This window comes from Barbus barbus (genome assembly GCF_936440315.1).
Source record: "Barbus barbus genome assembly, chromosome: 7".
Taxonomy (NCBI): Eukaryota; Metazoa; Chordata; class Actinopteri; order Cypriniformes; family Cyprinidae; genus Barbus; species Barbus barbus.
Genome location: NC_136735.1, coordinates 27,307,716 through 27,451,894, shown reverse-complemented (window position 1 = coordinate 27,451,894; position 144,179 = coordinate 27,307,716). Strand labels below are relative to the sequence as shown.

Here is a 144,179-nt window from a genome sequence, read left to right as displayed (position 1 = left end):
ACTTCAAGATTTTGAAGCGTTTCAAAGAGTTCACTGAAATCCTTCTTAAGGAGTTCTGACTGCTCCTTCCGAATATCATTCTTCCCCACATGGATGATGACTCGATTTGCAGTCTTGTGCTTCATCAGAATGTTCCGAAGTTCTTTGTTCACATCAGAGACATTTGCTTGAGGAAGGCAGTATGTAGTTGTAGTCCTGCTGCTGATGTTTCTGATAATAGCATCACCCACTATCAGAGTCCTGGGCTCGGCTGCGCTCTGAGCTGAAAGCCGCTGTCTGCTCGACCTTGAGCGCCTGTTAGTAGCGATGTTAGCTGCTGGCTGATTCGATCCGTGTTTAGTCACATTTGCAGATTTCTCACCCACATTCATTAATGCTTCAAATCTGTTCTCAAGATGTATAGGGGGTGGTAGAATGCCAGTGTTTACAAGTCTTGTCATAGCCGTATCTGGGGTAGAGGATGCTACAGCAGCAATACGAGATACTCGTGATAATCTGATGTCTCGATTGCCTTTGGGTCTCGCTCCCTGTTTGTGCCATCGATTTGTCTGTCGATCTGTTTCGGCTTTTTCCTCTACACTTTGTATAAACTTTTGAGATTCAGAGGACTCACCAGCTGTATGCTGAGGGGGTCCGTGATGACCGTCTGCTGTGTGTTCCGCCTGTTTTGGAAGTCCAGTAAGTAACTTTGTTTCAAGAACCGCAATCCTTTGTAGAAGTTTGTGGCAGTTCATGCAGCAAGTAGATTCCACGAGAGGCATTTTCTCTAGTCTGTTTGAATGTAGACAGCTGTGTTTTTCCGTCTCTGGAATGTAAACTGCTGGGAGAAAGTCTTAAGTTTCCCCCCAAAAAATGTGTTGTCTGAGCACTGTGCTGATCTGCTGAAGTTAACGTTAAAATCTTGGAGAGATATGAGAAAAATGCAAAAATAGGGAGCAAAGCGGAGAGCAATAAGCAAGAGCGTCCGAACAGTAGCAAAGCCGGAAGTAGTCACCAGAGGTCACCCGCTCACCACATGGACTTTCACACTACACAGCACATTGAACTCCATTTCCCATCATACATTGCACTTACGACACACAGCTGGCACCAATCTCTCATTACCCTGATTGCACTCACTAATCACTCACAGCTGTGAACTATCACCCATCACACACACACTTTATAAGCCTTGGACTTTCTCTGTTTCACCGCCGAGTATTGTTTAGCCTAGCTACTTTATCAAGCGTTCTCTGTTCATAGTTTTCCTCGTTGTTTTCCTGTGTTTTGATTCCTGCCCGTGTTCCTGGATTATTCTCTCTGCCTTGCCCTGTTTGGATATTGTACGCCGATCGTCGACCACGCCTGTTTACTGACCACGCTTCTGTCTTGTCCCCAACATACCTGTTTGCTGGTTATTCGACCCTGCCTGTCTTGACCATGTTTCATAATAAAGCTTTGCAAATGGGTCCGCACGTCTCACGTCTCGTCAACCCTGTAACAGAATTATTCATTTTAATAGTCTACTCCCATAAATTTTGCGTCTGAAAGGGAAACTCCTACAAATGCACATTCAATTAAGTCAAGCGCAAAAATAACTGTTCACGACTTTTCAGTGCTAATTCTTCACTGAGCGTCTTTATTAAATCCTGACAGTACTGTTTTAATGCCAAAAGACGGTTTGCACTGGCACAAGTGATTCTTTATTTTCTAAAGGTACAGAGTTTGATTTGAATCTTTCAGCTTGTATACGGTACATCAGCAAGGGTTAGGCAATCATTGCAATTTAAATCATGTATTATGTTGCAGCTGCTAATAAAATTACCAGTAAACAGAGTAACCTCTTTTTGTTGCCAAAAACTAAATTTAGCCTACTGATATTTGGCACTTGGTTAATTTTAGACCCTGTATTTTTACAACATAGTGAATTACATTCAGATTTAATTTGATATCGCTCATCACATACATAAGCACTGACCTATAAATTTCATCTCCTGTGAAGGTGATATTGTTCTATGAGCATGCCTTAGCATCATAAACACATAATCATCCTTTTAAAAGCTGATGTGCGATCAGATAAAATCACTAAAATGGGGCTCTCTCATCACATCTGCTCATTGATTTGTTCCTAATGGAATTCTCTGTGTTTCTGGTCATGAAACCGTGACCACAAAAGTTGATATTAAAAGATCACATTGAGTAGTAACAGTTGGCGAAATGGATTTTGAAAGGTATTCCCTTCACATCTCGTGCTTTTTGTCTGGGGGACTGATAGGATCTGACCCATTCTGAACCAGTTGGCCATCATGCGCACATCAGCAGGGTGTTCCATGGATCTGCGACTGGGGCACGAGTCCTCGGTCAACAGAATCACTTTAATCATCATGGGAGCAAGGTGAGGTGAAAAGTGAAGTAGTTTTGAAAAGAACATTCACATTACCAGGAGAATTCAGATACAAGGCTGTTTAGGTTGAGACCACCAGCTGTTAGCAGAGTCAGTTCAATCGTTAAGGGTGCAGAATGTGGCAAGAGGTGGAAAAATACTGAAAAATGACTGCATGCAGACTCAAATTCATATACTGTATGCCTGCTTGCAGTTAGCTTCTCCCACTCTGGAGGCTCAAAGCATCTGGATCAGTTGCCCTAAGATGAGGATGAGTAATTGTACTTCCAACACATGAGAATCAAAGGCGTAGCAATCCCTGGCTTTCCCACAGCTACAGATAAAATGAAACACCTTTGATGAGGGGGGCTTCTGGCTATTTCTCTTACATTTAAAGTGCCCTGGACACAACAGAGAGGTAGACAAACAGAACAGAAGCTGAAGGTAGAGGAGAAGGGGCAAAAGGAATGAAAGGAATCACAATGAACAAAAAGCCGAAATCAAAAGAGTATGGAAAAAGTAGAGGTAACTCACCCGGTGAGAGTGGGATGAGTAAAGTGAGTTGAAGTGGCAAATTTGGTATGGGGGAAAGTGAGGTTATAGAGAGGGAGACAAAGGAGGACGCTTGTTTACATGGCCACATGCAGCGGCTCTCAGTTCTCATCTGTTCTTTTACTTACTGTCCTAGAATGCCCTGCTGTGATGCCATCTCTGTGATTTCAGGACTACAAATCATTCTATGTCTCATTCCACACTGCACAAATGAATGGGACACATTGGTGTGTAGTCACTTTTTTTAAACATTAAAGGTACAAATCATATTTTTGTTGTAAAAAAATTAAAAATAAAAATAAATTATAGAACAGCTGTAGATAAGCTGATAACTGCATCCAAAAATTTAAATCATACAGTCAAAATGTCAAAATTTTATTTTAGGGACCAATTCTTACTATTAATTTGTAGCTTATTAGAATGCATATTACCAGCAAACTGGCTATTAGTACTTATAAAGCATATATTAACGCCTTGTTCTGCATGATCATATTTTAGATCCCATAATCCTACCTCAACTTAACAATTACCTTACTAACTATTAATAAGAAGCAAATTAGTTTGAGACAAAAGTCATAGTTAGTATAGTGTATATAATGTGACCAAATTTTGCCATGATCTGCTGAATTCATATTGAAATGAGTGCATCACATTGAAATTATTTTATTTAATTGAAACTATATATATATATATATATATATATATATATATATATATATATATATATATATATTATATATATATATTATATATATATATTTATATTATTATTATTATTGCTAGAAACATTCTGGATTTTAAAGAGTTTTTGCTAACAGGGTTGCAACAAATGTGAATCCCAGAAACACAACACAGCGCATATTATATTTAGTTTTACCTTTTACACTTTCTGAAGGTTAAAGCACCTCTCACTGGCCATTTCTTCAAAAAAAAAAAATTGTGTACTTATTGTGTACTGTGGAATTATTTGTGGAAAGTGGCCAGTGTTTCTGTAATTGTGATTTTGCAGTAGATGTTGCTTTTTGCATCCACTACACACACACATACAATACCAAATATTTCCTATATTCAATATTTCCAGGTTTATTTGCTCAGTTGTTTTTTGCTCACTTGTCTCTCGTGTACATTCCCACTGGTGGGCATCTTTTTAAAAGGGTTAGCCAAAATAACCAAAATGTACCCCACAAACACTGAAAATAGGATTTATTTTGGAACAATTTTAACAATTTTAATTTTAATAATAAGGCCAGATGAGACATTACCTTACAATTAAAGTTCCACCAGTGGAGACTTAAACTGTTGAGATTTCAGACTGGCCTGGTATGACCCAATATGGTTAAGGATGATTAGAGGACTCATACAAACCCGAGGCTATTTTAGACACAATGCTGTAAGTGGATCAGCTCGGGACTGCATGACATGCAAGACGATGGAGTCTTATTGTCAAGTGGATTTCCCTTTCAAGAGAGTTTGGGGTTTCTTAACGATTGTATTGGATTGTAATCGTGGTCTGCATTTTCACCAAGCTGACAACAACCTGGATATAATTGTTTTCAAAAAGGAAAGGGTGCCAGTAGCTACATCCAAGCAGTAGTTTACTCGATGGCACATTTATATAGGTTGAGGTGAATCAAGCTTACAACTTCCAAACATACTTTCCAGGAGTGGAATATTCAAGCGTAAAATCCTTGCCCTGGGAAGGTACTGATATTAACACCCTGCCACAGTCCACTAGGTCTCAGACATCCCTGTTCAAAGGTTCAATTCTCTGAGCTTCTTGCCCAGGCTATGGCCTGTCATCATGCCCTGTCCCTCGTTTATCTAATTATTCATACCTCAACGTTTCTAGCCCGCTATCCGCTCAGTCTGACAGCTTGGCACTTCTTGTGCATGTTAATCACTTGGCGTCTTGCTAATGGAGTAGTGCCGCATGCTCACACCAATAATAGTAGGCACATCAGCACGACATGAAACTAGTCAACATGAGTGGAGCCTTTTATCTAAGAGTCATTCACAAATAAACAGTTATCCAATAATGCTAAAAATAAACTAATAAACACCAGTTGCAGACTGATTAAATTTACTGAGAAAAACATTCAGATCATTTTCAAAAGGAAATGAGCATCACTTACAGATCACTCAAGGTCTGTTGCAAGGGCAATAACCACAAGAATTAATGAGAAGCTGCTAACAGTCGAACGCAAATGATGGAGCTTTTGTTATTACTTTCAGCACTAGACTAGTGACTTGGTTTTCTACTTTAAGTCCTTTCTTTGTTAATGAACATATCAGGCTGAGAAGCAGAAAAGGACGAGTGTGTCACTCAAGGATGAAGCAGCAGTGAATAAAATATGACATTGGCAAAATGGCCATTACCTTTCCAGCTCACTGACTAGCAAATGCACAGGTGATAGGGCCAGATTCCTGGAAGGCATCATAAGGGTTAATTTAAAAGGAGAGGAGTTTATCATAGACATTTTCCTCAATTACAACGAGTTAAGCCCTGACCTCCAGTGACCTTTTTGGAATTTGCTGTATATTAACATTTTAATGAACGTATATGGTAAAATCAAAGACTCAGTAGCTAAATTAATTCTTTCCTTGCCATTGAAGGAATGTTCCGTGCTTTCATTGGTGTAGGTAGGAGGAGCTATTATGCTTATTCTGGAAGAGTATTGAACGCCTGCATCAAAACACGACGAAGAAGAAGCAGAAACAAGCGATTGCGCATGTAAACAGATGCTATATAAATCAAAACTATAGGACAGTGCAAGCTTTGGATGTGTTGATGAAAGCAACCTATTCCATCTATGTTTTGATCATTGTTCTGAATCTGATCTAGATGTAGTCATTTACAAAAACATTTTCTAGCCTGCTCTTTTTGCTCTCATCTTTGCTCTCTTTCATTGTGAGTCATGTTTTTCACAGAATTCGTACCCAAGGATTCCGCATCCTAAATCCAATTCCGTGCCGGCTGAGCTTGTCACATCCCGAAAGCGAAACACGTGGAGATGTAATCATAACTGTGTATGAAAACAATTACAAGTTCTCGCTGTTTCACCACCTCTAGCGTTCATTTCTGTTGGAAACTGTAGTGATATGTACTTACTGGTACGTATTTTGCAAAAAAGTTCCCACAGATTCATTTTCATCATGAGGATGGGTTGGGATTTTCTCAGATTTTGTTCATTTTTTTTTATTTTGCTTTTTTATGAAATTTACACAGATTGAAGTGTTGTTAAAACAAAAAAGATTGCATGAAGCTGGAATAGTGAAGCTAGTTTTGGCATATTGCTTAATCAGATATTCATAAAACATATATATTCTGGGGGCCATTAGACCTTTGTGGAAATTATAAAAAAAAAAAAAAAAAAAATACTGGTGGTACTGGCAAAAATGCTGACAACATAAAAAAAAAAAAAAAAAACACACACTGGTGGAGAAAGAGTTAAAATCCTGACACCCTGCTGCATACAGTATTTTTATTTTTTATTTTTTTCCTGTTTATGTTCTAGGAAGAAATCATGCGTGAAGAATAAAAACAAAATTAATTGGTAAAATGATTAAACCTCGAGTTGCGTTGGTTAAATCAAGTAGGAAAGTAGTAATTAATTGGATATCAAATTAAGCATTCACAAAACAACTCAGCTTAACAACTTAATGGACCTCTTTCAAAAATATGCCAGGAGCTACAAGAAAGGTAAATGCAGAATTTACTATTTAGAAATTTGCACACCTCCCTTGAACTGACCCCTAATTACTATTAGAACCATTGTTTGTCTTAACTTTAACCACTTGGATAAACCTGAAAGATCTTGAAAAAACATTTTCAAGATGATTCAAATTCAAAATGCAATCATTGTAAATGGCAAAAACTCAACACTTGGTAGACAACCAAAATAATCGTATGCCTACAGACCACCAGGGGGATTGTGAATTGGGAATATCTATGGCTGATTTTTTTTTTCTGTTTTAGACCTGAACAGGGTTCTCAGAAATACCAGTCAATGCCTGAACAGAACATCATACCATTAGTCAAGGAGCTAAAGCTGGGTTAAAATGGGTCTTCTAACAAGACAATGACCAAAAGGATTTAAGCAAATCTACCAAAAGATGGCTCAGGAGAAAGAAGATCAGTGGATTTGTCAGTGGAAGTCAAAGTCCTATCCAAAATCCAATTGAGATGTTGTGGCAGGATGGTTCATGCCAGTCAGCCCTTGAACCTTACTCAGCTAAATTCTACAAGGAGTCAACAAATAATACCTCAAAATATTTGTCAGAGACTAATTGATGACTTTTTGAGAGCTGTAGTTTAAATCGCTGCTAAAAGAGATTGAAAAGGCTACTATTATTCAAAAGGCAATAAAATTATTAATGTTGTTTGGGGGGAGGGGGGTTGACAAAGCAAAACAACTGGGCATTTTCAGACCTTTTTCCTGAAACAGGGATTTATTACTATGTTGTGTTTTCGTCTTGATTCAGTTTGCTTTCACAAGGCAACATTTCTAAATGTACAAAGTGTAGCAAAATGTGCTTATGCAAGTCACCCACACATTGGTCAGAGTACACCTGTTTATGTTACTCATAGCATCAACCATCAAATTGGATTAGCTCCACAGACATTTTGTGGCCTTATCTGTATCTGTCATTACACACATAAGTATGTAGCCACCATTTTCTGTTTTAACTGACAAATTATATATATAAATGTATCAGTTAGAGTGAGAATCCAGTTTTTGTCTGGACAGCATTCTTGGAATGCATCTGTTTTCGGAAAGAGCAATTAGACAACATTTTGAGATGAAGAGGCACTCTTTACTTTCAAATTGCAATAACTAATGTGCTCACTCACAGAATTAGACACTGCTGTTTTTACGGGACATATTCTCCATTCTCAATTATGGTGCAGCTTGGTTCGTTGGATAGATTGCTTTCTCACCACAAGCAAACCAAAAAATATATTTTTTTTAATCGGGACGAGACTGGAGGCAATCTCAGAATGATTATTTTGGGGCAGATCAGAGTGTGATTTCCATGTTAATTAATTAATTAATAGAGTTAATAAATGCACCAGAATCTGAAACAGACGTTCCAAATGAGTCAGGTGTGAAAATATCATTAATAAATCAGTAACACATTATTTTAAGGAAAAATTATTTCTAGTTGCTTATCAGCATGCATACTACTAGCATATTGTCTATTAATGGTTATTGGCACACATTAATGTCATATGTATGACCATATTCTAGGTCTCTTAACCCTACCTTCTTTATATGAACAGTACAATGATGTTGTCACGAATCCGGTTCATGGTCTTCCGTACACTCATCATCAGAGGTCACCCTTCCATCATATTGACTCTTGCGCCACACTACTGTTGCTCTTCACCCATGGACTACAATTCCCATCATCCATTGCACTGATGACGCACTGATGACACACAGCTGTCACCAATCTCACATTGCTCTGCTCACACAGCTGATTGCACTGATTAAACATTCTTTATAAGCCTTGAACTTCCTCTCTGTCTTTGCTGAGTATTGTTCTGCGTATAACACTTTCCGAGTGTTAGCTGCCCTGCCGAGTCTTCTGTGTGTATGTCTAGCTCTGAGTCTGGCTCTGCGTATAATACTCTCTTAGTGTTAGCTGCCTTACCGAGCCATTCTGTGTTTTCTAAGTCTAAGTTTAGTTTGTTTTGTTTATAGTCTCGTTTCCTGTTTCCCGCCCTTGTATCGTGGATTTACCCTTGTCTCACCGTTTTGGACTCTGTGTATACCTCGTTTGGATTATTGCTCAGGTTATCAGACTACCCCACTTCTCAAGCCCTCTGGATATTGTTCGCCGATCAAGGATTGCTCTTGTGTCTTGTCCGTGCCATACTTGTTTGCTGGTGGTTTGACCCTGCCTGTTATTTGACTGTTTATTAATAAAAGCTTGCAAATGGATCCGCTCGTCTCTCGTCTCGTCGGCTCCGTTACAGCTGTCTGAAAGTTTCTGAACCCAGCATAAATCGTCCCTTTTTGTGTGTGTGTGTGTGTGTGTGTGTGTATTTATATATATATATATATATACACATATACTAGGGCTGTCAACGTTAACGCATGTGATTAATCTAAAAATTTTAATGCCTTAATATTTTTTTTACGCAAATTAATTGTTTGATCAGGTTTGACCCCAACTTTTTGCCGTCATTGCAGCGCGGAAGGTAATCATTGCCTGCGTCCCAATGTGCACACTATCCATCCTAAATTCTATGTGATATTAGTAATTTTCAATACTATTTAGGGCAGATAGGATGGATAGTATGCACATTGGGATGCAGGGATTGTGTGATTATGACGCCGGCCTAGACAAAAATGAAGCGAACGTGGAGAGAGAGAGCGAGAGTGCTCGAGAGAGAGAGAGCGATGGTGCGCGAGATATATGTATACTCATATGTGATAAGGGTACAGCGAACCAGTGTTGCCAGGGTCGTTTTCCCGTACAATTGGGCTATTTTGAAAATACAGTTGCGGGAAAAATTACAGAGCCGTGGGTTGCGTTTTTTTGGGCTACTTTTATAATGTACCGCGGCCGCCCAAAGTGTAGCCTATATACACGTGATCGCAAAAGCAAGTTATCACAAACACTCGATGGTGGTTTAAAGTGAGTTCTGAGTAAAAGTGTACTATTAATCTCATAAATTGTCTTATGTAGCATGATGGTAATGTTAGCTCTAGAACAGGTCCAATTCTTCTTCATAATGCATTTTGTCAAAATACTTCATGTAAGGTCGCAAGAATTTTTTTTGTTTTATTTATTTAGAAATACTTTTGATAATAGTTGGGTAAATGTGTACTGGGATTGAAGCGATGTGGCTTGGTAAGGCTGATAATGGCTGAATTAAAACAAAAGAATAATAAGGAATATGTCTCATACCTGGCGGAGATGTGAAAGGTTCTGTTTCCTTAAACTAGTTTATCATGCATTCCTTTATTTCAACACATTTACAGGTAAATCCTAGTATTTAAAATTTGCGATTAATCGTGATTAATCACAGTGCAGGACTGTGATTAACGCGATTATTATTTTTTAATCGATCGACAGCACTAATATATACACAGTATACAGTATATATATATATATATATATATATATACACAGTACACACAAAAAAGTGACAATTATGTTCAGAAACTTTCAGACAGCAAACCAAACTCTCCTACTCCACCCATCCAAACCAGAAAACTTAATTGTTGATGACAGCCATCAACCTGTTTTTTTACTTAGGTGGCATTCAATTATTGATCTAAGTAAGACCTGACGCTATTTCTGCAGACATTCCAGTACACAGGGAGATGGTCAGTCTTTTCTAAAGATAGGAAAGTCTCACAGAGGAAGTTTCAGCTTCCATAAATGACAAAGCACATGGACCATCTTGCCGCTTTGGTTTAGTTGTCCACCTCTTTGTTATAATTGTCAGTGTGAAGGAGGCAGCAACATGGAACTTCCTGCAAAATCCAGGATTTTCCCAAAACTATTTAAAGCTGGATTTGTTGCGATGACCGTTTCTCAACCAGGCAGATTCTGTAGTCTATAAATACTCACAGGAGACAGGAGATTATGTGTAGCTATTATGTAAGGGTGACAGGGACATGATGATGGGGAAAGGAGAGACAGCCAGAGGTCTGATGGGATCTGGAAGCAAACACACAACTTTTTGTCCCTTGTTCAGTTACACTAACTCACTGTCTCTTATGCTCTAGAAGTGATTGACAGATTAAAAGAGTCAAAATGACAGTAGTTATGTCTTAGGGAGATGACATATCAAACTTGAGAACAACTGGAGTAATATGACTGCAAAAGGAGACTCTGCCCCTTATTAATGTAATGAGATTTGCAGTATGACAGCTTAGCTTTTAGAAAAAATCTTCTCAATTTTAAACAAAACTGATTCGCTTTCACTCAACCATTTCTCTTAAACTAGTTAGAATAAACATACCATACAATCGTGTCCATTCATTTACATATTCCTTGCAGGATCTATATCTAGCATAAATGACAGCTTGCAGCATTTTGTTAATGTTGTATAGTCACATGTCTTCAATTGTCTTAAGTGAGCTGCAAAACTGGACTTCAACATCACATACAGTAATTATTGTTGGGAAGACTAAATGTGTATAGCCTGATTGGAACAGATGTTGATTTTTGCAACATCTCTCTCTGTCCCCCCAGAAATGTGCATGGTGCTTATAATCTCCTCCAGTTGAAAAACTTAAGTTATTTTTAAACTCTCTGGCAAACTTTCAGTCTTTCAGTCAGAGCATTTGAAATGTACTCTGAAAATGCTTTAGACTGCTTTTCATATGAATATTCTAATAGCTTTCTGAATATTCAGAGGGACAGATTGTGTGTTGATGCTTTGAAAGAGTTCATGAACACTCCCTGAACCTGAATCTGGGACACTTTAGATGCGTACAGCTTTCCATATCGCATTTTAAACAGCCCTAACCTAGTACTTCTAAAAAGTGGAATTTATTCTGGATCGGTGCCTTTTAACACATCGTGATCAATCTACTAGCTAACACAGATCAAATTCAAGGTCAGTAGACCTAAAGAAAAATTCAGTGAAACAGGAGACTTAGATAAAAGTGCTTTTTATCGAATATCAGGGGAAACAGGAGAATATATTTGGTAATATTTCACAATAAGGCCCCATTATTTAATGTTGCTTAATGCCTTACCTAATATTAAAAGAAGTTCTCCCAAAAATGAAGAATTGCTGTTTGCTTCATAAAACCTCAATATATTGACTGTCAAGTGACGTTGCAGATTGACTTTCATATTATGAATTACCAAGAACCGCGAGTCCTGAAAATAATGTTCTTTACTCTCCTACTGAAGAAAGAAAGTTGGCTACATCTTGGATGGCCTCAGGGTGAGTAAATTAACATAAGCTGAGGTGTTATCTATGTGATATTCCTGTATATAGATATAGCTTGGAATTCCCCATGGGAATTTTCTTATGCATTTTATCATAAACCAGGCAAAGATTATAAGTTTGATTGCTTTGACAAATAATAGTACAACCTCCTTTATGAAAGAAAAAAAAAAAGATTTGGGATAGCATTAATGTTCATAGCATGGAAGGATTTAAAGAAAATTAAAAGGAAAATATCTGATCTAATATTCCAAAAAATAAAATAAAAATTAATATCCTTTTTTATCAACACCGAACATACCAATACCAGTTCTGTTTCCCACACGGAAAATTAAACTGATTCAGATTTATTCCAACAATAAGAGCCATGTATCATCTGAAGAAAATGAGATGAGATTGGAGACCGTCTCCAGGGAGAGGAAACAATATGAGAAGATGACAGAATAGATGCACTCTAATTCCATTTAGAGTTGCAACAGAACAGAACCTCTGTGCTCACATTGGAGAAGAAGCTCAAGGCAACGTCAAGATCAGTAACAGGTTTGGTGGAAATGGCCACGGCATCCATTGATGCATGAACTGATTCTGTCAGTTCTAATGAAGTTAATGCCCCAGAGATAATCATTGTTTTGGCTCAGCTCTCACAGAATGTTCCCGACCACTTCAAAATGGGGACAGGTGAAGGTCAAAGAGGTCACTTTTTTGTCCAAAAGCTCAGCATGAACACATGCATAGCCCCAAATGTGCATTCACAAACAGTTGCAGACACTGCTGGATTCAAACATGCGACTGCAGAGCTTCATGTGTCCTTTCAGCAGTCACATGTGTGCACGTTCAAGATTACATGTTATCATACTATGAAAATGAAGACATTAGGTAATCTGTAAATTTCTCTTATCTTCTAGTAAGAATATTTAGTTTTGTAAGACTGGTTTTAACTATGCTTCAACAAATTAATTTTATTTCTTATATTCAAACAGCCTCGTCTGGTTAAAAGGAATTTTAGTGAGGAGTATCAGTAGCAGTGCAGTCAGGTGTTCAGGCAAAAGGCCACATAAAAAGACAGAGAGAAACGAGAGAGAGAGAGAGAGAGACAAAAAAATCAGTATTCAAATTGTGTCTATTCTCACCAAGTCACTCCACCCTCTTTATCAGTTGTATGTAGTTAAAAAGCAAAGAAGGGTTTATTTATTCATGGCCTTCATGCATTCAGAATATCCCATATCTCCGCTTTTGTGTCTTGGAGATTACAATTTATGACCATTCTGGTTCTTAAACATCCATTTAATTTGTTTTTCTCTGTTGGCTATTTAAAATGTTTCAGAATGCAATACGAAGCACTGGCTGGACTTTCTTGATGACTAAAGCAAAATCAGGTACATTTGCCGGGGTGCATCTTCCCTTCCCATACCACCTGATCATTGGGTTTGGAGCTCTGCTGCGAAATCAATATTCAAAGAGTTGAGTTCCCACAGGCACGTTCTAAACACAGAGATGGACTGTAAGAATTAGATCTAAATTGAAATCCCTGCTGTTTTGAAAGTTTAATGTGGAAAAACTAGGGTAAAAGGCAGGCTTAGACTGGCCATCCAAACTCACACACTCCCACATTCATTTACCACTTACTTATTAATGAAGTACAGGCCAGTTTGTTAATAATGAGGACTGTAAAAATGCTCCGTGATGATGATGACAACTATAAAAAGTCATTGCAATGTTGGCGACACTTTCAGAGCAATCACTATGTAACTGGAAACCTCTGAGAACTTAAAATAACTTTAATTCATTTAGATTATTAAGATTATTTTATAATAACCACAAATGCTTAATGGTATATTGTGTATCAACTTCTTATATCAATAAAAATGAATTCAAAATCTCAGTGAATTAGTAAGTTCAAGTAATCAGAAACTGATTGGAAAGAATATTAGGAAAATATTTGGTGGTGATGTTTCTGACCTCCTCCATCTTCCTGTTTTATTTATTTTTTTTGTACTAAACAGATTTGTGTTTCTTTTTCTGACATTATGACAACACATGAATTTCTCTTGTCTGTTTCATTCGAACAGTAGAGCAGAATTTTTTTTTGTTTATGTGTAGAGAAATCTACTGAAATATTAAAACTTATTGCATTGCATTGAGTATTATTTGCACATTCATTTGTTTCATGACACAATTAAACATTAAATTAATACTGGATCGTATTAGAATTTTAGAATAATAGTTCCCACTTTTAACCCATTAACAATGTCTAATGTATTTATTAGATGCTCTGACATTAATCTTTTTTAGGGGCACTGTACTAACTGCAAAACACATTATGGTTGGTTCACTTTTCTCTAAAGAAAATACAGAAAAAAAAGAAAAAGCATAATAGAAGGTCTGTCCTGTTTCTGTATGCCCTCTCATTGCAGAACCTGACCTATCCGGACAATACAAAAATCCAAATCACTTTAATTTCTTTGTAATGGTTTCTCACTCTTGGCAAGTAAAGTTCATGCTCTCACAAAGAAAGTTTGACTGTTATGAGTGAAAAGTTGATCTGTCATCTTTGTTCTAGACAGTTACCCTCAGAGAACACACAGACTACAGCAAAGTTGAGGAGAAAGTAGGAACAGCTACAAAAAAGAAATAATCATATCAGTGCTGCAGGAAGGGGAAAAGGAGTAATACTCTCTACATTAGATTTATAACAAATCTCGCAAAGGGCAGAGGGGTTAATGATGCTCCTTGCTCCCTCAGTCTCACATTCTCAGTTTTACTGTGTGCAATCAGTAGCGGTGTTCTTCATACATTACTTTTATTATTCTGTTCGGCAAAGTGAAGACCTTTCTCCCCATAGAACATCTAAAAACTAACAATGGTCCTTGAGGGAGAAGGCAAAAAATACATACATTTTTCAACTACTCACATCCTTTAAGGCGCAGTGATTACTGTGGGAAAACCTTTTCTTTCCTCATCGCCCATTAAAAGTAGGAAAAGTTGAATTTCTCTGCCATTCAAAATAGACTGAATGGAAGATACTGTGCATATGCAAAATATAGGCTACTAAGGTGTGAGATATTACATATTTTAGGCTAATCTAAAAAATGAGAGCTAACAGCAAATAAGTGATAATCGGCTTCCCTTCTCATGTGATTATTTGATATATTTGAACAAATGGCATTCTGTGCCTAAAAGTGCCTATCTTTATGAGATAAGACCAAACAACATGCCTAAAAGCGCTTGTAAATATGAGGACATGTCAATACTGCAAGTCAGCGCTCTCTAACGCAGCCTCCCGTGCCTAAACATAACGTCTATCAGCGGTAGTTTAGTTAAAATCGACGGACAAAGAGTCTTTAGTCAAAAAATGGTACATAAAAAAACAGCTAAACTTTTACTCATTCCTGCAAGATGACAGAATGTTGCTATGCTTACAAATGCGGCAGTGAGCACTGTTCTGTACACACATGGAACGATAATTCATGGGACTCACTCCCGCATTTAAATGTGGTTGTCACTCCTGAAACTTGTAGTGTGTACGTGGTCTATGAGAAGCCATCTTAAATGGACCTACAGTAGCCTGCATAAATTACCCACCATAGCTTTTAGTTCGATGGTTTGTTATTCATTCATGCCAATGAAACTAGATGTTCAAAAGAAATGTGTTCTATGGAAGTCAGTTTCTGACATTGAATAATAATAAAGGTGATTCAAACTTTTTATTTCACAATTCTGACTTTTTCTTATAATTCTGTAGTTTGTAAATATTTTTACTTGCAATTCTGAGGTAAAAATAGTCAGAATTGTGAGTTGTAAGCAGGATATAAGCTCAGAATTGCAAGAGAAGGTCAGAATTCTGAGTTTATAATTCGGAAAAAAGGGACACCACATAGGACAGTGTGTTTGTCACCACATAGTAAAACTGCTGCATCTATTTGAGTTAGTTCAAAATAAACTGCTAGCGGGTGCAGCTAGAATCAAGAAATAATTCAGGAAACTCATTCATGATTGTTCCCAATAAAGTCTTACTCCCTCTAAACAATGAGTTCAGTAAAGCTGGATGAGAAGGGATTCTGCAGATTTTATAAAGGTAATTTTTCACAATTTATACAATGTTAAGTGATATGTCTTCTACGGTTTGTAAACTATGAGAATGCTGTGGTGTGTGTCCAAAGAAATCAATAAAAATGGAAATATAAGCTGGGACTCTTCCAATGCAGCCCACATATACACCCTTGCATTGATTTGAGAATAAAGAGGTGAGAACTTTTGCCAAATAGAGAAGGTAAACTGTTACACTCGAGGGGAATGGTGGTGAATGTGAATAGACAGCCTTTAGGGTGAGCTGCAGGCCTCTTTGATTGGGAAGAGATTGTAAATTCAGTCTAAGTTTGTGAATACAATAGGGTCCATCTCTTTTCATTCACTCCACCTCTTGCTTTGTCTCTTGTTCTTGCCTTTTCTGAGAAAACCATGCACACGTATGATGTAGGTGAAAATAGATTAACGTACTTTTATTGCAAAATGACCTTCTCATCCTGAGCTACAATGTGTTTAGTAAAGCAAGGAGAACAGCAATTATGGATCTGTAAATGGGTGAGAATTATGCATGCAGTCGTGTGAGAATGGATGTATTAGAGTCTCATCTGTGTGAGATGGACCAGTACTAGGACAAGGGCGTTGACTACAGGGTAAGAAACCCACAGGGCAAAGGGTTAACAGGACATTGGAAGACTTTATTATTATTATTATTTTTATACTTAACATTACATCAATGCTGGTGAAAAATAAACAATCAGATTTTCTATTGGAGTATATTTAAGGTGAATGTAATTTAGTAAGAGACGCTGATAAATTAGATATTGAGTGCTACAAGATTCGTATTGTGAGCTGTTGAATAATGATTGCTTGCCGAATGGTCAACAGTACGCAAGTGCATGTTTTCTGAAATTAGTAAATATTATACAAATGAAAATTCATAACTGAGCCACTAAAATAAATGGATTGCATCATAAAACTTAAATAACAATCAGACTGAAGTTTTGCGTACAGAACTACGATTTAGATTTATTCAGTGTTATTTAATTGTTTCATGTAATTTTGTGGCGGTGACATTATATTGATTACATTGGTTGAGATAACAGCTTTCAGCACCACAGCTGGATCCTTTTATTGATGTTAGTACCTCATTATGAGTGTCATCCAGAAGTGACACCAATACATGCAGAAATAATAGCTTGAATCTGATTTATCATTTAACAGTTCTCACATTTTAATGAAATGCAAGACCTGTTAAATAGATTTGTGTGATATCAAAACAAAAATCATCAAATTACATCATCAAAAAATCAAATAAAATAGTTTAAAAATAAACTATATGACCAGAATTAAGTGGACACCTGAAAAGCCCAGGCATATGTGCTTCCTGATTATTTAATTTCAAAACTGATTTTCATTGTTTCATTGATTGTAATTGTAAGTCTGTTCTGGGAAGGCTTAGGACTTGGCCCACCTAAGTGTTAAATTGAACTTCAATGTGAAATCCGTGAGCAGTTCTGCTGAAAAAATAGACTTGTTTCTAAGCATAAGTTTCTCTTGAAGAATTTGCCAGTATTTTGGTCCATCCATTATTTCAGTTTTAATGAGATGCCCAGTTCCTGCTGATGAAAAGCAGCCCCACAGCATGATGGCCATACTTCACTCTAGGTTTTTTTTTTTTTTGGATAAGTGGAGAAATAGATTTGTGTGTACACATCTCAAAAATATATTTCAAAAATGTTTTCTGCTGTATGTCACAACAGGGTCACCATTAAGCTTTTTCTCCATAGTTCTATCTGACATCTTGTTTTGTGTCTTCTTCCATAAAGGCCAGTGAAAAGCAGAACACTTGATATTGACTAGTGCACCTTTACTCTGCATGCTGCTACAGAGCTCTGAATCTCTTTGAAAGTGCTTTCTCTCAGAAATATCCTTTTTGTTTGTGTAGAGTGTTTTAAAGGGCAACCTTTTCTAAACACTACAGGTTTGATCTTGCTTCCATTTCCTGACACCAATGGTGCTCACTGGGACATTCAGTGATATGGAAACTGTGTTGTATTCAGGGTTATTATTGTTAAGAAGAAATAATAATAATAATAATAATACATTTCATTACTTAAAATAAAATAAAATATGTATATTCAAATATTTAACAACATTTCTCATTGTAATAATTAGTCCACTGAAGGCAAGCGTAGTGAAGAACCCAAGTGCAGTTTATTTACAAAGGTGAAATCCAAAATCCAAACATTATCCGAAACTTGACTTGACTAGACTAGACTTGAACAGACTTGACTTGACATGAACAGGCTTGACATGAAACAGACTTAGCGTGAAACAGTCTTGGCATGGCATGAACAGACCAGTCTCACCGACAGTGGGTTACAACATAAATACACGACAAGAAACAAAGGCAATGACATGGCTACTTATAGCAAACAAGACTGGACACATGACAAGAATCAACCAATGAGAACATGACACAATGAACAAGAGAACCAATCAGAACGTGACACAATGAACAAGAGAACCAATCAGAACATGACACAAAGAACAAAGGAACCAATAGCAAAAGGACATGAGGGCAAAGGAAGCATGAAACAAACAGGAACTGTGACTAAACTTCAAAATAACAGTCATGAAACAGAAGCTAAAACAGACCTTACACTCATTTGTTTAAAGCACTAAAATAACTAAAGCAAAATAATAAATAGATAAATAATAAAGTAAATCTTTAATGAAAAAAAAACTAATAGCATATGTGTACGGGGCAAACAAGATGAGAGGTGTGCGGATCCATATGCAAGCTTTTATTAAACAGAGACGTGGTCATAACAGGCTAATATTGACACTGGCAAACAAGGTTGAACAGGGCTAGAGTATTCCAAAGACAGGCGTGAGTCAGTCGACGGCAAACTAAATCCTGAGGGCGAGACAAACGGGAAATAGTCCAGGCGAGGTGCAAACACAGTCCGAAACAGCAAGGCAAAGGGTAAATCCAAGACAGGCTATGAGCTTCTGGGCAGGCAGAGATCAGACAGGACGAGGTAAACCAGGTTAGAATCATTATACAGGTTAAACAGGTAAAAAACAAGACAGACTAGACTTGGAAACACGGAATGTCTCCGTAAAGTTGCTATCGCTAGGAGAGTGATAAACGCAGACAATACTCAGCGATCCAAAAGAAGTCGTCCAAGGCTTATAAAGTGTTTGTTACAGCTGTGTGTGTAATCAGTGCAATGGATAATGGTAACTGTAGTCTGGCGTGACATGCAACAGTTTGTGTAGTGTGAGAGTCAATTTAACTGGGAGGCAACATCAGGTGGCGAGCAGACGGAAAATCATGAACCGGATTCGTGAATAACACTAAAATAAATTTTTTTTTTTTTTTTGGTGGTTGGTAAGTGGTTCTTAATCGGTTAACCTGGAACTAAAAATGCCTCTCAAGTCTACTTTGATAAACTCAAAGCAATCATATACACACAGTAAATAATAAAATAAACAAAACAAAAAAACACTTTTTTCTTCCATTTGAACCACTTTGTGGTCAGCGCAAACTCTGTTCATATTTCAAGCAAACATGTATTTTTATTTATTTTCTTTTTTTTAATTAACAAAAACTAAATAGGTGTATATAAAACAACTACTAATAAAACCCACAACAAAATTACTACACTTTAAAATGAAAATGAAACAGAAAATAAAAACTTGATAATATTAACAAAATATTAAACTCAAAATATTAATAAAAAATATATAGTATCTTAATGATACTAAAATGACACCAGTGCAACCAACTGTAGAGGAAAAAATGTAAAGTTGAATTTGACTGTGTTTAATATCAACAACATAAGACATGGGAAGACATTTATTTTGCAGTCTTAATTATGCATGTTAAACGGTTAGTTTCCTTTAACATTTTTGTGTTTATCATTGATTTTTCCCTTTTGTCTGTAACCCTATCAGAAAAGACACATTTCAGGATTGTGACCCACCAGTTGAGAACCACTGCTTTAATATATATATATTGAACATGTGTATATAATTTAAATGTAGGTAATAAATGTATAATAAGAATAATTAATAGTAAACAACACAGCGACAGATCACAAGGGTGAAAAATTGCAAATATTGTATAATCACACCCTTCAGACATTATACATTGAAAGGCTGATCGCTTACTACGGTGGTTTGATCAATCAAATCTCAGTTTAATCAATTTTGCTATTCTCACAGGGCCAATATGTGTGTGTGTGCTCATGCAGACATGCACTTTCTTTGAAGGTTCACTTACTGGACTTAGACTGCACATAACAGACATGAAAGATGACAAGGAAGCAAAACATCACACACACACACACACAACATGAAAATAGACTTCTGTGGAACTCAAAGGAGCAAAACATCTGTTTAAAAGGTTTGGTGCCAAAATGTTGCCTTTTAAACCATCAAACAAGCAAAAATGTTTTTTTTTTTTTTTTTCATTAATTAACACCCTCATGTTATTCCAAACTGAATTTTTAAAACAATGTCATGTACATTACCATGCGAATCCTTAAATGGGCGGTTTTCTCCGAATGGTGTCTAAACCGCGGTGAGGACCCCCCTACATCTGAGTTGGCGGTGATTCTGTCCTTCCTGCAGGAACTGCTGGATAAAGGACGCTCTCCCTCCACACTCAGGGTGTTCGTATCGGCTATAGCGGCCTTCCACGCCCCTATCGCGGGCCAATCAGTGGGCAGGGACAATGTTATCGTCCGCTTTCTAAGGGGTGCCAAGAGGCTGAATCCGCCTCGGCCCCTTACTGTCCCTACGTGGGACTTACCCACTGTGCTAAGTGCCCTGAGGGGCCCTCCTTTTGAGCCGCTCCAGTCCACGAACCTTCGGTCGCTGTCGCTGAAGACTGCTCTGCTACTAGTACTAGCGTCAGTCAAGCGAGTAGGAGACCTGCAGGCGCTCTCTGTGAGCCCTGCCTGCCTGGAATTTGGGCCAAACGACTCCAAGGTCGTCCTAAAACCAAGGCATGGATACGTACCTAAGGTACTTTCCACTCCGTTCAGAGCTCAGGTCATCACACTCTCCGCGCTTCCTCCCTCCGAGGAGGACCGGGAGTTAATTTTGTTATGCCCTGTTAGAGCCCTACGGATCTACTTTGAGCGTTCCGCCTCCTTCAGGCGCACGGAACAGCTCTTTGTTAGCTTCGGTAACCGCGCCAAAGGGCTTCCGGTCACGAAGCAGAGACTCTCTAAGTGGATAGTGGATGCCGTTACGCTGGCTTACTCTTCCTTGGGCCTTCAATGCCCCATTGGAGTACAAGCCCATTCGACTAGAGGCATTGCCTCGTCGTGGGCCTGGTCTAGTGGTGTGTCCATTACAGACATTTGTGCGGCGGCCGGCTGGGCCTCGCCGTCCACATTTGCAAAGTTTTATAAGTTGGATGTACCGACCTTACAGGCCAGGGTCCTATCTGCTTAGATGAGTATGACTTATGTTGTGGGAACAACCCTAACGGAGAACTCTTGACTGCACGGGCACTCAAGCTCTCCGATGGGTTCCTGAAAGTGCTGAGTATGCGAGGAATACATGGAATGACCTGGGCCGAGCGTGACCTCTATGAGCTCAGCTCGCTTTAGCCTGAGTATACTATTATATTTCCCTCTGAGCATGGAATGCTTATGGAGGTATTTTACACAGTCGTTCCTCTACCATAGCACAGCGTGATTGAATTGTGTTCCCATAGCGTCTTTAGCAAGACGCAGTACGAGTGGAGTATCGATAGGGAACGTACTCGGTTACTATCGTAACCTCGGTTCCCTGAGATACGGAATGAGTACTGCGTACTTTGCCGTGCCAGGTAGCTGCACGACTCAGTCGTCGCTTCAGTCGAAGTAAACCTGAGGATCCTATGGCGAGACGGCTGATTATATAGCCAGATAACCCCGCCCATTCTGGCGGGATCTGGCTGGATCTGGCGGGCTCCGTCGCCATAGGCTCGTGCAGCTCCGCTGCCGACACATTGGTTCGTTTTAACACACTGCACAAACCAATGATCGTGCAGTTTCACTGCGTGATTGAATAAGGCTTCAGTAAAGGAGAAAAAAGGCTTTTTCCCATAGCGTCTTTAGCAAGACGCAGTACGAGTGGAGTATCGATAGGGAACCTAAATTACTTCCATCCTTCCTTTTCTTTCTCCCCATGCTTCCCACTTTCATATAGACGTGTGTTTGGAAGGGCAGATAATCACATTTTGAGGGGGAGAGCTGCAGAGAATGCATGAGAGAGAAAAGAGAGAAAGGCAGAAGACATACACAGACAGAGATAAAAAATCGACAGAAGAAGGAACAGCATCATCTGCTTTCATATTTTTCTTTCTGCATTGAGGGCCGTATGTTCGTTTGCACTCTTCGAACTGAGGTAGCTGTTTTTACACTAAGAGATGGAGGAAGGGGAAGACAGAGAGAAAGACAGAAAGTAAAAGGTCATTTTAAAATCTCATTACAGCCCCGTTGGCCTGCAGTTTGTCTCAACGGAGAGAGCACGTTGTGAAAACCACCTTCACTAATCCTGACAGTTTGAAATTCAAAACTCAAATGCTGTTGGTGAAAGGATGAAAAAATGAGGGATGAAAAAAGCTTAAGTGGGAGACAAGGCTTTATGTGGGTGAAAGAGTGCTGAAGACGGGTGTATGTATTAGAAGAGAAAACAGTGCCAGAGAATAAAAAAGACAGACAGAAAGAGCGCCAGAGAGATTTGAATAGGTGAGAGAAGAATGGGGAGAAAGGGAGAGACTGAGAGATGTTCTTTTCATTAGATGGGTCTATGCTAGTCGAGAAGAAGATTAGCTGGGTTTGCTTTTGTGTGTCTCTGTCATTGGATCCTCCATTAGTCACTCTGCAGTCACACACTGAAAGTCACAGTCACACAGAAGTGTTTCACTGCAGCACAAGGTGTCATGAAAACCAAACCTTTCCTGAGCAATACTTGAAGTAACAACTAAACCATTTAAATCCATTAAACAACTAATTAAATGCAAACTACTAAGGTGTTCATCATTATAAATGTCACGGGACGCTGCGAGGGTGCCGTGGAAAAGACGGAGTCTGGGTCCAAATGCAGGTAAGGCTCTCTTTTAATCAGAAACAAAAAGGCCAACACGGCACAAAAAAACAAAGCAGAAAAGGAATGGGATACGAACGGCAACGCAGTGCATGTATCCCAGACCAGAGCAAACACTAGAAACAAAATACCTTTACCAAGCATATACACAAAATAACAATTAATTCACCCAGGCAGAGTGGTGAGAGAGAGGAGCCTATATAGTCTGTGGCAATGGGGAACAGCTGAGGGTGTAATAATGAGTCTCAGGTGAATGATATGTGGCAGGTGTGTGCAGTCAGGGGAGTGGAGTCCGGGAGGACGGGAGATGATGACATCTAGTGGAGAGGGGAAGAACTGCAGCCCGGACTCGTGACAATAAAAGCTTTGCATAATTTAAGAAAATTTAGGCACTTACGGAATGTTCAATGTCATCTCTCTTGCTAGTATAAATTAGCTAAAATTATTTGTGAAGGCCACAGTTGTAGAGATCACAAAACATTGATCAGGTATGGTTGCAATGGCTAATTGAAAAAGCGTGCCTTTACCATTATTTTGGAAGAAAACTCCAAAATTGCCCCTATAGCCTATACATAACTGCAGTTTCCAGCTCAAATTAAGACAGGCAGTAAAACACTAACAATCTTTATTCCTTTTCACACAGATTATTGATTAATGAAGACTTATTTTCACCTGGTATTTTCACGTTATGACCTCAAAACACTTTACCACAGTGCATGACTTGCAAATGAAAAAAATTTATAATAATAATAAAAATTCCTTACATTTATATAGTGCTTTTCTGGGCACTCAAAGCGCTTTACATAGAAGGGGGAATCTCCTCAACCACCACCAGTGTGCAGCATCCACATGGATGATGTGACGGCAGCCATATTGCGCCAGAACACCCACCACACACTAGCTTATTGGTGGAGAGGAGACAAGGTGATGAAGCCAATCAGAATATGGGAATGATTAGGAGGCCATGATGATGGACAGTGGCCAATGGGGTTGCCGGGGTTACAACCCTACTCTTTTTCAAAGGACATCCTGGGATTTAGTGAGACCCTGCTGGTATCTATCTCCTCTTCCAGCAGCACCTGGTTTTCCCCAGAGGTCTACCATCCAAGTACTAACCAGGCTCAACCCTGCTTAGCTTCAGTGGGCAACCAGTCTTGGGCTGCAGGGTGATATGGCTGCTGGCTCACATAATCAAATTATGCAATTATACCAAATTATATCCAGTTATACAAATTCATAGGTATGGATCCATGGGTATGGAATTTCTAGTGCGGTAAACTTGCTCAGCAGCTCACCCGGTGTATCATTGCAAATAAAAAAGCAAATAAAATATCATGGTTACTTGTGTAATGTATAATTTATGCTTAATTCACACATGCTTTTGCATTTATTAATTTCCAATACATAATAATATGTTGCAAGATTCATGTTCTATTTTGGATACTTTTAGTGTGCACTCACTGGCCAATGTCATAAAACGCGCAAGCAATTGTAACATGATTTTTTTTTTTTTTTTTTTTTACTATTGAGTCCGGGTTGTATTTTTGAAATTAGGACACTAATGTAAAGATTTATTTATAATCCCATCCTGCTGTGTGCCAATTTGTGTCTTGATAGGGTGAGCCTCATAACTCATCAATAACAGTCCAATCACAAATCTGATAGCAACTGGTTTAAAAGTATGTGTGTGAATGCCTGCACTGAAATGAATGTTTTTCAATTTTGGTAGCCAGATTGAAGGAGATTTGACACCTGCCAATTCACATCTTTTGCATGCCAGCACAGGCTGTCTCCCTCTCTGACGTATCTCATATTAAATTTATCTCTCTATCCTTGACTATAATGTAGTCTGCATTTGGAATGCTTTGATGATAGTCATTTGATTGACACGCAGGCTGCGTCAAAGTGACGACATGGCTGTGCAACAGCAGCGAGTCTTCTCATTTCAAATCGCATCAAGTCACTACGCTACATGGAAAATGCTAAAGGTGAATGGAGCTATTTGTTTTTTAATAGCATTTGAAATCATCTTGGTATTAAAGCTGCATCATTCGGCATCTGTTAGAAGCAATGCTGATATTATGATACCATTCACGGCATTAGAGATACTAGCTGATCCAATGAAAGAACAAACCTTCAAAGTTAGAGATCAGAGATCAGACACATTTAAAATGCATTAAAAAAAGAGAGATGCTGGCTGAAAACGATACCCTTACAAGAGGGCTCTTCAAAAACTTGAAAATGCCCATATGAACCTGCATTGGGACAAAAGCTTTTCCTGATGCGATTGATATGATTTTAGGACTTTCATTGTAATTAACACACACACGCACACACAAACCAAATCTATTAAAGTAATAAAAGGTAAAAATATCTAATTAACTAATTATTTTTGATAAAATTACCTTACCATATGTTTACTTTACATAAGAAATAAATGAACAATAATAGAAAATTTGTAACAAATATTTCATAGTATAAATACATTTTAAAATACATTTAAAGCACTCTTGATTTCTATATATCCATGCATGGCAATCCTTGTCCTTTGAATTTTTATGTGGTTTTCTGCTATATCTGCATAAATATACAGACATACTGTAATTAAATATGTGCGCCAAAATGTTGCTGGTTCATTTTTGAGAAACTTGTATATCAGAAAACAATCAGAGATGCACAAAAAATTGACTTGCTGGATTTAACCACAATCCATCAAACAGCCCTGCTTTCACCTTTGTTTATAACAAAGCCATATTTTTTCAGCAGACTGAGGATAAAAATATATTCTCCCAAATATTTTGGTTTTTGACTACTTACAGATCCTTAGAGCCTAACAATTCATCCCAGGTGAGATGAGAAAGTGTGGAGCTTTTGTAATTGCTGTGTCTTAGCACAGAGGTATTTTTAAAAAACATTCATACAATCATAGGAAACATGGCCCTGTCACTGGTGACATTCCCTATTTTCCACCTTGTTATCTATGGCTTTGGGGGGTTGGGGGGTGGCTCACGTGCCGCACAATCTAGCAACAGACAGCTAAAAATAGATCAACCTCACTCTGCTCCAAAACCAGAGCCGATGAATGAGCATGTTTTTAATATCCACTTCAATAAAAAAAAATCATGAAATTAAAAGGTCGCACACATTGCCGTTTTTATTGTTATGTGAGAAACATTGTTTTGTGTAAATAAAAATCCTGGCTTCCACACTAAATGATTTCTGTCTCTACAGGATTTAATACTGCTTTTTTATTCCATCATCAAAGAGTAAAAGCTGCAGATAGTGAAAACGTCTCAGGGTACGTATGTAACCCTGGTTCCCTGAAGGGAACGAGACGCTGTGTCGAAAACGCTAGGGGAAAGCCTTCAGCGTGACCGCGTTCTGAATACATGTGTAATCTGTCCAATGGAAGGGCGAGATGTCACGGGCGTATGGAGTTTAAAATAGTATAAAACGCTAGGGGAACGAGATGCCCACGCCACCAGACTTCCAAGTACCTGCCCTGTGTGTATCCCTCAGGAGCACAGCGAGGACGAGAGAAAAAGGGCCACGAGTGGCTAAAGTGGTCGGGCCTGCGTCCCAAACGCCAACTTCTGAGAAGTGAGTCTTGATCCCCAAGAAGGAGGAGCGCAGAGGACTCGAGGCTATGGAATAGCATCCTGATCCACCACATAGCATAAGCTCTCTGGCCGGAGGACTCAGCCTCTGCAGGAAACATGTACTAGAGGGTGCCTACCCATTGAGGGGCTACCGAGAAGGGCGTGGTAGGCCGATAAAGCCGCCACGTAAACCTTCAGGGTGGAGTGGGTTAGCTCTGCGGAGAAATGGGCCTTCAGGAACTCCAGCACTGTACCAATCGGGCAGTTAACTGGGTCGAGGTGGCGGTCTCTGCACCATGAAGGGAAAAGTTTCCACTTCAGGGCGTACAGTTTCCTCGTAGAGGGAGCTCTGGATTGGAGGATGGTCTCAGCAACCTCGGTTGAGAGACAGGAAGCTATGAGCTGTGCCTCCTCAGAGGCCACACCCACAGCTTCCATAACTCCGAGCAGGGGTGAAAGACCCCTGCATGTGAGATGAGATCTCTCCTGACGGGAATCTCCCACGGAGAGCCGTCGAGGAGAGAAATCAGGTCCGAGAACCAAACGCGGCCCGGCCAGAAAGGTGCTACCAAAAGTATGCTGACCTCGTCCTGGCGCACTCTCGCCAGAACTCCCGGGAGCAGAGCGATCGGGGAAAGGCGTACAGACGAAGCCTCGGCCAAGTCTGTACCATAGCATCCAGCCCCAGTGGAGCTGGATGAGTCAGAGAGAACCAGAGGGGACATTGCAATGTGTGTTGCAAAGAGGTCCACCTGTGCCTGGCCAAACACTCTCCATATCTGCTTCACCTCCTCGGGTGAAGCATCCATTCCCCGGGCCTCGGCCCCTGCCTTGACAGGATGTCTGCCCCCATATTGAGATACCCAGGGATATAGATGGCTCTCAGCGAGAGAAGTCTGCCCTGGGACCACAAAATGATCTGGTGCACCAGCTTGTACAAGGGGCGCGAACGCAGACCTCCCTGGTGGTTGATGTAAGAGACCACCGCTGTGTTGTCGGTGCGCACCAACACATGGTGATCTCTTAGGTCTGGGAGAAAGTGTTTGAGTGCTCGAAGCACGGCCAGCATCTCCAGGCAGTTGATGTGCCATGTGAGATGGCGACCACTCCACAAACCGCGGGCAGGGTGGCCACTCATGACCGCTCCCCAACCGGTGAGGGATGCATCCGTCGCTAGCATTATGCGGCGACCAGGAGCTCTCAGCACCGGTCCCTGAGACGAGAACCAAGAACATCTCCACATGTCCACATGATGTAGGCATCACCGCATGACCTAGAATGCGAAGTGGGTTTCCCCTCGGGGAGAACCCCTTGGTTCTGAGTCACCACTGTAGGGGTCTCATGTACAGCAGGCCAATAGATATCACGTTGGATGCATCTGCAATCAGACCCAGCAGTTTTTGAAAATGCTTGACAGTGAGTGACTGGCCTTCTCTCACTCTCTTGACTGACGTGAGGATCGACTCAAACCGAGCAGGGGACATGCGTGCCTGCATCGTGGTTCTCATTGGTATGCTTTGCCCCAAAAAGCAAACCTCAGGACCTTCCTGTAAGAGCGAAGGATGGAGACGTGGAAGTACGAGTCTTTTAGATCTATCGAGACAAACCAGTCCTCGGACTTGATCTGAGACACGACCTGTTTGACAGTGAGCATCCTGAACTTCAGTCGCATGACTGAGCGGTTCAACTGACGCAGATCTAAAATGGGACGCAACCCTCCATCCTTCTTTGGAACAATGATGTACCAGCTGTAGAACCCGGACTCTCTTTCGTGAGAAGGGACCACCTCGATGGCCTCCTTTCTCAAGAGAGTGTCTATTTCCTGTTCCATGACCAGAGCCTGCTCTGGGCCCACCAATGTGGGAATCACCCCGTTGAAAGGCAGCGGCGGAGCCCCGAACTGAATACGATAGCCTTTCTCTACAGTACGCAGGACCCGCTGAGACACATTGGCAGTAGTTTCCACACTGCCAGATGGTCTACTAAGGGAATCAGTCTCTCGAGACTGGCCTCTGATGTACTCAAAGCTGCTAGCTCGGTGCCCTGAAGCTCTAGAGACCCCCGCAGGGGTGGCGAGCTTCTCAGCTCCGCTACGTTTCCGGGCAGCAGTGACTGAGAGAAGCGCTCGCTGGAGCCAGCTGCGCCCTGGAACTCTGGCAGGGTTGGCAGACTGATCTCCTGAGGGCACTGAGGAGAGACGGACACCGTGTAATGCGGTGTAATCCGCTCTTCCCCAGAGGCGCCTGCCCTCATAAGTCCTGGGCCATAGCATCAGGACTGCCTCAGCTGAAGCCTCCTATTGAACAGATGGTCCTCAGACCCACATCATTTCTAAGAAGACCAGGCTGATAGAACCAGAGCCTGCTCAGGCAAAACCCAATGAGACACGCTTGGCATGGGCTCCCACATCGCCAAGTATCTACTGAGGGAACCAGTCTCTCGAGACTGACCTCTGGTGTACCTAGAGCTGCTAGCTCGGTGCCCTGAAGCGGAGAACCGGCAAGAGATGGCTGAACCAGGAGCTCTAGAGACCCCCGCAGGGGTGGCGAGCTTCTCAGCTCCGCTACGTTTTCGGGCGTAAGTACTGAGAGAAGCGCTCGCTGGAGACCGCTGTGCCTTGGAACACTGGCAGGGTTGGCAGACCGATCTCCTGAGGGCACTGAGGAGAGACGGGCACCGTGTAATGTGATGTACGCCGCTCTTCCCCAGAGGGGCCAGCCCTCAGAAGTCCTGGGTCATAGGCAGCAGGATGTTTTAGCCAAAGACTATCCAGCGAGAATGACGGTCCGCAGATCCGCCTTCTGCTAGAAGCCTTTGGCCCGGGAGCGCCACTCTGACTCCAATATTATGGGGAGTACGAGAAGTGATGCTCCCTAAATGAGGAGCTGGAACACGGTTGGGGCTGCTCCACCCAGCAGCCCCTGCTGATCACCTCAACCTCCTCAGAGGAAGAGAGGTAAAGCATCGTGCTCTCACTCAAGAAATGCCCCAAGAGGCTCCTATACACACATATATGTATATGTATACATATATACACATCTAACTTCTCCTAGTTAGATGAAATACATAATTTAATTCCTCAAAATTAAATGCAGAAAGACAACCAGACGATTAAACACGGTCTGATATGAAAAGGATTCATAATAAGCATGAGAATGACCTAATGCACGCGTTGCCTCGGCAATGTGCGCTGCAACAGCGAGCTCTCACTCAAAGGGGGAAGAACCGCACCGAGCAAGAGTGCTAGATCTGGGGAATGCAGGTGGAGATAGGGCGAACCCGTCTCCAACCCGTCCGCCAGATCCATGTTGCGATCCCCGCGATCTCACTCGCAGTGGCGGACCGGAACCGCGAGATCGTACGGCGGGGAGAAGCACAATCAGCCCTTTATCTTTAGAGCTGACAGCACGAATATAATGATGTCGTCATTCATAATATGCTTGTGCAAATACTGCAGCTTTACAAAGCTCATTGACGTCCTACACCTCCACCTCCTCAGAGGAAGACAGTCGGAGCGTCAAGCCCTCTCTCTGGGGGGAAGAAACCGCGCGGCGGGCTTCCGAACACAGAGAGCGAGCGCTGTATCTGATGGGAAAGGAAGAAGATAGGGGCTCGCCCATCTTCATTCCCTCCACCTGATCCATCTGCGATTCCAACTAGCGCAGCCGCCGCTCCGCCTTTTTTTCTTTTTCTTCGGCAGAAGCGGGACCGGCACCACGAGGAACGCTAGTGAAAGCTCACTCCTCAAAGAGAGCCTTCCGAGAGCAAGCACCCAAGTGCTTGCGCACATTGTGGAGCTTATTTCAATGGTTGTAAGGGACAAACAACACTAAATAAGACTCACAACACAGATTGACAGACACACACAGAGTAGCGGTTGCTGAATGACAAAAAGCTGATGCTCCACCGCACGTGCTTTTATGCTTCCTGGTCGATTACTCTACCCGATCGCGACGTCTCGCCCTTCCATTGGACAGATTACATATGTATTCAGAGTGCGGTCACACTGAAGACGTTCCCCTAGCATTTTCGACGCAGCTCGAGTTCCTGGAAGGGAACAGAAGCTGTGTGTTATTTGCATCCAAGGTAGTGTAATTAAATGGCTCTGTGATTTCAGCTGATTAGTTGAGTTGTTCTAATTAAACCGTATATATTGTTATTGCCCTTTAAAACACTTTCCAAGACCAATAGAAGATCGTATTATTAATGTATTATTAACTCATAATATACAGCATCTACCGCAAAGGTTAAAGAAGCAACATTGTGTGTTAAAAATTATTATTTTTGAAAAAATTCTAATGAGAGGAGGCTGATCTCTTCTGGCTATGGTACTGTAAGACATGCTATAAGCTATTCTAGCAGCTTTAAGAAATGCTTGCTGTTATCCGATCAATGAGGGGCAGTCAACGCTAGGGCTTCCAGATATAGGGCTTTCAATTTGACAGAATGAACATTTGTAAGACTTTAGTGACCGTGTGACCTGATTTAATTTTTAATCTGGCAAATTTATACATCTTTTTTTTTTCAAATTTAAAAGTCAACATAATTAAATTACACAATTTAAATTAAAAATAGTTGAGCTAGTTAAAACTGTTCATTTGGTAAAATTGATATACTGTTAAGTTTTTGTTAATATTTTGGAATAGACTTTATTTTTATTTTTGTTTTCATTTAAATTTTATTTAAAGTTTTAATAATTTTGTTGTGTTTTTATAATTGTATTGTTTTTTAATCTATATAGTTTTTAGGCATTTTCATTTACTAATTTTAGTTTATTTCGTTTTATTCTGTAAAGTCAAAAATTATCTCCCCATGAAACCAAAGTTCAGGAACTCAAACAGATGCCATGCAACAAAACAATAAACTTGAACATGAAAATAATTTGTTCAACTGTCCCTTCACCCATTCTTAAGCCTCATTCTTATATTAAGAGAAAGAAAACTTTTGAAGAAAAGTTCCCCTCAGGGACTCTGGTGAAAATGTTTTACCTTCTCCAGTCAGGTGTGACCTTTGAGTTATGGATTGTGACCACTCAAAAGGTCTTTTTACCACCAATTTGTAGATTTAATTTTCTGCTCCGCTTTCTTTTTCTTTCTCTTGTTCTGCTCTGGATATATAAGCATAGTGGCAATACAATCAGATGGGATTCTGTAACCAGAAAACCCCCACACAGTGTGTGTGTGAGTCTCTGGAGCTTTGCACTAGGACTCTCAAGTTGCTGTGTCTCTCTCTACTCTCAGGTATGCATCTCTCACTCTTAGATGCATCTTTGAGCAATTGATGTTATTGAGACTGAATTTAATCTGAATGGATTTTAATTGTTTATGTAAATGGTGTAGGAATCCACCCGCTAGTCCAAATAGCGGAATCCAGCGGCCTGGTCTAAGGTTTAATGCATGTTCAGTCTTTACTTGCGGTTCTGAATGTATCAGGATTTAGTTTCAATTTTAGTTTAGCTCCGTGGTGTCAGGGTTCTGTCGTGTGTGTCATGTGTTCCTGCGCCTTGTGTCCATATTTGGTTTGTTTCCTGTCCTTGTTAAATGTAATCATCAGTTAATTCTTGTCCAGCCATGTTCGTCTCATTATCTATGATTTCCCTGTGTATATTAGTCCTGTCTGTTCAGTTAGATTTCGTCTGGTCTACTCATTACTCCCCGGTGTTTGATGTCTGTGTCTTGCCTTGTCTTGCCCTGCCTTGATGTCCTCAGCAAAGTATGTTATTTGAGTTTAATCCTCGTCTGCGTGTTCCTGGTTCCTCCCTCGTGTGTGCACCGTGACACGTGGTTGATCTGACTCCAATTTCAAATGACCGTTAAATTTAGGCAATATTTTTTATTAAAAACTGATCACAGATATCGATTGTACATTAATTTAGATATTTGATTATTCCGGAAATCCCATACTTTGAATTATCCGTTCATTAGGGACCAGGTATTGCTTAGCAATTCACTCGGACAACAGTGAACGCATGGACACAAACTCGTCAGTTCTGAATTTACTCAGAGGGTGCAGAGCGGATATAATACCTTTAAGTGAGCTGCGCCTGCATACTCATAACAAAAAGTGTATTTTTCCCTATAACCACAAGAGCTACACCGTGTTAAGCCAGTGACAGTCAGAAATCCAAAGTCTCCCTCATGGTGCTCCCCATGGTTCATCCATTGGTGCTTTGGTGTGATCTGTCCTGAACGCAGATTTGCATAAATACCACTACACATTAATCTACTTGAAAATTTATTTCAGAAGAGATCAGAATAAATCAAATATAACAATTTATTATTAGTCAGGTCAAAAAGTGTCATGCCAATTATATAATTAAACAATAAGAAACCAATTCAAAAATAAGAAAACACATATCATTAGTTGTTTAAAGATGAATCTAAGAGTAAAAATATATAGCTGACTTCAGAAAGATACAGCATGGAGCATATGAAATACACTCCACGCTACGGGCTGATCTGGCTACAGAATCGCACTGTGACTGATTTACAACTTTCCTTTAAATACTACCAGAACAAAAACAAAGAAATCTTTAAATCAGTTGTAAAAACATAAAATACCTATTGGTGTTTTGGTTCCCGTGCTCCAGAGTCGTGCCTGGCTGGAGATAGATAATCATTCTTGCAGACCCCTAAAGGGAGACACACCCCTCAGCAGCAGAACACAATTCTACAAAAGTTTTTCAAAATTCTACAAAAGTCTTTCTCATAATTCATAAATTCTTGCACTATATATATATATACACTCTATACACATATATCTGCACAGTTTTGTTTTATTTAACTGGTTTGCACTCTATCTGCCATGTGCCTTATGCCTCTTTATCCATCTCTCTCTTTATTTTTCTACAATGTCCTCATTTGTATATCTGTATAGTTGTATGTACATATGTTTAAACTGTATTTATCTATATTAGAACCTCTACTGTCAGTATTTAATGTTTACTGTATGCACCAAGGGTCTGAGAGTAACGCAATTTCTCTGTATGTATGTGCTGTACATGTGGAAGAATTGACAAAGCACACTTGACTTGACTTGACTTGATAATACAAGTGACTACTGTGAAATTGAGACCAATTTACCAATCGCACAGAGACCTTTAAAATGATATGAAAAGTTTACACTCATGAATTCTGAAGATATAGTAAATATTGTATGTAAGAGTAGTAACTTGAGTTCTTGGCATTTCTTTGTCAATTTTCAGTGACGAGGACTATAAGCCCAGGGGGGGGAGGATGGGTGAATGGGCCGATGATCAAATGGTCTTTCTCTCAGATCTGATGAAATCACAGCCTGATTGAAGAGTTTATTGTTGTGTGGCATGACATTTGCATTGTAAGAGTTCCTGGGTGACTGGCTTGATCAAAGCCCCCCTACATTCTCTTTGGAGATCTCTTCTCCAGATTGGCTTTATGGTTTTACTGCATGACATCTGTGATGAGGAGTTAATTTCATAAAAAATATACTATATATATATACAGTATATATATAGTATATATTTGAACTCTTCTGAAATCACTATTAGATGTTGAGTCTGGTATTACCACAAATCTGCATCCAGGATAGGATAAACTAAAGGCACAATGAATGGAGCATGTGGCATATCATGTGGGACATTTTGATTTCTGTCTATCCCTGATTTAGCAAGTTGTAGCTGTGTGACTAAGGAAACTACACTTTTTGTATGAGCGAGCATGCGGCAGCTGACTTAAAGGATTTATTTATTTCTGCATCCTCTGATTAAACTCAGAACTGGCAAGTTTGTGTTCGTGAGATCAAGGTGTGATTGGGTTAGTCAACACTAATAAAAGACGCCAAGTCAGCATCAGTTTAAGTGCATAGATGGTGAGGCACATGCTTTTTGACGCGATCGACTCGAGTTGGAGGCCGCCTTTTGCAAACTTTTTATCTCCCTTTTCAAATCTCATATCGCATCTGAAAGGCATTTATTTTCAATAAAAATGAAGGAGATAATCAGAAAGTTGAAAATAAAAGTATCGGGTAGGGTTAGAGTAGGTGTAGGGAGGGCATTGTTGTCCCAATAAGGTGGCATCCGTTTAATAATTGGAATTAAAACTATAATTCACACTCAATACTTTATTATTGCATACTGTTTTATAATGTACTACAATACTGAGGTGCAGATAATTGCCACTAATTGCAATAAGTAGTATAAATAGCAGAAAATATTGTTATTTTAACATAGTGTAAATAGAATCCATTGCTATTTGCACTTAGCGTAAATAGCATCCATCGCTATTTGCACAGTGTAAATAGCATCTATCGCTAAAAAAATATACTATTTACACTTAGTGCAAATAGCCGCTGACTTAAAAATGCCATTTTTGTGCAATAATGTAATAAATCAACTGGGGAAGTATAATAATATCTATTAGCTACATTCTTAAACTCAATAAATCCATTAAGACAACTACAGATTTCTTGACATTTCTTGAAAAATATACATAGATGTATACATACATACATACAGTACACAAGCACACACTGATCATGCACAACAGTAAAACCACTTATACATATAGATATAAAGAGAAAAATATTGATTAATTGATGGTCATGGATTCATTTGAATTCTTGAATTAATTTCTCAAACTTCATGTGTTGGAAGCAGGAAAACTGGGCAAGTGAAAAGATCTGATTGACTTTGACAAGTATTAAATAGTGATGGCTAGACGACTGGGTCAGAACATTTGTTTCAGAACAACAACTGTTTAGCACAGTTTTAAACAAGAATCTGTTTTAGCGCCAGTCTGTTTTTTCACTTTATATGCTCCCATTAGTCAAGTTCAAGTCAAGTTTAAGCTTTATTGTCATTCCACTACATGTGGGGACATAAAGTGGAACGAAATGTCGTGCCTCGCAGGACCACGGTGCTACATAAATAGACATACAACAATGAGAAAAAAAACACTATAAACCTATACACAACTAACCTACTGACAGAATATACTATATATATATAAGTATATAAGTATTTACCCTATACAAACTAAAAGAATAAAGGATAAAAATACAAACTATACGAACTTACATTTCACTGCTGGTTATACTCTGTATAATTGTGTATGTGACGAATAAAAAAAATCTTGAATCTTGCTTCACATAAATATTTACCCTATACAAACTAAAAAATAGAAGATAAAAAATACAAACTATACTAATGCTTCACAAATACTGTACATGTGCAAAGAGAGACATTTTGAGTCAAGCAGCTGGTTGGGGAACAGTGCAGGATGATTTGTAGTGCATGAGCATGAACATGTTTCAGGAGGTAGGGGTTTGCATGGGGTTTCAGAGGGGGTGGGGTGATTTGAGTTCAGGGGATAGATCTTGTTAGGTCAGATCTTGAGTAAATATGGGGTATCATTTCATTGTCATGCAGATGCCACCCAGCTGTATCCAACTCTGAAGTCAACTGTCAATTGTCTTGGTGAGATAAAGGTGTGGATGTCTGCTAATTTGTTATGTTTAAATGAATCAAAAACTGAATTGATTTTATTTGGTCCTTCTGAGTTTGTTGATACATCCAAAATTGAGTTGGGTATACTATCCCCCTTTCGGACATCCCCCTTTGGTTGAAACAACATTTGGGGGAGTCCTATTGGTTCCAGGACTGTTTACCTGAACGCTGCTCAGGCATTCAAGATGTTTCTCTAGCGGATGGGGAGGATTACATTAGGATTGCTACGGTTCTAGGTCATATCTTCATAACATTGTTTGCTGGTGAACTTCTAGGACAGTTCTGACTTCAACAAGCTTTTCCAATCAATAGTGGCTTCAGCTAAGCCTTGAGATAGAGAGCTCAGGCTGTACTGTATGTATTTTTAGCAACAGTCCCTTCGCAATGTTTCATTGCCAGTTATTTGGCTTGTTGCTTGGTGCTCACAAAAAAATTACAATGCATCAAATATTTAGAGGACTCCACATGAACATATCTATTTTTAGCCAACAAAGCCACCTCCCAGAGCAGACAGCTTAACAGAGTTAGGGCACTTTCTAAAAACAGCATGCACGTTTTCAGGCAATGAGGACTCTGTGAGCAAGAAGGTTTTAAACAGAGAAGGGCTTCAAAGCCTCTGCACTCCACCATCTCTCTCCCAATGCTGTCGCTTGCACGGACACTTCATATTAGCGTCAGCACCCACGAGATTCCACGCAAGAAACCCTGACTGACTTCTTTACTACGGGTGACAAGCCGCTGAGACCCAAAGGAACTGAGCTGTCCTGGCTTTCCCTTCCTCATACCACTCTTCTTTTTATTCCTTCCCTTAAAGTTGAACTTCTAGGCAGCAAATATTATTGTATATGCTGCTGACAATTGTAGCCACAGAATAGGCAATCAATGAGACCTTGAGAAAGCATGGGATATCTTCACAAAGTTCTGAGCTGACTGGGATTTCAGTTCTACTCAAAGTGTGAAATGTGCCTTATTACTCAAAATGTATCATATGCACACCAGGACATCTTGATTTAGCATGTATGGCTCAGCAATTATGGATTTTCTTTTAAAAATTTATCAATTATGGAGATGTGATTAAAGGCTTCCCTTGTGAAAAAGAAGTGTGCTTAATTGCAGGAAAAGTGTACTTTTTGTGTACTTCAATTATTAAAAGTATACTTTTTAAAAAGTGCACTTGCACATAACAATATAATCCAAATTAAAGGCCAAAGAGAGTACACTTTAATGACAATAGGTCTTAACATACTTAAGTGCACTTCTTAAAAATTCCCTTTATAATAATGTCTGATTAAGTATTACTTAAACATATATTTTACATAATTATTGATGATTTTATTGTGTTTTAAATAAGTAGACTTATTTTGATATATTGATCAATATATTAAAGCACGTAAAATAATCTTTGTGTTCTTCAAAACTACATTTGTTAATGTATTTTAAATTTAGTCTATAATATATACTATGTGCATTAATGCACTTTAAATGTATTTTTCTTCTAAACTTAAATACACTTTCTTATACAGTATACTCCAATAAAACGTATTGTCATCACCAGCTCTTGCGCTATGAACTCTATGACGTTTAATCTTTGACATAACATTCGATACAGTGTCATTTACGAGAGTACTGTATTTGTATGTAATAGTACTGTACTTTACATCTGTGTACAGAATACTTTCAATATCATTATGTTGTTCTCATTTAAACACATTTAATTGCATTAATTGCAAGCAAAAGTTTAACCGATCTAAACTAAATTAATTTGCATTTAAATAAATTAGATTTTAATTAGACTAGGCTACACTGCACTGTAAAAAATTACTGAATTTTTGTTAGGTAAATGAGTCATGAATGAGTCTATCAATAGTCTTTGGTCTAACTACACAATGAATTAGGACAACTTGAACTTGAACAGAAATGAAAAGCCTGAAATAACATGTAACCATGCACAAAGTATCTCTTTTGTTTTATGAGCATGGGCCAAAAATACTACATCATGATGGCGCACTACTTCAGCAGAGTTTGAAAAATGCACTGCGTGCCATGTTTTTGTAATCACGATGCCTGAAGGAGCTTCACTGATCAAATGACATTACGACAACAGAGGAGCGGCGCGTTGGATGATTACAGATGAGACTTTATTACTATTATTAGATAATGAATCCAGTAAGTATATCTTGATATAAACTTTCTTTATTCTTAATTTAGTCTTGTCATTCCGGCCATTCACACCCGGCAGTTCTTGTTATATGGTCTCGGGAGAGGAATTAATCGTGTCCTATAATTTATCTATGAATGCATTCTGATTTCGAAATGTTATCGCGTGCATGGACCAAGAAATTTGACTGCTGAAAATACAATATTGTATTTTTAACTAAATGTTTTTAAAATTCAATGTAAGGCTACAAAACAAAATTCAAAGATCTGATCTTGTAATATTTAATGTATATAATCGATATTAACCACCAGTAATATTCAATATATCAGCTACCTCTAGAATGACACAGAACAGCCTGATTCACACCCTAGCCAATCCCAGTGCACCAGAATACTGATCACCCACACCTGTTACTCATTCACCCTGACACTACTTAAACACTCACAGCACCTCACTCCAGTGTCTGGTCTCGAAGAAACCTTGTGGACTCCTACCTGATACAAGTGAATATTCCAAACGATATCCTGATTGAGTTATCCCCTGTACTTACCTCCTGTGTTTCCTCCAGAGTGTTCTCCTCGTCTTCGTCCTCCTTTGTCTCCTTGATCTCTGCCTCCCGGAACCAGGCACTGGAGTGCTCGCCTCACCTGTAAGACAGATCTTAACTTCACCAACCTCATCCAGCAACCGAAGTATCTTTGTCCTGATTACTCACCTACTCCATCCTGCTCATCTGCTGTGTGTGCTTAATAAATCTGATAACTAAAACTTCAGTTTCTTGGCATCCTTCCGTAACAGAAGACCGGACCGTTATGAAGAGGTTCGCCAGCAGTATGAGCGATTCCGTTCCAAGAGATCGTGGACAATCTTCGACGGATTTTTACTTCCACCACCACTACAACTGCTACAAATTCCGCCATCACCACAGCAACCACTACCACCAGTATCGTTCCTTCTTCATCACCCTAACCTGTGATTACCAGTCCCATAGCCAAACCGGCGCCCTACTCTGGTCTGGCAGAGGAACGCAATGGATTTTTGCTACAATGTTCGCTGGCGTTGGAAATGCAGACACAGTTATATCCCACTGAAAGAACCAAAATTGCATTCATCATTTCCCTCTTAACTGGGCGAGCTCTCCAATGGGCCGAAACCATCTGGGCTCAGGCTGGCAATGTCCCTCAACAACTTCGTCACCCATTTCCGGGAAGTATTCGGAATTCCCGCAGGAGACTCCTCCATAGGTGAGCAACTTCATCGCCTTCAACAAGGTTCTATGTCTATTAAAGAACAACATCTTAAAATTTAGAACACTAGCCGCCGCCAGTAGATGGAATGAACCATCACTCCTGATGACATTTCGACAAGGACTGGAGCCCAACCTGCAGCTGCATCTCGCCGCATATGATGACAGCATCGGGCTCGAGCAATTCATTCAACTTTCTATCCAAGTGGCCAGCGGTATGTACTCTTGTATGGAAGACCAACTAGGTCAAAAAGATTTCTATCCTCTCCTCCGTCGACCAGAGAATGTCAGTCCTCCAGAACCATTCTCCGAACTCATGCAAATAGAAACCACCAGGCTTTCACTAACTGAAAAACAGAGGCGTCTCAAGCAAGGATTGTGCCTCTACTGTGTGGCTTCTGGACATGTGATTTCTACCTGCCCAGTCCATCCTCCTCGACATTTGGTGAGTTCCCTAAGACCATCTCCCACCAACATTCACCCACTCACCACCAATGCCTTAATTACGGCATCTGATGTGTCTTTTCCAGTCGTTGCCCTACTCGACACCGGCTCGTCAGGGAACTTCATTTCTGGTACCCTCAGTCGTCAACCTCCCAACCACGACTATCAAAACCCTATACCAAGTAAATTCCATAACTGGAAGACCTCTCAGCCGTAAGAACGTATGTCTAAGTGTTGGACCGCTTCAACTCAGGGTTGGCCATTTGCATGAGGAGACTATCCATCTTTTGGTTCTGGAGGACTCGACTGCGGACATCATTTTAGGGCGCCCGTGGTTGGTTCAGCATAATCCCATCCTTTCCTGGACATCTGGAGAAATCCTGAAGTGGGGCGAGAGTTGTTTTCCAGACTGTTTCCCACACAGACCTCATCCTCTCAATCATGTCCCCAAACAACTCCAAGTATGTTCCACGTCCATCGAAAGTCTCATTGCAAAACAGTCTGTCGACATACCCTCCTGTTACGCCCCCTTCAGCAACGTATTCTGCCCTAAGAGAGCTTCCAAACTGCCTCCACACCGGCCATGAGACTGCGCTATTGATCTGCTTCCGGGTGAGTCAGTGCCCCGTGGGAAAATATATCCACTTTCCATCCCTGAACAGAAGGCCATGGAGGAGTATATCGAAGAGGCTCTCCAACAAGGCTACATCCGCCCTTCGATGTCCCCTGCTGCTTCGAGTTTTTTCTTCGTGGCCAAGAAGGACGGTGGTTTGCGGCCTTGTATTCATTACCGGGCATTAAATAAAATCACAGTCAAGTTTCGTTATCCACTTCCCCTCGTCCCAGCGGCATTAGAACATCTCCGCGGAGCCCGAGTGTTCACCAAGTTAGACCTCCGCAGCGCATATAACCTCATACGGATACGTGAGGGGGACGAGTGGAAGACCGCCTTCGTGACACCTACTGGCCACTATGAGTACTGTGTGATGCCGTATGGCCTCGCCAATGCCCCCCTGCGTATTCCAGGATTTTATGCACGAGGTACTCTGGGAGTTTCTCCACAAGTTCGTACTCCTCTATATCGATGACATCCTCATTTACTCCCGGAGCATGGCCAAACATCGCCACCACGTTGCGGAGGTCTTGCAATGCCTGAGGGAATTCAATCACTTTTCGGCCTCAAGGCCGAAAAGTGCTCATTCCATCTACCCTCGGTGCAGTTCCTTGGTTATAACATTGACCAAAATGGCATCCAGATGGACGAGGGGAAGGTCGCAGCCATCAAGAACTGGCCTCTACCTACCGCTATTAAGGAACTCCAACGCTTCCTCAGCTTTTCCAACTTTTACAGGAGATTTATTCGTGGTTATAGTATCATCACCAGCCCACTTACGAATCTCCTGAAAAACAAGCCCAAATCACTGACCTGGACACCATCCGCCACTGAGGCCTTCCACAAGCTCAATGATGCCTTTATCAGTGCTCCACTCCTCGTTCATCCTGACCCCAACAAACCCTTCATCGTCGAGGTCGATGCCTCTACTACCAGAGTAGGAGCGGTCTTATCTCAGCAGCAGGGGAATCCAGCCCGACTCCATCCATGCGCTGCCTTCTCCCGTAAACTCAGCCCAGCGGAGAAAAACTACGACATTGGCAATAGAGAACTCCTCACAATAAAACTCGCCCTGGAAGAATGGAGACACTGGTTGGAAGGTGCCCAACATCCCTTTACAGTTCTTACCGACCATAAAACCTTAGAATACCATCGAGAGGCCAAGAGACTCAATCCATGCCAAGCCAGGTGGGCTCTGTTTTTCACCCGCTTTAACTTCTCCATCTCATATCGACCAGGCTCCAAGAACGTCAAAGCGGATGCTCTTTCCCGTTTCCACGCTCCAGAAGAGACCAACGACCAACCAGAACCCATCTTACCTCCGAAGTTGATTGTGAGTCCCATCGAGTGGTCATCCAATTCTGTACCCTCCTCCAATGTCTAATAACGATCTGCCAGGCTGCCCTCCAGGACGTCAGTATGTCACCAGAACTCAACGCACTCCCCTCATTCACTCAGCTCACACTTCCTTGGTCACTGGCCACCCAGGGGCCAATTCAACCCTCTCGTTGCTAAAAGACCGCTTCTGGTGGACCAACATGGCCCGGGATGTACGAAGGTTCGTTCAAGGATGTTCGGACTGCGCCATCTCCAAGAGCCCTCGCCATGTACTATCTAGCAAGCTCCACCCGCTGCCCGTTCCGAATCGCCCCTGGTCACACCTAGGAGTGGATTTCATCACCGATCTTCCACCCTCCAACGGTAATACCTGTATATTGGTGACAGTAGACCGATTCCTACGAAGTCCTGTCGTCTCCTTCCTCTCAAAGGACTTCCCACGGCTATGGAGACAGCTGAGCTCCTATTTAACCACGTGTTCCGATATTATGGAATCCCAGAGGATATCATATCAGACAGTGGACCTCAATTAATCTCCCGGGTATGGAAAGCATTCTTCTCCCTCCTAGGTGTGTCAGTCAGTCTCTCCTCTGGATACCACCTGCAAACGAACGGGCAGATGGAGAGAAAGATCCAGGAGATTGGTCGCTTCTTACGAACCTTCTGTCAGGGCCACCAGAACTCTTGGAACCAGTTCCTGGGCTGGGCCGAGTACGCTCAGAACTCCCTTCATCAGTCATCTACTGGACTCACCCCTTTCCAGTGCATACTCTGTTACCAGCCCCCACTCTTCCCATGGTCTGGCAATCCATCTGATGTACCATCTGTTGATCACTGGTTCCGAGAGAGCAAGAGGGTCTGGGACGCAGCTCACCACCAGCTGCAGAGAGCTATACGCCACTACAGGATAACAGCCGACCTTAGACAATCCACTACTGCTCCCTCCTATCAACCAGGTCAAAAGGTCTGGTTATCGACAAAAGACATCCGGATGCGCACACCCTGCAGAAAGCTCAGTCCCGGATACATTGGTCCCTTTACCATCAAGAAGCAGATCAATCCTGTCACCTACCAACTAGATTTACCGCCTCACTACAGAATTCATCCCACGTTCCATGTGTCACTCCTCAAGCCTCACTATCCCTCTGTTCATGTCTCCACAGATCCCAATCAGGAGCAATCTGAGGAACCCCCCCTCCCATTGATCCTGGATGATGGAACTGCCTACAAGGTCAAGGAGATCTTGGACTCCCGACTCCGTGGTGGTAATCTAGAGTACCTGGTGGACTGGGAGGGGTATGGCCCAGAAGAACGCTCCTGGGTGCACAGCAATGACATCCTTGATCCCAACCTCCTAGACACTTTCCAGGCCACACATCCCGGACGCCCTGCACCCCGAGGACGAGGTTGACCACCACAACGTCGGGGTCCCCGGCCCTCAGGAGCGGGCCGTGGAGGGGGGGGGGGGGGTACTGACGCAGAACCACCCGATTCACACCCTAGACAATCCCAGCACACCTCATCACCAGAATACTGATCACCCACACCTGTTACTCATTCACCCTGCCACTACTTAAACACTCACAGCACCTCACTCCAGTGTCCGGTCTCAAAGAAACCTTGTGGACTCCTACCTGATACAAGTGAATATTCCAAACAATTTCCTGATTGAGTTATCCCCTGTACTTACCTCCTGTGTTTCCTCCAGAGTGTTCTCCTCGTCTTCGTACTCCTTCGTATCCTTGATCTCTGCCTCCCGGAACGAGGCACTGGAGTGCTCACCTCACCTGTAAGACAGATCTTAACTTCACCAACCTCATCCAACAACCAAAGTATCTTTGTCCTGATTACTCACCTACTCCATCCTGCTCATCTGCTGTGTGTGCATAATAAATCTGATAACTAACATCTCCGTGTCTGGGCATCCTTCCGTAACGAGAAGGAATGTTGTTTATTTTTGCATTTGAAGAGTGAGATGTTCCATTACTGGTTGTGTTTGTAATATGTAATATTTTTGTACTTATCTGGAGTTATTCATTTTGCAGGATCAATACAGATTTGTTACTGGAGATACAGTGTGGAATGTGATGTTAGATGTAAGTCAGCTCAACCTGATCACACATGACAAGCTAAAAGTGCTATATTAAGTCACTATCCCTATGGATTTGAAATGCTTTGAATCTTTTCCATTTGCAAGTGATATATTCCCACCTGTGCATTTACAGATCCCCTCTAATCATCTTATATTTTACAGGTAACAAACCAAAGGAAGAAGACAGCAGCTTTGCTGTGTCAGTCGTGGTAAATACAGGAACATTCTTCATGAAGATGTGTGAGAGAAGCTTGCAAGGCAAGATGAGGGAAAACAATTTAAGGTAACTTTCTTAATTTTCATAGATTTTGGGATATTTATCTATATTTGGGTAGTTGATAAAGTTATGTTTTATTCCCTGTAAAGTATGAAAAAAAATTTTATTATTATTTTTAAAGCCCAGCGTCAGTGAAGATGGTGTGGTCCGGAAATCTGAAGAAACATCTCCCAGCATTCTACTACGATGTTGCCCTGATGATTGAGGTAATTCACCTCTTAGGTGATGCAGATGTGGTCAAAAGTTTACATACACTTTGCAGAATAAACTGCTTCATCAGAGAATAAATTGCAAATTTTTAATGATTCTACCCCTCTACCCCTTACTGCTTAAATTATTAACATTTTGCAGATACTACAAGGTGTATATAAACTTTGGACCTCAACTGTGTCTATTGCTTTCACTCAACTGAACCATTTATAATGACTGGATATGTTTTATAACAATTGTTCTTCTTTCTTTCCTCAAGGAATTTTTTTTCTGACTTTCCTGCCTCTTTGGAACATTTCCGTTCACAGAGACTGTGGAGAGATGGTGTACAGCTTCATGACTTTTGAAGTTTACTGCCGATGAAGAGATTCTGGGACACTGACAAACAGCACTTCCCAGCAAATTCATTTGGAATTTTATTTATTTAGTCAAATTTGCATTCACTAATGCTGGAGTAAGATTTTAGAAGAAACCTTTTGGTCCTGTTTAATGTTGGTGCTAGTAATGGTTTGAGAATTTATGGCCTGGTTTCACAAACAGGGCTTAGACTAAGCCAAGATTAGGCTATAGATCAATTAGGACATTTAAGTAACTTTCATTAACATGCCTTAGAAAAAACATTACTAGTGTGCATCTTGAGACAAACCAAAGGCACTGATATTTTTAAAGATCAGTCAGTGCAAGTTTCTTTCAGTTGAAACAGCTCAGAATTACACTTTAGTCTGGGGCTGGTCTGTGAAACTGAGGGTACCATTAACACAGTTTGGTAATGTTTTACAATAAGGTCTCATTTGTTGTATGAATGATAATTTTCTTTATTTCTTTATTTATTTTTTGTACTAAGTGTGTGTGTGTTAGTAATCCTATACGTTATGGAGACCAAATAGTCAAAGCGTTCATGTTATGACATTTACGTTCATTTGACATTCATGTGACATTTCCAGATCCTGTTTCTCTTCTGCCTATCATTTCTTGTCACTATACTCTTTCTATAAATAAAAGGGATAAAAAGACCAAAAAATAATTGTATTTATAGTACAACAAAGCTGAAGTTTCCCTGAGTTAAAGTGAAACATAGCTACCATAATACTTTCCTAAACATCTGTCCATATGCACTTTGTGCTACAAAATTGCCAGGGTCATGAAGTCATCTCATGCAAAAGATTTATTAAGAGGTAAGTTAGTACAATACATTTTGTAAAGATTTATGAAGCTAATGAGACTCCCTGAAATTATCACCTATATTATTAGGACAAAAGATTAATGATTTAAAATTTTGTTCGAGATGTCAAGAAGTTATCAAGTCCCAGAAGTTATCAAATAAACACTATTTTATCATTCATAATAGATTCATTCTTGTTGAAAACAAATTTAGATCAATGTTACTCTGTTAGACGGACTCTGAAAATGAAATTCTTGAGCAGTTAACACATAACACAGTTAGCACATATTCTCAAAACAAAAATGGCCATGAGCTGACTGAGAATTTTAGCTTGTTGGCAAACTGGCACATTCCCACAGCATTAGCAAGTGCTAAACGCTTTGCAAAGTCTGAGTCTATGAGCTGACCATAGAGAACACGGCACTGAAACATCGTTGCAGATGGGCCGCTCCGTTGGTTTTGATGTGTGAGAGGAAATGTGTGCTGACATCATATGAATGTCCTCTCAGCCGGTACCGAATATGTCAGCCAGGCAATGAAGCCTACCCACAGTAGACAACATGTCAGGTCTTATTCTTAGATTGCGCCTCTGGTCTGTAGCTCACACAGAGTTTCTCTCAATCGCTCAGAGACACACAAACACACACACAGACACGGTCTGACGGTCTACTCATCCTTATACAGCTTTTTGCTTTTCTCCTTCACCTGTTCATTTCTTATTCATTTTCTCTACCTGCCACTCATTATTTCTCTTGACCTGTTTTCCATCTTTCCTTCTGTTCTTTCTCCTTTTCTCCGTCTCTCTCCAACTTAATCTTTCAACATGAGGTTTATATTTTTAATACACCTCAACCACAACCTTTCCCATTCACATGCTGTTGTTGACTGGATCACAGGACTCTAACGCTTGACCACATATAAGTGTTCATGTGATGCTTCTCAGGCTTTAGGAGTCATATTTATAGAGGGTATATATATTTTATGGGTTTGCACTATTTTCCTTTCAAACTCATTCTCTTATATTATTGTGTCAAATTGAAGATAACAACTTATTATTGCTAACCTACTTCTGTCTGTATGTGGTCCATTTATAAATGTTAGTAATGATAATATTAGCTTTTTAGTATTTTTCACAGTAATTCTGTTTTATAACTATTTTTGGTTCCCAAAGGACCTTTCATTTAACAGTTCTTAGTGTGAAGAACATTTTAGAAATATAAAGACAATTTTTCCACTCTAAAGAAACTTTTGTGGAATGGAAAGGTTCCACTGATGTTAAAATTTCTTTATGGAACCACAGATGCCAGTAAAGAACCTTTATTTCTGCAGGTGGGAAAGTTCATGCAAGTTCTCACTGGGGAGGCTTTTGATTTCTGAAAGTTATGGTATGTATCATAGTACATTGTCCTCTTTTATCTCAAATGATCAAGAAAATATTGATTATTCATAATATGAAAGAGTATACAAATATGAAAAATCTGTCATAATAACCTTTTATGTTTTGAAGATATTTTTGCATTTTGATATTGCTCTTTTTTTCACATAACTAAAATAGACCAGCTGCTGTCAAGCAGCAAAATTACACAAAACACAAGTTGAAAAAATGCATACTGTGCATATGAGCATAAAGCAAGATAAATAATAATAATAATAATAATAATTAAAATCCAGGGGAATTAACTGGATTGGTTTGAGTTTTTCATAGAAAAAAGATTTTCAAGAGGATTAGCAGAAGGTCCAGGATTCTACATCCATAACAATGAAAGATCTGCCACCCATGGAGGATATAATCTAAGCCAAGGACAGCTGGTAAACCACAGACAGAAGACCTGAGAGTCTGTGCAGGAGTCTATTGATGTACAGTAGTAACTCTGCCAGATGGAGAGAGACAAGACCATGAATAGCTTGAATACAGAGAACTCCGCAAAGACTGCTGCACTGAGAATAGAGCTTTTGTCTGAGAGAAGATCAGGCATAATGGTATTAAAGGCCAATAAGATCCTTGCGTAATTCCCAGGACTCTCGAGGTGTTGTTGGATGTATTGCAGTCCCATGTCGACTGTATCATCCACAGACCTGTTTGCTCTTTTGGAAAACTGAAGAGGAGCTAGCAAGGGTTCAGTGATGTTCTTCAGGTAGGCCAGGACCAGTCTCTCAAATAACTTCATAACCACAGATGTCTGTTGTCATTTATCCAGTGATTTTTTTTTTTTTGTGGACCGGAATAATAGTTGAGCTTTTGAAGCAGCAGGGAGCTTCACACTGCTCTAGAGATCTGTTGAAGATCTGTGTAAAGGTGGGGGCCAGTTGCTCAAAGCAGACTTTTAATCAGGCAGGTGAAACACTACCTGGGCCTGAAGATTTCCTAGTTTTCTGTTTTCTGAAGACCTGGTTCATGTCCTGTACACAGACCTCAACCACAGTTTGGACGGTAGGAGAGAGAGGGAGGGGGTTGCAGGGGGATAGGTAAATGTGTGAAGTGCAGATCAGAGAGGGTGGGGAACATGAGACTGGGCTTTTCAAATCGGCAATAAAACACATTCAGATCGTCAGCTAGTTAATTCTCTACAGATACTTTGTGATGTTTCTCAGACCTGTCCAGACTGATTCTGGGTCGTTGGCTGAAAACTGTTTTTTCTGCTTTTCAGAGTAGCTTTTTTAACCACTCTGATCACCTTTGTTAGTCTGTTTCTGGTTATACAATTCAACTAACCAAAAAGAAATACAAAACCTATGCTAACTGAAAGAAAACAAGTTGACAAAAAGATTGAAGCTAAGATTTTATGATAATAAGGGACGTCTCGATCAGGATTTTTGTGCCCCCGATCTGATCCAAGTCATTGAATATTGAGTATATGCCAATCCTGAGTCAATGTACAGTATATATGTCCTCATATCAATATGGGAACGTGCAATTACCTCAGACACCAAAACACAGCAATTCATGTTAACCCACATATGATCACACATAAAACTTCTGTTTGTAATATTTTATGTAAGAAAAATGCACACTCCTAATGACCTTCATACTGTCCTCCTCAGTGGGGTGTGGTGGTGCAGATGGGCTTGGAAAAAGTATAACTGCAGAAAGTGAAGCATATGCCACATACCTCAAGGTTCAGCTGGCCCATATGCCATTAATACACACACCTAAGCATTAAGCCTGACATCCCCTCCGGGCATTTTATCCTTCAAAAGGGCAACATATAGAGCACTTGGGCTACCTGGACCTTCTCCAAAACTGCATTAAACAGTCCTGCAAGCACAATGAAAAATGTGCATATTTAAATTTTCACTGGTATAGCATATATTGTTTTCCACACACATCAAGATTTAAAAGTATCTAGAGAACCAAGAGAAAAAGTATCAAGAGAGTATCAAGTATCAAGATCAAGAGAACCACAAAATTCCATGATTGAATGCTCATAAGTCACAACTGGTGGTTTACCTGAGGTGAGATATGCCAGTCAACCTTTTTAGCCTTCATGCATTTTTAATCTTGCCCATTTTAAATGATGGGCCTTGTAAAACATTACACTGTGGTATTAAAGGCTTTAAAGAAGGTCATGTCAGTAATCACTGCTAACTGGTACTTATGTTGATTATAATTTAATGTTTCATAATGTTTACTGACAACTATGGTAGGAGGTTTGATTGATCGATCTGCTGTTGTCACCTAATTGTCATGGGGGGACACCTGATCATGCTTAACTCATGGATGGATTTGACATGGGACAGTGAATATATCTGTTGTTTGTAAGAGCACAAAACCAGATCAGTTTATTATCAGTTCATGTCTCAGTTGTTGAACATTTTTGTCAACACAAAAAGGTAAATGTAAAAAAAAATGCTGAAAATAAAAGCAGTTGTAAATGAGATGACGTTTCGTTTTATCTTCTTTTGTTTCTAGCAGCTGACATGTGTATTGATATGTGTAGTAGCATTCAAATAAATTAGCTTTGAAGTAGTTTTTACTCAGAACTTGCTAGTAAATTTCACAAGTTATTACAAATGTCAATAAATGGCATGCATTCTCTTGTAAAACATACTTCAATAATCTTTGTTTTATTGACAACTTCAAAAAATTATTTGTTACACTGCACTGTCTGATTGATTAAACTATGTATTGTCCATATGTTACAGTTGAGACACATTTCTTGACCCCTATAGACATTTTCAAAACTATAAACTTAAAAACAAAAAAACATACAACTCAAATCTCAAATAATAATCTAAATATGTGATTCCACTAAAGGTATGAATACTACTTTAAAAAAAAAAACTTTTAAATAATGTACCGTTACGCACTATTAATTTTTCAGTCATGTCAATATAAAGTCCAATGTAAAACTAGCAATAATTACTTCTCAATTATACCTTCTGATTTGGTGTTTTTAATGTCGCAGTGCAGGTCAAATCCACATCTGCAGTGATTTGTTCACCTGTCTCCACTTAAGCTTCTTTAGAGATCATCATAGAGATTTGCATATACTTTTTCTGTCAATGACTTTGTTTAAATATGTTTTTAATACAGATTTGACACTGCAAAATAGTGTGTGTGCTGATTGTTAAATAGATCTGTATTTAATAGATCTGTGCTTCTTCTTTCCCTTGGGATTCTGAAAATTCATTACCTTTTAATCAACACAAACAGTAGAATTTAACAGCTGTGAATTTGACAAGGTGTAACAGGATCAGGGTGTCTGTTAAGAATGTAGTGCAGGGAGAATTCGTGTGGATAAATTAACAGGGTGAAGCCAAGGAGTTGTGACAGGGTCACACCTGTTGGGTTTCTGTGGTAAATGGACTCCCACCAAGAGAAGAGCCTGGGGTAACGCAAAATCTATTAACTGACATAATGACTTTCACAGCTTGAATTTTCTCTGTCTTGCACCTTTAAATCAGACCTTTTAGAAACTGACAGAGCAGAGTTCTACATGCTGCTTACCTGTTCCAATTTACAGTTCCTATTCCTCTTTTTTTCTCTCATATTTCCTTGCCACTACGGTCTTGATGTTCAATCTGAGAAATGTAGCTAATTGTTTTGTGTAAAAGCTCACAGTGAGATGTCATGTAGAACCATCATTTCACAGTCAGACACTGATCTTCTGAGAGTTCCTCGGTGATGACGTTGAAGAAATATCAAAGCCACATAGCTCTTGCCCTAATAGTGGTACATTACTAATTCATGGCTCATAGTCTTTTGAGAACTCACTGAAGAGTGAGAAAAAGATTGAGTCTTAATACTGACTAACTCTTCTCAGGAGGATAATGACAGTATGGTGATCATACTGCTTCAGTGCTGAACTCTGACTGGGTGTCGAATAACAAAGAACCGGTTTGAAACTAGGCTCTGGCTCCGAACCAGCACTGGAACTGCCTTGGTGGAAAAGGGGTGTGAGGACAACATGCCCTAAGTTTGGTATTCAATCAACTGGAATAAAATGTGAGGGTTTTAAAACCCTGAACGGGTAACACAAACACATTAGGCGAGACAAGAAACCACAATCTATGGGGGGTTTTTCCTATAAAAATTATGCTAATTAACACATTGCAAAAAAAAATCCATAGAAAAAATAAACAATATACCATTACATTTTCCTAGTACCAGTCTACAAGTTTACAGACATTTCTTCTTTCAACCATAAAACAGAACCCAATGCAAAATTAAAAAATTTGGGTAAAACACCTGTCTGTCTGTCTGTCTGTCTGTCTGTCTCTGTCTGTGTGTGTGTGTGTGTGTGTGTGTGTGTCTGTGTCTGTGTGTGTGTGTGTGTGTGTGTGTGTCTGTGTGTGTGTATGTTTATGTGGTTTATTACAAATTTGTATAATGACATGGGTATGACAGAGGTATTACATTATGAAGGTGGTTTATGAGGACACTGCCTATGTCCCCGTAATTCAAAAGGCTTAAAAAACACACTAAATGGTGTTGTTTTTGAAAATCTAAAAGTGCACAAAGTCTCCTGTGAGGGCTAAGTTTAGGTGTAGGGTTGGTGTAGGGCAATAGCACACACAGTTTGTTCAGTATAAAAACCATTACGCCTATGGAGAGTCCCCATAAACCAACGTGTGTGTGTGTGTAAGTATGTGCATAAGTAGACGTATATATGGGTTATTACACAAAATCAATGCCTTTTTCACTTGGAAACATTTTATAATATAATAATAAAATTAGTTTAATCAACATTTTTCAAATTTCAATGAAACTAAGACACCTTAAAATGTCTAGAAATTGCATTGTGCCATCTCAGGCTATGTAATTTATTATTTTATGACTATTTGTATACATCATGTTTTGGTATTTTTGTCAACCCTGTTACCAACACAAGCATTACTAGATACTAGTTTAATAAGGACTATGTGATAGTTTTCACATACAGTGCCCTCCAAAAGTATTGGAACAGTAAAGACAAAATTGCTCTGTTGGCTGTGGAGTCAAGACATTTACAAATATGATTAAAAGATGAATATGAGACAAAACTACAGAATGTCACATTTTATTATTGGGTGATTCAACACATACTGTAGATGTTTTACCAGCTAAGAAGTTCAGCACTTTTAGAGTTTCATCCCCCTATCTGATGTGAGCATAAGTATTGGAAAAGTTGCCTCACGGGTCTTTCTAAGTGATCAGCTTTGTCCTGTTGCATTAATTCTTAATTCTTCTGATATTAAAAGCAGGGAATGTGTCGTATCAGTTATATCCATTACTTCTGCATTCTGAATCTTGCATTCGATGATGACACACACAAACCAGGATGAAGACAAGGGAGCTGACTTTGAGAGAAAATCAAGCAATTTGGATGCTAAAAGAAAAGAGGAAGTTAGAGCTCTAGTAGCAAAAACAAAGGGCATGGAGAAATCAAGAGTTTGGAAACCATCAGCAACCAACAACGACCTGATCGGCTGAGAAAACAACAGTAGTTGATGACAGACAAATCATAAAAGCTGTGAAAATGAATCCTAAAAGACGTGTCTGTAAAATCCCCCAACAACTTCCAGAAAGCTGGGGTGATGCTCTGAAAATGTACTGTCCTCAGGAGACTTTGACACAGAATTACAGATGCTACACAGCAAGATGCAAACCTCTGACCAGCACCAAAAATAGAAAGGCAAGATTAGAGTTTGCAAAAAATCACAAAGGTGAGCCAGAAGAGTTTTGGAACTCTGTTTATGGACCAATAAAACAAAGATGAACCTTTATCTAAGTGATGGGAAAGCAAAAATGTGGAAAAAAAAAAAGGAACTGCAATGATCCCAAGCATACAGCCTCATCTGTAAAGCATGGTGGAGGTGGTGTCATGGCATGGGGATGCATGGCTGCCTCTGGAACAGGCCCTCTCAACTTTACTGATGACTTAATGTATGATGAGTAGCAGAATGAATTTGGAGGGGTACAAAACCATCTTGCCTACCAATATTCAAGAAAATGCCACCAGATTCATTGGGGAGTGATTCATATTGCATCAGGTCAACGACCCAAAACACCCTGCCAGTTCAGTCAAGGAATTTATAAGAGAAGAAGAAATGGAAAAAGTCTTAGATTGCCCAAGTCAGTCTCCAGATTTTAATCCGATTAAACATGAATTTCACCAGATGAAGAGGAGAGTAAAGGCAGAAACTCCCCAAAACAAGCAACAATTGGAATTGGCTGCATTAAAGGCTGTGGAAAGCATTTCAAAGGATGAGACCAAGAGTCTGGTGATGTCTATGGGTCACAGACTCACTGCTGTGATTGTGCACAAGGGATCTGCAACTAAATAATAGCTTTTAATCTTTTATATCTGCCTTATGTTCAACTGTCCCAATACTTATGCTCACATCAATGAGTGGGATGAACTCTAAAAGTGCTATTCTTTTTATTTGGTAAAACATGAATGTGTTGAAACAGCTAATAATAAAATGTGGCATTCTCTCATATTCATCTTTTAATCATATTTGCAAATGTCTTGACTCCACAGCCAACAGAGCAATTTTGTCTTTACTGTTCCAATACTTATGGAGGGCACTGTATATGAGCAGCATTTTAGTCCCTCTTTTCACTGTGACGGTTTAAAATTTTGGAATTTTTCAGTTTTTTTTTTTTTATTTGTCATTCAAATGGCCAAGAACATCCTAATTTTGGAGGGTGACCACATATCAATTTAGAAAAGTATATATTTTCACAAGAGAGATGTTAAAAAAGGGCTTTGTCCAAAATAAAATACAGTTAAAGTTACAACTGAAAAACCTGGAAGGCTGTAGTGTAACAAATATAATTTTAATTAAGATTGACAGAGTAACAGGGATGACAGAACACACATTCTTCAGCACACTGCACATATTTGTTTATATTACTGTAAAATTAAACCATTTTATTGTTTTGCACTTACCTGATGTATGACACTAGTATACAGTAAACAGTTTTTCAGTTAAATTTTCAGTTCATTGTTGATTTAGTGCATTATATAGAGATCTTATGTCTTAAGGGTATTGTGATTAGATAATGCGTCCATCTGTTTGTCTGTGTCCCCTCACAGAACTTAAAATATACTGATCTACTTCAATTATTAGACAAGGAAGATGATCAGATCTGGATCTTTCTGTGATCATCTTCAACCAGACCAAGCTCTTGATGCTGAAATTTGGTTTCACTTTCCTTAATATTGCAAGAATTGGGTGAGACTCTGCAGTCACATTGCTGCACTTGTTTGTAATTGAATTTACATGGATGTATTATTAACAATGACTTATGGGGGGGGTTTGTTGAGACTGATCATCCTATCCTGGTCATTAACAACAAAAATAGTAACAATACCAACGATACTAACTCAAAATGTAACTGATGCTTATGTGCCACTGAATGATAGACTTTAGCTGACCTTTAAAATGTTTGAATTTTACAGTCAATCTTTAAAAACAGGGTGAAGACTTAATCTATGTCATCCCTGTCACCCACTGTTACGGAAACAGGCTAGACACAGAGGATTATCAAAACAATGCAATGTATTTATTGATTCAGCAGAGGGTAAGCAGCAGATGAAGGTGAGTAGAGACTTAGATACTTGATGAGATGTAGAAAGGATATACTGAGGTATATATTGTCTTGCCAGGAACTCGTGGATGACTTGAAGCAGCACACACCCCTGGATGACGGTGGAGAAGAGGGTCGATGACCGATGAAGGAAGACAGACGATGGAGACACAGGGAACCAACAAAGGAGAGGAACAGGAGGTAAGTAGTCTTACAGGTAAGTATCAGGAAAGTAGCAACGAAGAGCAATGAGAGTCCACTTTGTGTAATCGAGATCGGACAACTGACTGGAGTGGGGTGTGTGCTTAAGTAGTGCTGGGGTGATTTGGTGCCGATGAGGTGCAGGTGGCTTGAATTAATACTCAGGTGACTGTGATTGTTGTGATGGATTGGTGGTGGAGCCTGGCCGATCTGTGACACCCACGTCAAAACCTGTTACTCTAAAAAGTAACAGGTTGACTAACAGTAATTTCACAATTTCAAATTAATTTGCTAATTGCTAACTAATAGTCCATTTCACAAAAGCACAATATTGTACACCTTGAAAGAATGTTAGGGGCACAAATAAAATTATTTATATTTCATGGAGAAAAAAAAGCATACCTATGCCAAAAATATTGCTTAACAATGAGACTGTACTTAGAACAATATGCAAATGTGAGTTTTTATATAATTTTACCTTCATTTTGCAAATAAAAGTCCTGCTGAAAAAGAAAAATCATAGTGAGGGACAGGTCAAAAACCTTACCCTTATCAGCATTAATGCTATTTAAATTATTTAAAATAATATTTAATTAACTTTAATTGACTGTTCATACCCTTTCATGTTTTGTTGTTGCTGTTTTTAGCATTCAAATTTGGCGAGGTGGTTACATTTTTCTGGTGAGATAAACTCAGAACACACATTTAATATTGACATTACACGGACTTTATACTGCTTTAAATTACTTTTTTTCCACATCAATCTACACTCCATACACACAAACAGAATTGTCACAACTTCATGAATTTATTAAAAACGAAAAACTTAAATAAGTGCATTGTATAAGTATTTATACCCTTAGTGCAGTACTTAGCTGAAGCACCTTCACAGCCTTTTTGGTATGATGCGACAAGCATTGCACATCAGCATTTGGCAATTATCTACCACTCTATCCAAAGCCCTTCTCCATCAATTCCTCAGTTTGGCCAAGAGGCCAAATCTAGGAAGAGTCCTGGTTGTTTCAAACTACAAGCTTCTGTGAACCTTAAATGCAGCAGATTTTTTTCTGAACTTTTACCTCAGGGCTTGGTTTTTGCTCTGATATTTTCAGCTGACCTTTTATTAAGACATGTACCACAGGTTAACTTCACTCAAAGTGTAGCAACTTCTACAAGCAATATGAATGCACCTCAGCTTTAAGTTTTTTATTAATAATAAATATGCAAAGATGTTAAAAGCCTGTTTTTGCTTTGCCATTATGATGTGTGGAGTATAGATTGATGTGGAAAAAAAGTTATTTAAAGCAGTTTAACATAAGGCAGCAACAAAGCAAAACAAATAATGAACGGGTATGAATACTTTCGCAAGGCACTGTATATGCAGTAGGCCTCTATACACCAATGAGCCATTATATTATGACCACATCCAGCCTAGAGCAAATAGGAAATTATGTAGCAGGTGCTTTCAGTCAATAGAGTGTTCAAAATGGGAAAAGCAAATTGTGATGGCATGGGCATGGCAATTCGGAACTTCGATGTTGGAAATTGTGCACTTTGTTGGTTGTTCTCGTGCCACTGTAGTGAGTAGGCTACGTATCAAAAGTTGTGCACGGACCTATTAATGCCTCAGCCTCCAAATTCACCCAGTCAAACATTTGTGGTTTGGAAATGTGAGTTTGTAATACATCACCACCATCCTGCAGTGTCAGAGAACTGAGGACCTGCTGTTGACATTATTGTAAAAGATACCCCATGAGTCCTATTGCTGCCTACATAGGTCTCCTGGGGTATATGGAGGTCCTAGAGGTTATTAGTTACTTGGTTAGTTGGTCATCATTTGGTCTTAATTTTTATGAATATTAAATATTTATTATGTTTAAACGTATAAGCAGCAAAGAGAAGGATATACACTCAAGTCTACAAAATAACCATAGTGACAGCATTATAACACAACAGTATTTATGTATGATCAGCTTTAGAAACACAAAATCTACAAATCCATTATATTACATTTTTAAGTTACTTTCAGGTTACACTACTACAACTACTACACTAATTTGGATCTGCTCTGCTATACTTTTGTCTTCGTTCCTCATCCTGTACATAACAGAATACTTGACCAAAGAAAGGATTCATGGATCTTGCAGCTGTTCAAATCCTACGGAGCCCCTTAGAGCTCATGGTGGTGGAAAGATTTCGGGGTGGGTGAAAAAAAATTGGGGTGGGAGGAAAAAATATTTTTCAAATATTTTGCGTTCTCTCGCAAAACTTTTGTGTTCCCTCGCAAAGATGTTTGCGTTCTCTCGCAAAACTTTTGCTTTCCCTCGCAAAACTTTGCGTTCTCTCGCAAAACTTTTGCGTTCTCTCGCAAAGATGTTTGCGTTCCCTCGCAAATAAAGTTCCCTTTGAATAAAGACTGCTCTCTGAGCTTTTTGCCACTTTAAACGGACTGATTGTCACGAGTCCGGGCTCGGCAGTTCTTCCCTGTCGCCACCAGAGGTCACCATCACCCTTCCTCCCGGACTCATCTACGTAAATACATACACCTGTCACATCTCACACACCTGTCCCACTCATTACACCCACAGCTGTTCCCAATTGCCACGGACTATTTAGTCTCCCCTCTCCCACCACTCTGCCTGGTTGCGTTACATGATATCTGTGAATGTGTTTTTTGTTTCTAGTGTCTGCTCTGGGCTGGGATACACGCACCTCATTGCCGTTTTTGTATCCCAGTCCTTTTCTGTTTTGTTTTGTGCCGTGTTGGCCTTTTGTTTTGCATTAAAGGAGCCTTACCTGCACTTGGACCCAGACTCATCTTTCCACGGTGCTTTTCACAGTGGCCCGTGACAGAACGCAACCAGCAAGGATGGGTCCAGCAGGGAGGTTCCTCCACATCTGCCAGGGAGACCGGAGCATGGAGGATTATGCCAGGGACTTCATTGGAGGAGCTCGTCAGTCGGCAACGGAGAAGACCTGCCTCATGGTCTTCTTCTGGGGAGGCCTGGCTGAGCCCTTCAAGTCCCTGGTACCATACTGGGACCCCAGGGAGTCGCTGGAGGACTACATTAACCTGGCTCTGCAGGTGAGCGGCTCAGCCTTCAGGTTGGAGTTAGCTGCGGAGCCCGTTCACAGTTCTCCCGAGGCGGCGATCCGGGGGACGGCGAACCCTCGCTGATGTCGGTGCGAGCGGCGTTGGTCGCTCACGTTCCTCCCGAGACAGCTGTGCTCGCTCACGTTCCTCCCGAGACCGCTGTGCTCGCTCACAAAGCTCACGAGGCTCCCGAGACAGCTGTGCTCACTCACGTTCCTCCGGAGACAGCTGTGCTCCCTCACAAAGCCCCCGAGAGAGCGGTGTTCGCTCACGAGGCTCCCGAGAGAGCGGTGTTTGCTCACGAAGCCCCCGAGAGAGCAGTGTTCGCTCACGAGCCTTCCGAGGCGGCGGTGCCCGCTCACAAGACTTCCGAAGCGGCGGTGCCCGCTCACAGGGCTTCCGAGGCGGCGGTGCCCGCTCACAAGGTTTCCGAGGCGGCGGTGCCCGCTCACAAGGTTTCCGAGGCGGCGATGCCCGCTCACAAGGCTTCCGAAGCGACGATGCACGCCCACAAGGCTTCCGAGGCGGCGGTGCACGCCCACAAGGCTTCCGAGGCGCCGGTGCACGCCCACAAGACTTCCGAGGCGGCGGTGCACGCCCACAAGGCTTCCGAGGCAGCGGTGTCCGCTTGCGAGCTTCCCCGGATGAATCCACCGTGTCCGCCCTGGCCTCCTGTTCTGCCGGCGCCGTCCTGGCGCCCGTGTCTGCCTCCGTCTCTGGGCCCTCTTCCACTGCACGGGCCTGGCCCACCATCCCTCCCCCTGTTCCACCTCCCTCCGGACTATTGGGGGTGTTGGTGGAACGTCTGGAAGCCGTTCCTTAAGGGAGGGGTCATGTCACGAGTCCGGGCTCGGCAGTTCTTCCCTGTCGCCACCAGAGGTCACCATCTCCCTTCCTCCCGGACTCATCTACGTAAATACATACACCTGTCACATCTCACACACCTGTCCCACTCATTACACCCACAGCTGTTCCCAATTGCCACGGACTATTTAGTCTCCCCTCTCCCACCACTCTGCCTGGTTGCGTTACATGATATTTGTGAATGTGTTTTTTGTTTCTACTGTCTGCTCTGGGCTGGGACACACGCACCTCATTGCCGTTTTTGTATCCCAGTCCTTTTCTGTTTTGTGCCGTGTTGGCCTTTTGTTTTGCATTGAAGGAGCCTTACCTGCACTTGGACCCAGACTCATCTTTCCACGGTGCTTTTCACAGCGGCCCGTGACACTGATAAGCTTTTTTGCACCACACCAATTATATCTGTTTATTTCACTGGTTTGCACTCTATCTGCCATGTGCCTTATGCTACTTTATTTATCTTTTTTACATGTCCTTATTTGTATATTTGTAATAGTTGTATTTTATATACATATATTTTATCTGTATTTTTACATCCTGATAGTGTTTAGTGTTATCTGTATGCATCTCTGAGAAACGCAATTTCAAATCTCTGTATGTATGTGTTGTACATGTGGCAGAATTGAGAATAAAGCAGACTTTGACTTGGTAATTATAAAAATTGCCCTTACAAAGGCATAAAAAAATCAATTGCAGGGTACTAATATTGCACCTTAATGGAAAAAGTATTTCTGACCATGCTTTGGGCATAAGCATATGTTACATGACTATTGTGTTTTATACATTATTCTACATTAAATGCAAAACTTGGAAAGAATACTGATTGACAATTAGTATAGCAAAATGATTGAGTGTGAAAAAGATTTTATAGTTTCAAAGTGGAACTAATTTTCAAAAACTGAGAACCACTTTTTTTTACACACAACTATACAGTACACCCATGCAAATATTCCAATTTGAGCAGATGAGCTGGCTTTGCCCACCGTGACCCAATTAACCTTTCATGCAAGCATACTCTTTCTCCCAGATGCTAAAAATATACGCATGCCTTAATAAAAATATGACTGGACTTCACTCTAATGCATTGATAGTGATTTAAGAGATTGATGACTAAGATATGTGACAGCCAAAGCACTGGATGGCCCTTACACCACTTCAACATATATATCAAATCAATTACCATTTCTCAGTAAATACAACTTGCTGATCCAAATACCTACATATGACCCACTACTCAAGATAAGTTTTTGTTCATATCAGACTACAACGCTGCCTGAAGGTGTTATCATGTACACATGTAGTGATTTCTCACCTGTCAGTGAATGTGCTCAGTGAACAAACCTAATGACTGAACATATTTGTTTCTGTCACGTCATTGTAAATAACAGCATGTAATTTCTGTGCCACTAGCAACATCAAATAGAATAGCAAAAAAATAATGATTTCCAATGTTCGCCAACAGGCTTCCCAAAACAACATACTCTTTATAAAAAACATCAATCTATCAAACGTCACTCTGGTATTTAGCTTTTTTGGAGGATTCCATTTATGTATGTATGTATGTATGTATGTATGTATGTATGTATGTATGTATGCATGCATGCATGTATATATATATATTTTTTTTATGTATTAAAGAAACAGTGGTACTATGAAGAGGTCTCTCAATGGTTTGGCTGTTAAGGAAATTTTTACCTAGAGCAAAACAGCTTAATAATGCACAGTTTATATAGACATCATCTTGATGTATGATGGTTGAGTGTTAAATGTGTCCTAAAACTGAAACAGCATAAAAAAAATCTTAGAAAATAATATTTTTTATATATTTAAGTTTTAGGACACAGTTTAACACCAAAACATCATCCATCAAATTCCATCCATCAAAAATATAAATTGTGTATTATTAAGCTGTTTTGCTCTAGGTAGGCTAAGAGCAAAAAAATCCTTAACAGCCAAATCAATTTCACCATCATATTCCTTTAAAAGCACACCACCAATTGAACAAATGTATTTACAGACCCATAATTACTGGGTCATAAGTAAATAGCCTAAGGTTATTAATGCACACCATTTTTAAGTAGTACACTTACATGGTCCATTTGAAATGTAATTCTGTACTATAGAGTAAAAGACAGTTTTCCTGCAATTTTGTTCCACCTCCGAGTAGCTATACCTCAGAGTGCAAAATATCATCTGTTACTGTACTGAACATGCTTCTCGCACACATGCACACTCTCATATGCAGTAAAATGATTTACGTTCATATGCACACCTCATTTTCAGGTAACCCAGATAACCTGCTCCAACTTATCTCCAAACTCAACACCACCACATACAGGTTATCTTCATCTGTTTAATAACAGTTATAATTACGTCTTATCTGCATCCAGTTACAGCTGCCCAGCCCAGGGAGCATCTGTTATCAGAAGAGCGCAGTTTGCTAAATAGCATGATGTGAATTCATGATATCTGGATGCTTATTAAGCTAGCTTGTGTGTTTGTGGGTTGCAGTTGTTTATCATCCTAATATGTGTGTACATATGCATGTCTGGAGGAGGGGAAGCTCCAGTATTATCTGTTGGCATATTGCATACCCGTGTGTATATGAATGCATGTGAGTGTTCTACTTTCCTAATCTCAATAATGAGTACTGGGATATTATTAAACTGTGTATGCGTTTCAAACATATCCATACTTTGGGGACAGAAAAAGTAGTTAACAAAATCAGATAAAAGTTCCATTTGTTGAAAGTTTCCGAAAGGGCACAAAGTTCAAGACATTTTCAAAAACATAGTAGAACATCATGTGTTAGTTTGGGTTAAGGTTAGAAAAAATAATTAGCTTTATTAATAAAGAGTAGAAGAGCATCCAGCCATTTATATAGCTAGATGAAGACTAAGAGGAAAAAGATGAAGAAGATGAAGGAGGCAAATTTATAAAAATACTACTACTGGGGGAGGGGGAGGGGGGGTCTATCGTAATTAAAATAAGCTTTACATTAAAATAATAGCAGTCTATTTAAATGACACTTTAGTGTGAGTTTGTGCCATGCTTAACTCACTGGTGTTATATCAGGTCTTAGCAAAATAAATGCTGGAAGAATATACTCTGTAGAATATAATCAGCACCCAGAGCAACAGTCAGACTTACGCTTGCAGTGAGATAGTCTTACTGCTGGGCTTTGGATCATGTTACTGTCTATTTTCTTTAAGGCTTAGTCATCCAGGATTATGAATCCCAAAACTGAAATGTTTCCAGCAATATGGACAACATGATTCTACCCACACTCTTAAATTTTCTCTCTAGTTATTTCAATATTAATACAGTATCTCTAAAGTTTGCTCTTACAAGAATTTTCCAGATTCAATGTTAAGTTCAGCTCAATATTTTTCCATAGAAAATAATGTTTGCCTCATGCCTGTAGTCTACAAGACATGTAAATATTATTTTGAAAATATATCTACCAGACACAGTATGTTCCTGTCATGACTACACAAACCCAGAAAACCATGTAAATTTGCATCACACATGCAATGATAACAGAGATTTACAGTTTAAATCAACTGGAATGATCTAGTGAATGACACAAATAAACATTTTGCTATATGAACCAACAAATGCTCTCTAACCAAAATAAAAGCTGTACATTTTGGTTTTTAAAACCCTTCCCAAAACGTTGCCCCATGGACTTCAATGGACCCCTTTCACAAACAGGTTTGCACAGTTATTAACATTTTAAACCTACACTGTAAAAATATTTAATTTTTCAAAGTTGAAAATGTTTTACAAGGAAATACTATTTCAGAACTTGTATTAAATGTTATTAACAGAATTATTACTTGCTATTGGTTTGTAACCATTAGTGAAATTTACTATAAATTCAAAATCAAAATCAGTGTAGCAAAGTGCATTTAAAACACTATACTTTGTGTTTTATTGCCTTGACATTAAGGTAATAATGTTAATGCTGCTGTGTGAATAGTTAGTAAGCAATGTTTCAAAAACATTGGCTGAGGGATGGCAAAAAATTTTTCCATCTATCGAAGTTTCCATTCACCACTATTGAAGTTTGCCCAACTATGGCAACTTCCACTTCTGAGAGACCTTGAAAATTGAAAAGGGCAAACTTAATTTTTTTTTTTTTTTTTAATTATCATCATTTACAGTACTCACCATACAAGTTGTTTCAAGTTTTTTTTCCTTTCTATAGTACCCACATTCTTTAAAAATCGTCCTTTATGTTAGGGAGTATTGGGTCCAACTTGTCAAGTCCTAGTCCTTAACCAGTTGAATCTAAGTCAGAGACCTTTATTGTTGTCTTTTTTATATCTTTAATTTTATGCTGTTACTTTTTCTTTATCTTTCATGTTACTGTATACATGACATGAATTTGTCTGTTCTGTACTGTAATTTCATAGTCCAAAATATAGAGTCCAAGTCAAGTTTGAGTCCAAGTCCTCCTGAATCCAAGTTCATTCATAATTGCAATCTTACCCTGTTCATCATATTTCTTTCATCTTTTTTACCAAGTAGGTCTGTCTGGTATCTCATTATATAAAGTTCATGGGAATCCAGATCAGGAGAGATAATTTATACCTCTATAAGCAAATTATGACAGCCTTCAGAAGACTGCAAACTATTCCTTGCTAAACTAGTCTGTTCTACTCATGAGATCAGGTGTTGTTCATGAAAAGGCTTTTAGGATGAAGAGCAGCTCTTGTCTCTTCACTGTCCAAAAAGTAGCAATAAATGGTGTTCAAATTGAAGAAATGTTCACCTTCACCTACATGGGCAGAAATTAGCAGTTTGTCTTTTCTGGTTGAGAGATGGGCAGTATCAATACATGTATTGATCGTGACTAGATAGGAAATTACATTAGGTTGGTTTGTGACGCAGAGCATGAGGGAAGCTAAAAAGCCAGCAGAACATGTTGATACTAGAAAATCTTCAATGGAAAATCTCATGGTGGTGTACTTGTCCACTTAATTTTAATGACCGAGTATTACTGCAGTCCTCTAAAGAACTGTATTCATTCATCACATGGAGTACTTTGAAGGAAGCAGCAGGGCCTAGCAGAATGAGTTGGAATGAGTTCACTTTTAATAAGGGTCAGAGTGACACTTGTCTGAATATACTAATAATGTAGGGGGGGGGGGGGGTTATAGCATCACATTTGGGTTGTCAACTGTATGGGTTGTGTTGTCAAAACATGTATCATTACAAAAGAAAAAAAAAGCCTATAATTACACCCACAGATGCAGCAGAAAACATTTTGGCCATATTTGCATTTTCTTCTGCCACTGGCCATAATTCCAACCTTGAAATCAGGATTAGGTATAATATTATGTTTTAAGAATCTTTCATGTGAAAATCTATATGAATTAAACAAATAGTTCTGGTTCAGGTGATGATGGGAATTGTTGTAGTCGGTTGTCAAAAAAGCTGCAATATGGACATCACCAAAATTAGTGAGCAACAAATATTGGATTTCATTAAGCAAATATGAGGCAGTACTTTTTTCATGAATAAATATTATTAAACTACAAAAAAGAATCATACAAATCTGGGCCCGTATTCACAAAACATTTTATCTTACCACTAAGAGTTCTCCTAAATAGCAGTAAAAGTTTTTAGCTAAGAGTTTTCGCTTAAAACCTATAAACAAAGCTGCTGAGACAAACTTTTACTAAGGAATAGAGAGAAGTCTTAAGCTAAGCGTAAGGGCGAGGTTGACCTCATTACTATGGATCATGTCAGCATGCTTACTAACTATGCACGCAGTGATTGGCTGATAGGAGAGGGAAGGGGTCTCTGTCAGAGATTTATTCATAGAAATATTGTAGAGCACGATTGTTGCCATATCCAAATAAAGGTTTAAAAAAATAATGTTAATTGCCACATTCAAATAAAGATTTAACATGCAGGCTAAGTGTCACTAATTAAATATATGTTCAGCTAATTGTCAGTCTCTTACATGTATGCTTCTTGTAGCGGATGCATATAAATCAACTTTTAATTAACAGAGTAGAATAATCATGGCTGATAGTAAGACATGCAAACGTAAAAGAAAACCAAACTGGAATTGAATAAATAAATTAAGGAATAAATTATAAGGAATAAATTATATAAGGAATAAATTATATTTTAAAATATATTAAAATAGAAAACAGTTATTTTAAATTGGTAAATTTCACACTATTACTCTTTTTACTGTATTTTCAGTTGACCATAAGAGACTTTTCATCAGTTGTGTACTGTATGTTTCTTGTTGTAAGGAGGAAGAAAAGAGAAAGAAACCAGAAAAAGGGAATTAGATTCGGATGACTAGAAAAATTAATTGGCCTAATAATTATAAGATTTAATTCAGCCAATGTCTGCTCTGTGGTGAACGAAAGGAGTCCAGTGAAGCAGAACAGATACAGTGGAGTAAAATTCTGTTCTGTGGGAGCAACACAACCATGCCAGCCAGACTTGAAGGAGTGTGTGTGTGTGTGTGTGTGTGTGTGTGAGAGAGAGACAGAGGTGACAGATGAGTCACAGGCTCGCCTACATCTAAATCATTGGTAATAGAATATAACGGCAGATTAAATAATTGTCTCATGTAGATGATCAAATCTCAGCTCACTAAATCCCTAGGTTTTCTTCATGTGCTAAATTAATACACAAAAGCACAAAGCTAGAACTTCAATGCTTAATTGTTTAAAGCTTGTTCAGTGTGAGTTTTTCGGTCACAATCTGAGAATATTAAAACATTATGTTAAGCATATGATGTTTTAAAACCAGCTTCTTTTTATCAGAGAGCAAAGTCTGGTGAGTTTGAGTGAAAAACAGATATCAGAGGTCCTGCTGTCCTCTTGCATCAGAGCTCTGCTTTCATCTACCATAAAGCTCGGGGCAAAATCTGCTGACTTGCAGTCTCCCACCTCAAAGTCAACGGGTGAATATGGTTGGGTAAAACCAGTTAAAGAGAAAACTGAGATTAAAAAAAAAAAGTTAATGAGGTCCAGAACTTTGTCTCTTTTTGATTCCATGACCTCTTTTATTTGATGTGTAAAGACAGACAATAAATCACATTAAGCAAAACAGGCAATACTCAAGAGATGGCCGTTCCCTGCATCTACAGCGAATGTAGATCCTGTTTAAAATAACAGGAGGGAAAGCCCTACCTGTATAGCTTTTATACACGGAGAGTTAGTTCTCCCAAATCTACCCTGAACACCTGCAGCTAGGGAATGCTGCAGATTTGCCTCTGGAATACACACATACACATACAATACACTGAACCTAAGCAGGGTTGAGCCTGGTCAGTACCTGGATGGGAGACCTCCGGTGAAAACTAGGTTGCTGTTGGAAGAGGTGTTAGTGAGGCCAGCAGGGGTGCTCACCCTGTGGTCTGTGTGGGTCCTAACGCCCTGGTATAGTGACGGGGACACTATATTGCCAAAAAAAGCACCGTCTTTCGGATGAGACGTTAAACCGAGGTCCTGACTCTCTGTGGTCATTAAAAATCCCATGACACTTCTCGTAAAGAGTAGGGGTGTAACCCCGGTGTCCTGGCCAAATTCCCTGTACTAGCCCTTGTCTATCATGGCCTCCTAATAATCCCCATACACTTGATTGGCTCAATGACTCTCTCTCCTCTCCACCTGTAGCTGGTGTGTGGTGAGCGTACTGGTGCCGTTGTACTGTGGCTGCCGTCGCATCATCCAAGTGGATGCTGCACACTGGTGGTGGTTGAGAAGAGACCCCCCCCCCCCCCCCCCCCCCCCCTACATGATTGTAAAGCGCTTTGGGTGTACAGCAATATACAATAAAGCGCTATATAAATGCATCATCATCATCATCATCATCATTCATTCAATACAGTCAAGGGCAGGTCAAAGCTGAAACCAGGGCTGCACTGCCCTGTGATATAGTAACACACGTGAGCTGTGTAGGATATCGGATTGACCTTGATGACCTCAAAGCCTGCAGCTTAATAGAAATAAATTTTCCCCACATCATCACTGAGAATCATGCTGCTTGTCATATTTCCATATTAGGTCATTTTATTAACAAGACACTTTCATTGCAGCAGGGATTAATATCTCCCTCACTCCGGGATTTCCTAGTCCTAATCTATATGCAGCCTGGAGAGTGTTTCCAGCCACAGTGATTTGATTTCCAGGGTGATAGATGGCCAGCTGTCCTCATGTACCAGATACGTTTTTATTATTATTATGGAGTGCTTGGGGTTAAATCTGGTAAAAAAAAACGCAGCTGATTCAATTATTCATTTCTCCCATGTTACTGCTCATGCATCTGTTTGGTATAATAGGTCTTCTTAGAATCGCTCCAAAATGCAACATCTAGTTCTAGGTCAGAGCTGAAATATTTATGAATATGCAAATATTTGTTTAGAAGGGAGCCCAGTTCAAAGTTGTGGGGCCACCTTTCATGAGAGCTCTCTTGTTGCATATTCATAAGCGTCTATCAGACCTGTCCCGCATCACTCTGCAGAGTAATGGGGTTTGCAAAAATATCGTTGATGAAGAAGCATGTGCATGTGGTAAGCAGACATATGATGTCACTTTTACCACTTTTACACCTGGTATTAACATTTGCATCAGCCAAACTGATCACAAGTGGATATACAGGTAAACATGGGTATAAAATGGGTTGTGATCGAACAAAAAAAAAAGATTTAAATTAACATTTAAATTCAGAATTTTAAAAAATAATAATAATAATCTGATGTCCATTTTATTATTGTGCTATCTGCAATGGATTTCACAACAATTTTTAATTTTGGCAAAATTATAACATGAGAAAATTAAGTAGGTTATAAATTAAGATATCCCCTTGACTGAATAGCTAAGAATTCTTCTCAATACTATGTGGTTCATCCAAAATCTCACATGCTTTAGACACAGAAATTAAATATATCAGAGATATGAGATGTGCTTATGAAATCAGACTTTTTATTATTGAATGTTGCAGTGTTTATTATAAATGGTTTATCCAAGCACAAGTGTCCACACAAGCAAACAAGCATTCTTTGATCAAAAACATTAATGTGTCTGGCTCATCGTAACAAAAACGTTAACTCTGGTGACGTGTATACCAACAGGAAGGCTAGGCAGTAAGGTTGTCCAATAGCTAGACGAATATAAATCTTTCCCCACCAGCAACCATTTCAAATAACATGTATTAATGACAGCAAACAGCAAATGACATCAACTCAATGATGCAATCAGTTCCAAATGGAAATCCTATTCTATATTATTTTTCCTGCTCAAGAAGACGTTTCACGCAGGTGTCCTAGCTGTTAAAGGAATAGTTCACCCAAAAATGTTTTTTTTTTATTTTATTTTTTTTATCATTTACTCATTCTCATGTCCTTCCAAACCTGTATAAGTTTTTTTTTTTCTCTCATGTTGAACACAAAAGAAGATATTTTGAAAAATGCTATTTGGTTCTACAAAATTCTTCAAAATATCTTCTTTCGTGTTTGGTATGACATGAGGGTGAGTAAATGATGACAAAATCTCAAAAACCAAACAAAGTCATATTTGAGAAATTCAGAGTTCTAGATAATACACAGACTGACGAGTTGTGACGTTGGAAGGGGCGCATCAATTTGAAACAGTGAAAAGATTGGTGAAGACATGGTGAAGAGAAATCAGTTAGCAGAAAGCAAGCCTTTAGTGAATGGTGTAAAGATAATCACTCAAAATTCACAGTTTGATTTATCTAATGCAAACATTTAGTTATACTATACTATAAGCAATAGAAATTAATATTTTTTGTGACTTTTGTATTCAGATATCTTTTGTTTTGTGTAAACTACGTCTGTGTTATGTTTACAGCTTGTATGCTTGACATGTCTCAACAATGAATGTCCAACTTGTAGGTACGAGCTTCCCACATACAGGCATCATACATCACAATAGGGGAGAAAAGACTGTCACTATTTCCATTTCAATTCGACTTTAAGTCCAAAGTATACTGACAGTTAATATTATATTGTTGCCTGCTCTGCAGGAAGATTTTGATAGATAATAGGCTGTGCAGCAATTAACATTTGTCAACTAAATATTGACTGAGGAGGATTATGCATTTAAACGCATTAATATCAAAATTCTTTATATTAAATATAAAAATGCTTTCCTTGCTGAAAGATTGTCCATGAGCTTGGTTTAAAAATCTTAGATATTTTACATTTACTTTGCACTCAAACAAAAAATGAAAAAAGAGAATGAGAGGGAGAGAAAGAGAGAGGAGAGAGTCAGTTAGACACGAACACAGAACAAGAGGAAGGATGATGATGTTTAAAATCAGATATTAAAGGGGTCTATTGCATATCCATTTTGGTCTGTGCTTGACCTCACAGTAATCTGGCTCTTACCTATACTTTCTTTCCCACTCTTCCGCGGATCCTATCCATCTTCACCACTGAGAGCGATGAAGCCAAGCCGAGTTCAGATAGTCATTCACTTGGTTGATGGTGTGTGGGTGAATTGCCATTCTTTAAAAAGATGGACAACCACAGAAGGAGGAAGAATGCAGGACAAAAAGAGAAACAAGAAATAAAACAAATCATATGAAACATTGGCAATCACCGGCATTACCAGGTGCAATTTGTCATGCAGAAAGAACCACTACTATATATTTTACACAGGCTCAAGCCAAAATGTTGGTGCAATATGACATGCATGCACACAACACGTTGAGACAGGCTCCACAAGGTATTATATTATGTAAGCGGTGCAATTTACTCCATATGTAGCTGCATTTAAATGTGCATCAATTGATTAGTTAAACGGCAAACACTTATTGTGCTTTATTGTAAATAATAAAAAACATTTTCTTTTTACTTCCAGTTTATAGACAATCCCTTAGGTCTGTTTCACACAGCCTGAAAAATTAACATAAGCAGTGCATATTCATTTCTTTTCAAATTTAAATAGTAATAGCTTGCCTTACAGCATTGCTGTGCCTGAGGAGTTCCACCACTGAGCCTATTTTTACTGCACAAAGCTTTAAATTAATCAGAAAACACATTTACAATGCACTCTAAACCTGTTTATCAACACAGTCTTTTCATTACAGGTTTTTATGCAGTAATATAAAATAATGAAACAAAGTATGAACACATTTTTTTAAATCTGTAAATCTGACTGAATCCATATGATTTAAGTAATTTATAGCTACACTCTGGTGTTTCACTTCTATGTAGATTAATTTAGATGTAAATGTGATCTACCACCTCATGTCAGTTAGATTTCAGAATAATCAAGTTTGTAATAATTCTCAATGGCCCACTCCCCATAATATCTGGATGTTATGCGCTAGAAATGCTCTAACCCAGAAATTACTTACTTTCTTTCTTTCATTCACTGTTTCTCGTTCTTTCTTTCTCTCTTTACTTGCTTGCTTACTTATTGCAGATCTTCAGAGAACGCTTGCTGTTAAGCACAGTAATGTATATGCTGTGAAACAGGCCTCAGAATTATATATTGCTGAAAATCAGAATACACACATATCAGGAAGCCACCCTCATGGTATGTGAGCTGAAATTGTCACTCAATAAATCTGCATCTTAACTCATTTGCCAGTATATTACTCACCTGTCAAGATCTCAGGCCATTTCTGTGTGAAAGTCTGATCACAAATCAACATGGCTGCCACTACGCAACAGCAACCAATCTGGATGATACATGCTCTGTCATGTGACTTGTATCACATCTCATTTAGTTCACCTCTGAATGTACTTTCATTCATTCTTAAGACACGACAGACAAATTGCTCAGTAGACAGAGGTTAAAATGAAAGAAACATTTACAACCACTGCTAGAATGTTTTAAGCTATATGTTGCATACCTCGTTGCTCTTTCCCCTTTTCATATTTTTCCTTTTTTTTCTTAATACTTTTAAAAGTAGTCTCTTGTGCTCACCAAGGCTACAGTATATTTATCTGATCAAAATACAATAAAAACAGTAATATTCTGAAATATTATTACAATTTGAACTATTATTTAAACATTTTAAAATGCAATTTATTCCTGTGATATTTCACAGTGATACTTACTGTCACTTTTTGATCAATTTAGTGCATCCTTGTTGAATAATATAATCATTTTAATAAAAAATTACCCCAAACTTTAGAATGGTGGTGCATCACGATTTCCAAAAAAAAAATATATATATACAGGTCCTTCTCAAAAAATTAGCATATTGTGATAAAGTTCATTATTTTCTGTAATGTACTGATAAACATTAGACTTTCATATATTTTAGATTCATTACAACACAACTGAAGTAGTTCAAGCCTTTTATTGTTTTAATATTGATGATTTTGGCATACAGCTCATGAAAACCCAAAAATCTAAAAAAAATTGCATATTTCATCCGACCAATAAAAGAATGGCCATTATGTTAATTTATGCACTCAATACTTGGTCGGGAATCCTTTTGCAGAAATGACTGCTTCAATGCGGCGTGGCATGGAGGCAATCAGCCTGTGGCACTGCTGAGGTGTTATGGAGGCCCAGGATGCTTCGATAGCGGCCTTAAGCTCATCCAGAGTGTTGGGTCTTGCGTCTCTCAACTTTCTCTTCACAATATCCCACAGATTCTCTATGGGGTTCAGGTCAGGAGAGTTGGCAGGCCAATTGAGCACAGTAATACCATGGTCAGTAAACCATTTACCAGTGGTTTTGGCACTGTGAGCAGGTGCCAGGTCGTGCTGAAAAATGAAATCTTCATCTCCATAAAGCTTTTCAGCAGATGGAAGCATGAAGTGCTCCAAAATCTCCTGATAGCTAGCTGCATTGACCCTGCCCTTGATAAAACACAGTGGACCAACACCAGCATCACTGACTGTGGGTACTTGACACTGACTTCAGGCATTTTGGCATTTCCCTCTCCCCAGTCTTCCTCCAGACTCTGGCACCTTGATTTCCGAATGACATGCAAAATTTGCTTTCATCCGAAAAAAGTACTTTGGACCACTGAGCAACAGTCCAGTGCTGCTTCTCTGTAGCCCAGGTCAGGCACTTCTGCCGCTGTTTCTGGTTCAAAAGTGGCTTGACCTGGGGAATGCGGCACCTGTAGCCCATTTCCTGCACACGCCTGTACACGGTGCAGGTCACGGTGCAGGTCACACCCCAAGGTCTGGAATCGGTCCTTCTCCACAATCTTCCTCAGGGTCCGGTCACCTCTTCTCGTTGTGCTGCGTTTTCTGCCACACTTTTTCCTTCCCACAGACTTCCCACTGAGGTGCCTTGATACAGCACTCTGGGAACAGCCTATTCGTTCAGAAATTTCTTTCTGTGTCTTACCCTCTTGCTTGAGGGTGTCAATGATGGCCTTCTGGACAGCAGTCAGGTCGGCAGTCTTACCCATGATTGCGGTTTTGAGTAATGAACCAGGCTGGGAGTTTTTAAAAGCCTCAGGAATCTTTTGCAGGTGTTTAGAGTTAATTAGTTGATTCAGATGATTAGGTTAATAGCTCGTTTAGAGAACCTTTTCATGATATGCTAATTTTTTGAGATAGGAATTTTGGGTTTTCATGAGCTGTATGCAAAAATCATCAATATTAAAACAATAAAAGGCTTGAACTACTTCAGTTGTGTTGTAATGAATCTAAAATATATGAAAGTCTAATGTTTATCAGTACATTACAGAAAATAATGAACTTTATCACAATATGCTAATTTTTTGAGAAGGACCTGGATATGAATCAGCACAACTGTTTTCAACATTAATATATTTTATATATTCAACATTATAATATTTCTGGCATCCCGTCTTTTAAATTACATGAGTACTTTTTTATTTTTTTTAACAACCCTCTATTTTAACAGTAAATACCTACACCCAGTGCTTCATTCATTAAATATGAGGTCCCAGAACAAGGAGTGACGGATCTGGGGTGGGAATTTACTGAACACATAAAAAAAGAGTTTGTGACAGGTGAGTTGTCACTTAAAAACTTTTTTTTTCTTCTTTTTTTTTTTTAGCAGTCCCTGCTAAAGCTCAAAGAAGTAATGAATCAATGTAAGTTGTTTGCTCAGTGTTTCTCTTGAGGGAGCTCTGTCCAAATGTGTTTGGCTAGACCAGCTGCCCCTGCTGGCAGATTTTATACACCACCGTTTGGATCCAAATTTGGATCATCTTTCAGCTATTTAAAAGTAGATGTGTATTCTGACAAAGTAAAATATTACAGTAAAGTATATGATTTACTAGTGCCTTTCATGTCACAGCTCAGGACAGTCACTAGTGAACAGCTTGGAATTGTGGAATTGTGATAATTTTTGTGGTGCCATGAACCAATAAGCGTTGTACTGATGTAATTTTCCTGCAGTTTCAGATTAGATGTGTTCAGATTTGTGCTGCGCATGCAAAGCTGTACATACCTGTTCGAAATTTTGTCTAACTTGAGACAGCACCAATGCCATGTCACTGTAAGATAATGCCACTTAAGTTTCACAAGAGTAATTCAAGAAAAGTCAACTAGCAGTCACAAGCTCTAATGTTGACACAGCTGTTTCATGATTGTCCACACTCACACCCATGACGACATGTGTTTCGGGGTTTTGGGTTTATTCTGACAGCTTCAGTTCTGCTAATACTCACAAATCAGTCTTTATAGCATTAAGAACTCTTTTCATGTAATCTAATGATTAATAAATATAGACCAACTGTACTGGTATTGAAATACACTGTTAGACATTTCTGTAATTTCTGCAGTTATTTACTGTATATCACCCAGTACAATACTGCAAATTCCCTTTAGAGTAAACAACTGTAATACCCTTTGCATCATGGGAATTTTCTGTTACATCAGACCCCACATACAGAGACTTACTGTATTTTTTTTTTTTAATTGCTGTATACTACTGTATTTGCTGTAACGGCCTCTTTGGCACCATTATATTTAGGTTGCTTTATTTTGTTCATTTTTTACATTTGGACTGACACGATTTGCCCTACAACGTGTCCACAACGCCGCAACAGCTTGGGACTGACAACACTGGACATGTTAAGGCCCTTTCACACGAGACGTGGCAGTCGCGAGTGTCTAGTTAATTTTCAATGGGAGACATGTGGAAAGCAGCAAACCACGAGTGGTTTCGCTGTAATATTTATGATGATCTATAGACAGAAATGCAATATAAAACACACCAGTTTTTAAGCTGTTACGTTTCTTAAAAAAGACGGTTGCTAACAAGTTGCTAAATGGGACTACAGGTGCTGTCGGAGACATTCAACGTCATCACGCCAAACAGTTTATCAATTTACAGTATTTTCCAGTTGTAGGGGTGGTGATGGCGCAGTGGATAAGACACATGCCTTTGGTGTGAGAGACCCGGGTTCGAATCCACTGTGAGACACCAATGTGTCCCTGAGCAAGACACTTAACCCCTAGTTGCTCCAGAGGCGTGCGACCTCTGACATATATAGCAATTGTAAGTCGCTTTGGATAAAAGCGTCAGCTAAATGAATAAATGTAATGTAAATGTAGTTTAATTTGTAATACAACTAATTTTAGAATAACCAATGAATAGTTTCCCGCATCTTATATTGTTGTTCGACAATGGGTTTTTTTTCGCCTCCCGAAATTCGACACAAGTCTTCGGAGGGAAGTTGCTCGTTTTATCGCTTTCCTACTGATGCGGAGACTCTTACCATAAGGTACACTCATATTACAATTATTACAAGTAAACAACACATTTACCGGCTTTACGTGGTGAAAGTGAAACTTTAATGATGCATAGTGCTTAAAGCCACGTTAAAATTAAATGTTTACGGCCACATGAAACTGTTAGATAGCATATAGATTGAGGATTTCCTTGAAGCAAGGATAAAATAAATTTTGTGTAACCACCCTAACAAAATGAGAGGTGAAATGTGGTATTTTGTTCACTAAAATAAGTTTAATCTTACCATATCCAGAAACTCGCTCACTCTGCTGTTATTTAAAAGATTAAATACGCGGGGATACATTTTTTATTAAAATCTTCATATTAATCAAGGATTTATTGACTTTTAATGCACCTTACTTCAAAATGTACAGAAATACGTGCTTTCAAATGTCCTTTAGTTAAGATTATTCCATTTATTTACTATACTATTTATTACTAATGTCTCATTTCAGTTTTAGTTTGGCTCTAGTTTTGTATTTATGCCAGTTTATATGAAACGGTTCATGTAGTGTGGATTAAAATTCATATACAGTGTAAATCCTTTTCACTGAACAGTTAAAAATAAGTTTGAAATAGTTGTAGGTATCGTGGTGGTGGTGACGCTGAAGGCGAGCGACCGTGGTGCTGTAGTTAGTTTAGCTTTTCAGTTCTAGCGCTTTTATTTAGGCTTCAAAATTCATCAAAGTTATATTATTTTGTGAAGATTATCTTGATAGACAAAACGTGTGAGTTTCGTGAACTATGATTGAACACAGAGCTTATTTTTTGTGATAATCCAAAAGCCTATGGAAAAATCCTATTGGCTTTTTGTCGAGCGAACCAGTTTCATGCTAACAGCCGATCCGCCTACAAAGTGACGTCATAGTTCCCCCACTCTATGAAGCATCAAAAAAGACCATGCCAAAAAAGACCATGAGCATGCCAGCCACCCTGAGACTGATAATTCATGGTAAGAGAACAACTATGGTTTTGAGAGGTTTGAATATTCTACATGGGGTTTGCCTTTTAAAAGTGTGTCATTTCTACGTCTTGTTTTTCAGAGAAGACATTTCTGTCACTCACAAAGTGGATGGTGAGCAAAGGTGGTGGCCACGTTTTGGAGCAGCACCTGGGTTTTGCAGATGGCTATGTATTCTTTGGCTGGTTGTCTTTTTTCCCCATATGTTTCTGTTGCCTAAGGACTCTTTGTGAGGACAAATCCAGAGGACACAACATAATGCACTGCAAAACATCCTAAGACAGGAGAAATGGTGAAGATGCACTGTTCCAGCATTGGAAGACTGTATTTTGAAGTGTTATACATGCAATGTTTTAAATAAAGAATTTGATATTTTGTAATTATTGTGTCTGTTTTAATTGAATGCCAGTAGTACCTATGTAGAGTAAAAAATTAAATGAATTATATATAAAATTATCAAATCTAATGAAATATATATATATTAAAATGAATAAATTACAGTAGTATACTGATGAATTGTAAAACAGTAAATTACTGTATAGTAATTACAGTATACAGTACTTACAGTATTACAGTACTGGCAACAGTTACTGTAAAAACCCGTTGATATGTCTAACAGTGTAATACTAGCTTAAGGTAAACTATATTCTTGTAGGTGCAACATAAAAGCAATACATGAAGAATTAAATGAAAAGCGTTTCTACATTGTTACATGATGTCTCAAACATCTCTGTATTAGACAAGTATTGTGTCCAATAGACTTCATCACTGATAAAGTATGGAAACAGCACGAGCATTACTACAGAAAAGCAGCCAAGCACATCTCTTAATTATATTCAAAGTTATAAAAAAAGTGCTGCTGGGGTATAAAAAGTCTATAAATCAGTGCTCTTTGGATGCGGGATTCTTTCATATCATCAAAAAACTCATAAATCCAAGGCACTCGAGTTGTGTGAAAAATTAAAAAGCCTTTATTCACATGCATTTAGAATTTAAAAACAACACATTTATCAAATGTGTGTTTTTTATTATTATTCTAAAGCCATGTGAATAAAGGCTTTTTAATTTTTTCACACTACTCGAGTGCCATCGAGTTTTTTGATGATACTTCTATTAATCAATCACATGCCATTTTTATGACTCAAGGTACTGGCTCAAAAACAACCTAGATGCAAAACTAAGTGCCAATAGATAACTACTTTACTAACTATTAATAAGCAGCAAATTAGGAATTTATTGAGGGAAAAGTCGTAGTTAATCGTGAATAAGTGTTCCCTATTCTAAAGTGTTACCAAAAAAATTATCTATTTGAATATATTTTAACATGATGTAATATTTCCTGTGAAGGCAAAGCTGAATTTTCAGCAGATATTATTCCAGTCTTCAGTGTTACATGATTCTTTAGAAATAATGAATATGCTGACTTGGTGCTCTGTTATTATCAATTATTATTTGTGCTCAATAATTTTATAATGCTGAAAACAGATTTGCTGCTTAATGTTTTCCTAGAAATACTTTAAGGATTCTGTGATGAATGAAAATAGTACAATGAACTGCATTTATTTAAAATTGAATTTTTATAAAATCTTTACTGCCTCTTCTAAAAAAAATGAATGCATCTTTGCTGAATAGAAGTATTAATTTAGTTTGATTAGTGTATCAATGTTAGTGCATTGAAGCAGGAAGCAGCAAAAAACTGTTTTTGTCAACACTGATAATTATAAGAAATGCATCTTGAGCACCAAATCGGCATATAGATAGATATAGAAGATGACGCTGAAAATTCAGCTTTATTCAAATATTTTTTATTATAAATTGTAATGCTATTTTTTATAAATGCAGCATTATTGAGCATAAGAGATTTCTTAGAAAAAAAATTAAAAATTAAAAATGTCAAACTTTTGGCCCGCCTTGTAAATTTTTAGCAAGGTAATGATGACAGATGATTCAGATTCTCACTCAAGGGTTGGGTGGAATTAATATGTATACGTTCTCTCGTGGCAAAATGTGGTTGTGCAAAATTCATACACAGACAACTGGGGTTGGTTGCTTAGACACGGAATAACAGAACTGGGTCAAACAGGTGATTCTCCATTGGAAATGCTTTGTAGTCTAGGAATAGTCTTAATCTGTGTCTGGGAATCCAGACCTTACAAACTCATCTGAAAATCACCTCAAATTAAATGGACTGTTTCTGAATCAGCTCTGAAATCATCATATTACGACAGACTAAACCCTGATTAGGCTGTGTCCAGCTCTAAAATAGCCCATGTCTTGTGTACAAAAACAGCAAATCAACGCAGATTCATTGATCTTAAAATTGCAGTTTGCAGAAAATTCCAAACACTGTAAATTACAGCCTCCACAAATCTGACCAACTCTCATGTTTCAACCATAACCGCACTTGGACTGGGTCAGAGTAAATCACCCCTCCTTCCACATAATACGTTCAATTTTATACATAGATATGAATCCCTTGGTAGCAGAGGGCAATAGAGGCAGGAGAGGCTCAGATTAGAGCATAATTCTGTTAGAGGGCAGTGGAAATCCTGGCATTTTTATATCACTCATTCGTTCTCTCACGCATTCGTTCATTCGTTTTGGCTGGCTTGGATTAAACAGAGTGATGTCACCACAACATGTCATGTTTCTGAGAGAGAGAGAGAGAGAGAGAAGCAGTGGTGGGCATTCAGCTAGAACTATTGCATAAGCTTCAATATTGAAGTGCTGGTAATACTACCTGTATTTTGTCCCATTTTCTACTGTGTTGTTCAAAAAGTGATGCATAAAAATGGCTTGCATTATATTAATTGTCACAGCAAAAAAAAAAAAAAAAACTTTTTATTAATCAGAATTTGTCGTTTTTTCTAGTAAAAACATCTGCGTATCCTAAAAATAAACGTATTTATCTGACATTTGCTTATGCAGTTTCAATTTCTATATTTTGCTGTAGCGTGTTAGTAGAAAATATCAGTTTACATTTCCAAACAATCTTTTGCCATTAATTGCAATAATTCAGTGACATTTTTTTTATGCACAAGGGGTCTGACAACAGTCAGTATGCTTCACAACTGTCTTAAAACTTTTTTGGGGGGAGGGGGGTGCAAATGGTCTAATATTTTTGCACAGAACTGTATATTCTCAGGAAATAAAAACAAATCCCAGGAAATAATTCTTCATTTATTATGCAGTTTTGCTTTTATCTTGTTTTAATGATTAAATATTTTACTAGAAAACAATAGAAAACTGTATTTTTTCAGTGCACAGTCTAATTCTGTCACATATTCAAGGTACATATATAATGTATAAATTTCACATAATTATGCAGAAATTCTGATTTTATTTCTTATTCATCAAACATTTTACTTTTATTAGGTTTACTCAGTTTGCATATGAACTTGTCATCAGATCCATGCATACAAAGAGTGGAGAGAAAGACAGATACAAAGAAAAATAAAAAAAGAAGGTAAGGAGATTTTTAAATAGACAAAGACAGGTAATTCTGAAAATCAAAACAATTAAAAAAAGAATAGCAAGAAGAGTGGATAGAAACCCTACAGAGAAGGAACCCCATACCCTCAAACATATTTGCAGGGGGTTGTGGGAAAGCAGCAATCCAGGTGTATTGCTTTCTTAAATGTAGAGTAACAGTGTTGAACCGGGTGAGGTCATCTCAAAACAGTAAACCCTGTAACAAACCCTTTTGGTTGAGTGTTTATAAAGTTTTGGTCATATTTATGGCCAGGCATTGTGGAGATATGCTGATGTTCATGGCATCATTTTGACAGCGTTATTCTTCGTTCTCCACTGAATGATCAACATCAGTGAAACACACTCAATATATATTTATATACAGTAATATATCAATCATACCTTCATATTTGTTTTTTGTTCTCTTCAGACAAAGATAACTTTATAAAATATAAAATCATTACACAAAGTATGTCTTACATAGATTTGCTGATACAATTACTGTAAACATTTAAACATTAAATTCATACATACAAGTACTTCTGACCAAGAATGAAAAAAGTGCTTTATAAAAGACAATGATAATAATTTCCTGTTTGTTTTCTTTGTGTTGAGGCAACAAATCAGTTTCAGGGCTAGCCACTGCATCCTGACAACATATTTGGTGATCAGAATTTAATTTTTTTTCTAAATCAAGTTTGCTTAGTTTCAAGCAAGGATTGATTTTGCTGTGTTGTTTTCTCATCTTACACTTAAACACTTAAACAGAGTCCACCTTGACCTGATTGTTGTTGGTCATGAGTGGCGAGGGTTTACTCTTAAGTCTTTCTTGCGCTTCATTAGAACTTTCCCCAAAGAAGATCCTGGCAGTACATACTGAAACCACGATGCGCTTATACTCACGACGGAAGTTCTGGTTCAAAACTCCATAGACGATTGCATTGAGGCAACTGTTAAAGTATGCCATGAAGTAACTTGCCACAAAGAGCCATTCAGGTATTAAAGGAACCACGCGCTCGGGAGAAATCGCTACCGCCAATCCGATGAAGTTTAATGGTGCCCAGCACACAGCAAAGAGCACGAAAACAACAAACATTGTGACGAAGTTTCGCACGTCGTGAGGCGTGAGCTTGGGACGACTGTCGGGCTTCACTCTTCGTCGCACCTGTATGACCAGAACCCAGATTCGCAGGTAACAGTAGGTGACGATCATGATGGGAAGAATGAAATGGAAGAAGACGACAGCGATCGTGTATGCCGAGCTCGCCGACTGCTCGAACGTACAGGAATAAACCCGTGGATCATACTGCAGGGAGCCTACAAACAAGTTGGGCACAATAGCAAGCACCGTCAAGGCCCAGATTAACAGTACATAGCAAACAGAGTTTTTGTCGCTGTAGAGCTTGTCATATTTGAGGCTGTGGCAGATATAACAGTAGCGGTTGATTGCGATGCCGGTGATGTTGAAAATGGAGCCGATTACACTGACGCCCATCAGGAAGCCGCTGATCTGGCAGTGCATGTATCCCAGGTTCCAGCCCCGGTGAAATATGGAAGTCAGGACCAGTGGATACGGATAGATGGCCACCACTAGGTCCGCCACCGCCAAACTCACCACAAAGATGTTACCTGAGAAACAGACAGAAAGAGAAATACAGGTTAAGGAGTCTTTGACTACATCCAAAAGCATAGGCTTTAGCTTAAGCTGACTTGCTGCCCTATCAAGCAATACTTGCACACAAAGGTACCTCCTGAAACTGATTTCAGACTTCTGAGGCAGCATTATAAGGTTTAACGATATGCAACAAAACAGAGAGAGCTTTGCCCATACACAAATGTAATATACAGTATCTATTATATTATAATTATAAATTATTACATATATCTCATTTATATTACATTTCCACATATGAAAAATATTACCATATATACCATACATACATGAAAGACATTGGAAATTGGAACAATTTCGTATTAACCTATATATAGAAACACAGATACTTATGTGTAATACAGTTTTGGACATATATGTCATGCACATGTATATCCATCCAAGAATCTGCCAACATATGTTAATATTATAAGTAAATATTAAATATTTAAACATACAGATTTTTGTAAACATGTAGTTTTAATAAATTTGCATATATAAATAATACATATTGTTGACATATATGGTTGCTACATATAGTACCATATAAAAATCATCATATAGATATTTGAATTTGAGCATTTTATATATGTATGTTCTAAACTTGCATCGCATCTACCCAGAAAATGTATGTATGTGAAAACTATATATCACCTTATGGGTAACATACATGTAATATCAAACTTAATATAGGACATTACAATACTGTATATGTCATATAGTACATTTCCATTTAGATAGTGATAACTCAAATGTCTCACAATCAAGCAGACAGGATAGTAGATTGCAAAGGATATACTGCCTTCAAAAATCAATCAGATGAAGGTATCTCAGTAGAAAGGATGCATCATAATCATTAGATTCGGACGTGTCTTGTTGTCCATACGTTGCCTGCAAAGGCAGCATTTTCAGCGTTCAGATGTAGCCTACATAGTAACTTTTCCTTTTTATCATGTAAACAGAACATGTTTACTAAGCCTTCCAGGCGTTCAATAAAGCTTTTATTGACCAATAAACACATGCTTGATCTGTACTCCAAATATTTGCGTCCATCAATTCACGGAATGTGCATTCTATATAACACGTGTGTTTATAAATGTGAGAGTATGCAGTTATTAATTACGTTCCCTCATTGTGTAGATGGTTAGGCATGGCCTATAGCTGATGGCTGCATTAGGGAAAAAACAAGGGTGGTTTTAATGAATGCACATCTCTAATTGCCGCCAGGCACAAGGACTTGACATTGTGTGTGAAGCTGAAATAATTAACTAATGGTGTAATCAAGAGGAAACACTAAAGGCAGTTGCACTAACTCTTCTCTTAAGACTTTGTAAGAAAATGCATGTGAATGACAACACATATGCTTTATTTCATACATAAATGCAGTACTATATACTTGGATTTATTACATTACAAAAGCACAGAAATTATTTATTTCACAAAAAGGAAAGAAAAAAGCAATTTATTTAAATTGCATTTCTAGAGAGCAATGAAACCATTTTGAAAAGCTAATTTTAGGCTTCCTAGACTTTTCTGCTGAGCTAAGCTCACACACATTAAAAGAGATCAGTTTGCCAAGATACCAAAGTCTGCAATAAACCATCTGAAATGCTTTTCTTCCTGTTTGACAATAATTGTCTTCATTGTGTTGGTTTGTATTAAAAGTCAGGGGTCGTCAAAAGAGATGGAAAAACTGTGGAATTTTGTTTTTTTACAACATGTATTTTTAGGGCTGTCAAAGTTAACATGTTAACTTTTACTGTTATCTTAGAGATAAATATGACTTAATGTTTTTCTTATGCTTTAGACATCTAATATTACAAGATTGTATCTAATATTAACAGATTGTAGGGGAAAAAAGCATGCCAATTTACAAAATTAAAAAAGCCAATTATTTAAATTTTGAAACAACATTATAATGTAATTTTCTCAATAGGTCTTTGTACATGAAAACATATAGCTGCCTTTATATTTTAGAAGGGGGTTTCCTCATAAAGAGATCACAGTTATTAAAGAGAAAACGTTACTTAAATGAAACAAGTGAAACTCAATATAATGTATCGTAGCCTATGAAAGATCAAACTACAAACAATAATAAATAATAATAAACTTTTCCTTTGTATTCTCACTGACTGCTTAAACTCTCATCAGGGTAATGTCACTAGCTTGTATATCAACTTTAAGGTGGCCTTTCAGTGAAATGGTCTTATTTGTCTTTGAGACAAACCCTTGAAAATCAGGATGTTGATAAGTCAATGAGAAATGGGCACATGAACCCGTCCTTGTGTGTCAGCTGTCTCGCAGCCCCCTTGCAATGTCAGCACGTGTCAGTCGTCTTGTCAAAGCATAGATCAGAAGCACTAATTTGCGGGCAATGGCAGTCCGTCTTCACGATTAGCTTGCAGTGGCCTGAAGCAAAGCTGTCACTCATATATCCCTTCAAGCACAACGCTGACATGCCATCCACATAGGGGTACATACACGCAAGCTTCTCACCATTTGCACAAATATCATCCATGCTTTTGAGGCAAATAACCTTGGCTGTTCTTAAATACCAGAGGTCATTTCTCTGAGCATCCTTCTTGAGGCCTATAGAGGCCCCGCCCCCATTTCTTCTACTTATATTCTGATGTAAAGCTTAAAGGGATAGCTTACTTAAAAATTATAATTCTGTTGTTCCAAACCTATAGGATGTTCTTTCTTTTTGTGGAACATTTTTTATATAAAAAGTATTTTTTTCTTTCTTTCTTTTTTTTTTAGTCCATTCAATGAAAAAGCAAGCAGCATGTCATTTTAGCAATTTTTTCATGGGACTCGCACCCAAGCTCTCTGTATTACAGGTGAATGCGGTACCAGGTGAGCTACCGAGCAAGTTTACAACACCAGAAAATCCATATACGAAGCTGTTTTTTTATGCAAACATCAAAATGTATTCATTTACAAATCATACACTATGGTAAAAATTTTTTGAGGTCATAATATAGTATAGTGCAAGAAACCATGTGAAAATAATTTATTAACTGATAATCGGCCTCTGTAATCCCAAACTATGTATTGGTACATTTCTGGCATTTTTGCAAAAGCACAGATAGCATAGTATTTTCCAATGTGCCCATGTTGACAAAATGTTGAAGTGTTCAAAATTCCTTGTGTGATCCATGCAAGAAAGAACATCATACAGGTTTGCAATCATAAATTTTCATTTTGCGGTGAACCCATAATTGATTCTAATTGATTTTAAACATACATTTACCCATGGAGACATTCAAAAGTTCACAAAAGTTTGTTTCAAATCTCTCAGCAGTCACAGTTTTTTCCTAGACTCAAGACCTCGGATGGAGCCATTGCAGGTTAAGTCTTGATGCACACTGACAGCAGAGGTTACTTGGGTTGTCTCCATGACGACTTCACTGGTGCACTCAGTTTATTTGTGACTAAAAGGGTTAGATGAGGAAGGCTAGGCAGCCTTTGTTCTTTCGGATGGAAGGAGTAACAGAAGAAATCAAAGAATTGTCCTTGACAAAGTCAAACTGTCAAGTCCCAAGGGAATGTAATGCCATAGGCTTGGCTTTGCTTCCAATCTGTGAGTTTGGGTTATCAGAGTGATTAAGGTGTCACTCAAACCATTTTATTTGGCTTACAGTGAGATAGGACTCTGGTTTATGGAAGATATTTCCCATTTTCACCATTACTCTTTTCAGTTGGGTCCCAAACTTTTAAATGTTTTCCCTTGAGGGATTTTAAGATTTAAGCAGTAACCAGACTAACAAGTGACAGAACTAGGGATGGGTACCGAAACTCGGTATTAAATCGGTCTCGGGGCTAAATTATGAAAGACCGGAGTATCGATAAGCTCTGACGTTATCGGTACTTCTGTCGGTATTGGAGAAATTAAGAAAACATACATACATTTATTGTTGCTCTCTCGCTCTCTCTCTCTCTCTCTCTCTCTCTCTATATATATATATATATATATATATATAATGTCGCCAGCTGTTTTTATGTGCAATAATATTCAAACATTTGTCTATGATGCATTTTTGCTATGCGCAATTCAGAAGCCAGATCGCGCTCACGCGGATGAGCTTCAGCACACGCAACATGAAAGTCCTGTTTAATTATGATAGAAGAGAGAACCAACTATTCAAACATCTGCTCACACTTTAGGCCTGTGGCTGTTACATTAAGCTAAGTATTTTTATTTTTTTTTCGATTTTGGCTTCCAAGGATTATAGCCGCATTTCTTCTAGCACAACTCCCTTCCCTTCATAGCGGCGCGGATTCGTTCCTCCGAACCAAAACTTAACATCTGAATCAGCTCAATCAGTGATTGTTATAAAATGCCGTCTTTACTGTTGCTACATTGCAGGACATATTTGATAGTAAAACGTTGAGAGTACAATCTGCACAAGTGATGCTGTTCCCCAGGCTGAAATGTGTGTGCGCGCGTGTGCCTGCGCGGCGGCGTGCTCCAAAACGGACAAGCAAAGTACACTTTGAGTTTTGGGCGCGTTGAAATAACACACAGAAATATGCCAAAAAATGCGTTGCGTGTCAGTATATTGTCTTAAAGTGTCAGACTGGAGGTTGAGCCATCAATGTTAATCAAAGAACAAAACGCAAAGAGAAAATCACCCACAGCTCTTAATCTGAACAACGTTATAGCTTTAATAAACATAAATCTATCAGTACATACAGTGAAAAATATGCAGTGCTCATTTACATTTGATTACTTTTGTAACTATTACTTACCTAAACATTAATATTAGTAGACCTTCATGGAAAAATGAAAGCACTGTTTATTTCATTTCGTTTGTGTGTTTGTTTTATTGTATTTGTCAGTTTGTTTTACTTTGTTTCTTTGTTCATGTTGTTACTGTATCTTATCTTATGTATATAAAACACTAAAAATACCTGCACAGTGGTGCATTTACAAATTGATGAAGTGCAGGCATTTTTAGTGTTTTATATACATAAGATAAGATACTGTAAGAATATGAACAAAGAAACAAAGTAAAACAAAAAGTACCGATAAGAATACCGTTAAAGTACCGGATCGATAAGCAGTATCGGTAAGAGTAGTAATACCGTTAAAATCTTAACGATACCCATCCCTAGACAGAACCATATTACCAGAAAGATATGAGTCTCAGTACTTTTAATGAGTGTGAAACTTCCCTTAAACAAATGGCCTCTGACATTCCCTCTAACCACTAAACACTTTGTAATCTTCCAGCTTGGGTGAATCACATTAGCATCTGCATATTGTCTTCTCTTTCAAGGGGCCTTCCATCTAATGTATAGAATGGCCATTCACATGTTAAAGGTTAGGGCTGCTTCAGGCATGGCCAGACTCATCAGGTGCAGCCAGTATCCTTGCAACGCCATGTTGTCTCAATTAGTGCAGAGTGCCTAGGGTCAGAGCTCAGAGATATGTCAGCAGGTCACCATATCGACAAGGTCAGAATGAGAGGCAGCCTCCCTTTCTTCCTTATGGCAGGTCATTATGCATAACCTTCAGGATAATGTATGTTAATGTATGTTAAACACCTCAGGAATTTGACTACATTACAATATGTCAAGGCATGCCATTTTACAGATGCATCAATGGAGGAAGACTGCTGTAATTGCATGCATAAATTACATATACACTCGACTATTCGCAATTAACATTATGAATACTGTTTTAGTGTAGAAACAAATTATCATGAATGTCACTCAACTTTACATATAAACAAGTCTTCCTGAGCTCTTGAAATGGAAAATGTTTTCCGAATAGATTGACTGATGTGGCTTTTAAATGAATTGAGTGATATATGTAAACTTAAGGGATACTATCATGACTAAATTTAATTCAACAGTCAAATTATTTTCAGAACATTATGGTTCTGGAATTTCTGCATTCTTCCACTGATGCATATGGAACACCAAAATAAAATATATGTGATATACATACAGTATAAGTGTATAGTCCTGCTCCTTGAGGTCCAATACCCTGAATACTTTAGATCCAATTTGCCCCAACACACATATCTGAACATTTTTAGTAATGCTGAAGACCTTGAATAGCGGGTTCATGCGTATTTACTTGGGGTTCCAGCTCAGTTCTGTAGGACAGTGGCCGTCTAGGAGCAGGACCTGACAACTTAAAACTTATGTGATTCATTGCAGCAATTTAAAATAGTGGTTGACCAACATGGATTTGTCAATGGCTGATGTAGATAAGAAAAAAAGCAAGGTACAGTATTTTAAAACTGACATATGCATAATATATTTAATACAAACTAACTGAATATATATTATATATTATATATATATATATATATATATATATATATATATATATATATATATATATATATATATATATATATACACACACATATTAAAATTTTCAAATTTCAAATTTTAAAATTTTATTTGTCACATACATATACATACATAGTACGACATGTAGTGAAATGTATTGTACGACTGTCCAACAAATTGTCCAACAAAATTAAGAAAAAACCTCAAGTTTACAAAAATACAAATAGAAAAAGTACAGTAAACATATATATAGAAATAAACTAGCAATAAAATAAAATAACAAATAGATATGAGAATAAAATAGATATGAAGAATAAAAATAGAATATGATTCTATATAGATTCTATAAAAAGTAAAGTGTATGTCAGTGATAAAGTGTCCGTGTGCTGTGCAGTGCAGTAAAGTGTATAAGTGAGTAAAAGGAATACTAAAGACAAAAGACAAATGGTATGTAAGTCCCACTCATTTATCCTTACGTAACCTTCTACAAATTAGTGCAGATTGTAATTGAAAAATGTGCAAAGTGGAAGTGTGGGGTGATGTGATTAGAGTGGTGAGAGGTTAAGACTCCGAATGGCCTGCGGGAAGAAGCTCCTCCTCATTCTCTCTGTGTTCGCCTTCATGGAGCGGAAGCGCCTCCCTGAACGCAGCAGAGAAAAGAGTCCATTGTTGGGATGGCTGAGGTCCTTCACTATCTTCCTGGCCCTGGTCAGGCACCGCTTGCTGTAGATCTCCTGCAGGTCAGGGAGCTCGGTGTGAATGGTACGTTCCGCTGAACGCACCACCCTCTGGAGGGATCGTCTGTCCTGCATAGTGCAGTTCCCGAACCAGGAAGTGATGCTGCCCGTCAGGACGCTCTCGATGGTGCAGGTGTAAAAAGTCTTAAGCACCCGAGAGGGAAGCCTAAAGTCCCTTAAGCGTCTCAGATGGTACAGACGCTGCCTGGCCTTCTTCACCAGGGTGCTGGTATGACAGGACCAAGTCAAGTCCTGCGTGATGTGAACACCCAGGTATCTGAAGCTGTCCACTCTCTCCACTGGAGTCCCGTTGATCGTGATCGGCTGGTATGACCGCTCCTGCTTCGTACTGAAGTCCACTATCAGCTCCTTAGTTTTGCTGATGTTCAGGTGTAGACTATTCACCTGGCACCAACTCTACAGGTTCTTAATCTCCTCTATGTAGGCCGTCTCGTCGTTGTCTGAGATCAGGCCCAACACAACAGTGTCATCAGCAAACTTGATGATGGTGGTGGAGTTGGAAGTGGCCACACAGTCATAAGTGTACAGTGAGTACAGCAGGGGGCTCAGAACACAACCTTGAGGGGCTCCAGTACTTAGGGTGATGGAGGATGAGGTGTGTTTACCCATCCGTACGGCTTGCTGTCTGTCCTTCAGGAAGCTGGAGATCCATTGGCACAAGTATGTGCTGAGACCAAGGACCTCCAACTTGGAGGTAAGTGTGGAGGGAATTATGGTGTTAAACGCTGAGCTGTAGTCCACAAACAGCATTTTTACATAATTCCCTTTTCTGCAGTCCAGGTGACTTGTTGTGGTGTGGAGGAGGTGTGAGATGGCATCCTCCGTGGAGCGGTTATGCCTGTATGCAAACTGTAGTGGATCCAGTGTGTCTGGTAGTGATGCAATGATGAAGTCTCTGACCAGTCTCTCAAAGCACTTCATCACCACTGATGTGAGGGCTACAGGGCGATAGTCGTTTAGGCAGGTGGGCTGGGGTTTCTTGGGGACAGGAACAATGGTGGACTGCTTAAAGCATGAGGGGACTATGGACTGTTCCAGGGAGAGGTTGAAGATCTCAGTGAACACCGGTGCTAACCGGTCAGCGCAGGCCTTCAGAACCCGACCTGTGATGCCATCTGGTCCTGCTGCCTTCCTGATGTTCACTCTCCTGAATGCCCTCCTCACGTCATGCTCCGTGATGGTGAACACGTTGTCCTCACCGGCTTCCTCAGCGTGCATGCAGTTAGCACTGCTAGCACCGCTAGCGTGATTAGCTGCAGCCTCGAAGCGAGCATAAAAAGTATTCAGCTCGTCAGCCAGAGAAGCGTCCGCATTCCCCGATCTGGAGGGTGGTGTTTTATAGTCCGTGATGGTTCTAAGTCCCTGCCACAGGCTCCTAGAGCCGCCATGTTGGAATTGCGACTCTAGTTTCCTCCCGTAGCGCTGCTTCGCCTCCTTCACCGCTCTGCACGCGCTGTAAGATGCAGCCTTGTAGTCATCCATGTTCCCGGTGATGAGCCCTGTGTTGTAGGCAGCGGAGCGGGATCTCAGGACGTCGCGGATGGTTTTATCCACCCACGGCTTCTGGTTGGGAAACGTCCTGATGATGGTTTTCTGCACCGTATCATCCATTAGTTTCTCTATAAATCCCACAACCGCTTCCGTAAACAAGCTGACGTCATCAGAGCTGCGCCGGAACATGTCCCAGTCTGCGTCATCTAGCGCGTCCTGCAGAGCGGCCACCGATTGGTCCGTCCAGCGTTGGACCTCTCTCTGCACCGGGGCTTCCTGTTTCAGCCTCTGTTTGTAAACAGGCATGAGGAAGATGGCGACATGGTCCGATTTCCCAAACGGTGGTTGTGACTGTGCCTTGTAGCTGTTCTTGTATGGGGTGTAACAGTGATCTAATGTCCTTTCGCCCCTGGTGGGGCAGCCGATGTGCTGATGGAAGTTCGGCAGTGCACGCTTGAGGTTGGCACTGTTCAAATCTCCCAAAACAATGAATGCGGCGTCCCGGTGCTGTGTCTGGTGAAGGTGTAGTGTTTAATGTAAATCCCATATCGCAGTGTCCGTGTCCGCTTGAGGTGGAATATAAACGGCACTGACGATGACCGAGCTAAATTCCCGAGGGAGATAAAAAGGGCGACATTTGATGGTCAGAAGTTCAAGATTCGGTGTGCAGGAGCGTGAGAGGGGAACAATGCTCGCGCTGTCGCACCAGTGTTTGTTCACCATCAGACATACTCCACCTCCCCTAGTCTTCCCCGAGTCCAGCGTTCTGTCCATGCGGTAAACCGAGAAGAACTCGGCCGGCTGGATGGCGTGGTCTGGTACCGCTGGGTTCAGCCATGTCTCGGTGAAGCAGAGAAGGTTGCAGTCCCGAATGTCCCTCTGGAACTTGACTCTTGCCCTGAGGTCATCGAGTTTGTTATCCAGCGACTGGACATTGGCGAGCAGGACACTTGGTAAGGGAGCGCGGTGTGCGCGTGCCCTCAGCCTGTTCCTGACGCCGGCTCGTTTCCCTCGAGGACGCCGGTACGGGTCGCGTTCTTTGTTCCTCCTCAGGATCTCGCTCGGCCAGGATGGGTCCGGGTTCAAAAACGGCGAAAGGTGAGTGCATTGTGCACCAATAGAAATAAGAGTGGCCCTGTCGTATATAAGAATGGCCATCTTACAAAAAGAAACCGGTGTTTATAGTTTACAATACGAAAAAATAACAAAAGAAGACAAGGTTTGGTCGGAGCAGTCGTGACGGCAGCCGATCTCACCGGCGCCATCTTTACTATGATATACATATATACACACATATATACACACAGTATATATATATATATATATATATATATATATATATATATATATATATATATATATATATATATATTTCTGTCATGACAACTCTCGGAAAGATTGGCATGGTAATGTACATGACAATATTAATGTATTTGGTCTTGGCGGAATAGATCTGCTATACTGGCGGAATAGATCTACGCTGCTGCTGCGGCAGAGCAACTACAGAGACTTGCTACTGCCAATACATCCACAACATGCTGCTGTGAGCATGTAGGAAATACTGCTGCTGCACATATAATAGATAGGAATAACCCCATATAGCAGACATGAATCACCTCGTAGCAGATCTATTCAGGTGGAGCTGGAGAAGGTGGAGGGTTTCTGAAGTGTGCTGCCAAACTGCTACCGCAAAACTAAAGCCAGGAATTTGAATATTGAGCAGTGAGCTCATTGGCTACAGATACAGGCGAAAACCAATCAGCTGAGCCATATGATAATGATGTCATTAGGTCAGATTGAGTTGGACCTATCCAGGGCTCCAGACAAAAAAATCGAGTAAGGAGCCATTGGCTCCTATAAAAGAAAAACTTAGGCGCCAAATTATTTTTTTAGGTGCCACAGAATAAAAGTGGTTTATTTTATTATTATCATTTTATTTTTCCCCCCTATTTTAACATTTCAATCATTTTGTCATGTGTTTATGTCTTATCTTTTCTAGGCTTTATCAGCATTTTAATCCATCTTGTAGATGATCAGGTCGACCGGGGGACTAAGGTTCACTTAAAGTGTGAATATATATATATATTATATAGCAAAACGCTCCTCTTTATAGTTATTTTTCTAGCTGACTGATGAGTTTATGGACACTGAGTGGGTATTCTGAGGTAAATGTATTACAATGCAATGTTTACAAGCTTTATACATTTCCTCAGTTTGAAACACTGAATGAGCTTTTACATAAAACATTTCAGTAAGTTGTAGCCTACTATAGGCTTTCTTATTGCCTACCTTTTGATCATGTTCATTTCATACTATAGTAGTAAATCAAAATATATAATGGGTTCACTTGCTGCTTTAACTGAGGTGCTAAAGAGATCGCGCCTGAGCATTAAGTGCGATACTCTCCGCTCGCGCGATCCGGACGCATACACGGACCGTGTGGACGCGGGGTACTGGTGTTTATATTACCGACAGTGTGCGCTTGTGGTCCGCATTAAAGAGCACCCAAACCGCATCATTTGAATTTCGTAGCATTTTAAAGCTGATACTTTGTTTATTAAAAAGTAAGACAGCACACAGCTTTTTGCGATTACTGGATGGCAAGTGCTCTTCAAATAACAGGAAGTCCATGCATTAACAGAACACAGCATATAGACTAAGATCTCGATAAGAAGATCGACCGGACAAGTGTAAATGCATCTGGTTGTTGAAACCACATATGGTAATTTTACTCCTCCCATAATATTAAAATAATAGACGCGTGAGAGCGTTTTATAGGCTATATGGCATGTTATAGTCAGATATGACAGCGCAATGCAACAAGCATCACCGCGGATGAGTAGCGGAATATTCTTCAGCAAGCGACGCGCAAACTGAATGAACCTGAAAGTAAGCCGCAGACGCTCAACACACAATCTTCTTCATTAAAAGTAGCGAGACTAGCCTATCTTTCCAGTGCTGATGCCGCGCGCTCTCTTGATATTGAAATTAGCTGATAATTAATAAAATTATCCATTGCTTTCATTGACGTGAACTCCGTTATATTTGCATATGAAGCGGGAATTGAAGAACGGATTTATATCCGTTTTGCGAAGACACATTTATGTGGCCAAGTGTAAATGGGGAAACGTTTTAACAAATCATATAGATATCCGATCAGAGAAAATGCATGAAGTGAGCAGGTGTAAACAGGCCCTTTCAGGTCTCTCTCACTGCGTTCAGCAGACTGTGTGCGGCAGAGACGAGGACTGTTTGAAACTCTTTTCAGTAAAACTTTGATGCGCATCATCTTATGTAAGTTTAATACGTGAACATAACAAAAGATGTGAGCGCAAAACAATCGGGAAAAAAGTCCTTTCATGCAAATTATATATAGTCGCCAGTGGCGACCTCAGCAAAAACTTCACTCGCAAATTAATATTTTTGGTCGCAAATGCGACCATTTTAGTCGCAGTTTGGAGCCCTGCCTATCGGACTGCGCCAACTTAGAGTTTCAAGCCAGAACTCTGTATATACAGAGGTGTGAAAAAGTGTTGGCCCCCTTCCTGATTTTTTGCATGTTTGTCACACTTTAATGTTTCAGATCATCAAACAAATTTAAACATTAATCAAAGATAACACAAGTAAACACAACATGCAGTTGTTTGAATGAAATTTTTTATTATGAAGGGAAAACAAAATCCAAACCCACATGGCCCTGTGTGAAAAACTGCTTGCCCCTTAAACCTAATAACTTAGCCTAATGACCCTTAGCAGCAACAACTGCAATCAAGAGTTTGCGATAACTTGCAATGAGTTGGTTACAGCGCTGTTGAGGAATTTTGGCCCACTCATCTTGGCAGAATGGTTGTAATTCAGCCACATTGGAGGGTTTTCGAGCATGAACCGCCTTTTTAAGGTCATACCACAGCATCTCAATAGGATTCAGGTCAGGACTTTGACTAGGCCACTCGAAAATCTTCATTTGGTTTTTCTTCAGCCATTCAGAGGTGGATTTGCTGGTTTATTTTGGATCATTGTCCTGCTGCAGAACCCAAGTTCGCTTCAGCTTGAGGTCACGAACAGATGGCCGGACATTGTCCTTCAGGATTTTTTGGTAGACAGCTGAATTCATGGTTCCATTTATCACAGCAAGTCTTCCTGGTCCTGAAGCAGCAAAACAGCCCCAGACCATCACACTACCACCACTATATTTTACTGTTGGTATGATGTTCTTTTCTGAAATGCTGTTACTTTTACGCCAGATGTAATGGGACACACACCTTCCAAAAAGTTCAACTTTTGTCTCGTCAGTCCACAGAGTATTTTCCCAAAAGTCTTGGGGATCATCAAGATATTTTCTAGCAAAACTGAGACGAGCCTTTATGTTCTTTTTGCTCAGCAGCGGTTTTCGTCTTGGAACTCTGCCATGCAGGCCATTTTTGCCCAATCGCTTTCTTATGGTGGAGTCATGAACACTGACCTTAACTGAGGCAAGTGAGGCCTGCAGTTCTTTAGATGTTGTTGTGGGGTCTTTTGTGACCTTTTTGTGAGTTGTCGCTGCGCTCTTGGGGTAATTCTGGTCGGCCAGCCACTCTTGGGAAGGTTCACCACTGTTCCATGTTTTCGCCATTTGTGAATAATGGCTCTCACTGTGGTTCGCTGGAGTCCCAAAGCTTTAGAAATGGGGGGGGGGGGGGGGGGGGTAAACACTTTTTGACACAGGGCCATGTGGGTTTGGATTTCGTTTTCCCTTCATAAAAAAAACCCTTCATTTAAAAACTGCATGTTGTGTTTACTTGTGTTATCTTTGATTAATATTTAAATGTGTTTGTTGATGATCTGAAACATTAAAGTGTGACAAACATGCAATAAAATAAAACAAAAATCAGGAAGGGGGCCAACACTTTTTCACACCACTGTATATATATATTTTTTTTTTTTTTCATTGACACATTCCTTTCCCAAAGCTGTCAATAGAATAAATACCTCTGTTAATCAGTCAAGTGGTTATTTTCTCAAAAACAACCATAAACAACAATAAATATCAGCAGGAAAATATTTTATAAAAAAAAGTACATTACCATTCATAAATTTGGGGTCGATAAGATTTTTTAATGGAATAATTTACCCAAAAATAAAAATTATGTCATTAATTACTCCCCCTCACGTCATTCCAACCCCGCAAAGCCTTCATTCATCTTTGGAACAGAACAGTTATTTTTGATGAAATGGCAATGGACCGACACGGAAGAGAAGAAATCATTGAATAAAGTCTTTATTTTTGTTTTCTTTGTGAACAAGAAGTATTCTCATAGCTTGATAAAATTACAGTTGAACCACTGATGTCACGTGGACTATTTTAATGATGTCCTTACTAACTTTCTGGGTCTTGAACGTGTCAGTTGCGTTGCTGTCTATGGATGGTCAGAAAGCTCTTGAATTTCATCAAAAAATATCTTAATTTGTGTTCCGAAGATGAATGAAGGTCTTATGGGTTTGGAACAACATGAGGGTGCATGACAGAACTTTAATTTTTGGGTGAACTATCCCTTTTTGAAAGAAGTCTCTTATTCTCACCAAAGCTGCATTTATTTGATCAAAAAGTTCAAGAAAGAAAGAACTAACAGTGCAAAAGATAAGCATTTATTTGAGATAGAAATATTTTGTGATGTGTGCTTAAAAGAACTCCAAAAAAAATCCTGACTCCAAACTTTGGAACAGTAGCGTATTCCTGATTTGTTATGACTCTTATGCTGTCTGAAATCACAAACTGACAAAACAGGGTAGCTAAAGCAAAAAGTTTTTTTTTTTTCAATTTCCAATCTTTCTACCTCAAAAAGAATAACAAAAGCGACTATTAATGGAATCAGTAATGAATTGGAATTGTTAAGTGGAATCAGAATCAGAATGGTTATGAAATTCTGTATGATTCGCTATTCAGTTAGATGTTTATCTTGCATGAATCACCATCTGTCTTGTGGATGATCCTTGTTCTACAAGCTTGAAATAGCTTTGCAATTCTCTGCATGACATGGCACAGAATCGCTCCTTTAATTGGCCCTGTGATTGTGTTCACAACTCAGTGAATAAGAGAGATTTCTTAACACTTCATTGATAAAGATTAATGCTATAGTAAAAACCCACAAAATTAATGGCAAAGACTCTGTGAGTGGAAAACAGCAAGTCGGTGGCTTTGAATGTAACATACATAATGACTCCAATTACAATCAATAAAATGAAAACTCTAGGTTTTCAGCTAATTATCAACCAATTACCCTTCCTTTTCAATGCCCACATGATTGGCTGTGGTCCCTTAATGTGTCTTTTAATGTGTAAGTTGCTTTGGACAAAAGCGTCTGCTAAATGACAAAAGTAAAAAGTAAAGAGTGTAAAGACCATCGACTCTACCGTGCGACTCCACCGGGCAGGGACACCGGCAAGGGATAGTAGTAGCTTTTTATTAAATTTTTTCATTGATATGTTTATTATTGAAATGTTGTTGTTATATGCATGTGTTAATTTTATTTAATTTCTTTATTTTCTTAAATATGTGGGTAGATAGTATTTATAGAGTTGTAACTTTTTAGTTTTAGTTACTTTTTCTTATTTGTAAGTCGCTTTGGACAAAAGCGTCTGCTAAATGACAAAAGTAAAAAAGTAAAGAGTGAAAAAACCATCGACTCTACCGTGCGACTCCACCGGGCAGGGACACCGGCAAGGGATAGTAGTAGCTTTTTATTTAATTTTTTCATTGATATGTTTATTATTGAAATGTTGTTGTTATATGCATGTGTTAATTTTATTTAATTTCTTTATTTTCTTAAATATGTGGGTAGATAGTATTTATAGAGTTGTAACTTTTTAGTTTTAGTTACTTTTTCTTATTTGTAAGTCGCTTTGGACAAAAGCGTCTGCTAAATGACAAAAGTAAAGTAAAAGTAAAGTAAGTCTTTCTGAGACAAAAATAGGACAGGGTACCTGTGACAGAAATAGCCTTCTAGTTTTTCTCCAAGCCGATAACTGTGTCAGCAGAAGCCCTTTCACCTATGCAGTCTACCATAGCAGGAGCCTGCGTGAAGTTATTCGATTTGGGCTTATACTGATATCATGTTTATGAACGAGACAGGCAGTCAGACAGCAATGACAAGCCTCTCTCTCTCTCTCTGCCTTGCTCGCTCACACTTTGTATACAGCAATTCTCAGTCTGTTTGAAAACAAAAAAAAGCACTTTGATGGCTCTGTATGAATTTTAACAACAGTACTCCTCCTTCATATACATAAGCTGAAGAAGCAAAAGTGGAAGTATGAAATATGAAATATGAATTTTATTTATGCATCTGAATGGAAATGGCTCTCTTTTACTGTCATGGATTCCCCCAAGGTCACAGAGGCAAAGCACAAAAATCAAATAGTTTTCTGTTACTGGGTTTAGTGCTGCACTCAGAGGCAACAAGGTGTTACATGGAGCACAAGGTGCTCTCAGATGCATACTTTTCTAACCTATCACACATTAAAAGTGGTTTTGCTGGATTGCGGCCACCACTCTCATTGAAATTGAATAGAGTAACTTGAGGGTAATTTTTTCGAAGCAGCCTGTGCTTTACTTCCCTCCTTGCTGCCAGAGGCCCCTTTCACTATATGTCTACCCACGAGTCTCCACACCTGCTAGAAGCCAAACATAGACAAGGATTCGTTTTAAGAGCACTATGCAACACGTCAGGCTAATCAAGTCAGTAAAGTGGAATACTTTTGTTTGTTGATAGAAGTAAATTTAACTACATTTTAATTGATCACATTTACAAAAATTAAGATTTTGTAATTTGAAAGGGTTTTCTGTGTAACATAATTGTAAATGAACAATGTGTACCTTTTCTGTGTTACCTGCTTCAATATATCTCTTTTTATTTGTCAGCAAAAGTCTGCCAGCTGACTTATTTTACATCAACCAGCTGAATTTTGCTGACAAATAAATAGAGACTTTTGACAGCTCCAGGGCTTTTGTGAAAAAAAATCTCATGTTTCTGCATTTTTGCATCCCAGCTCACGGATCATTCGGACAGTCTGTAATTTTCAAACAAATAATATTTACATTTATGTATTTGGGAGAAACTTTTAAACCAACTTACATCATTAAAAGTATAAATTTGATTTGCTCAGACGTGACCTTGCTGTTCCTTATGCTATATTCTGCTTCTCTTTTTCACCTACATTAACACACAACAGCCAGAATGTGAAAAAGTCAACCCAAAATGTTCAGAAGTGAAGTCAGTTCAATTTACATCAAAGTGCTTCCATAAATGACAAGCAAGCACTTTCAGAACACCCAGAGGCCTCTGTGAACGAATGTCCAAGCGAATTTCTCACTGGCCACAAAAATAAATACAATTTCATCATCTTAAACTGACTTGAAATGGCTACTCTTTGGCTTAGCTCAGTGTTTTCATTTTGAAAGAACAATTTTCAATCAAGTAGCTCGAAATGGGGGAAGTCGTGGCCTAATGGTTAGAGAGTCGGACTCGTAATCCAAAGGTTGTGGGTTCGAGTCTCGGGCCGGCAGGGATTGTAGGTGGGGGGAGTGAATGGGAATCCAGTGCTCTCTCCACCCTCAATACCACGACTGAGGTGCCCTTGAGCAAGGCACCGAACCCCCAACTGCTCCCCGGGTGCTGCAGCATAAATGGCTGCCCACTGCTCCGGGTGTGTGTTCACAGTGTGTGTGTGTTCACTGCTGTGTGTGTGTGCATGTTGGATGGGTTAAATGCAGAGCACAAATTCTGAGTATGGGTCACCATACTTGGCCGTATGCCACTTTCACTTTCACTTTCAAATAAATTGCAATCAGGATGTAATCAGTCTGATTGATCTGATTGACACATTTCCTCTCAAATTTGTATGGTCAACTAAAGTGATCTGAGAAAACTAAAATTAGACACGTCCAAATAACCACTGTCCACTGTGACTGAATCATTTTCAGCCTATAGATAGATAGATAGATAGATAGATAGATAGATAGATAGATAGAACCACTTTATAAAAAATGCTACAGGCCTATAAAATTATATGCTATATAAAAAGACAGTTCAGGGATGCTATTAAGCTTTTCAAATTTTAACCAAAAAAGACCAGAGCAATTCATATCATATCTGCTCAGTCATGTCTTTTTCTTTTCTCTTTGTCTCTTGGCATTACTTGCCTGCTTGAATTAAGGACAGCAGAGATTGCTGGGGTGAACAGATTTCTTTATCTCTTCTTTCATTGCACTATTCTCCTTTTACTTTTCCTGTCTGTCTGCATATGATGAAACTCACTTGTTGGCAACAAATAATTTATTCAAACGATGTAGAAGTAGCCAATTAGCCTTTACACCTGGATTGTTGACAACTCAAGTATTGTGCTAATGGTGAAACAAAACCCGAAAGTCTCCACCATTTGAACTATCCAATAAAAGAGAGCTTTAACTAACACTTCACTTTCATGTGCTCTAATATTAATGCGATCACAACCTCACACCCACACGCTCTCCTGGATCATTTGCGGCCAGCACGATGAGACCTCGTGTCACTGGTGTTATGGTGCAGCTTGCGGACGGTGTGACGGTACCTGTCGTACAAGCTCAGCATCTCCCATGAGCGAGCGGAGATGACAAAACACCACAGGTGGTGTCACACTCTGCGTCAGGCAAGTTCGGAGCAAAGTTGGCAAGACACAACCTGACAGATCCGTGCCACAGACTCTGAAACACATGCACATTCACATGAACACTGAAAGAGAGGTGGAGAAAGAGAAATACGCACAGTGCTACTGAGGCCTTCATCCTGTCAGTTGTCAGGTTTGAGCCCAAGTCACCGAACACACACACACACACTCTCTGCCAGTCCTCATGCTGACAGGACTGTCAGCTCTACTTCTCATCCACCCAGGTGTCAAGCATTAGGCTGTCCTATTCAAACAAGCATGTCCTCCAAGAGCAGTGGCGAGTGGTGGTCTTCTGTGATTTTCATCTCTGCATTTGTTGTTTTAGTCCATTGTAAATGTTTTAAATTATATGGAATAGCATTTACCTTACATTACCAACAAGTAGGGCTGGGCAATAATTCAATATGAATATGTATCACATCACGATATAATTTTTTTCAATAACATTGATATGATTTTTAAACACATTTCCGATATTTCAATATACATTACCAGTGTTTTTCATACATTGATTTATTTGTGGCATTTGACTTTGTTGAATAAACATGAGCACTGCACGTTTCAAAATCAAAATGCGGCGCTGGTGATTTATATCAATGTATCTCTGAAGGGAACCGGCTGTCTTTAGAATAGATTTGATGGCATTTTCATTTTATCTGATAAAGTAGCGTTCATGAGCGGAGCTGCTTAGATTATAGCCATTACTGGGGAAACCACTAGTTCTATTGCTGTCAAAGCGCCTCCTGCTGGCACAGAATCAGATTGCATTTTCAATAATAAGCCCGTCTTCAGCAACATGCTTTTGTTGTTGCTCAATTTTTTTTGCTTTCTGCAGCAACTCACTTGGAGTCAGTCAATTTTCTTCCTTTTCTCTTTTTTTTTTGGGGGGGGGGGGGGGGGGGGGGGTATAGAAATGAATGCTTTTACTTAGCAAGGATGCTTTAAGTTGATCAAAAGTGATGATAAAGACATTTATGTTACAAAAGATTTCTGAGACAGATGTTGTTCTTCTGAACCTTCTATTCATCAAAGAAGCCTGAAAAAATTCTACTCCGCTGTTTTCAACATAATAATAAATGTTTTTGAACAGCAAATCAGAATATTAGAATAATTTCTGAAGGATAATGTGACTGGAGTAAAGATGCTAAAAATTCAGCTTTGAAAATCACAGGAATAAGTTGCATTTTAAAATTTGTTTTAAATTTTCATTTTACATTTGTTATTTTAAATAGTAAAAATATTTCAGAATGTTACTGTTTTTGCTGTATTTTGGATCAAATAAATGCAGGCTTGTTGAGCAGAAGATAATTCTTTAAAAAACAAAAATCTTACTGTTCAAAAAACTTTGACTGGTAGTGTATGTTAGCCTATAGTTTGAAGTTAAAGAGAGTAATATTAATAAGGTGAGTCTGAGATGTTTATTTGACAACGATTTCACAGTTCTTGTTTGTATGAAGGCTAAATACAAAATATCCCCCCTAAATATTATATAGTTTTATAGGAGTTCATAAACTTGGCAAATGCATTTTTCATAAGTTTGTAGGTACAGACATCTGTTGTGGGCATTCCTGGCAGTTTTTATGAGGCTTTTTATAATAGTGTTCATATCGATATCGGAATTATATCATATCAACCGAAATTAAGAAATATATTGTGATATAAATGTTGTCCATATTGTCCAGTCCTACCATCAAGAAAACAATACTTTCATATTTTAAAACAAGCAGCTTTGCCATAATTACATGCAGGAAATTACAGCAAAAATCCAAAATATTCAAATATTTTCTGTAAGATCCAAAAGAAAGCTTTGTTGTTGTTGTTTTTGTTTGTTATTAAACTAATAAAATGATGAAATGTATACTTTTATTCACAAAGGATTAAACGGATCAAAAGCAACAGTAAAGACTTTTACAGCTATTTATTTATTATTATTATTATTTAAAATAAATGCTGTTTTTTTATTTCATCTATTCATCAAAGAATACTGATAAAATGTTTCAATTTCTAATAATGTGTTTTAAATATTAATCAAAACATTAATTCATAGTACACTGTTGGAAGGGGTTCATAGCACATTCTGTTTATAATGACTAAATATAGCGCACACTAAAGAAAAATTAAAAAGTAAAATTAAAATCTTATTCCTACAATACCCTTAAAGTGGCAATTTACATTTTCCCATTGAGCAAAAGCACTATAACATACAGAAGCAAATAACATACAGCCTCCACTATAAATGGCATAAATGCATTCAACATTAGTTTCTGGAATAGAAGCACCCCCCAGCTTTTGTGAGCTACAATTATGATAGCAGCAGGGAAATGTGTGCTACGCTGAATAACAGACAAGCACATACGAGGTAACTGCTGACAGTGTGGAGAAGTCAAGCATGCTTTTACATTCTCATATTCATTGTGTGTGTGTGTGTGTGTGTGTGTGTACTGTTAGGCTGCAGGCAGAAGAGCTGAGCATATTATGAGGGTCAGAAATACAGAGCTTCTTCATTTCACCTCATCAGCTCTACAGAGAGAACCGCACATGGGTCTATTCAGCACACACAACACTTACATCTGACAATAATGAATCTAACGCACATGAGCCTATAGACATTTCCACATACACTTGCTTAGAAATGTAACTTACACTGCCACTTCTATTGTTTTAAATAAAGGCACACTACAGATAATAGTATTAATAACAATAATCTTAATTAGAAATTATATATATTTATATTATAGAAGTGTCAATTTAAGTACAATTTCTAAGCAAGTGTATGTATAAAATATATGTGTGTGTGTGTGTGTGTGTGTGTGTGTGTGTGTGTGTGTGTGTGTGTGTGTGTGTGTGTGTGTGTGTGACCCTGGACCACAAAAGCAGTCTTAAATCGGTGTAGTATATTTGTAGAAATAGCCAAAAATACATTGTATGGCTCAAAATTATTTATTTTTCTTTTATGCCAAAAATCATTAGGATATTAAGTAAAGATCATGTTCCATGAAGATATTTAGTTACTTTCCTACTGTAAATATATCAAAACTTAATTTTTGATTAGTAATATGCACTGCTAAGAACTTAATTTGGACAACTTTAAAGGCAATTTTCTCAATATTTTGATATTTTTGCACCCTCAGATTCCAGATTTTCAAATAGTTGTATCTCAGCCAAATATTGTCCTATCATAACAAATATATGGTTTGTTATGATAGGACAAACCATACATCAATGGAAAGCTGAATAAATAAGCTTTCCATTGATGTATGGTTATTTATTCAGCTGTCAGATTATGTATTAATCTCAATTTCGGAAAATTTACCCTTATAACTGGTTTTGTGGTCCAGGATCACATATCATAATGGTGTGTGTGTGTGTGTGTGTGTGTGTGTGCGCGCGTTTTTGTGACAAATGAGGACATAAATTTGTATAATGACACAGGTATGACACAGGTATTAGAAGGTGAAGGTGACTTTTCAGGACATTGACCCATGTCCCCACTTTTCAAAACGCTTATAAATCATACAGAGTGAGGTTTTTGAGGGGAAAGTAGAAATGCACAAAGTTTCCTGTGAGGGCTAAGTTTAGGTGTAGGGTAGGTGTAGGGCAATAGCACACACAGTTTGTACAGTATAAAAACCATTACGCCTATGGGATGTCCCCACTTTTCACAAAAACAAACGTGTGTGTGTTATATATAATTTTGATCATTATTATTTATATTAGAATATATCATGTTATAATATAATACAGTGGGATCTGAGACTAAGTGAAAAACTGAGAAATGTATATCAGAAATACTGTATGTATATACTGTAATTATATATATATATATATATATATATATATATATATATATATATATATATATATATATATACATATTATATTGTATTGTATTATATGCTATATATACACGCACATACATTTCTAACAGAAATTATTTTTGAATTTCTAACACATCAAGTGAATCCTCCAAGGTCATGGTAAGTGGAATGTGACAAGGGTCAGCAGGAACAATACAGTGTCTCTTGCCCTTTTGTGCTGCTGTGAGTAATAGTTATGATTTGGCTTGGACAAGGTCCTAGAAAAGCATTTAACACATTTATTGAGCATGAACAATAAGGAAGAAGCTTGTTTCCAGAACATTCCATGTTATGAGTCTATGATTTCAGGACAATCAACCTTTAAGAGTTGCTCAGTGTCAGCAATTCTCACTCCTAGTGAGAGATTATATAATGCAGCTTGCTTCAGGGTAAGGGACAGTACATCATAACAGCAGCAGTAAAACCCAGTGGTGGAAGCAGCTTAAAGACTGAAAAAATGTCCATTACTCCAAGGTACTCTCAATTTCTAGCCTTTACATCACAGGTAAATGGATTTTGAGGTGTTTGAAGTCTGAGCACACATATAATAAGATTTAAGGGATCACAGGACATGCAAAAGACAGAAATACTTTTCTTTCTCTTTCTCTATCACGGTATGTTTTTATGAATATGGTGTAACTTAATAGGAAGCACATGCTCTGAAAACAGAAAGAGAGCTATCAGTCCATTTATCCAGTTGCAGTTGCTTTAACACCTTCCATTTGTCATTAGCTTCTCTTAAAACACCATTAAGAGGCAGATAGCTGAAGAGGCACAGTTAGAGCTCTGGCATGATGCCCGATATATAGGGCCTGATCAGCGTTTGTATAAATGACTGTATGAGTCGTATGGGACCTGCAGATCACAGTTTTAGAAATGTTGCCTCCAGGCAAAGAAACGAAAGCTACTGCAGTCTTCCGAACTGCTAGGGAAGAAACACTGAATCTTTAGCTTTGAAATGTACAATGTACAAATAACATAGGCTAGTTGTTAAACTATGGTCAAGATCCTTATTTGAAAAAATAGTTAGCTACACAAGTGGTTTTCAAACTGCAAGAGGAAGTCAAAGTTACAAAAGTTTTGGGCAGAAGGGATCATCAGGACTGTGGCATCAGAACGTTTCTGAAAATCTCTGACTTGCTTGCAAGCTACTAAAGAAAAGATGTAACTAATTCAAGCTATTTAAAGTCTTTCATAATAGAACTGATTTGGCACAAAACCAAATCACCATTTCAGCAAATGGTTTTGTTTGGGCTCCAACATCTCTGCAAATATACACCAATCAAGCGGGTATGGATGGTTTGTTTAAGCAGTTTATGTAAATCAAGAAGTGGGCTTAATGTGTTTGAAAAAATCTCTGAATGAAAAGATTCACAGATTCCATACATACTGTATAAAAGATAAGGCAGTACAGAAGAGCGTTTCATTATTTCTTAAGTTCACTTGGCTACAAGGCATGTAATAATATCTCATAAGAAAATGGCATTTTCGTGACATTACACATGAAAAAGTAGCTTGTTACTTTAAAAGCTATTCTGACAGTTTAGAAAACTTATTTCCCAACACTGATAAGGTAAAAGGTAAAGGTGCTGACAGTTACTCTGGACTCCCACAGATTCTCATACTCTAAACACACACTTGTGAGACAGAAAGCGGAAAAAAAAGATCAGAAAAATCAGTGATCAGAAGACAAAACAAGCACAGCAGAATAAACATATTATACCACATAGGAAGATTCCATTATTCAATGCTGACTCAGCACACTCTGACCTTTATTAGTAGTGCTTACGAAGAAAACATTACTATTGGTATAGCTTCTACTGCTTCTGCCTGACAAAAAGCTAAGGATATGAATGTTACCTTAAACAATTCAGCTTAAATAATGTTGTTCTATAAATTTTCTAAACAATTGAATACACAATTTTTACACAGTAGACAAAAAAAGTGGGAAAATCCCACTTCCATTAAAAAGACTCCCCATACATGTTTTGCCACCGAAATAAAAAACTCCAAACTCCAGTACTGGCAGTGAGATTTTAACACATGAGCACCAGTAAAGATTCAAATTTAAATATTCAATTAAATTAAAAAATAAACGTTCTTTATTGGCATTGATGGTTCCATAAAGAACCTTTAACACCTACGGAATCTTTCTATTGCATGCACGCGGTACTTTAGATTATTAAAATCTTCACACTAAGAAAAAACTGTGTTAATACCAAATGAATACAGTGCAACCATTTCAAAGATGCAAATTAAAAAAGCAATTATGAAATTTTTAACTTTTCCAGTCACCATAAACACAAAATTTATTTGTAGATGGTAGTGGACTGTGATCCAAGCCGGGTTTAAAGCACAGATACAATGACATCTGCTATAATGAACACATTCTGCATCATTTCTATAACCTTGACAACATTTTGTGACTCGAACCCTTTAGGCTCATTGTGAAAAAGTCACCATTCAGGCAAAGCTCAAGACTCAGTGACCCACAAGGAGAAGAACAGCAGCCATGCAGCAAAACATCCTATAGCATAGGAATAGTTCCATTATGTGCACAATTTTATTCAGAGTAACCTTCAACTTTTCAGATGATTTACAATGTATGCAGTGGCTCAAAAGCCTTCCTGAACCTCCACACATCATCTTCACTCGATACAAGATGCAGTGTTTTGGACAATAAGTGAAACTGCAAGGCTTACTCAAGTAGTATGCCAGACTATACAATATACAGCAGCTACCACAGCACTAACCAGGTGTTTTACAGTAAGTCGCAAGGCCACATCAGTTCTGATCATAATTAGGCTATTTACCAGTGAAATATAAATCATACCACACCAACCCAAGCAAGACTTTTGTACTAAAGTTGGAAGGATCTTTGTGCTAAAGTTGTGCTTCCCAAAAACTCTCTAATAAATAGCAAAAATGGTACAAAAATCAATGTGATCTCATCTACTTCTCTACTCTCTAAACCTTCTGCTCTCTAAACGTTTTGTGAAACAAGCCAATGTCTCTTTCACATGAAAGCCTGTTTCTGATTAAAGGGGTCATATGATGCGATTTCAAGTTTCCCTTTCTCTTTGGAGTGTTACAAGCTGTTTGTGTATAGATGAGATCCCTGAAGTTGCAAAGACTAAATTCTCAAAACCAAAGAGATATTCTTTATATATATTATAAAGATATTTAAGACTCTACCACGCCCTCCTTAAACGGATCATTTAAACACGCCCCCACATGTCTACGTCACGATGTGGGGAGATTTGAATAACACCGCCCAAACGAACACACAATGAAAGGCGGCGGAACTATTATTCTCGCTGTAGTATTGTTGCTGCCGCCGGCGCCATGTCCTGGAGACGCTGTTTCGTTGTGAAAGCGAAACTACTTTGTTTGGGCTTCCAAAAGAGGACACAACTAGAAATCAGAGGTTAAGTTCTATTTACAACACTGTTCCAGAGCAGTACAACACAAATATTCGAGTGTGTGCAGCGCAATTTACAGAGGACTATTTCCTGAACTTGGAAGCTACAATGCTGGCTTGCACAAAGGCTGTTTCTATAAAATGGGGCAATTCCAACTTTGCACTTAGGCTGACACATAGGCTGACACTTCTGACTGCAAGTACAGCCTGTAAGTACATTTCTGCCACAGACGATTCAAACGCGAGTTTTGAGCTGAGTAGAGTAAGTGCTTGTTGTTTGTCGTTTCTCGGATCACAAATGCATACATGGTAATGCATCGTGCCGCGTAAAAAGACAGTATAAATCATTATAATCAGTAATTATGTCCCCACTGGATGCAACAAATGCCTCGTTTGTAATGGGTTTTATTGTTTTTTTGTCGTCGAGCCGTGAAACGCCATCACAATATGGTGAGAGGCATAACATTTCCGTCTCACGCATGAGGTAGTCGGCCAATCACAACGCACTGGATAGCTGGCCAATCAGAGCACGCCTCGCTTCTCAGAACGATGAGCTTTGTAAAAATCGATGCGTTTCAGAAAGGAAGGAGCAACAATAATGTACAGTATGTGGAAAATAATGTGTTTTTTGAACTTTAAACCACATAAACACATTGCATTACACCAAATACACAAAATAATGTTCTTTTTAGCAACATCATATGACCCCTTTAAGTCTAAAATAAGAAATAAAGTCACACATGCAAGATATAAAATCACATCGTGAGGCATTTTTGAGAAACATATTCGCATAATTTCTTGCTCTGACGTGGGCTTCCACACTAAGAAAAACCTGTTTCTGAAGCGTAAGAATTTAAAACCATTATATCCTGACTACGTGAGAGACAACTGTACTGAAGAACATTTTCAAGATAATTTCACATAAACTCCTACTCTTTCATTTCCTATTTCCCAATTTCAGATTTCACAGTAAAGTATAAAATCCCACACTCGTCTTAATGGGGTCATTTTATGTGCAAGGACATTTTCCTTAATGTTTCAGATAAAGAGCTTGAGCTTGTAAAGCATCCTACCAGTCTAAAAAAGACCATTTATTACTGCAATAATGATTCATAATAAACTTTGGCACAGATTATTTTGTGAGAATTTCACAACGAAACGCAAGCTTTGCAATGAGGCTTTTACTAAAGAATGAGGGAATTAAAAACTCAACAGCAATCTCTCAATGGGTAAGTCCTCTCATTTCAATGGTATTTTCTCGGCTGGCACAAGACCCAGACATACACAATTTGAAAACTGCCATCTTTGCTCACAGGCACTCAGTTTTGGACATGTTTTTCTCACTCTAAAGCAAAAGGAAAAATTATATAATGAATGACTGATGGCATTGCCCAAACCCTTCACCAGCTACTATGCTCAGTCAAAAGAAACAGGCAGTGAAAAACCAGGGTTGCCAGGTCTGTGAAACCAAACCAACCAACTGCTATTCAAAACTTGCCCAATCTCATTTAACGTTCACTTTAAACCACTCACTAAAAAACAAACCAATGCTACAGTATAAATGTATAACTGTGGTAAAACCAAAGACTTGGCAACCCTAACAGAGAATCTCTATTTTTATAAAACATCTGCTGCATTATAATTTATTACTGCTAATATACAATGCATGTTGCGTAGTAAATTGTCAGAACAGCTTTTTAAATATCCATCAATGAAGAAAGATGCTTTTTAGTTAACTAAGGTCTGTGGTTACAGCATCAACCATCAAATGGGGCCATGCTAACCAGCTAAACCTTGACCCCACTGAAGCTGTTTGTATCTGTACTTCTCTGAAATAGGATTAACTAGTCATACAGATGAACAAACTCAGGCGTTCCTGTTATCTTTTATGGAAAATAAAAGCTTCATCACATCAATAATATGCAGAGAAAGGTTGATTTCTCACTTTCCCTCTTTCACTCCTCCTCTTCATAAAACCAATTACTAAGGCTTGAGCTCCAATTTGCTATTACTGGGCTGGACAGATTCTTGACAAAGACTGGATTAATCCCATTTCCGCCTGCTAGCGTTTCAAGTGCACTTCATATAGGAACCACTTCATAAGGAACCACTTATTTAATGTATAATAAAGTGGACAACATCTCTCAAAAAACCCTTAGGACAAAGATCCAGATTCCAAGAAGACATCCAGCAGGCTGCTGCTATGAAATCATAGGGGCAAAGTATTCTTGACTGTAGAATCAGTATATAGTATGGTGAATACTTTATGTGTTGCATAATATTACCGCTGTAATGGTTTTATTTGGGAGAAGGGAAAAACACTTCATTATCTACCAGGAAGAGAAATGACCAGATCGCCACTCTATTCCCTGTACAGTAAAATGGATCGAACATTGAGATTGGACCACCAGTCAGCCGAAAAATGAGTCATTACAGGAGGGCAGAAACCGTTCAGCCACTGTACAAATCTTATTCCCAAGGTAAAATTATTATGTGTAAGAAATTATGATCCGCACTCACGAGAGCAGTCTTCTTTTTCCGTTTTATTCAACAATCATCACCAATAGGGAAAAACGTCTCAGGTTACGTATGTAACCATGGTTCCCTGAAGGGAACGAGACGCTGCGTCGAAAACGCATATGGGAACGCCTTCAGCGTGACCAGGCTCTGAATATGATGTGTAATCAGTCAAACAAGGGCGAGGCGTCACGGGCGGGGTGACGTCACGACCAGGAAGCATATAAGCACGTGCGGCGGAGCCGGCTTCAGCTTCAAGTCATGAAGCAAGCGCTGGCAGGGATGCCGGAAGTGTGGCAACGCGACGCAGCGTCTCGTTCCCTTCAGGGAACCATGGTTACATACGTAACCTGAGACGTTCCCTTCCAGGAACTTCGAGCTGCGTCGAAAACGCATATGGGAACGAGATACCAACGCCGCCAGACTGACAAGTCCCTGCCTGGTGTCAGAACGAAAGGACAGAGGAGCCGGGAGTGGCTCGGATGTCGAGGTCATAGAACCTAACGAAAGTCAGGGGCGTGGACCACCCAGCTGCGTTGCAGATGTTCTGCATGGAACACCTGCCCAGAAGGCCTTGGAGGCCGCCACACCTCGGGTTGAGTGCGCTCTGACTCCCACCGGCGGGGGGAGCTCAGAGGCCTCGTATGCCAAAGCCATGACACCCACAATCCACCTACTAAGCGGAGGGCTTCGTAGCAGGAAGACCCCTCCTAGGCGGACCATAGCACACAGGCAGCTGGTCCGACTTTCTCCACAGGGAGGACCTGTGGATGTAAGCGTCTAGTGCTCGCACTGGACACATACGGTTGTGCTTCTCCTGGTCTGGCTCCCCGAAGGGAGGAGGACAGAAGGCCTGCAGTACGACCGGCTGTGGAACGACCGATGGGACCTTAGGAACATACCCCACGCGGGGGTAGAGGAATACTTTCGCCGAACCGGGCGCAAAGTGAATAGAGGCTGTAGTCAGGGCCTGAAGGTCACTCACCCTCCTCAGAGAGGTGATAGCCAATAAGAAAACGGTCTTGATAGTGAGGAGTCTCTCAGTTATCTCCTGAATGGGCTCGAAAGGTGCATTGCACAGAGCCTCCAGAACCACAGCCAGATCCCACGTAGGGACGAGATCGTACCGGAGGCCTCAGCGCACCGCGGAGGAAACGTGTAACCAGGGGGTGTCTACCCACTGACTGGCCACCGGTAAGGGCGTGGTATGACGAAATAGCTGCCACGTACACCTTAACAGTGTAATGGGTTACCCCTGCGGAGAAACGGGCCTGCAGGAACTCCAGTACTGCACCAACGGGGCAGTTGACTGGGTCGAGCTGGCGGTCCCCGCACCAAGCAGTGAAGAGCCTCTACTTCAAGGCGTACAGTTTCCTCGTAGAGGGAGCTCTGGATTGGAGGATGGTCTCGACAACCTCGGTTGACAGACCGGAAGCTATGAGCTGTGCCCCCTCAGGGCGTCACACCAACAGCTTCCATCACTCCGGGCGAGGGTGCACCTCGGTGCCCCCGGCCTGTGAGAGGAGGTCCCTCCTGACGGGCACTTCCCACGGAGTGCCGTCGAGGAGAGATATCAGGTCCGAGAACCATACTCGGCCCGGCCAGAACGGTGCTACTAACAGTAGACTGACCTCGTCCCAGCGCACTCTCGCCAGAACTCCAGGGAGCAGAGCGATCGGGGGGAAGGCGTACAGACGGAGCCTCGGCCACGTCTGTACCATAGCGTCCAGTCCCGGAGGAGCTGGAGGAACCAGAGGGGACATTGCGCTGACTCTCGAGTGGCGAAGAGGTCCACCTGTGTCTGGCCAAAAACCTTCCACATCTGCTTCACCCCTCAGGGTGAAGGATCCATACCCCGGGCCTCGGCCCCTGTCTCGACAGGACGCCTGCTCCCACATAAAGATGCCCAGGAATGTGCACAGCTCTCAGTGATAGGAGCTTGCCCTGGGACCACACAAGGATCTGGTGTGCCAGCTTATACAAGGGGCGCGACCGCAGACCGCCTTGGTGGTTGATGTAAGAGACCACTGCCGTGCTGTCGGTGCGCACCAGCACGTGGTGATCTCTCAGGTCTGGGAGGAAGTGCTTGAGTGCACGGAACACCGCTAACATCTCTAGCCGATTGATATGCCACGTCAGGTGGCAACCCCCTGGGACAAGAACCAAGGATTCCTCCACATGTCGAAGGCACGGACACAACGGCGTGACACTTTGACAGCGCGGAGTGAGTTTCCCCTCAGGGAGACCCCCTTGGTCTTGAGCCACCACTGTAGGGGTCTCATGTACAGCAGGCCAGAAGGTATCACGCTGGACGCAGCTGCCATGAGCCCCAGCAGTCTCTGAAACTGCTTGACAGTGAGTGACTGGCCTTCTCGCACTCTCCTGACTGTAGTAAGGATCGACTCGATCCGAGCAGGGGACAATCGTGCCTGCATCGTGGTCGAATCCCACACCACGCCTAGATCAGTGATTCTCAGAACCGGAGAAAGCACACTTTTCTTGGCGTTCAGTCTCAACCCCAGTTCTTTCATGTGGGCGAGAACGACATCTCGATGCCGAACCGCCAACCGCTCTGATTGAGCGAGGATCAACCAATCGTCGATATAATTGAGTATGCGGATGCCCTGAAGCCGCAACGGGGCCAGTGCCGCATCCACACACTTGGTGAAAGTGCGGGGTGAAAGTGCTAGGCCGAAGGGAAGAACCCGATATTGGTACGCTTTCCCCCCAAAGGCGAACCTCAGGAACTTCCTGTGAGAAGGAAGGATGGAAACATGGAAATATGCGTCTTTGAGATCTATCGTGACAAACCAGTCCTCGGACCTGATTTGAGTCACGACCTGCTTGATAGTAAGCATCCTGAACTTCAGCTTTCTGACTGAGCGGTTCAGTAGACGCAGATCCAGTATGGGCCTCAGCCCTCCATCCTTCTTCGGAACAACGAAGTACCGGCTGTAGAAACCGGACTGGGTCTCGTGAGGAGGAACCAACTCGATGGCTTCCTTCCTCAGCAGAGTACCAACTTCCTGTTCCAAAACCAGAGCCTGCCCGGGGCGGACCGCAGTCATAACAACCCCGCAGAACGGCGGGGGTGGCCCGCCGAACTGAATACGATAGCCTCTCGCTACGGTCTGCAGGACCCAAGGAGACACATTCGGCAGCCGCTGCCAGGCTGTCAAATGCTCTACTAAGGGAATCAGTCTCTCGAGACTGACCTCTGGTGCAGCCAGACCGCTGTCTCGAAGCGGCGCACCGGAAGGAGGCACGTGGCCTGGCTGCTGGGGCGAGTTTCTCGGCTCCGCGCTGCCGGGCGGACAAACCTGAGAAATATACTCGCTGGGACCAGCTGTGCCCTGGAACAGCGGCAGGGTCAGCAGACAAGTCCCTGGAGGGCACCGAGGGGAGACGGTCACCGTGTGCCGCGGTGTAAGCCGCTCCACCCCAGTAGGGGTCGTCCTCCGTAGTCCTGGGGCTCACCCGTCAGGACCTCTGAACGAACCAGACCCTGCAAGGCAGGACCCAAAGAGACACATTCGGCAGCTCGCTGCCCAATGATCTTAAGGGAATCAGTCTCTCGAGACTGACCTCTGGGTTCAGAGAAGCGGCCAGACCGCTGTCTCGATGCGGTTTTTTTTTTTTTTTCACCGGGATGAGACGCGTAATCTGGCGGCTGAGGCGAGTTTCTCGGCTCCGCGCTGCCGGGCGGACAAACCTGAGAAATATACTCGCTGGGACCGGCTGTGCCCTGGAACAGCGGCAGGGTCAGCAGACAAGTCCCTGGAGGGCACCGAGGTGAAGTGGTCACCGAGTGCCGCGATGCAAGCCACTCCACCCCAGTAGGGGTCGCCCTCCGCGGTCCTGGGGCTCGCCCGTCAGGACTTTTTGCGCGAGGAGCTGGTATGCAGAGGAGGCTGCGCCCGCCCAGCAGCCACCTGAGTTTATAGAGAGCGCATACCCTCTGCCCACCAAAGATGTTGTAAGCAGAGCAGGAGCCTTCAAAGGCGATGCCGTAGAGGGAGACAGATAGCTCGCAAGCGTCTGTTCAACCCGCGGCATCGCCGCATACCCGCGCTCTTTCAGTTCCCGCGGGAACGAATGGCCGGGACGAAAAGATTTCACCCGCGATCTCGACACCTCGGTGAGGAGATCGGGGAAAACGGAAGGCTCCTGTGTAGAAGTAGCTCTCTGGGGCGAGAGAGGCGGCGAAACCTCGTCAACGCTCGTCACATCAACCTCCTCGGAGGACGCAGCGTCAAGCCCTCGTCTCGGGGGAAGAGAAGAGACCGCTTCCGAACCGAGAGACGGGGCGCCAGATCAGGCGCGGGAGGATATAGGGACATGCCCGTCTGACTCTCGCCAGCCAGATCAGCCTTTTTCTCTCTTTTTTTTCTCTGCAAGCCCCGCGAGCGCAGCCGCCGCTCTGCCTTTTTTTCTCTCTGATTTAAAGGCAAGCGGGACCGGCTTTATTCATTTTATGCTTGTGCACGCGAGCGCAGCCGCCGCTCTGCCTTTTTTTCTCTCTGATTTAAAGGCAAGCGGGACCGGCTTTATTCATTTTATGCTTGTGCAAACACTGCAGCTTACAAAGCTCATAGTTATATCATATTGGGGTGACAGAGGCGGCGAAACCTCGTGAACGCTCGTCACATCAACCTCCTCAGAGGAAGAGAGACGAAGCATTGAGCCCTCGTCTCGGGGGAAGAGACAGCTTCCACACCGAGAGACGGGGCGCCAGATCTGGCTGATACGGGAGGAGATAGGGACATGCCCGTCTCACACTCGCCAGCCAGATCAGCCTGCGAGCCCCACGAGTGCAGCCGCCGCTCTGCCTCGGCAGCAGCGGGACCGGCACCGCGTGGGGAGCTCGCAAAGGCTCCCTTCTCGAAGAGAGCCCTCCGGGTGCGGAGACCGATTTTGCGTGCTCCGCACCCAGGCAGACCACGCGCAAATCGTGTGTGTCCTCGCTCGTGATATAGCGAGGGCAAGGATGCACACACAACTCAAAACGTGGTCTGAAAGCTTCACCCCTGAGCTTGCCCTTGGCTTTGGCATGATACTGAATGCTTTCCACTTAAAACTAGGACAAACAACAGTAAATAAGACTGACACACACAGAGCGCTTCGCTGAATGACAAAAAGCTGAAGCCGGCTCCGCCGCACGTGCTTATATGCTTCCTGGTCGTGACGTCACCCCGCCCGTGACGCCTCGCCCTTGTTTGACTGATTACACATCATATTCAGAGCCTGGTCACGCTGAAGGCGTTCCCATATGCGTTTTCGACGCAGCTCGAAGTTCCTGGAAGGGAACACAAACGTTTCGGCTACCAAGCCTTCCTCAGTGTCCAAGGCAAAATTATTTCAATGATTCTGTGCTCCTGCAGATGGGATTTCTCATGACAGGCAGAGATATGGAATAAATTAATGCATTGATTGAAAAAAATAAACAAGAAGGAGAAATCAGAAGGAACAAACAAACACATGTATGTCTGGAATTGCGCCCATGTACAGTACATTCTTCTTTTTGACAAATATTCTATGATTATAGCATGTGCAGGGAGTGAATTTATTTCCTTTATGAAATTAACTCCCCATGAAGCCAAAACTCAGGAACTCACAGATGCCATGCAATAAAACCATTAAACTAATCTGGAGAAGAGATTTCCAAAGAGAACAAAAGATCTCCAAAGAGGACAAACATCACCACCCTGACCAAACTTATCTCATTGATCATTTACGACCCCCTTACTCCCCCTTCTCTGCACCTCCTCCCTTCACTCTTCTTCCCCAAAAAGCAAGAATATCCATATGCCACAAGTGTTATATTTTGTCAATGTTGTTTTTTCCCTTTCATGTTTGGTATTATTTTAAAGGTCTCTGTGCGATTGACAAATTGGTCTCAATTTCACAGTAGTCACTTATATTATGAGAAATATTGAAAACTTAAGTGAACTTCTGTTGTGGGCGGTCTCCTTTCAAAATCTGATGTGTGACCATTTGGGGCACGAAAGCAGCTCCTAGAGAGGCTTCTCATTCCCCATACACAAATGTAATCTGTGGGGGGCCGAGAATAAATGTTTATGGCCCTTTTTTTCTGGTAGTATTTAAGGGAAAGTTGCAAATCAGTCATTGCGATTCTGTAGCCAGATCAGCCTGTAGCGTGGAGTGTATTTCATATGCTACATACTATGTATTTTCCTGAAGTCAGGTATACTTTTTTACTCTTAGATTCAACAACTAATGTTATGTATTTTCTTATTTTTTTAATTGGCTACTTATTGTTTAATTATATAATTGGCAAGACACGTTTTTACCTGACTAATAATAAATTGTTATATTTGATTTATTCTGATCTCTTCTGAAATCATTTTTCAAGTAGATTAATGTGTAGTGGTATTTCCGCAAATCTGCGTTCAGGACAGATCACACCAAAGCACCAATGGATGAACCATGGGGAGCACCATGAGGGAGACTTTGGATTTCTGACTGTCACTGGCTTAACACGGTGTAGCTCTCGTGGTTATAGGAAAAAATACACTTTTTGTTATGAGTATGCAGGCGCTCACTTAAAGGTATTATATCCGCTCTGCACCTCTGAGTAAGTTTAGAACTGACAAGTTTGTGTCCGTGCGTTCACTGTTGGCCGAGTGAATTGCTAAGCGATACCTGGTCCCTAATGAACGAATAATTTAAAGTATGGGATTTCCAGAATAATCAAATATCTAAATTATTGTGCAATCGATATCTGTGAATATTGCCTAAATTTAACGATCACTTGAAATTGGAGTCAGATTAAGCACGGAGCAAGACTAAAATGGAAACTAAATCCAGATAAATTCAGAGGCGCAAGTAAAGACCGAACATGCATTAAACCTTCGACCAGGCCGCTGGATTCCACTGTTTGGACTAGCGAGTGGATCCTTACACGTGCATCTGGGATCTACATCTCATCTGATTGGTCTGCAGACTCATTTCCTTATTTCTGACAATCCTTGCTTTTTTAAGCAGTTGTATTTGGCCTCAGTTGACAAAGAGATCATAGATAATCTGCTTAAACTGAAAAAAAAATGTAATGCTGTGTTTTTTCTCTTACAATTTTCAAAAGATTTTTTCTGCCAAGAAAACTGGATTTCTATATCAACTGAGTTCACAGCTGCGTAAAGGTAAGACAAAGCATGGATCAGCTGGCTTCATGTAGCTGGAAGCTACAGCACAGGGACATTAGAGAGACAGTGCTTCAGTGATAGCTAGCCTTATGTTGTATTTGCTGATTTTTATTTTTTATTTTTTCCTGAATTTTGTCTTAGATGTTTGGGTGGAATCTGTATGTAAAAGGGTGTACATATACATTCAAGCAATATACATTGATTCTAAAATGATATGTGATGTTCCCATACACTTTAAAGGCATGTTTACCCATATAAGTCCACATTGTCAAACCCTAGACTGAAGGTGTGTGTGTGTGTGTGCATGTGTGTGTGTGTGTGTGTGTGTGTGTGTCCTTGCTGAGTCTATCAATACACATCTGAAAACATTGGGGCAGTCTTGAACAATGATGAGCAAAACATACACCCATAAATAGGCGCATTTCACCCAAATAAATATATTACGTTCATGCAAGTAAAAGCAATGTATTAAAAGCATGCAGGTGATTCACTGTGTCATCCCAAAGCCCTGAGTTATGGTTGTTCATATGCTTGAAAGCAAGCAATTGCTTCTTCAAACACTTGTGACTCATGCACACAAGCACACTTCACCTGATCTCTTGTTATTTTCTATATCTGCATGGTCTAAACCATGAATATGAAGTAGTAAAACATCAGTGTGACTCATCCTATAGAACAGTGAGCATGTGATCAAGGTTTGAAGTGTGTTTTTTATATATCGGTAATGCTAAAATTGCTGAACTGAATGGATTAGTGTGAATTTAAAGGGTGATAGACAGACAGATAGACAGAGGGATACACATAAAAGCAGACAGATGGACAGACAGGATTGGCATCCCGAGGTAACTAGAAATTACACAAGCTTCAGTCTGGATCCAGCCCTTACAAACATCTGAAATGACCAACCCCTCAGAGGACCTCAGATGATGCCAACTCTGAAACAACATACAAAACTACCAAATTTTGCAACAAGTTTCATCACAACATATAATGATTGCAGTTAATAGTGTTCGCCATCTGTTTGATTACATGTCATTAACTAACTGCATGATTTTTACCATACATTTCTGGATATCAACTTGACAGTCACCACTGATAAGCTACTACTAAATATAATGTAGAAACTTTCATTTGTTTGTAAAGCTACTTTGCAAGGATTTGCATTGTAAAAAGCACTATAAAAATAAACAATTGAACTGAACACATAGATGGACACACAGATAGACAGACAGATACATATGTTGATGGACAGACAGACAGAAAGACAGATATATGGGCAGACCGACATACAGACAGACATTCAAGCGTATTGTTGAGACAGGCAAAGAGGCAGACACACAGACAGTCTGTTCATCAGTCTGTATGTTCGTCTCTCTGTCTGTCTGTTTATCTGTCATGAGGCAGACAGTATTTTTTTCTGATGTGGACCTCTGTAAAAATAAATTTACATGGCACTTCAGCAATAAAACTCATGGATTCGGATAGCGATTTAATCACAGAGGAGAAATTAATTCTGTGCAGCTCACGTGGTCAATCACATGGTTGTCTGCTATAAATAAAATATCATATGCTTGGAATAATGAGAATAAATTCATATTTAATAATATCCTATTTATTACTTTATTATTTTATGTCCTGTTTAAAAATCAGAAAAATAGATGCACTGTAGTTGAAAAGGTTTTCTGTGCATTTTATCTTTCAAAATGATGGATGTATTAAAAATGATGAGAAATAACTCTTATTTGCATAAACATAAAGCTGCTTGGTTTATATTTTTATGTATATAATTGTATACAATACATACTACTATAAAACTACTGCATACCAGTTGCTGCCATAATAATGACCCATTTTAAAATGTTTACGTGCTGTTCTTCTCTTTCAAAAGGATTTAAACAGTTAATTTTGGATCGATTTCTTCTTTTAAACTCAGAAATCATTTTAGATGGCAATTAAATTACCACATGACCATTGTGTTGGTCAAAAACAGTAGTAGTCCAGGTGATATGTGAAAAAAAAAAAAATTCATCAAAGAATCAAATTTGGTACACTTGTATATTTTGCGGCCCAAAACATTTTCAGAAATGGAGCCATTGCAAAAACACCTCGTGGTTGCCATGGCGACCATTTTACTTTCCGCAATAACCAAATTATGTATTTTGTGTCATATCTCTTGAACCAAACATGATAACACAGAAAAGGTGATGTCTACCCCTATGTTTTGATGGTCAAGTATTACAATGATACCATATACAACAACATAAACTGTTCAAGTGAAGAGTTAATGGTGAAATCAGCAATGAGCATCACACTATCACAGCATTTACACGGCAGTATCACAGCATGTCCATATTATGGCTATCCATTTTCTTTTCTTTTTTTGATAATTAACTAATATTTTATTCAATAATACATTAAACGATTTTTTTCAAGAATACTATCATATATTTCAGATATATACAATATATATATATATATATATATAAATCATCTCAGGTAAATGTATTTCCAATACATTCTTGTTCTCTCTCAACAACAATCTAACATCACACGCAGACGGCAACGCAATCAGGTGAACAGTTAATGGTTAATTTAGTGACTTTGAGAAGGATTACAATGAAATCTCAGAAGATGCAGAATGAAATTTCAAACAAATTTCATGTAAATTTAATTTACAATCACTTTCTGGAACCAGAGTTGTCTATTATGTTGTCCACAAGGGGGAAGCCAGAGTCCTGAATGCGGGTGGGTACACGCAGGTGAACCGCTAATATTTGATGAAACCGGTGGAATAATATTTATGTGTAGGGTGTGGTGTGGGTGCAGGCTGGACAGTGACAAGCATGGGCAGGTTGCGGGTCAAATAACCAAGACTATTTTGGTCCAGTACACGCTGAGCAATGTAGCCAATCACGCTGCCACTGATTGACAGCTAGTGATTATATTAAAGGGGGTGCTCTTTGCTTGCTTTCTGTATTTAATCTCTTCACAATTTAAAAAAAAGTTTTAATAAATTATTTTTTTCTACCTCATGTAGGAGATTTAATGCAGGTGTGGTTCGCTTTGCAGTTTTTATGTCAAATGGGTCGGGTATAGGATTAAATTAGTGTTGCTGTCAGATAACGTGTCGGGTGTTCTGTTAATTACTGCAGGTGTTGGATGATCATTTCACCAAAAAGGAAAGGTGAACAAAAATGCCTCTCTGTGATGTTACCACAAGGCATCGCTTACTTACAGATCTCAGGCTTATGGAGGGGATGTAGATTCGTAAGAGTGAGGAAGAAGTAGGAGGGTCCTGAACCTGTGGCTATTCTATACGCAAACATCAATGTCTTGAACTTGATGAGAGCCACACCCGGTAGCCAGTGCAGGGAGATAAAGAGAGGTGTGAAGTGGGCCCTTTTGGGTTCATGGGAGACCAGTCATGCCACTGCATTCTGAAACATTTGTCGAAGTTTGTTTGCGCATGATGGAAGTCCAGCTAGAAGAGCATTGCAATAGTCCAACCTAGAAATGACAAGGGCCTGGGCAAGAAGTTGTGCTGCATGCTCTGTTTGGAAGGGGCTGATCCTCCTGATGTTGTGCAATGCAAACATGCATGATCGAGCTGTCTTTACAAAATGGTCCTTGAAGGTCAGTTGGTCACCAAAGAATAATTTTTGATGAACCTAGCAGGATGATGAAATCATGCTGTAGAGTCGGAGTGGCAGGGAAAACGAGAAGCTTTGCTTCTTTGCCAGGCTGAGCTGCAGGTGATGTTCTTTCATCTATGCCGAGATGTTTGTCAGGCAGCCTGAGATCCATGCAGCTACTATTGGATTGTCTGGTTGAAATGAAGGATAGAGCTGTGTGTCATCAATGGTAGAATTTTGTAGGAGAAACCATGTGCTTGTATAATGGGTCCCAGTGATGTAGTGTATATGGTGAAGAACTGATCCCCAAGGAAACCATGTGGCCAGTTGATGTTCTTTGGATAGCTCTCCTCCCCAGGAAACCCTGAAAGACCTACCTGTGAGATAATATTCAAACCAGTGGAGTGCAGATCCGGTGATGGCAGACAGGATAATCTGATGATTCACAGTATCAAAAGTGGCAGATGGATCCAGCAGAATAAGAACTGATGATTTGGAATCAGCTTTTGAATGGCCGCTGCTGAAACCAGATTGGTTAAAGTTCAGGTGGTCATTCTGTGAAAGAAATAATATAACTGTGTCTATAAAGGTGTGAACCAAATGGTCCATTCCATTAGAATAACAAAGGAACAGCATTCCTCAAGACCGTCTTGTAGATTGCAGGATCTCCAGCGGGAAGGTCCTAACAGTATTGTTTCTAGCCCTTTTGTCTTCAGGTATAGTTATATCCCACAGCCAGAACTTTGGGAGAAGCTAGGATTCATACAAGGGTTAAGATTGTTTGAAGGAAGACATGCTAACATCGCTATTGAAGAACTGCTACACTACAATCTTCAAAAAAGTATTCTCCCCAAAAAATGTTGGTCACGCATTCTTAATTATTTATATTAGAGAAATCTATTACATTGGTGAGCCACCCAAAAGACTGCTCAGCATAAATACAGTAAAGATGATGATACACAGGGCAATTTTTTAGGTTAGAAGGGGTAGTATGCGTGTTATGTTAGAGCATTGTTGAGAGAGAACAAGAATGTATTAGAAACATACTACCGCCTACCTTACTCTACCTGAGAGGTAAGGAAAAATACACTAACTTGAGATTATATTTGTTTATATCTCTGAAATAAATTATTGTATTCTTGAAAACAATCGTTTATTGTACTATTGAATAAAACATTATTTAGCTGGTGTGTGGTGGGCGTTCTGGCGCAGGTGGATGCTGCACAGTTGAGATTGAGATTCCCCCTTCCATGTAAAGGGCTTTGAGTACTCAGAAAAGCACTAAATGTAAAGAATTAATAAATAATTATTTAAAACATTCTTTTATTGTACTATTGAATAGAATATTAGTTAATTATCAAAGAAAGAAAAAAAAAGCCATAATATGGACTTTTGTAAATGCTGTGATACTGTGATGCTCAGATACTCCTTCTTACATTGCTGATTGCACCATTAACTCTTCACCTGAAAAGTTGATGTTGTTGTATGTGGTACCATTGTAATCCTTGACCATCAAAACATATGGGTAGACATTACCTTTTCTGTGTTATCATATTTGGTTCAGGAGATATGACAAAAACTACATAATTTGGTTATGGCAGAAAGTAAAATGGTCGCCATGGCAACCATGAGGTGTTTTTGCGATGGCTCCATTTCTGAAAATGTTTAGGGCCGCAAACTATACAAGTGTACCAAATTTCATGCTTTTATGAAAAAGTGAACATATCACCTCAAATTTTGCACATATCACCTGGACTATAGGTAATTCGGCACGGTTTTGTACATGGGTGGTGGGAGAAAAACACTGATATTCTTCTGGATGGCAATAAAATCACCTACATGAAAATACCTTAATGTCCCCCGTGAGAAACATTTACCGTCCAAATCAGGCTATAAATGATTGGACAGAAAGATAGATACTGTAGATGGACAGACAGACAGATTTGGATGGACAGACGGACGGACGGATGGACAGACACAGACAGACAGTCAGTAATGGAAGTCTGGCAGTGATTTACTTTATTATACTAGAGCACATTTCTGCAGCTTTGTCTCTCAAACACATTACAAGGCTCAAAACACATGATTGCATTAAGGAAATATCACGGTTTCTGTCATACTCTCTCACATTTTATCTCTCTTTCATACATTTATTTCCCTGGTGCCTCCTTATCTCTGCCTCTCTTGCACACATGTAGATGGACAAGCAGATGCAAACACATAACTACACAAACACATGCAATTATGTATTTTGTGTGTTTTGGGAAGGAGATAACACACAATAACACACAATTTAGAGCAATGCTTCTGTAGAATGCAAGAGAACAGGGCCCGAGATAAGATAAGCTTGTGTTAGTTTAGTTTAGTTTATTTATTTATAAAGCACATTTAAAAACAACAGGAGTTGCAACCAAAGTGCTGTACAACAAATATAAAACAAAGTAAAAACATACCCAATCAAGACAAACAAAGGGACAAATAAAATTTCACAACCTCAAACAGAATTAAAACATACAGAATATAAATGGGTTTTCAAAGCAGATTTAAACAAAGAAATAGAAGGGGAAGGGAAGGGGAAGGGGAAGACTATTCCAGAGCCTACGTGCTGCCACCCAAAAGCCCGTTTACCTTTCGTTTTAAAATGTGAACGAGGAACTGAGAGAAGAAATTGAGTCGTGACGTATTGTCAAGTATGGTGACCCATACTCGAAATTGGTGCTCTGCGTTTAACCCATCCAAGTGCACACACACAGCAGTGAGTAGTGAACAAATGCACACACACACACCGTGAACACACACCCGGAGCAGTGGGCAGCCATGCTGTGGCGCCCGGGGAGCAATTGGGGGTTCGGTGCCTTGCTCAAGGGCACCTCAGTCGTGGTATTGAGGGTGGAGAGAGCGCTGTACATTCACTCCCCCCACCTACAATCCCTGCCAGCCGGGGACTCGAACCCGCAACCTTTCGATTACGAGTCCGACTCTCTAACCATTAGGCCACGACTTCCCCACGACTAGAGGATCGAAGAGATCTAGAGGTGGAATGAGGAGATTACAGATATACTGGGGAGCATAACCATGTAAAGCTTTAAAAACAAAAAGCAAAATCTTAAAATCAACACGAAACTGAACCGGGAGCCATTGTAGAGAGGCGAGAATCGGGGTAATGTGCTCACGTTTTCTGGTGCCAGTCAATAATCTTCCGCATTCTGCACCAATTGCAATCGGTTCAGGGATGATTTAGGCAGACCCAAATAAAGTGAGTTACAGTAATCAAACCTTGATGTTATAAACACATAAATTACAGTTTGAAGGTCCTTCATGGAAAGCATCTTCTTGATTCTAGCAATTGATCTTAATTGAAAGAAACTGCTTTTCACAACAGTACTAATCTGTTTATCAAAAGACAACTCAGGATCAAAGACAACGCCAAGGTTTCTAACACGATCACGTACATTTGATGACAGAGGGCCAAGCTGCTTGACAATGCTAGAGGACACAGCTGTTGGACCAAGAAACATTATTTCAGTTTTATCATTATTTAACTAAAAAATTCAAGTCCATCCAGCATTTAATGTCCTGAAGACATGCAAACAGAGAAGACATAGAACAGTTATTGTTTTTATCAGGAAAATAAAGTTGAGTGTCATCGGCATAGAGATGATATGATCATTTATGTTTCTGAAAAATATAACCGAGTGGAAGCATATATAAGGAGAAAAGGAGAGGACCAGAATAGATCCCTGTGGAACACCGTAGGAAATTTCAGCCCGAGATGAGAAACAGTTCCCCAAATTCACAGAAAAATATATGTCCTTAAGGTAGGAAGCAAACCAGTTCAATACAGGTCCCTGAAGACCAGCTACTTGATCAAGTCTTTGAAGAAGGATGTCATGATCTATTGTATCAAATGCTGCACTTAAATCAAGCATGATTAAGATACAGCAAGTCAAGGGAAAGTAAAATATCATTAGTAACCTTCAACAGGGCAGATTCAGTACTATGAAATTCTCTAAACCCAGACTGAAATCTATCAAATATATTAAAAGCACTCAAGTAAGATGAAATCTGGGAATAAACAACTTTTTCCAAAACTTTTGAGATGAAAGATAATTTAGATATGGGTCTATAGTTATTCAGATTATGCTGATTAAGATGATGCTTTTTTAACAGTGTTTAAGAACATCGGAGTGTTATTGTTATAACACATTTCTCTGCTTTACTATTGCTTTCTTCATCTCTTTCAGTCACCCTCCCTCCATTTAATTAATCTTCTGTCTCCCTCTCTCTCTTTATTTATCTATCTTAGAAAATAATTGGCATAAAATCCTTAGAAATTCATTTAGGGGGGAATAGTTAAATACTTTAAATGAACACATATGTTGACTGTGCATTATGATTGGATAAGATAGAAGCATCCTGACTTTATGAATGTATAAATGTTGAGTCAGATTGTTTTCCTCTGCAGCCAACTTGAATGACTGCTATGACTGTTGACCTTTTCTTGCAAGAAATACATTTTCAAAAGACTTTCTGTCTCATGCCTTTAGAAAATTGTGTTAGATTAATCTGTTAATTAGTTAAATCATTCTGATGTAAGAAAAATGTGCAAGGAAAAATACATGAAAGCAAATTATGTGTCTGGCTTGTACAAAAAAAAATTCCATATTGAGCAATACTGAATCTTTACGATAAACATGAAGGGAAATGGATGATGTCCGAGGATAGGCCGGTGATGAGGGGTATGTAGGTCAAGAGAACAAGAGAACAAGAGAACTCTGGGGGTCTCTTAGTATTGTGTTTTCTTTGTTAATGACTTCAGTAATGTATCTCTAACCTATGACAGAAACCATTAAAAAGCCATAGTACCTCATAGTCAAGATACCAGTGAAGGAGAAGAGAGGAAAATGAGCAGGAGAAGAAAAATGCAGACGACAACATCCCTGCACGCCCTTTGAGATTCACAGGTAATGCATCAGCTACAGAATTATATGACCTATTTCTAACTTTAATTTAGGGCCACTTCCATTATACAGCCTGTGTAAAATAAGCCTCCTCTTTCACTGCGTCCCTTTTTTTCACATACGCAATTGTTTCCGAAATGACAGAGAAACAAAATAACAAGAACACTTGACTTCAAAATCTGACTTCAAACATTATGGTAAAATAGCTATTGTCCTTTAGTTCTTTGAAGCTTTATCATCCCTTTCTCTTCCTTTCATTCTCTCTCTCTCACTGTCAGACCAGAGTTAGCTGCAAACCTGACTGTGTGCATGAACGCTGGTGCTGTACAGCATGTGCTCTCCGTGCGAGGTCCTGAGACCAGAAGAGATGGATAAATGGATAAATTCTCAACACAGTCTGTTCACAGAGTGGGTGGGATGAATGAGAGAGCCAAACTGATATTCACGTGCAGACATGCGGATATTTACTGTGTTCGGATGCACTTACCCAATATGCAATATGCACTTATCCAATAAATAACTGTAATGACACTGTAAAATGTACCTTAATAGCTCACTAAGATGGGCTTTTGACCAATTAGTTTTTATGATATTAACATGCCATCAAATTACGTGAGGTATGAGTGCTCTTCACAGATCATGTGCACAAATGTACATTCTCACCAACAGACCACAGTCTGTTAGGATCAGTACCCACACCTCCTCCGTCCTCGCTCAGCTGTGTGCTGAGCCCAATCCTCTACTCCCTTTTCACCCACGACTGCATACCTGTACATGGCTCTAACTCCATGATCAAGTTTGCAGATGACACCACGGTGGTATGCCTGATCAGCAGCAATGATGAGACAGCCTACAGGGATGAGGTCCAGCATCTAGCAACGTGGTGTGCCAACAACAACCTTGCACTCAACACCCAGAAGACCAAAGAGCTGATTGTAGACCACCGACGGACTAAGAAGGACCACACACACACTCCCATCTACATTGATGGGGCCGAAGTGGAGCGTGTGGCGACCAAGTTCCTTGATGTCCATCTTTCTGAGGATCTCTCCTGGACCCTCAATACCTCCATACTGATCAAAAAGGCACGACAGTGCCTTTACTTCCTTAGGAAACTAAGGGAAGCTCACCTGTCCCCCCACATCCTGCTGAACTTTTACCGTTGCACTTATGAAAGCATTCTCACAAACTGCATCACAGTGTGGTATGGCAACTGCACTGTTTCGGACAAGAAAGCCCTCCAGCGGGTGTTGAAATCTGCCCAATACACCACTGGTGTCGTGCTACCCTCCATCAAAGACATTTACCACAAACGCTACCTAAGGAGTAGGGATGCAGCGATTAACCGGTTCCGCGATTAACCGCGCTTTAAAACGTCACGGTTAATTAATCGTAAAGGTTCCACAAAACCGAGTGTTTCTGTTGCAGAGCTGAACTGTTGCAGCTTGTCCAAAATGAAAACAAAGTCACACTAGTGGTGCACCAGCTTAAAATTACGTGCTTATCAGAGACACGAAGGCTACTACACGCATTAGATTAGTGACAGAGGGACTAAACAGCGAAGCTTTATTTCCACCAGAGAAATGCCTGTCGAAAGTGTGGGACCATTTTGGGTACACCAAGAAGTCATTTAAATATTGCCGTAAAAAAACTAATGCTAAAGAGCGAATACATAAGGGATAATGCACGGCTAGCTGTACATTGAATGATTTTAATGCACGACATGAAGGCAAGAACCACCTGACGCGAAGCTACGGCTCGTTAGCTCAGCATTCTGCCCGCTTCAGATCAGAAAGAGATTAAATAGTGCGGTAAGATCACATTTATTTGAATTAATTAATTATATTTAGCTACTTTAATTATTCGAGAGAAGGAGAGAGAAGTGACAGTTGCCTGTGTGAAGGCTGTTTCTCAATTCCAAGAACGCAAAGAACGGACTTGCGTTCTCGTGGAGACCGGTCTTGCCAAGCTTCCTTGGAAGAACGAACTCGGAAGGACGCGAGAACAGAACGCACACTTATGAGAACTGAGATGTAACTTACTGCGTTCTTGCTTAACTGACCGCATAGTCTCAGCATAAGCAGCGGCCAATGAACAATATTACAAAATGTCATAATTTATTAAAACATTGCATACTATTATATATTACTATATATTACTATATATTACTTAATTGCATTGTGTTTTATTTTACAGCGTTATATGTTTTATTGTTAAGATTCATTTTAATATGCCAATAAAAATACAGACTTTCTCCGGGTCTTATAACTTTATTAAAATTAACCAAAACAAAACGACAAATGTTTACTTTCAACTTCAAGAGCCGTCAAGTATTTGCGAGAGCGAGTTTAAAGCTTACAGGCTTCCGTATACCGGCCGCCCACAACGTCTTCTGGGATTTCTAACGGCTCGATTCTCTCAAGTCTGCACTCGATGCATCCTCAATTTCAAGAACATATCCGGGCACTTTCATGCATCCTCTATACTTGCGTTCTTGAGAATTGGAACTGAACTTCGGCGGTTAATGATGACGTAGAACGAGAACACAAATACGCAAGATCGCTGAAGAACGCATATTGAGAAACAGCCTGTGTCTCTCCAGTAGGCTATTTCATTTATTTAATTAATAAAAGTCACGGGCAGCGTTCTCAAGAAGTTTGTGTCCTCCTGAATGAATCCCCGATCTCACAAACCAAAACAATAGACATGATTTTCTCAGGCTACATGTAAAATCATATGAATTATTATAAAGATTATTAAAATGAATACGTATGGATGACAGTTGATTACAATAATATTTCACTTTATTTCCATCATTAGTAACAGTTTCCCCTGTGGGATAAATAAAGTTAATATTAGTTGTATATTAATAATACTTCATTCAATTTATTTACTATTCCTGTTGTAGTATTATTCATAAGTAAAAACCAACAAGATTTTTTTTTCACCATGTTTCCAAATTCTCTACCCCAGGTACAAAAGAAATGTAAAGAATGTACAAACTGAAAACATTAAATACTTTTGTGATCTATTTCCATTTCTTATTTTCAAAAGAGAAATACTGTCATGGATGTTTACAGAGCAGTGGTCACCTTTTTTTATTCTAATGGGAGAGATGGACTTTTGTTTGTTGTTTGTTTATTATTATTTTGTGCTGTATTGTTGGTTACGGTGTTATTTCTGTTTCAAAAGCCAGTAATAAATAACACTTTAACATCTAAAGAGTGTTCATGTGATTTTATACATTATTAAATGTTAGGAAATGAATTAATGCATAATAATCGTCATAACCGTAAAACCGTGATTATTCATCAGACAATAATCGTACCAGCAAAATCTATAATCGTTGCATCCCTACTAAGGAGAGTGAGAAGTATCATCAAAGACTCCTCTCACCCCAGTCACAGACTGTTCACTCCTCTCCCATCAGGGAGATGTTATAGGAGTCTTCGCTGTCGCACCAGCAGACTCAGGAACAGTTTATTTCCCTCAGCTGTCAGCCTACTGAACTGCAATTTCAGGTGCTGAACACTACATCCAAGATGGACCACCTAATGGTTAAAAAAAAAAAACTGCACTGTTCAATAACCTGTCTGCACTCCTCACTCACAATGTTCTTATTGTTTCCTCTGTTATTTTGCACATTTCTGATATTTTGCACATTCCCATATATAAACATATGCTACTTACATACCTCACTTTATAATGTATATACACATTTTTTATATTATTTATATACTTTGTTATTTGCACTTCTGGTTAGATGCTAACTGCATTTCATTGGCTCTGTAATTTTACTCTGCATAGTGACAATACAATTTAATCTATTCTAATCTAATCTAATCTAATGTGAACATTCAGGCAGTGTGTGGGCACCGTGCTGAGATGGTACTCAGTACTGAGGATTCTGTAGAAAGACTGGTGTCATTACATTTTTGACTTCTGAAATCCCTACCAGAAATAAATACTACAGATAAAAACATACGCTTTAAATAAGGGTGCATTCAGTAGTTTGCTCATTGTAAGTTTAACACATTAGGAAATAAATTGTGTTTTCATGTGGTCTGAATGGCACTTACTCTTATGAGATGAAGACTGCACTCATAACAATTTTGTAATTACAGAAATTAAGTATGTAATTGCATGCGGGTATTATTATTTTTTTATATATAAGTACAATGTAAAGACATGTATGTACACAATAAGTGCAATGCATTAACTGATTAATTTAAATCTAAGTACATAGTAGTTAAGTCCACCAGTGTATTTTGCCATGTTGAAATGATGTGCCCTGCAGTGTTTTACTAAACATCAATGAAAATCCTCATGCTCATTGGCTGCTAACTCTAAAGTCACTTTAGCAGCTTAGCATTGAAAAAGACACAATGGAACAAACTTATTGTCATGGTTTTGCAGTGGAGACAATAGGAGAATCAGTAACCGTAAGGCGGAAAAAACTTCTGAAGCCAGAAAACACAAAGACAAAGACAAAAAACAATAAAAACATTGGTACAGCATCGCGCAACATGGAAAGATTTGACTGAGAAAATCCACAACTCTGAAAAAAAAGAGTTGTGGTGCCCAAGTTGCTTCTTTTTTCTTGGACAGGTAAGGGAATTCATTTTTTGTAGACAATCATGTTTGATCCATATCAATAGATAGTAGCGCTAAAGGCACACAAAAGTCACAAGCAGCTTTCAGTTGGTCTACATGGAGAAATTTACATGACAAATGAACTGATATAAAATCTGTGTTTGGAAGTCTTTCACCCTTGTGCAAAATTTCCAACCAATGGGGAGAGTTTGATGCAATGGAAGCACATTGTGGAAGCTCACTTTAATGTATAAGTCTGAAAAAAAGTAAATGTAACTCTGATCATTTTCCCTGTGTTTTAATTGGCTGTGCTGAAAACCAACCAATATTTGAACAGTTTTAACAGTAAATTAGGGCGAACATCACTGAATCGTCACTACTTCCATTTCATAAAGTAATGAAAGTTATCCCAAATATTAATTAAATTATCTTCTTAAAGTGCTGCAGAAAAAAAAGTTGTATGGAATGACATAAGGTTGAAAGAATAATGACAGTTTGTTGAACTACCATTTAGGATCCCTTTAAGCAGAAAAGAAGAGATAGAGAATGCTATTAAATTCATTACATTTTGATAAAAACAAACATGCTTTTTTCTTTTGAACAACATGTACTGCTAAATCATGCACAGTAAGTCCTGAATATTATCTGAATTAAATTCAAACTCTCCATACATGCTTATGAGAATGTGTTGATGGAAAACACTATTGGCAGAGCTCCACTTCAGGTACAAGTGTATGTGTGTACACATTAACTTCCTCCAGCAGCAGGGGGGCACAGACTGAGAGTGATACACACAGACAAAGATGTCACAAAGAATGAGCACACGCCAACCAAATATGTCTGAGTGAGAGAACGAATGGGAGGGAGAAGGGGGTCATAAAGAGGTAAAAACACAGAAAGAGGCGGATAGGCACAGCTGGAAGAGGGGGGGGGGATGCAACCCAAATGACTGAGAGAGGGGTCCTGAGGACAAGTAAACAAGTGTGCATCAGAGAAGCGTCTCTGCACGAACACATCGGGCTATGTGTTACCCGTGTTGTGCCTTTTAAAGAACATGTTTTGCGATGCCCACTGCAGGCATGAGTGAGTTCAGTGCCTTTCGGGTCACCGTCGCTCACCTCTAGTGGCTAGTACACACGCAAGCACACAGAACTCCGTTCAGTCATCACACTACTTCAGCTCTACACACATGTATACACGTATGCACACAATTCTCAACACACTACCCCCTATCCATTAGCAGAAACACACCTGCTCTCTCACAGACTCACACACACTGCTCCATTAGCTCCACTCACACTAGAAATACGGTATGATTCATTCATCTATATCACATCTAACAGTAAGGAAGTTCAAAGCTTAATCGCAGCAAGCTGCAAATAGCTTGAAAACAGCATTAATAACAGCAGGAAAAATGATCACACTGATCTTAGTGATGTGGAGCAGACCATTAAAATATTGTATGGGTCAGAGAACCTGACTCTGGAGTTATTTAATTAACTTTCCAAGCTGACATGCTTATTTAATCCTTGAAAGTGGTAAAGGTAAACATGTTTGGCTTACAAATGAGATTTCAGAAAACATCTTTTGTGAAGTAGAAATTTGAGATTGCTACTATTGTTTTTCAGTTTTCAGTTGTAGCAGCGCATAACATCCTGATTTTATACCACAACACATTATTTTAATTTGGAAGTTTGGATTTATAATGATTTTGTAATTATTTTGAAAGAAGTCTCTGTGCTTACCAAGGCTGCATTTATTTAATCAAAAACAGTAAAAATGTTTCTTGAGCACCAAACCAGAATATCAGAAAGATTTCTGAAGGGTGACACTGAAGACTGAAGTAATGACTGCTAAAAAAATTCTGATTTACAATCACCGGAATAAATTGCTTTTTAAAATATATTAAAATAGAAAGAGTTTTAAATTATACTTTTTTTTTTACTATTACTGTTTTTAATGTATTTTTGATCAAATAAATGCAGCCTTGGTGAGAATAGGAGACTTCTTTCAAAAAACACTGATTCCAAACTTAACCATTAATTTATATTTGACAAATTAATATAACATTTTATTTTACATTTAAACTCCACCTAAACCTACACTCTACAAGCCAGCAAAACACAATACAACTGGATTGTTCTCATTATAAATCAAGAAAGCATCTTATACACTTCAGATTATGTGGCATAGTTGTTGCAGACATTCTATGTTAAGGAAACAAACAGTTGTACAAACAGAGGTAGACCAATAACCAGTTTGAGAGATATTGTGTGTGTGTGTGTGTGTGTGTGTGTACATATATTATATGTTATATATATATATTAGGGGTGGGTGATATGACCAAAATCTTATATCATGATATGAGTCATTTTATTTCACGGTAACAATACATATGAAATGAAGAATGGCCCGTGTGTGTGACTGCGTGTTTTGAGTTTGAGCTCCATCAAATTGATCTTAAAAACAATTTTATACACTATGATTTCCGTTACTACAATGTGTGAATATATCCCCTATAGCATTCTAAAACAAAACCAATCAGAGTGCCTTGTTATCACTAGTTTTATTTTGATTTCTCGAGTCTGCTATTAGCTTATAGCCCGTTAGCATCGGCAGCGTGGCTGCCGCTAATCTCGCTTAGATTGCTAATACTCTATTCACACACATTACCATTGTTCCACTGTTACTTGCTTAAATGGAGGATTTGTGTCTACCTTTGAGTGCAGGTGAGGACACATTCAAGCTGCATTCGGTGCAGCTGGAGCTGGAGGCCGTGGAGAAGCAGATCCGCGACCTGGTGGAGAAGCAGGCCCAGCTGAGAGAGTGGAGAGACACGCTGGAAACATCCCGGGCTGACGCTCACAAGTCCGGGGTAAGTATACAGCACGCTGCTAACACTCCCACCACCTCTACTCCGTGTGTTTCTCTGCACAGACCCTGTGCACCCAGGACGCGATCTTCCCAGATGTCCTTCACTCCGGCGCCGGGACGCCACAGACCCTGGGTGCACCAGCAGGGGAACACGCGAGCCAGGCCCCGGGCGACGACCTCTCCCCCTCCGCCGCCTCCGGGCTTCGAGATCTCCACCTGGAACCACTTCGCTCCCTTCCGAGAGACGGAACGTGTTTGCTTTAAACGAATGGTTATTGTCATGGTGTAAAGAACAGAAACTGCTCTTTGTTAGTAATTGGAATCTTTTCTGGTAAGATATCAAAGCGAATCAGACCATTTAAGTTTCGATCAGAACATCGAAACGAGGAGCCGAAATTCCATAAAGAGACCCAAGACAACAGGATGTCCATAAATCAGATCCTAACCAACATCTCTTTCACAGAACAGCTTACAACATTAACACAAAAGAACACTTAGTGATAATCCCAATTCAGGAAGGAGATTTTTGGGGCAAGTAACCAAGATTGATGGTCAAAAGACACAGCACATCATAACCATCATATGAGGGAAATCATTAGAAGAGACTTCGTTGGGTGTGTTCCCCCACCCAGGACAAGAACCAGACTGAAATTTATTATGAGTTCTTTTAACCTTTTTGGTCTTCACAGAACACATTCTCACTTAATGGAATGGCACCAAAACTGCCTTTCCATGCATATGTAGATGCACCAAAATCATCTTAAAAGGACTTATGAGCAACTAATAATTTCTATACATAACTCCATATTATGTATGTAAGCCACACATTTGACTATCATGTTCTAATCACTCATTGTGTATGTTTTTTTTATAACTATTGAATAGCTTAAGGGTTTATATTCATGTTTGGTATGTATGAGTGTGAAAATTCTAGCTTGAAACGTTTCTTCCAATCAATTCTTTGTCAAATGTATCATATTCTTGTTAAAGAAATCATGTCCAAAATTATACTCTGCAAGAGCGGGAAAATTTGTACCATGTGACTGATAAGATAACATGTTGATTTATGTATTGGGAGGAGAAACAGAGCAACACCCCGAGCTAAGATAATATCTAATTGGTCAACACACCATTTTGGGATGTGTCCAACAGCCCAGTTTAAAAACTCAGGACACCATCAAACTATGCTTTTTGCCTTGTTTGGCTTTTTGCCACTGCTTTTTAGTCATGCTTTTTGTCATTGCTTTTTACGTGCATATCAAATGCAGCTGGTGCATTTAATATAAATTTTAGCCTCACTGAAAACTCACTGCGAGGGTTAATTAAGTGACTGATGGTTGTTCAGGTCTATGCAATTGCACATATTGCTATAAACTTGGGATTTCACATTTTCATTCTCTTAAATTCATTCTTTCCTCACTTTCTCTTTTCCTGTGAATGTGTGAATGCTTGTGTTCATGTGTTAGATTATTTTACATGTCTTAGATTTATCCAATAAAGTCTTATTTATATTGAAAAGAGAAGTATCTTGTATTTTGTGCTTACAAGTTAATGTCCTAAACTGCCGATCTTGTTACTGTGCTATTAAATAGTGTTTTCACTATATATTGGATTTTAATATCCAGTGCGGAGTTGATGTTGTACGGCTTGTTCAGTAAATCACTGACCAACTCAGTGATCAGCCGTAAAACAGTGATTCTGTCCAAATTCCCTATAAAATCATAAATGATTCCCTTTGAGCTAAATTGACTTGAATTAATTGTTTCCCTTACACCATATTTATTATTAGTGAACTATTTACAATGCATATTATACTTTTATTGCTAATGGTCTAATATAATGTCTAATGACTCTAGAATAATGTCTAATGACTATGCAAAAACAACATTTGGACACAAAAATATTCTGTTGATTGATAATCAGTCGATCAATTCACAATAACAACAACAAAAATCACTTAATGCTACATTTCTAGATGAGAGAGAGCACCTAAGTTAACTGTCTAGAAGAAAAGTAATGAAAAAGTAATGCATTACTTTACATAAAAAGCAACAATGTACCAGAAATTATTACATAGTTAAGAGTAACACAATAACGTAATATGACTTTTAAAACTAATGTTCTCTAGCACGTGCTTTGGTATTTAGAGTATACTGTTCTAGTGTCTATTTGGAGATGTGATTTAGTACGATTTGTGATCTTTATTGGAAGTGCTGCTCCACACACTCTGTGTGTGTGTGTGTGTGTGTGTGTGTGTGTGTGTGTGTGTGTGTGTGTGTTGTGTATATATACTCATCTGCATGTGAGGGACAGAACACCTGAGCTCTACAGGGGGTTACAGATGCAGCCGTGTATACAAATACAGACACTTGAGCACAGCAGGATGTGACAGGCTGGTAAATTTCAGGAAGTTGGTGATGTGTGCTTCTGTTCTGTCAAGCTTATTATCGCTAACAATGGTTAGAACAGAAAGACAGGGGACATTGACAGATTGAATGCCCTATATAACCCTCTCCAAACTGGAAAGGGCCTCTCACTATTAACAAACCATTAACTATGAATTTTGCCTCAATAAACTCCTAATTTGCTACTTATTTAGTAAGTTTACGTATTGGGTATTGGGGATGTAGAATATGGTCATGCAGAATATGTTCTATATAAGCACTAATAAACAGCCAATATATTAATAATAAGCAGCTAGTTAACAGTGAGAATTGGTCCCTAAACTAAGGTGTTACCCAGAAGTTATATGATGAGGTTTCAGCACATGGATGTTATTATGATTCCTACTGTGCTGTTCCTCATGCTGTTAATTAGCAAATGTGTACATGCTGAGGATAACCACATGTAAAAGACAACAACAGTGCAGCAGGTAGTAAAGCGAGATCTAATGACTTCATATTTACAAAGACTTCACAAATATTTAATTTTAAATATTTTCAAAAGACTGAATGCTTAAAGGAATAGTTCACCCAAAAATTTAAATTTGCTGAAAATGTACTGGCCCCCAGGCTATCCAAGATATCGATGATTTTGTTTCTTCATCAGAACAGATTTGGAGAAATTCAGCATTACATCACCTCTGCGGTGAATGGGTGCCATCAAAATGAGAGTACAAACAGCTAAAAGCACCGCAATAATCCAGAAGTAATCCACACAACTCTAGTCCATTAAATCTAGTCCATAGATATGGTTAGTGGGAAACACATGAGGGAAGAACTGAAAAGTTTTTACCTAAAATGTGCAGAGGGATCAGACTCATGGGGGCATGAAATGAGAGGATGTTTCTTACAGTAGAGTGCACTCTTACTTTAGCTCTCCTTTGAAACACACTATATGCTGGTAAAAGCTTAAAGAGTCAAGATGGGACAGTTACCTTGTTCAGCTTATTGCCTAATGGAAACACATCAGTTCCGATTCCTAGATATCTCAACCATGATATTAAATGTGGATTTTTATGACAACTAGCAGATTGTAGATACAGTAACCTTCAAAATTAAAAGAACATACTAGGGTGTTTTAAACAATTCAGCCCAGTTACAATGTATAAATGGCACTGCATTAGATCAGGGTTTTTCAAACTTTTTAATGTCAAGGACATCCAAGAATGGTGATCCCTTTGCAAGGGCCCCACTTCCTAAAATAAATAAGGCAGCTAATTTTTTTACAATATGTTGCATATATTGACAATTTTTAAAAGCAAATTATTAAGATTATTATCTGGAAAATGTTTACTTTGTGTGAAGTTGACTATTAAAGTATTATTAAATGTATTAATCTAAAACTTTTGGTAACCACTGTCCTTCGTAGTTATGTTTCAGTACAAACACATATAGTAACAAAGCAAGAATCTCCAGTGTGCTTCCTTCCATGTTGAGTGTAAAAACCTCTCTCAAATCTCAAATCTCCGCTGGACAGGGCTTAAAGTCAAAATGAAATGGAAGTAGGCTGCTGTTGGGATCTTTAATTCTTTCCCTTAAACTCAGCACAGCAGCTCACGACCAGTGGTGACCCACCACAGCAAATCCATTTCAATCCACAGAGAACTATAAACACCACGTCTAAGGGTTTGGGCAAGTAATGAATTAGTAAAGGAAAGTCCTTAAGGACTTTGGAATGTCTTCGAAAAGGATATCACTGTGATCCTCTGGACTAATTCCTTGGCTAAACTTATTAGAGACAGCAAATACTTCCCACAATTCACTTACAGTACACAGCCTTCATCTGCCCCCACCCACGCACCAAAATGATACAATAATATAAACAACCCCAGTAATGAATAGCAACAGCAATGTGAATGAAACAATGTGTTGTGTGTATAAACCCGAGCCACAAACCAGCAAAGAGCAGAAAACAGACGGGAAAACTGTCAGCCAACACAAACAGAGTAATCTGTGACAAACAAATTATATCAGGCTTAATGGTGAATGGGAGAACACCGTCAACAACTCAAGCAGAAATTAAGCTAATACGGCACATCTAGTAAACCAGTCATCGTAAATTTACAATACAATTCAGTTATCAAATACACACACAAGCTCAATACATTGAAAATCACTACTGGCACCATACCAGTTATGTTTTGTTAAAGTAACACTCATTGTGTCAGATTTACTTAATTTTAGTAATTTATTCATAATATTTTTTACTTTTTTAACAGAGAGTGTAAAAATTACTTCAAAAGTGTGGGGGGACACATTTTAAAACTCATCAGCCCCATTTCTCGCATCACTTTACTATACAACACAGTTTTAAATGGCTTTTTAAGAAGATGTATTCATATAGGATATAATTTGAAAGAATAACAACTGAATCTCTATGAAGCATCAGTCAATCAAATATCTCTTATAATATAACCTTATTAGAAAAACCAAAATGCTGTTACTACAATACATGAACAAATTTTTCCATATTAAACAAAACAAATTATTTAGAGAACTGCTGGTGGTGATACTTGAGACATTTTTGGTGGTGATGCTTGGGTCATTTAGTGTTTCTGTAAAAAAGCCTAATGAGGTTTAAGATTAACAACATGCTACAAATTCATCACTTCAGAATTTCCAATCAACATAAAATGTTACGAAACTGCCTACCTGGAAGAGGACATGTGTCTATATCGTTCTAATACACGGTGAGAAGGAGAGTTTGAGTGGCTAAAGACTCTCCAAGGACCACAGCTGGAGAATTGCAGAAAATAGTCTCGGGGTCAGAAAACCTTAAAAGAAAATGGTCAAACAGCACCTACATTGTTTGGGAGGGTTTCAAGAAAAATTGCGACCCTGGACCACAAAACCAGTCTTAAGTCGCTGTGATTAACCACATTATTTTAGAAAGCTGAGTTAAATTTCACTAGCCACACCCAAGCCTGATTACCGCCAGACCTGTTGAAATAATAAAAATCACATAAATATAACCTGTCTGACAAAGTGAAGCATGCTTAAAGAGCAACACATCATGCCACAATCTAAAGAAATTCAAGAACAGATGAGAAACAAAATAGTTGACATGTATCATGTATTTCTACACAAATGGAGAAAATTTGGAACAGTGGTGAACCTTCCCAGGAGTGGCAGGCCTACCAAAATTACTCCAAGAGCGCAATGACGACTCATCCAGGAGGTCATAAAAGAACCCAGAACAAGATCTAAAGAACTGCAGGCCTCACTTGCCTCAATTAAGGTCGGTGTTCATGATTCAACAATAAGAAAGAGACTGGGCAAAAACGGCATCCATGGGAGAGTTCCAAGGCAAAAGCCACTGCTGACCAAAAAGAACACAAAGGCTTGTATCACATTTGCCCAAAAATATCTTGATTATCCCCAAGACTTCCTTGGACTGATGAGACAAAAGTTAAACTTTTTGGAAGGTGTGTGTCCTGTTACATCTGGCGTAAAACCAACACAGCATTTTATTAAAAAAAAGATGATCATATTAACAGTCAAACATGGTGGTGGTAGTGCAATGGTCTGAGGCTGCTTTGCAGCTTCAGGACCTGGATGACTTGCCATAATTGATGGAACCATGAATTCTGCACTCTATCAGAAAATACTGAAGGAGAATGTCCGGCCATCAGTTTGTGTCCTCAACCTCAAGCACACTTGGGTTATGCAGCAGGACAATGATCCCAAACACATCAGTAAGTCCACCTCTTAATGGCTCAAAAAAAAAAAAATCAAGGTTTTAGAGTGGCCAAATCAAATTCCGGACTTAAATCAGATTGAGATGCTGTGGCATGACCTTAAACATTCATTTCATGCTTGAAAACCCTCAAATGTGGCTGATTTAAAACAATTCTGCAAAGAAGAGTGGGCCAAAATTCCTCCACATCAATGTGAAAGACTCATTGCCAGTTATCGCAAACACTTGATTGCAGTTGTTGCTGCAAAGGGTAGCACAACCAGTTATTAGATTTAGGGGGCAATTACTTTTTCCACATAGTGCCAGGCAGGTTTGGACAGCTTTTTCCCCTTAATAAATGAAATAAGTATCCCAAAACTGAATTTTGTATTTACTCAGGTTATCTTTGTTTAATATTAAAAATTTGTTTGATCTGAATCATTCAAGTGTGACAAATATGCAAAAATAAATTTAACATAAATCAGCATATTACAATCATTTATGAAAAAACATGTGACACTGAAGACTGGAGTAATGGCTGCTCAAAATTCAGCTAAATTAGAATTTTAAATTAACGATATTAAATTAATATTTCATAATATTGCTGTTTTACTGCATTTTTATCAAATTAATGCAGCATTGATGAGCATAAGAGACTTTTTCAAAAACATTAAAAAAGCTTACTAACTCAACCCCATTTATATTATGTATATGACAAATAAATAAATAAACAATATGATTTCTTTGCTTTCATTGCATTAAAAACATTGACAATTGTGGTTGTAAAAAACGTTCAAGAGCACCTTCATCCAACTACCACACCACCTTCACTCCACACAACTCTCTTCACTCAACAGAAGTAAAGGTTTGCTTGTGAACAGCAGCACCAATTGTACAAATACCACTCTAGTGTAAACCTGAGCTGTGTGCTAAAGCCCGTGGGTTGCATACAGTAAGAGCTCTCCGCAACTACACACACACCACACACATCCTCTTCTGACCTAAAAACAAGGCTCTGGTCGCCCACTACACGTACAATGACTCGAGAGAGAGAAGTCCCAGATTATGGGTGAGCACTGCAATCACATAGGCCGCGGGACAGCACTCCTCCCCCAGCACACCCTGTCACTCATTCATCTGGCACTAGAGGACAGCCATATGTCCAGAAATGGGGTGGCTGCTTCGATCATTCTGAATTTCAAGGAGGGACTTTGTGATTGGAAGCCTCAGCTGTCTCTGAGGTAATTGTTCATTGTTCATTGTTGTGTGTGTGTGTGTGTGTGTGTGTGTGTGTGTGTGTGTGTGTGTGTGTGTGTGTGTGTGTGTGTGTGTGTGTGTCTGTTTTGTGCATTTCTTCAGATGTCAAGCCAGCCCAGCAGGTGCAGAGTGGCCAAGGGAGTCCACTGTAAAATGCTGTCCCTGTTTTGTCCTGCTCCATTTGCCTCTGGGCTGCAGGACAAAAACCAGGTGTGACTCCAACATACAAGAAGCACCTTTAAGTGAGACAATCCACACTAAATAAAAACAGCGCCTGCATTTATAAATGTGTGGTCAGATTTATCAATTAAACAAAAAAAAGTCAAGTAGGGAGCTAATGTGACATTTTTAGTGTCTTTAGACATGAGATTTGCTTAAACATGTAGGGTATTGACAATCAATGAATCAAACAATCAATAAATCAACCAACCAATCAATATGGTATTGAAAAGGAATAACATCAATCTCTCTTCTAAACTCTCATGTTGTGTTTTGTCATAAATTGACTAAATTAAATTGCTTTCATTACAAATTGAAAAGTCAAAGAGGGCGTATATAAGATACCGGTGTTCCAAATAAGGCCACTACATCTTTATAATGTAATGATTCATATTTTTTTTTAAATGAACACTTTTTATTTTAATTAATGTTTGATGAATTGGCCTTACTAATTAAATAACTTGATCATAAATGACTAATATGGATTACAGACATTTTCTAGCATCCATTCAACAATAACTTATGTTTTTGTCAGGGTGTTTCTTTAATCTTATCATGGTCTCTCTTACCTGTTCTTACATTTTCCCTAATGAAAAAGTTTGCAATCTCTCTGACAGTCTCTTTTCTCCAGATGAGCAATTATCCGGTCTTCCACTGTCTGTCTCAAGGGCTTTCTATCATCAGTCAATAACACTCTTCCAACCCACCTGACAAAAAGTACAAATTCAGATACATGATATTGCATGATAAATTATCATATCAGTTTCATTTGATTTATTGACCTCTTAAAATGTGTAGGTTATCACTACTAATCCAGTTTCATCACTGGATTCTTGTAAAACAGCATATGTGGATGGCTTCTCAAACAGTAACTTATTTACAGTGAACTAATAAATAGCTTCCAGATTGGCAACACATTATCCCAAAATAACTCAAGAAGTAAATAAGTGCAACAACAAATGTGCGCATTTGCTGTGAAACAATGTGGCACAAGGGTTTATCAGTGTCATTTTATCTGTATATGCACTGCATTGCGTAAGCACGTGTATATTTGATTCATTTGATTGTTGTGGATTAAAATCAAGTAGAGGATTAAAACTGTCATTCTGAATGAATGAAAGCAAGAATCACGTGTTCCCTTGGCGAACTAGAGACGCACATGCGGCAAGAGCGGTCAGCGCAAAGACACACGGGACAGTGGAGAGTGCGTGAACGCTCCATAAACTTTCCTACGTCCCAAATGTCCGCGCTCCCAACACACATTTAATGAGCACCTTGGAAAAATGTCAAGATCCACAATGTGGGTCAAAGCTTAATTAAATTGACTCTGTTTTTCTAAGGAGTCTATATGAGTCATGTTTTCCAGTACTTATCTGCTAATATTCAGATTTTGGACAGGTTTCCTGTTCGTGTGTTATTTTCTCACTCTGTGATTGACAGGACAAGAAACACAATCCCATGGCACATCATACTGATGTGGACAGATGAATGCCAAAATAAACTGCCATAAATCTGGCACAGCACGTCAATTTTCCTAATAGAACAAACAGCTCTGTGTTCAGATCAGAGTTTAAAGCTCGGATATGTGCCTAGACAATCTCACAAGATGAAACCGCAAAAGAGAGGGAAGACCCAAAGCACAGCTGCTGACAGGTACACAGATATGGAGTCCCCAAAATAATTCATTTAACTCTTTAGGCACTGAATATTTTCCAGGGAGACAAATATGTTTACGATCCCTTTAACAGTTATTTCTAATGTGTAAAAGCATGGAATTAAAAGCATCATAAATACTAAACAGACCCAAATCTGTAATGCAGTTACTGATTCTGAATGGTAAATATATATATATATATATATATATCAAAAACAAAATAAAAATTAACACAGGGAGAATCACTGGACTGGAGCAACCAGATTAGGGTTAGGTCGCTTGCTGAAGGGTTCAATGATGATGGCCCTTGGATTGCCTTATGTGGGGTTCAAACCTGCAGCATTTCACTGACCAGCTCAGGTTTTTTTTTTTTTTGGGGGGGGGGGGGGGGGGGGGGTTAACCGCCTGCAACTTTGGTGCCTTAACAAAATAAATACTGTAGAAGTTTTGAATAAATACTACTGCTGTTGCTGTTACAGGAAAATGGTTTTGAAAACAAAATAATAACCTTTGTCAGACATGATCTGAAAGGTGTGATGGAGATTGAGCAAAATGTGTAAGATTATCACTGAAATCATCATATTGTTTATAATAGTGGCCTACACATCTTTTGTTACAATAGACATCAGAGTTCACATTTTACATTATGACTTATCTTACTAATGGCATCTCACAAGTTCATTTGAAAACAGGAGTGATGTAAGTTTAATAGCAAAATTCATCCACAAACATAATGTCCCTTGTCCATATTACATTTAAAAGTCCTGTTATTAACAAGCTGTGTTTACAAAAATTAGATGTTAAGTACATGTCGTTAATTGGTACTATTACCTTGTATTTATAATTACATTGTAACTGGAATGTACAGTGTAGAATCAACCAAATCAACGTTTTATTTGCTAAACAAGTTTTATTTTCTAGTTGTGAGCGCTGATATTCATGTTCATTGTGGTACTTTTGCAAATAATCGTGCGTAAAACACGCGCACATTTTAAATTTAAAATGCAATTTGTAACTAATTCTGCAGTATATTTAGCGTTAAGGGGAAACACTGGTGTACAGATTTCGACAACACCTGCGATGCCATTTCAGGGAAATACAAACGTGCGCGTGTATCAGAGATGCTTGCGCGCTCTCCTTTCTGATTCTGCCTGTCAGCGTTGTTTGGTTTTTTCCTTGTCTTCACGCTTTCAGCGCAACATTTTAGCAGTTAATGTGAAATAAATGTGACACACGTGTCAAACCCGTGCAGGCTCGCGCGCACAACTCACCTGCGTTCCGAAGTTTCTTGTTTCTGTAGACGGAGAAAATCACCAGCAGGTTTCCTAAAATATCCACCACTATAGTGAATATGAGGAAACACCCGAGAGTAGTAGTGACCCAGGGCGGCCGGTGAAGTGCTTGCTCGCTAGGGTCTAGTGCAGAGCTGTTCAGAGAACTCCCATTCATAAACATTGTATATCTTCATGAAACTTTTCTCATTCAACAAAATAAACCGTGCAGTTCAGGTGGCGCGCGTCTCTCCGGTGGGATGTCATCTCTTCATGAGGTCTGGATAAGTTGCGCGCCCGCCCCGGACAAATTTCCTTGGTTCTCTCGTCGGGGCTTTCGTGTGTCGGGATCTGCACTTTTATGGTTATATGTGCACCCATCACAATGTTGTTACATGACATCCACGAGCAACTTCAAAAGCTTCTGTGAACATGCGAATAACTACAGCCTTGTGTGTGCTGCCACCCTGTGGTGGTCATCGGTAATGTTGCCTTCATTCACCTATTTCATCTCTTAGACACCCTTTTTCATCCCTTCGTTCATTATTACTTATCTGAAATAAAAGAAGCTTTGATTCTGTTTTCATCGCTCCATTCAGGAAAATGTAGGATAGATAGATAGATAGATAGATAGATAGATAGATAGATAGATAGATAGATAGATAGATAGATAGATAGATAGATAGATAGATAGATAGATAGATAGATAGATAGATAGATAGATAGATAGATAGATAGATAGGAGAAGAAAAAATACCCTAAATTAAGATAAATTGTCATAATTTGGGGTATTCGGTTTCTGGACAACTAGGCAAACTACAAAAATAAAGCATATTTTCATAGAACCTTCACAAGTCTTTGTGTGTCACGACTGAATATGGGTTTATAAAAGTGAAGGCATGTATCAACACATAAAAACGGGTTAGTTTTAATAAAAGGTCTAACATATTAGGAATACTTTTCAATTTTCATTTAGCATAGGCCTACCTGTTTACACGAAATTCTGCAAGTTTTTCATGTCAATTGAAAACCAAATATTCCATCAAATTCCTCAAAATCACTGCCAATGTTTACCCTTGTTTTACCCCCCTTGTTTGTCTCTGTGTATTTCGGCAAGTCTGTGCATTTTGGCTTGCACTTCTGTAATGGCATCTGAATTGAGTGCATTACTGCCTGTCCACTTTTCCGTCAATGCTTCAAGAGATCTACCTGCAAAGCTACCTGAAAAACTTGCGCAAGTGCACCTAGGGCAAAAGCGGCTTTAAACGCAGAGGATATATAGTCCACCATATGTTGATTTAATTTATTTAATAGAAGTTAATTGATAAAGAAAATCTATTTATGACATTATTTTTGACAGCATCCTCATTTTACAGCGTTTTTTTTTTTTTTTTTTACAGCACAAGTGCCTAAAAGTTTTAACTACTGTGGCTTTGCTAGTAGGTTTCTTGAAGCATCTTGGAAATGTTGCCACAGTTCTTCTGGATTTAGTCTGTCTCAGTTTGCTCTGTTTCTTCATGTCATTCCACACACTGTATAATATATACTGTATATATAGTATGGTATACTGAGAGCGTCCACACATTTTTATATTATTTATGAATATTTATATTGATTTTCTTTATTTTACATTTTATTTGAAAGATATTTTAAGTGTACATCTTTACTTGGTTTGAAATAAATGTATTAATAAATAAAATATGCTTGTTAAGTCATGATGTATACGAATACTTTTTCCAGGTCCAGGCCTCAGTGTGAAGATAAAGGTTCGGATCATGATTTTTCACAATTTGGACCTGGAAATGGTGACATGTGATGTCAGACTTAACATCTGAATAAAATAATAATTGAAGTGCATTGGACAGTGGTATGGTGA

General features: G+C 39.4%; 1 protein-coding gene across 1 annotated transcript; it reads right to left on the bottom strand.

Moving 5' to 3' along the window:
- Window positions 1–78,570: 78,570 nt before the first annotated feature.
- Window positions 78,571–142,690, bottom strand: LOC306872554 (melatonin receptor type 1A-A-like). The gene is made up of 2 exons (XM_079421161.1): window positions 142,304–142,690; window positions 78,571–80,509 (listed from the first exon to the last, which is right to left on the bottom strand). The coding sequence occupies exons 1-2, from the start codon at window positions 142,485–142,487 to the stop codon at window positions 79,641–79,643; spliced, it is 1,053 nt and encodes a 350-aa protein (XP_079277287.1). The 5' UTR covers window positions 142,488–142,690; the 3' UTR covers window positions 78,571–79,640.
- Between the last annotated feature and the right edge of the window lie 1,489 nt (window positions 142,691–144,179).

Excerpts from the sequence above, each read along its gene's own strand:
- LOC306872554 (XM_079421161.1), bottom strand. The coding sequence starts at position 142,487 with ATGTTTATGAATGGGAGTTCTCTGAACAGCTCTGCACTAGACCCTAGC. Across the intron at positions 80,510-142,303 it reads CAAGAAACTTCGGAACGCAG|GTAACATCTTTGTGGTGAGT; the intron begins GTGAGTTGTGCG and ends TCTGTTTCTCAG.